Consider the following 123,988-nt stretch of genomic DNA (forward strand, 5'->3'; position numbering starts at 1 on the left):
CAATGAACATGCAAACACACACACACACACACACACACACACACACAAATGTACACAAACACACTCATGCACACATATCATTATGCCTTGGTCAGCTTTCTTTGGTTAAGCCCCTGTTCCTGAAAATTCAACTCTAGTTTCATTTACCGCTGCCTCTAAACTCTTAGTATTTTCAGAATCTGATCTATCTAGAAGCCAGAATGTTAATTGTAAGATTTATACCAGCAGCAGAAGGACTGATGGGACCTCTCCAAAGGGCAGCTGCATTTTAAAAGCATGACTTATTCCAGACATATGGAAATCTGATAGCAGACACTCAGGCAAAATACACTCTGTCAGAGCAGCCTTTCTGGCCTCCTCTAATCACAACTTTCTCTACATATGAAAAAAAACAACGTTATCATATGTTTTACTGCTCTTCAACTAAGGCATTTAAACAAAAACAAAAACATTCCACAATATATCCAAAAAACATTATAAGTCAAAAACAAAATGGAGATTTTTTTTTTCCCTTTAGCTACTGAACATGATCAGTTAATGCCTGTGTGAAATTTGACAGCTCCTTCTGGTGTGTAAATGTCAAAGTCCTCTGCTATTAAAACGAAACAGAACTCTCCAATACCCCTAGTAGAGTCTCAGGAAGTGCTTGTGGGCTTGCGCTTTGGAAACAGGCTGCGCAAAGAAGTTAATTTCAGGAACTCTTGACTATCCAATCCGATCTAATGGAAAAGAGCATCCGAGTAGATACTCTGAAACCATGAAGCGGGACATCCAATTGATTTGGGAAGGCCCCACACGCAGATCTGAGCAAAGCTTTCTAAGCAGAGAAGACATAATGCAGATGCCATGAACAGGGAATGAGTTTGACTTCTCATAAAACAAAAAGATTAATGTGCAGGCAAGGTGACAGCAAGAGGGCAAGGTTATGAGTAAGGAAATGCAAGTGCTAGAGAAGAGTGGGAAAGTGAAGGATTTTGTAAGCTGATCAGTTAACACCGAGGGTTCTCAGAACCCATCAGATAAAATCTGACTTATCAGTCAGGATCCTCTAAAGAAACCACTCCTGATCAGAAACATAGAGAAAACTGAATTTGGGGGATTGATTAAACAGGTAATCAAAAAGCAAAAAAGAAATGGCAAGGTCATGGCAGGAATCCAGTTCCATTGTGGCAGGAGGAATCGTGCAACAAAGTGGCATCATCTGAGCTCAGAAGCATTTTAAAAGCTTCCATTGGAAGCAGTAGGGTGAGGGCAGGGGCTACTATACAGAAGCTGGGCACAGTGATGGAAGCTGTCACCTGGGAGAAGAGCCTCACCCAAGAAAAGGCAACAGAAGAACAAATACCTGACTTCTTCCCTCCTCCTGCCCTGCAGTTTCCTACCATTGCTTCCTACTGGCCAAACCTATCTGGAAATATAATTCCTTATGATATAGAGCAGAGCAAGGGAAGGGTGGGAACTGGATCTGAAAGCAAACAGGCAAATGGCAGGCACACTGGTCTACTCTAAGAAGGAGAGGAAAATTCCCCTGCCCCTAACCTGGTCTAATCAGGCAACTCCCTGACAAGTCTTTTCTTGTCTATCTGATTCCATCTGTCTGGCCACACAACTAAAGGACACAACCCTATCTGTCATCAGTGTGATAGATTCTGTGTGGGATCCTACATGTCTCTCCTAAAAACACACAGCTGTTATTTCATATTGATGGAGATAATGGTGACTGCAAATGTGGAAGAAGATCAAACTTAGAAAAGAGTCTACCAAACACGTAAACAAATGTTGGAAATTTTCTAAAATCATTGAGTGTACCAAGTAAGTCTTTTCTTCCCATAATGTTAAACTAATTTAATTGTTCCTCCCTCAGTGATAGCATTATCATCTATCCAGTTCCTTTATCCAGAAACTTGGAAGTCATACTTGTCTTCTCTTTTTCCAACCAATCCTCCTGATGGCTTAGCCTTCAAAATATATCCCAAATCCATGCATTCCTAATCCAAAACCCCTCTCCATCGCCATTCCTAGTCCTATTCAGCTTTACCTCTTCCCCAGAGCATAGCAAATAGCTACTCAGCTTCTGACCTTCTCTCATTCTCAGGCACTTGCAGCCTCTTCTGTCCCCAAGTCCTCACATGGTGGCTGTTTCATTATTTATATCTCAGTCCCAATGGCATCTCCACAGAGAAATCTTCCCTGACCACCTATTGAAAACTAGCCCCTACATCTGTCATGTTACTGTTGTGTGGGTTTTTTTCATATTATTTCCAGTGCCTAGAATTATCTTGTGCTTATATTTGTTTTCTTTTTACCTTTTCCATTAAGCCATATGAGAGCAGTGGCTGTTCTGGCTTAGTCACTATGGCAACTTCAGCACTATCAAAACTGCCTAGCACAAAACCGGCCCTTGATGAATAGGTATTTATCAAATAAATAAAAGAACCGACTCTCCTACTCTCCCTACTAGATTGCTTGCCTTGATCAACAGTTTAGACAACAGAGAGACACGCAGTCTGAAATAAATGTGTATATTAGAGTTCTGTACACGTTTTGAAGGGCTTATAAAAAGTAAAAATTAGCCCCTCCCAAAATCAGGTTTTAAGCCAACTAACTGATGTGTCTTAGCTTGGGCTACCATAATAAAATACCATAGGCTGGTGGCTTAAACAACAGAAATTTATCTTCTCACAGTTCTGGAGGCTGGAAGTCCAAAATCAGACTACCAACCTCATCAGGTTCTGGTGACAGCTCACTTCCTGGCTTCCAGATGGCCACCTTCTCACTGTGTCCTCACGTGGCAAAAACAGATCTCTCCTCTTTTCTCTTCTCCTCTCCTCTCCTCTCTTCTCCCCTCCCTCTCCCTCTCTCTCTCCCTCTCCTTTGCCCTCTCTCTCTCTCTCTCCCTCTCCTTCCATCCCTCCATCTCTCCCTCCCTCCCTTCCTTCCTTCTGTTTATTATAAGGCCACTAATCCCCTTTCGAGGGCTCCACTCCATGACTCCATCTAATCCTAATTACCTCCCAAAGGCCCATTTCCTAATACCATCACATTGGGGGTTAGGGTTTCAACATATGAATTTGGGAGGTGGGGAGGGCAGGGAAACACAACTCAGTCCATAGCATGACCATTCGAAGAAAATCCAAAAATATCAGTATAAAACGTAAGACCCTTAATCTGTTGACCCTTAATCTGATGGAGGGAAGGAGATTGGTTCCAGCCTGTGTTTCCAGCTACATTCCCTCCCACCTCCACAATTTCTCTGGATTCCAGTCATATCAAACTTTCTGAAATGATACTTTTTTCCCACACCTCTGCCTTTGCAAATTCCCTTCCTTTTGCCTGGAATACTGTTCCCTTTTATTCTGCTTGACACCCTTTAAGATTCAGTGTAACAGTGACTTCCTAGAAGCCTCCCCATTCCATCCTAAGCAGAGGTAGGCATTTCTTTTTTTATGCTCTTAGGGAATTTAGCCCAGACCTTTACTGTAGGCTTACCTAGATTTGCATACTTCATCATTATTAGTAATGCATGTATCTGTCTCTTTCACTGGATCATCTGCTCTTTAATGGAAAGAAGTCATATTCACCTCTGCATTCCTGGCACCCAGTTTTTAGATGCTTAACCTGTGTTTAATGATCAAACAAACAAACAAATTGGAGCTCTGAATAACTGGGTTCTAATCTCCAAACAGTGGCGTGTATAAAGAATATGGTGCTTTAACGATCTGGAATCGTACATTGTCACCCACACCTCTCAAACCTGAATACAGATCACAAACCTAAGGACGTGCCTTTTCTAACAAAATGCCTTTTCTTCATTGCTCTTCTCTGATGGGCTTTTTCCATCACCACATGCATCTGTGCATATTTTGTTTATTATATGAGGAGGACTCAGTAGAATCATTTTGTTTTTAAGTAAAGCTCTCAGACTATGGGCATGTCACCGTGCTATGCATTTGCTCTTCTGTCACCTTGTGTAAGTGGATTGAAATTTCTTCTCTGATGAAATGCCCACGGAGCATTTTCTCTCTGCTTTGTCAGAGAGGGAGGAGGCAAAAGCAACTTTGTGAGATTGATGCCCTTCTCGGGACCCCCATCTACATCTCCTTCTTAACAAGTCAGTAGCCATGACAACCTCTAGAGAACTCCAGAAATCTTGGAGCCTGCTTGCATGAGCCATCTGTTTTGCTCCAAGGGGCTCCACCCAGGGAATTCAGGCCCTGCATCTGGCTGAGCCACAGGCAAGAATACAAACTTTTCCTGAGCCCAGTCTTTCTTCAACATGTTGATAATAGGTGGATAAGGGAGAAGTTCATACCACCCCACGAACAGAATAAGTGTTCCTGTTGAGACATTTCCATCGGCTGCGTTTAGACTAGGCCAAGCCAAGCAGAGCAGCATCTCATATGCAAATATATACTCGTATGTGCTTCATTCTAGACTTGATTCTAGACTCCTTGATATGACCCTTGAAAAATGATCATGGAATGTATAGCTATAAAGTCCCATGATCTCATAAGTACTTAGGTGACATTCTCTCCACCCTATCAACAGACAATTATATAAAGCTTAAGATTTTAAGACAGTAAGATTGTTACTTATTTTTGTATTTCCAAAAAGGGCATCATTCCAAGCACATGGTGAGCACCAAATATTTGAAGGTGGAAGGAAGTAAGAAAGGAAAGAAGGAAAGAGGGGAGGGATGGAGGGAAGGAGATTGGTTCCTGCAAAGGCAGATTTTGAGCACATAATAGAGTCAGGTAGAAATAGAGGCAGAATTGTAGAGATGAAAAAAAAAATCACTGTACTAGAAGTCAGTCAGGAGCCAAGAGCTCTAAATATGACTCAACCACCAACTTGCCACATGACCTGGAGCTATTCTTCCCCAAGTTTCTTTGTAACCTCAAGTTCTGAGAAGTGGAATCCAGATTTCATTAGGGGAAGCTGGACCCTCCTGTTTCCTGGAGCTTACTGATTTTAGGTCATGCTTAGTTCTCTCTAGACAGATCTGTCAATCAGCTCCAGAGGGTCCCTGAGATATGAGCCCCTACTGAAGCTTTCCTATGGCAACTGCATCGCAGAAAGGTGACCCCAACGTGTCAAAGGTCAGCCAAACTTCCTAGCTAGCTCCATGTCCAAAGAATCTAGCTCCTTATTTAGATACCCCTCTGACCCCCTAGCATCCCAGAGGGTTCTAGAAAAACAACTCCAGAAGCCTCAAACAGTGACTACAGATGGCCCCTGAATGAAAAACAGGAAATGCCAGGTTCCAGGCTTTGAGCCTCCATTTTTCTAAACTGCCAATAGATCTATAATTTCCCTTCACATTTAAAATTCTATCTAGTGTTTTCTAATATTAAAATGGCTTATTGGTTTTTAGGGCTCTTGCCACAGCTTTATGTAAACTGCAGGTGGTAGAAAGGATAAAACTTCATCAAGAGAAGCTTGAGCTCATCACAGTGGCATGAGGTTGTATTTCAGAAATTAATGCTTTTACCTACCCCACAGCCTTTCATGTTAGGCCTCAGTGGAGGATCCTGCTTTTTAAAGACATTTTAGAGAGAAAACAATTCATAAACCCTAAGTACAAAGAAAACAAGGATTCTTAAGCCTTTGTTCCTCCCCCATTCAACCATTTTTTCGCCTTCCCCTCTCTGGCTGTCCTCGGTGATGACCTTCCCAGACAAGCAGGGTGGACAGTCCCAAATGTTATACTTTGCAGCAGGTACCCTCTTACCCTCAGCCTTGGGAGAAGTCCTGGGGTATGCATAACTTTAGGCTATAAGGTGGGTGGTTGCTCCACTGTCCAGGGACCACATCCAGCCCTCAGAACAAGATGAGAAAGAAAAGACTGCCAAAAGACTAAAATCCCAATGACAGGCATATGCGATATACAAATGGGGAGTGCAAATATTGGTTTGATCTAGTCAGGATTTTTAAACTACATGAAATTTTAGGGGGGAAACTACTTTGAATCCTTGTCAAAGGTAAGTTCTGAAACCCATGTTTGATAAAATCCTGTCCTCAGACAGTTGGAGGAAGAGGGGGGGACAGACCCCTGATATAGGTATCCAAGGCTGCTGGCTCACACTGTGGTCAAGATCCCAACATTGGCTGTAGGATAAGGAGACTCAGCCACATTCCTCCATAACAAAGGCCCTCTGCATTCCCCCTGGGACCCTTAGAGTTTCCCCCCTGCCCACAGGCCAGACTGCAGCACTTCATGAAGTCTTTCTCCTTGTATCCCAAAATCTAACTTCTGCCTCCTGTCCCCTCTCAGACCCTAGTCTAGTCTTACGTGACTTCAGTTGCAGACCCTCTGTTTCAGACTCTGTCCTTGATCTTTAATTCATTGCCAACTCCCTTTAGACTTTGGACTTTGGACAGTTCCTGTGGATGTTGGACTGTCCTTCATGCAGGATGTTGTCTCCATTCCCCTCTGCTCCACAACTACCTCTGGGGATCAACCCCACTGCACATCCACACCCAGCTCCCGAATCCCCGTCTGTGCCAGAACCACAGGATTCCTACAGTCTGGGGACAAAAAGGTTCACTCTGGCTGTGCCCAAACACTAAATGGCTCATGTCACCTTTCAGGACCTGGAGGCTATTGGCCAAATCCTATGAGCTTGGAATTCAAAGAAAACCAGCTCTTCAACCCAGTAAGTTCAAACTGGAATCTTCAGAACTTCAGCGATCCCACAGAGACACCTCAACGGTGACTCCAGCATCCAGGAAGGGGGACAAACAAGATGGGCTGTAGGCACCAAACTCCCTTTATCCAGAGCAGCTCCTCCTTGATCTGTTTTGCATGTTTGCCATTCCCATATGATTTTATTTCAAGGAATGAAATAAAAATGAAGGAATTTTTGTTGAAATATTTATTTCAAGGAATGAAATAAAATTTTGTTTCTTTGTCCACTTCACTATTTAAACTTCTTCATGTAAATAATTATAACCAATTTGAATGATGACACTTTTCTTCATTTTTTAAACTCTATAGTTGCTCTTTATTTTTTAATAGCTCAAAATTACTACTAAGTGGACTGGAACAGAATCTTCTACCCACCTCAAGTTCAAAGCCAGTTGTTTGAAATCATTGCTGAGTGGGATCAGTCACCCCTGTTTTCTCCTCATTCTCAGAAAAATTAATAAATGAAAGACCAGTTTTCTTCAGCAGGCTCTCTTTAGTGTGTCCATATTTATAACAACATAATTATAACCCATGAGAGAGAAATAAAAAATGTTAACTACTATTTTTCCTGAGAAACCAAAAGTCGTTCAATGTTTGTGAATACAATGCTACGGAAATGATCTTTTAAAACTGCATTTATATTTGGCATTGACCTTTGTAGCAGCCATCCCTAGTTTTCTCTCAGTTGCATAAATATCTCCAGCTTTCCACAGTAAATCTGTAAATCCCCTTCATTGTGTGCTGCCCCTGAGCTGCCAATATAATCTTTATAAAAAGATGCCACCTCCTCCTTCTCACTAGTTAACACATCATCACAGAAGAGACAGAAATGAATGTTCTTTTTTCTGCTACAAAATACATGTTCCTGTGAAGGAGACACGGTGGGAAAGAACAAGCCCTGTTTTCCCAGAGTTGGCAGCTGGCAGGAAGGAAAAGAAATTCTCCAATCCTCCAGGCTGTCTTGCCACGGTTCCCGTGTTTCCCAGACCACATACCTCGTCAAAGGCCATTGTGAGGTGAAGGATTACAAGTCTACAGTGTCATGTTGGTTCTCTTTCCTAAATTCAGGGTTTATGATCCAGAATTACTCAATTGCAAAAAAATATGATACTTTGTCACTACATACAAATTCACCAAAACAAACTCAAGCCAGCAGTTCTGGTTTCATTCACTGCAGCCATCCACCCAATCTCCTCAGCCTGGGAAGAGTGGCTTCTCTCCCCTCCGCCCAATTTCCTAACTGATCTGGCTCTTTGCTAAATCCACCACCTCTATACAGAACAGCTTCTAGAAGCCCACTAAGTGTATTAGTCCCCTTTTAGCGGCCCAAGTTCCTTTCGATAAGGCCAAAATAACAACATCTTCTCATTCTGGAGTATTCCTATTTATCTCGTTGTGGAGTACTAATCTTTAGCATATATTACATATAAGATAATCTTTACCTTCTAGCCCATGTCCTCCCTCTTCTGAAAATTTTGAAGGGATATTTACAATTGCATCTCATTTCCCAACCACCACAACAAAAACGCTAATATTTTATCTAGAAGTCATTTTCAATGTTTCTGTGATCTTGGACCACAGGATTAAGACTTCATCCTTTAGCTCTTCAAACTGTATTCCTCAGAGCCCCAGGATTCTGCAGTGGTTGAATAGGGGTGTAGTGTCTTCCATCCCCACCCCCAAAGCAGCCCTGCTTTTGTCTGTGTAATGCACTGGGGTTATGGACCTATGCCCTTAACTATTGGCAAGGCAGCAAGGTAAAACCACTTCCAAACAGAACCCATACTATTAGGTAATCATACGCACACAAAGATGCAGGCTGGGCAAAACAGCTCTTTAGTCGTCCGCTGGGTCCTAAGTCCACCAGAGATGTTTGTCAGAGAACTGAGCCTGGTCTCCTCCCTCACCTTCTCCCCTCATTGACCCCGCTATCTCTTCAAACCCTAGAATTCTACCTCTTCATCCCCTCATCTCTGGCAAAGGGGGATGAGGGGGGAGTGGGGGAGAAGGCACTGTTCTCAGTCCTTCTGTTGGTAGAGGATGAAGAACAAAACAACTCTGCTTCCAGACTCGAAATGTCCACAAGAGAAAACTTGTGCTGCTCGCATCACTCATTTTTGTAGGAAAACTAAAGGCATTATCACACCAACAGAGGCGCTAAGTATTTTCACCTGTAGCAAATACCTTTTTCTGTTATCCCAACATGGTGTTGGCCAGGGTTCCAAGCTGGAGATCGCATATGGAAAAAGGACAGGAAGAGAAGAAAACCATGCCTACCACACTTTGGACAGAGTTCTAGTCTAAAAAAAAGGTAAATGTGAACTTCTTTTCCCTCTGTCAAGGGAGGGCTATTCCTTCAGCCTGAAAACCAGAATGAAGAAGACATTTCAGCAGAATCACAAACTCTCAGCTGCCTTTGATTCAGAGTTGACATATTGGCACAGCATGTAACAAGAATTAGAGCTTTGTTGTTGAAATCCACTAAAATATGGGGCTGTTTCCACTGCAGTATAACCTAGAAAATGCTAACAAATAAAGAAATTGTCTGTTTCCATAACAATAAGCAAAAACTTAAAACTATGTGGCATTGTCTTTGGAACCAGGCGACAGGTGATAAGAAACCTTTCTTGAAGTGCCACTTCTGAGCAGAAACTCAAAAGCCACTGCATGAGTGCAGCCACCATTGCTTTTTTTCCCTCCACCATAAGACCAAGATTGAGGTAGCTCCTTATCCTAGATACCAGAATGAAGAAGACACATGGGGCCAACCACAGAGTTACAACACAGACTGAGGAATGCACCTTTGTTGCTGTAAGCACCCTCCAAAAAAGTTTCAAATGATATGTTTATACACCTTTGATCATATCTGTTCATATCAGAAGGAGGAAGGGAGAAAAAGAGAGGGCAGGAGGAAGAAAATATTTAGAAAAAGAGAGGGCAAGAGGAAGAGAAATTTTAAAGAAAGAGAGATATTCAGTACATTGTCTATCACCAAATAGACTCGAACAAGATGTAGATGGTAGATATAGTAAGAAAAAGGGAGAATTCCAGTGGAAACTGGGCAGGCAGGTCAATTGGATAAGAAGCTGCTGCCCCAGGCCTAATTGATTATGGTTCTCAGGAAGATACCACAGTGAACAAGTGAAAAATCATCACACTTACAAGCCCTTTGTCAACAGTACCCCCAAGCAACCTCTCCCCCTTCTCCCACCCCACCAATAATTAAAGCAGCAACCATAGTATCCATAAGGGATCACTTCATAAAGTATATAAATGTCTAACTACTATGCTGTACACCTGAAATATAAAATAATATTGAATGTCAACTGTAATTTTTTATAAAATAGTCACAAGGCTATATAGTGCAACAGAGAGAATATAGTCAATAATATTCTAATAACTATGTACAGTGTCAGATGGGTAACAGAGTTACTGGGGTTATTACTTCCTGAGGTATATAAATGTCTAATCAGTATGTTGGTTTGTACACCTGAAACTAATAAAAAAAAATGAAGACAACTTGAGTCATTTCCCACAGTGTAAATGCATTGTCAAGCAACAGAGGAACAAGACAAACAAATAAAGAAACAAAACTCATAGACACAGACAATAGTTTAGTGATTACCAGAGGGTAAGAAGGAAGACAGGTGGGAGATGAGGGTAAATGAGTTCAAACATATAGTGATGGAGGGAGAACTGACTCTGGGTGGTGAACACACAATGTGATATATAGATGATGTATTACAGAATTGTACATTTGAAACCTATGTAAGTCTACTAACCATCATCACCCCAATAAATTTTAATGAAAAAAAAACACCTGTCTAACTGCAAAATTCTCAGGAATAGTGACAGTAAAAAGTGCCATAACCCATTATAAAACCAAAATACTTCTTTGTATATGGCTATGATGATAAATGAGAAAGATTTTCTCCCCATCATCAGAACAGGTGGTGGGTAGAGATAGAGTTGGGAAGCGGAGCAAAGCCTGCACAAGGGGAAGACAGTAAGATTATTTGTTTAGCTGAGAGGGGCTGGTATCCTTACGGAACAAGTGGAGATGGACAATCTCAGATAAGAAAAGGCAGAAAAGTCAATCTTGATTCCTCTTTCCTGGTTAGATCCCATGATCAATCAGTTACCAATTTCTACTAATTCTAACGGCACAACATGCACCCCATCTATCTCTAACTTCTCTTCACTTCCCTGATAGTACCAAGGTCAGAGCAATAGCTCTTCCTGAACCACTGCAATATTTTCAAGCTGGCTCCCTGCTCCCCTGCCCTCACCCATCCATTCTACATAAAGCTGATGGATTAATCTTCCTAAAACACTGTTCTAGTAATATCACTTCCCTGCTCCCTAATGCTATGAACTAAAGTTCCAAATCCCCACCCCGGCTTCCAAATTCCTCCCTAATCTGACCCACTGCTCCCTTCACACACTTAGAATCTAACAAAAATAAACGATTCATTCCTTTATATAACCACATTTTTTTTTCATTTCTATACCTTGTTTGAGCTGTTGCTCTCCCTTTATTTCAAATGTCTAAATCTTACAAGTGCTTCAAAACCCAGCCCCTTGGCAGCTCCTCTTGACGCTTTCCATAACCCTTCCAATTATCAGTCATTGCTCCCCATCCTGAACCCACAAATCACATCATCTGAGTATCTTCTAAGACACTTACCACTCCCCCTGGGGTCATTTCTATGCATGTTTTTCCCCCTTATACTTTCCTGCAAGGCAAGGTCTATCTTATTCTTTATACTATGGAAGGAAGGAGGAAGAGGAGCAAGAGAAGGAAAGAAGAACTCGGGCTACTAACCTGACACCTAAACATTCCAAATGCCCTGAGCAGTCCCCTAACTCGGTTCCTGCTCTACTGCCTCTCTAGACTTTCCATGTCTTTTTCCGATATGTGGAGCAATTATGTTCTCTACTTCCTTCTTCTCCCCTAATCAGCTACCTAAAGCAATCCCAGATTCGGTTGCCAGATCCTTGACTCTCCAGGATGGGGCCAGCAGTTTCTTGTTGGCAGAGAGGGGAAGCCAGGAAATAGGGCAGAAACACTTAGAAAAAGTCAGGCTAGGCTGGGGAAGGGATGGGGGAGTCTCACAGTAGATAAAGTGACTTGCCTCATTGTGTTGTGCCATAACCACGCAGTAAAGGCATAAAACCAATTTACATGGCCTCTGCACTACAATGTCAAGTGCAAAACAAGCAGGTGTCCCAACACTTTCCAGGGACAGAAGCATAGGGCTCTGAAATGAAGAGTCATCCCGTAGCCCTACAGGCATATTGTCCAAGGAGCATCCATAGGGAATGATAACAGTTTGCTATGTTCCAGCCCTCTCCCAAGTGCTGCACGATTTATTGAATTTAATCCTCAAAATAGCTGCCATTTTATAGGTGAAGAAGTTGAGGCTCTATTCTATGGCCCTCTCACAAAGGAGTTGCCACATTTCATTCCTGCAGTTTTGATGTGATTATATATATATCTCAGATGACAGAAGGGCCCCCTGCCTCTCCCCTCCACAACCCCCCATGGTTTCCCTGGGATGGTCCTCCTGGGAGGGGTTCTGTTTTAGCACAGCCCATCATGTGCAGTGTTTTATTCCATCACCTGTTTTGCTCTGCCAACTGCCACTTCCAAAACCGCAGCATTGATTGTAAAGCTCCTGTGTGACTTAATACATTTGATTAGATCTGAGTGTGAGGACAGTAGATGATGTCTTCCATCTGCTGTCATCTTTTCTTCTGGACCTGCCATCATCCTGATAACAGTGGTGGTAACTTCGGCCAGCGAGTACATTCTAGTCATCGGTGTTAGATTTTGGCAGCCTGTCATCCCACCACCAAAGTCTGATCTCACACTGATCACACTATTGTCCCTGAAGAAGTCTTCACTGCCTCCCATATCAGACCCTCTCCACTCATCCTGCATCCAGTTGCCAAATGTGTCTCGCTTAACAACTTTAGTGACTCCCATTGTCTCAATAATTATGGAAAAAGAAAGTTCTCATCTCATGTTTACCGCCCTTTCTGTTCTACTACAAACAACTTTCCAGCCTCATCTCCAGCCTGTCCTGTCACGTGCCCAGGACTCCAGCTGAACCAACCCATGGTCCTCTCCTCCATACTCAACACACACTGGGGGTGTTCTCCCTCTCTATTTCCATCTGTTGAAATTCCAGGACCACCTCACGACTCTGCTAAAATGCTGGATCTCATCAGAATTTTCTTCAGGAGCTCTCTCCTGACTTGCCATCCTGGAAAGGATTTTTCGATCGCTCTGACTCCATGTGGTTTTGTCGCTTTCATTGCCCTCACAGCATTCTTTCCTCCAGCATAGTTGCCCGTGTTCTCTTCTAACTTCCTCTATCAAAAACAGTCGACTTTCCTGTGTGTTCTCCCCACTCCCACCAGTCCACCACCACCACAGCAGCTAACAGGCCCTCTCAACACAATGCTCAAAATCTGTGTAGTGAATTACATTCTGAATTGTGGGATTGGGTGAATTTACTGACAGAGTCGTTGGAATCACTTCTTTATCCTGGGGTTTCATCCTGAGGTTTGTCGCTTTCCTTTTTCTCATTGCTCATCAAGCAGAGCCTGTCCATTCTAATCTGGACATTTTATAACAATCCACACATTTTATAACGATCACTTTACAAGTGATTTGAATATTCTGGGAATTCCCAGACTAAATTATATTCATGTTGTGAAGACAACATATAAAGGATACTGAGAAATGGTTTCCCCAACCCCCACCCCACTGTATCCCTTTCCAGTCTGGAAGGCCTAAGCAAAGTACCAGCTTAGCATGAGTCTCTTTTTATTCCAAAGTTTATCCTATAGATTTCACACTTTTCCTGGGTTGAAAACATGACTAATTCCTTTTTGATCAAAAGGCCTCTGCTTGACTCTAGACACCAAGGGTAGAGAAATACATTTTTTAAAGATAAGCAAAGGACATTAAGACCTCTTCTGCTTGCCTGCCTCACTTCACTGGGATAACCTCGCAAATCAAATCGAATACAGGGTCTGCTTTGGGGGAAACTCAGATAAAGACAGCTAGACAGAGAGTATAAAGTAACAGGGCTGACAAGCCCCAGCAATGAGTTCACTATGGAAAAGATCAGAAATGGCTACCTACAAAATAACTTCTAAAGGTTTATGTACCTCTGCTTTTAAAGCTCTGAATACGTTCCAGCACTTGGCTGTGCTGCAGGAAACTAAGGAAGGGACTTTTGCTTATGTATGAATCGGAGCCTAATAGCTGAACCAGAATTACTGCAGTAACTCAAGGGCTGCACCGTCTGACTACAGTCACAAGAACCAAAATGGGAGCCTCTCAGAAGCAGAAGGCTCCCTTGATCCAGTTACCTCAGCAAATACCCTGTTGGGGGCAAAATCTTAGAGGATGTGGGTTATTAAGGTAAAACTTTAATAAAAGAGACATTTCCCAGAATTTGTTTCTCCTAACCCACCACTTTCCTTGCTCTGAAGCAAGTTTCTTTAAAACGCTAGAGTGGTAAGAAAATTTATGCACAACAAGGCTGAGTGTAATTTAGTCTATGAGTTGACAGAAATGCTTAAAATAATGGAACTAGAACACGGTTATGGGATGAAAAATGTGTCTTCTGCTGTGAACATATATTGAGTCCAGCTGCTTCTTTATTCTTTCGTACCTTGTTCCAGCAGTGCAGGCACCCACAGAGAATCTTGTACTAACACAACATTGTTCTAAGGTGATTTACCACGGCATTAATATTTTAGCTCACTTGTGGCAGCTTTCACATTAAGCCAAAATGGGTGTGCAACTGATAGAGTGTGTTGTTGTTCACCTTTCTTCAGATAATTATTCACCTTGAGAATGGTCAGCTCTGCTTTCCTGCTAGGTTCAGTCATGTCTAGCCCTTTGATCTGTTTTTTCCATTGATGTTTCCTTTTTTATGACACTTGTTAATTGAATTTAGATCAGTGCCCACAGTATCTGTGAAGAAAGGAACTCGGGGAATACTTAAGAATACAATCATAGTTTTCTCCCCACGTGGCATTCACTATGGTATTATGAATGACTTAATTCTCACGAAGTCATTAGCTTATAAGGCCTGGGCCTGGGTTCAGGGTCCCAGAAGTGCAGCAAGACTTGGTGTCTTGCTTACCCAGAATGGCTAAAAACAATGTCATGAAGAAGACAAAGTAAAAATTGTGATCAAGAAGAAAAATAGAAACCAGACATAGAGAATCTGTGTCCTAGGTTTTAGGAGAGATACAGCTCTGAACATGTAACTCAGTCAGGAGTCAACAGCTGAGGATGTCAGGAACAGGACAGGAAGCAGAGTGTTAGCCAGGTCAGGGGAGGGATTTGGGACTAAGGCCACAAACAACGACCAAGTGACGGGGTGCATTTTGAGGTGGGCTAGTTTCATGGCTATGGTGGCAATGACTTCACAAATTATATGCCAACTATTTCTGGTCTCTCCATTCCTGGAAATATATTGAATTGAACTTTCTGGCTCCCTTATGGTTGGGTAAAACTCTTTGACTGATTTTGAGCCAGGAGTTTTAAGCAAAGGCCATCTGTTTCCCTTCTAGGTCAGAGCATTTAATTGCTATTACAACTCACCACAACTCTCTTTTCCCTCTGGAAAGGGGACTGGCAACATTCAAGATGGGACTACAATATCAGCCTGGGTCCTCAAGTAAGAAAATGTGGGGCAAAGCACCCAGCTGCCCTGCAACGGATGTGTGAGATGAACAAGGAATAAACCTTTGTTGTTTTAAATCAGTGAGATTATGAAATTGTTTGTTAACACACGATAATCTAATCTAATCTGTCTAATACAGTGGCAAATTCTGCTAGAGATGAGTTTGCTGAACATTGCTCACATTTATACAAGAAGTGTCATGATGTAGTGAAAAGAACATTGGACTAGGATGACGGGATGGGTGAATGGATGAATGGGTAGATACAAAGATGTACAAAATGTAGATACCAACGGTTGGAGCGTATAACTAGGATTTAGGAATCCTGGTTTTACCCTTACTTCCTAGTAACTGTGTAGTCTTGAATATAAGTTCATTTAACCTTTCTAATTAAAAATAAGTGTCTTCATCTGCGTAACAGAAATAAAACTATCTACCCCACCTTCCCAACAGACTGTTGAAAATTGTGGACAGACTCCGGGTGGCCCACTATGATCCCTTCTCCCTGGTGTCTAGGCCACTGTTTAATCCCCTCCCTTTGAGTGTGAGCAAGACCTATTGCTATTACAACAAATAGAACATGGTGAAAGTCACAGGAGGTCACTCTGTGACTATATTAGTAAGATACCATTGGACAACTAGACTCCCTCTAGAAACTCTCTTTGTCAGCTTGATGAAGTCAGTGGGCAAGTTGGGAAATCCCATGTGCCAAGAACTATGGGCGGCCTCCAGAAGCAGAGTTCAGTAGCTTGAGGGCCCAGCAAAAAACCTGGGCTTTCAGTCCTACAACCACAGGAATTTAATTCTGCTAATAACCTGAGTGAGCTTGAAAGCAGATTTTTTCCCAGTCGATCCTCCAGATGGGAATGCAGCCTCGCTGACACCTTAATTTCAGCCTGTGAGATCCTAAACTGAGGTACCAGCTAAATAGTGTCCAGACTTCTGACCCATAGAAACTATGGGAGAATAAATATGTGCTGTTAAGTTTGTAGTAATTTGTTATGCAGCAATAGAAAATGAATAGAATAATAAAATGAGTTAAGATATGTCAAACCGTTTAATAAACTGAAAAGTGCTAAATACATGTTAGGTATTAGCCTCAAAGTATACCAAAACTTCCTGAAGACTTTACAAAGTCAAAAAGTTATTCATGTGCTTTGGGGATTCCACAAGTCATTTTAAAACCAAGTCTTCACATAGACTTCTTTAATTTTCCTTAAAATTATAGCATCTACTCTTTTATTCTGACCTTGAAGAACTGACAGCTGTGTCACTGATTGCTTTTGGTCTATGGTATGTATAACTTCTATATTGCTGTCAATAAAGACAAAATCTGGGGTTTCACTGCTCCTCCTTAGAGAACTATGAAAAGCCCAGGCTGTTTTAAGTATGGATCCAATTTAACAGGTATGCTTCAGCCCACATTTCAATGGAAGTGCCATTTTAATCAGTTTTACTATTATCCTACATGTTGCTATGCCTATTGAGAGCATCAGTGAGTGCTTGCACTTTGTGTCTCAGTTTTTCATCGAGAGACTTTAAAATGGAGGTTGGGGGGATATTGTCCATGTCACTATGCCAAATAACATCTCAATTGCAGTATAAATGACATGGTCTCAATTTCTGTTACCAGTAATAACATTCCTTGCCTTCTGTGGAAAATCTCCTTCCAAGGACCTCTGACCTATATGTAATCAGCTTTGTGGCTCTGGGATAGGACAACATAGAGGTTTTCCCTGAATCTCTCCAATCTGCAATGTGATGATTATAATAATGCCAGGAATGAGTACCTTCTGGGAGCCAGGATCTTTGCAGACAGCTTATCTAATTCTCCAAACAACCCTGCAAAGTAAGTATATCATTTCCATTTTACAGATCTGGAAACTCGGGCTTATGGAGAATAATTTCCTTATCAGAAGTCATACATTTATAAGTCACTCAACCGGGATTTTAAATCAGGTAAGTCAGGTTACACTGTCTTCCTCTCCATCCCACTAACCCTTCTAACACTGAAAATTGAGAACACATCAAAGCACCCATTTAAGAACAGTTCCCAATCTTCTTCCATTCATTAACATTCTTTTAATGTCCCAGCTCTTTTTAGGTGGTATCTGTATAATCATCAGTTCAGAAATAGAGTATTGCCCAACTCTACAAAGGGAAAGGGTAAGGATGTTTTGTTAGGATTATACTTGGCTGTGGGTGGTAAAAAATGCAAAATTACATTTGTTTAAACAAGGTATGAGTTTATTTCCCTTTCACCTAGATACTGTACGGATTTAAAAATGATTAAATCCAGGAACTAGTCCTCAGGAAATTTACAAACTAAAGGAAAATATAAATAACTACTGATAATGTGAAATAGAATGAACACCGTGCCATAATAAAAGAAGGAGAAAAGGGCTGGGGAGCACAGAAAAAGTTACTGTGTTTCCCCTAAAATAAGACCTAGCCCAACCATCAGGTCTAGTGCATCTTTTGGAGCAAAAATTAATATAAGACCCGGTATTGTGTTGTATTGTATTGTATTGTATTGTATTGTATTGTATTGTATTGTATTGTATTGTATTGTATTGCCGCGGTCTTACATTATGGTAAAATAAGACCCAATCTTATATTAGACCCGGTCTTACATTATAGTAAAATAAGACTGGGTCTTACATTAATTTTTGCTCCAAAATATGCATTAGGGCTAATGGTCTGGCTAGGTCTTATTTTGGGGGAAACATGGTAGTTCTAATTGGAAGAAATCAAGAAGACTCCTTTGAGAAAGTGACACTGAATTAAACTTTGAAAGTGAGAAAAAATTTCAGTAGACAACAAAGGAGTTAGGTAGATATGTGAGATGCAAGGGGAGAAAAGAACATTCCATACTAAATAAATAACACAAACAAGAGAAAAGAGTCATAAAAGTGCTAGTCCATTTCCCATTTATAGAGAGGGGTATGGGTCTGGAAGAGGCTCCCCTTTTTTGTTCTCCCAGTATCCATTCTTCCTTTCTTCCATAGGAACAGTCTTTAGCTAAGTACATGGCCACTCAAAGACTACATTAACAGACTCCCATATAGCTAGTGGACCGCAGGATTAAATTCTGATTAAGGGGATGTGTGCAGATGTATCATGAGGCATATACTGAGACTCCTCCTTAAGAAACCAGCTAGCACAACCCTTGGCCTCCTCTACTTCTTCCTTGCTTCTTGTTAGAATGTGGATGTAGTGGCTGATGCTTGAGAAGCTATCTTGGAACTTGAGATGACTTTGGGCATCGAGGTTCCAATTTCCTATAATTTCCATAGGACCTTGCCACAGGTCTAGATTGGTTTTTCTGTTGAGAATGGGGTCAGTGAGGAGAATACTATGTCTATCCCTTGAGATCAAAGATGAGAATGTGCTCCACTGAAGACACAACTCTTACAGCAATGTTAATGAGACACAGGCTACCAAACAGATATTAATGTTAGATTAGCCCACATTATTAGCTATGTTTTTTGAATATTCGAAGGGGATGGATACCTACTCACAGTAACACTTGTTTAAATCCTCCTCCTCATACCCACTTCTTTCCCCATATCTCTGCTATATTTCAATCTCCAAATTTCCTCCAAAAAGCCCCTCTAACAACTTTAGTCCTCATGCCATTTCTCCTTCTTTGCCTCTGAAGGCCCCAGGCATGCAAGCACTATGATGGGACACATGCCACCAAATGGGGACTGAGCTCTATACGGGAAGTTTTCCATTTTGTGAGGAACCCAGACTAACAAGAAACACATCTTGTTCCACAAAATATTTTCATACTTCTGTAGAATTCAGTAAGAGGTATTGTTTTCAATCTTAGTCTTTGATTCTAACCTCTAAATGTGTCTCCAGTTTGATTAATAGGCAATCAAAGAACTTCCAAAGAAACAATAGAAAATATGCACATCAGACAAAATTGCTTGTCTCTCCAAGAGCCAGTCTCCTATTTTCCTAATTAATAATGCTTATTTTGTTCAGATTTGAGGAAGCAATGTGCGCTAGGAAGTTTAGACCCTACCCCAGCCCTGGAACATTAAACATAATTAGCTGAGCCAATCATGCTAATCCCATTTTATCTACCAGTAATTGGTATGTGAGTGGGCATATGACCCACTTCTAGTCAAATATGTCTGAGGGAAACTTATCAGGGACTTCTCAGAATGATTCTTCTCCATGGTAAAGAAGGAGGAGGAGGAAGAGGAAGAAGAAGAAGAAGTAGGAGGAGGAGGAGAGGAGGAGGAAGAAGAGGAGGAGGAGAAGGAAGAGGAGGCAGAGAAGGAAGAGGAGAAGGAGGAGGAGAGAAGGAGGAAGGAAAAGAAGAGGAAGGAGAACAGAAAGAATACAAAGCAGCAGCAGCATAAGGGAAGCACTCTCCTTCCTGTGTGACTTCAGTTGTGTGAGGACATGATGATGACAGCTCTGGCAGCCATTTTGTGACCATTAAATGAAAATCAAAAGAATCACAGAGAACCTGACCCAGAACTCAGACATCGACTGTGCTGCCAAATTAATAAACTTCAGAACTATTTACTTCCAGATTTGTGTTATGTAAACAATAAACTCTTACTTTTAGGTTCTATTAAATATTCCATTTCTTAGAGCAAATAGCATCCTGATAAAATATTCATGAATGGCATCCATTTGATTCCTTTTCACTCAATATTTCATGTTTATTGAAGTTATTATAAACAAAAATTATTTAATATTATTATAAATAGAATATTCACTTTTATTTAGGTATAATTATACATTAGACATAATTCATAGTCTCTATTAATAACATTTGATAGAGTTCATGGACATATGAAGCTAAATCTCTATGAAGGTCATTACAGCCAGGTCATTTTATAATGTTTAAAGAAATTCTTCATCATCTCATTCTTAATTCCTTATCTGACTGAGTCCATTAGCTATTCAGCCAAAGGGGTTGACAGTCGCGTGGTATTCCTGCTGTGTATGAGCCACACTTTTTGTGCTTGACTTGAGAGTACGCATATAGATGGCACAAAGCCTCTCCACAGAATGAAAGGCCAAGTGGTCAAACTGGAAGATCTGCACAGAGGACGAAGTGTTCATAAGAGCCTGTTTGAAATGCGTTACAACTTTTATCTTGGCAAGCTTAAAAGTGAGAAACTAATGACAATAAGTCTGAACTGCCTTTCCCAGCTAATGCAGATTTTATCTGAGTGCCCTAGGACTGCTTATGTTTATATGCAGCCTTCTACACATTCATTTTTCATTACCATTGGATCTGGACTATCATGTACCCAGCTGTGTAATGTACCTGCCTTAATGTGCAATACATTTATTTTAAAATATCATTTGTAGATTATTTCTCTCAAGCCTGCAAAGGACATAATGAGATAATGTGGTGGAAAGTACTTTGTAAGCTATGAAGTACCGTAAAAATGTTGCTATTTTTATTACTACTCTGGATTTGTTTAAATTTTAAATTGTTAAAGTGAACGAAACTTCATGAAAACCCTCTCATGGTCCCAGATAGGCTCATACTAAGACACTGGGACAGATCCTTGGAGGTAGACCTGTGCAGATGTATCATGAGGAAGCTACTGAGAATCATCCTTAAGAAACCAGCTAGCACTGCCCTCCTCTACTTCTTCCCTTTCTACCATTTTTATAGACTAAAATTCTGTCCAAGAAACAGAAACAGTTCAGGAATACTACCTTCCTCTGTTTCTTAAAACAATAAATATGTAGCAGTACTTCCAACTCTGGACAATTAAAGCAAGATAAACCCTTAGATCACCTGTTAAGTGAATGCAACACCTGATCCCTAAGTTCTGACTTCACTATTCCCTATGTCAAGCACGGGATAGCTCTAGTATCAGTTCAGTAGGTGTTCAATAAAAATGTGTTGAAATGAGCTGAATTCATGAAAGAGTATACAACTCTTTCTACTCAAAGTCTGGTCCATGGACTGTCTACATTGGCATCATGGGGAGCTCATTAGAAATGCAGACTGTCATGCCCCTCTTCAGACTTATCAAATCAGAATCTGTATTTTCGCTAGACACCAACCCATGTTTGTTTTCACCTTAAAGCATGAGAATTCTGCTGTAATCTACATTGTCTGTGCTGTGTTCGTGTCCCTTGCGTCCCCAGAGGTGACTTGAGACAGTTCCTATGCACACCTTACTGTGCAGCTCTCCCTGATGACAGTCTCTGACCCAGGCAATTTGCTGCTAGGCTGGGTGCCAGGTGAGCCAGAAGTGCTGGGAACTTAATGCCTTCCTGGAGACAGTGAATTGGTATATGAGCATCAGAGTTTCCCTGGCTTTCAATAGGGAAATTCTGAGGCATATTCCACAGTCTTTCAGAGGGTCTCCAGGGATACTGAGATCCAGTTGCCCACAGTGATAACCCATGCTGGCTGTCCTATCTTCCTCTGGCTCACTTCCACATACCCTCAGCACTGCTTCCTAGACTCATGTCCCAAATAAACTGCTTTCACTCTAATCCTTGGTTCTGGGTCTCCTTTCAGAAGAACTCAAAGTAAGACAAGTTTCCTTCCACTTTGATAGTCTATACTTCTTATTCTAGCCCCTTGTATTAGTCAGCTCAGCCTGCCAGAACAAAATACCATAAACTAGGTGGCTTAAATGGCAGACGTTTATTTTCTCACAGCTTTTGACACTGGAATTGTGAGATCAGGGTTCCAGCCTGGTAAGTTTCTGGTGACAGTTCTCTTCTTGCTTGCAGACAGCTGCCTTCTCACTTAGTTAAATAAATGCCCAATAGGTCAACGAGATCATGAAGATAAGAGCAAAGAGGGAATGTGGCCACCTGGCTTCTAATTCTGGTTCTACCACTAAACTCCCCGGACCTCTGTTTGCTCAACTGAAGTATTAGGATGTTAGATAAGGTGATCACTAAGGTACCATAAGGTGGAGTCCAGAGCAGAACCGGAACCAGGGTCTCTGGACTCCAAGTTCAGGGTCCCTTCCAATACAGCAAACTGCTTCTTCTAACAATGTTGTTAGGAGCTCCAAGAACAACAACGAAACCCAACAAGTTACAACATCAAACTGAAAAATGTAACTCACTCTTTATTTAGCTCCTCAAATCTAAATCACTTTGATTACCACCAATTCATGACAATTCACACTAATGAAAGAGAGCATTGGCATAAATAATTTAGAAACTCAGTAATAATCAGCCCAGCTGTAAGACACTCCTGCCAAGTGAAGCATCCCGGGAGGCCACCTGGCTGGGTAGGTGGCAGGCAGGACTCTCAGAGCATACAAATGATCTGCAGTAGAGATGGCCCATCACCAGCCTCACAGTCAGGTTTAGAACAGCATAGTCATTTTCAGGCCCGTTCGTGGTGAGGATTGAGGAGACCTTTAGTACATGTGGCCAACAGGGCAACCATGGGTTTTCAAAAGCTGATGTAACACAGAAGTCTGGGCAAGAATTCTGCCTGTTTCTTAAATCGCATCACTTCTTTGTTCCAGGAGCTTTGTCTACCACCCCCATTCCACACAGCCTCTCCTGGCCTTGGGATATTGTTGCAGTAACCTGATAGAGCACAGTGAGAAAGGAGCCAACAATCCTGTGAAACTACAGCTAGCCACTGGGCAATTAACTCACCTCAGTATTCTCAAAGAAATGGATGTGGTGTTGCAGAATCACCTGTTGAGCAGCTCCAAGCAACACATACTCTCCCCCTTTGATCCTCTCCCATTTCCCCTTGCAAAAAGCATGATATATGAGCCAAGCCTCCCACTGGATCTGACTCAGTTCACTCCCATCTTGGAGCCATACATCTCTGTTCCGGGCTCTCTCACAGCTTGGAGTTCAATCAAGTCTATTTCTACCTTCCCTGACCGGAGCGGCTTTTATGCCACCAGTCCTGAAAACATCCGCAACTGTGTGGTATCACACTACAGACATATCCATGTATGTGACATGAGCCACAGAAATGGAATTGCATTTGTTTAGGTAAAACACTGGGTATTTGTGCGACCTTGAGTCTGTACCCCGACATTTGTGAATGCTTGGGGAGAGGGACTGAAAAGGAACTAGAGCATCCCAGCCAAGACAGGGTCATTAATGCCCAATGTGTGGTGATTTGAGACCAACAAATCCAGACTTCAGGAAATGCCCTCTTGCTTGACTACTATGTAATGATTTGTTGGAACCATACAACAAGATCCCATCTGTATCTGATACCTCTTATGACCCAGTTCACATCCTCTCAGCCTACCTTTTTACTCATCATTACTGACACAATCAACTGTGATCTCACATTATGTCAACTGCCCCAAATGTACTGTCCACTTTTTGGCCCCAGGCTTCTCTGTCAAACCATGTAAGATTCCTGCAGACCAGCCATTCTGATCACACAGAGGGCTGGAGGTTGAAAAGAAGTGAACACCAGGGAGCAACCCTTGTCCAATGAGAAACAAGAAGCAGTAGATAAATTCCCTCCTCATCTGTCCCTCAGGCAGACAATTATGAGGTACATTTTACACAGTTCCTCAAAAGGTCACTGGAAGGACTGAGGCCCAGTGTGCCTAGAAATCACAATTCACTCTTGGGTTGGCTTTGTCCCCTTCCCTCTTTCATGCTTCCCAATAAAAATATCCTGAATGCAAGACCTTGTCTCAGGCACTGCTTTTGGGAAGAACCTAGGCCAAGATAGCTACCAAAGGATGCCCTAAAATTCAGACTTTCAAGATGGGATTCTACCTCTGAATCTCTTGTAGTCAGACAGAGATAAAGAGCACGCAGGTGTTGGTAAGTCAGGAGCTAATGACTCCTAGCATGCAGTAGCATCACAACCACCAGGGGTGTTCCTGTGTGGATTGAGGGAAGGAGAAAAAGAAAATGAAGTATTGGAGTATGTACTAACAGTATATTTGAATGGTATGGGGCCTATGATAATTAGAATGATTGCGAAGCTGTCTGGTTTTACTTAATAGATTTGGAAACCTTGACAAAAGAAAATGACAGGCTCAGGTTAGCTAACTAGCAATTAAAGCACACTGTGAAAGTCATAAAGTCTCTCTTGCAGAGTTTAAAGAGATCCTTAAATCTTACAGTCCGTGCTGAAAATCAGTGATAGGATTTAACTGTAAGAGGTAGTAGAACTACAAAGAAAATTGAATTCTCAGCCTCAATAGGTCTCCTATGCCAAAGTCAGGGTCCTGATGTGAAAAGAGTGAAATCTTGAGATACAGAAGAAACTCAGCATGGAGACATGGCAGGAGGTGGGGCAGAAGGACCTGTGGGAACTTCTCTGTTCCTAAGGACACATGAGGCAGCCTCACGACACTCAGAACTAGCTTGGGAACATCATGACTTTGGCTATAAAGCCAGGGGAGGCTCCCATCACTGTAGTTTGATTTACATTTTGTAAGTATATCATTATCTTCATCATATCCCTCCAAAAATTATCCTTATGCTTTATTATATGCATATATTCAATCTATGTATTTTAATTTTTAAGGAATTTTTTTTAAAAAGGGAGAAAAGAACTGGCAAAGGAGTTAGCTTCAGAGATTAGAAAAAGCAAAGGTTTTAAAACCATACAGATGAGAGTTCAAGTATCAGCTATGCTGCTTGCTGTTCGCCTTGAGTATATCAGTTTCCTCATCTGTAAAATGAAGATGAGCTGGTTGTGAGGTCAAACAGCATCAAGTATGTAAAGCTCCCAGCTCACAGGAAGCATTCAATACATGTTTTCCGTATTAGTTTTTTTTTTACTATATAAACAATTGAGCCATGTCTTTCAACACAGAATGAGCACTGGCAAGTATTAATATTGTATGTTGGTATAAACCAGGAAAATAATTCAATTTACTGGTCTAGATTAAAATTTCCTTATTTTGAGGATAAAATAAGCCAATTTCTTATAGTAATAATATAGCAATTCTAACCTTGTTAACTTACATATACTAATATATGAATCAGTTAAATTCATTTTTTAATAACAAAGCTAGCACAGAGAAATTATATTAGAAACCTGTGATTAAAGGTTTGGCTTCATTTTTATGGCATTAAACTGCTGAAATGTTTGGACTGTTAACAATTTTTAATAATTGCTATCAAGGTTGCAAAGCTCCAAAATTGGCAGGAGTGCTATTTTTCTCTTGAATTTTAGTTCCATGGCATAATGTGAAGCAGAGATTTGGCTACTGTCCAGGAAATCTGATTTTATAGACAGCTAAATAGGCCAAAACATCCCCTTCTGTAGCTAAATCTATGGCCACTCTATCCTGACTTTCTCTGTGCAATATTCATGCCCAGGAACATAGCTGAGAAGAAGGCTCAAAGTAGCCAGATGAGACAGTGAGAAATGGTCACATAATTTCGTTCAGAAGACGGAGATCTTTCACAAGACAGAGATCTATGGGTGATTGAGTCAGTATTCTCTAGTTTAGACGTTCCCTTCAGAGAAGCCGTTTGTAGAGCATTTCCATAGCGGCAATCCCTACTGAGAAAAGTCCTTCCAGAGGACTTTCCAACTGCCAAATCTTGTCACCTATGTGAAAGAGTTTAGGGTATGTAAAAACCATCTTAAGTAAATATTTTCCCCATCTAAGATAGTCCAAAGCACAAGATATTAAAAAGGAATACTGGAAGGAGATCCAAGATGGTAGAGTAGATAAAGGCAGTGCTTGCGTCATCCCATAAACACATCAAAATTACAACAAAATTATAGAACAATCAGCCTGGAGAATTATCTGAAGTCTAGCTGAACAGAAGTTTTATAACAAGAATATAAAGAAGAAACCATGTCGAGACTGGTAGGAGGGGCAGAGACGCGAAACCAACTAGTCCCACATCCATGTGTAACAGCTTAAAATCAAAAGAGCTGTCTCAGCCACAGAGGTTCCCCATGAAGGAGCAACGAATCCCAGCTCCCCACACCAACCTCACCAGCCCGGAGTACTGGTGCCAGGAAGAGGAGCCCCCACAACTTCTGGCTGTGAAAAACAGTGGGGATTCTGACTGACTGGGTGGGACCAAAGGCTTCGGAAAAACCAGACATTTTCTTAAAGGCCTGCGCACAGATTCACTTGTTCCCAGGCACTCACCTTGGGCTCCAACGGAGGGATGGTGACTCAGGAGCTATCAGAGATATATTGGGGCAGACTGAGGTGTGTGGCTTTGGGGGAAGGACTGGAGGTCGGCATTTTCCTTGTGTGAGTTGTTCCTCTTGTGGAGCCGGCAGGCGGGTGCCATCTTTCCTGTGTCGAGCCCACCCCTACAGGCCAAATCTGAATCTGACTGGCTCTGCTGCTCCATCCCTGCTGACTCACTGAGACCCAGGTTTATCCAACTTTAGCACCACAGGAGGCTTAATCAGCAGCTGAAACTTACAGGAGCCAGCAGGCGGCAACAAGCCTCAGAGAGTCCTGGATTTTTGTAGAGCTACCCTAGACCCTGTACTGGTGGCAGCCATCCTAATTTCACAGCATGGTCTCTCCCATATGCTTCCAGGTATAGCACAGGAAGCGATCAACTGTGGATCACTTTGTATCTCCTACCAGGTACTCCCTGGCCAGTCACAGGCGGTGGCTGATCTGGGCCTACACCAGAGCCCCATCCAAGAGGCCCTAAAACTAACATACCTGGAGGTCGACTTCAGATCACAGCAGAGCACCACCCAATTAGCCCATAAGCGGCATACACAAAGGCCACTATCAGTAAGCACTAGAGCCTGCTGGGGCAAATCCCACTCCAAGCAGCAGCCCATAAGCCAGTCAACCTGAGGGTCAGTCCCATCCACTGATGTGCCAATAGCAGTCAAGACTCAACTATAACAGGAGGGCACACACAAGCCACACAAGGGACACTCTTGGAGCACCCAACATAGGTGACCAGGGAGACTGCCACTTGGCCCCACAGCACATACTACAGAAGCCCACCCAGCCAAGACTGAGATATATAGATCTACCTAATACATAGAAACAAACATAAAGAGGAAGCCAAAATGAGGAAACAAAGAAATATGTCCCAAGGAAGAGAACAGGAGAAAACTCCAGAAAAAGAACTCAACGAAATGGAGGCAAGTAACCTACCAGATACAGAGTTCAAATCAGTGGATAAAAGGATGCTCAAGGAACTTAGTGAGAACTTCAAAAAAGAGATTGCAAGCATAAAAAAGGACATACAAGGCATAAAAAGAGAACCAATCTAAAGTGAAAAATACAATAACTGAAATGAAAAATGCACTAGAAGGAATCACCAGCAGACTAGATGAAGCAGAGGATGGACTCAGTGATTTGATAGAGAAGGTAGTAGAAAACACCCAATTGGAACAGCAAAAAGAAAAAAGAATCCAAAAAACTAAAATAAAAAAGGATAGTTTAAGAGCACTCTGAGACAATCTCAAGCATCATAGGGGTACCAGAAGGAGAAGAGAAAAATCAAGGAATTGAGAGCCTATTTGAAGAAATAATGACTGAAAACTTTCCTAACCTGGTGAAGGAAATAGACATGTAAGTCCAGGAAGCACAGAGATTCCCAGACAATATGAACCCAAAGAGTCCCACACCAAGACACATCATAATTAAAATGCCAGAGATTATAGACAAAGAGAGAATCTGAAAAGCAGCAAGAAAAAAACTCCTAGTTACTTACAAGGGAGCTCCCATAAGATGGTCAGCTGATTTCTCAACAGGAACTTTGCAGGCAAGAAGGGATTGGCACAAAAAAATTAAAAGTGATGAAAAGCAAGGACCTACAATCAAGACTACTCTACCCAGCAAGGCTATCATTTAAAATTAAAAGATAGATAAAGAGCTTCCAAGACAAGAAAAAGCCAAAAAAGTTCATCATCACCAAACCTGTATTACAAGGAATGGTAGAGGGACATCTTTAAGACAGTAAAAGAACAAAAAATGATCAAAAATATAAATAGTGAAATGGCAATAACTACATATCTATCAATAATTGCTTTCAGTGTAAGTGGATTAAATGCTCCAATCAAAAACACAGGGTGGCTGAATAGATAAGAAAACAATGCTACCTACGTATGCTGCCTACAAGAGACTCACTTCAGATTGAAAGACACACAGACTGAAAGTAAAAAGATGGAAAGATTTATTTCATGAAAATGCAAACAAACAAACAAACAAACAAAAAGCTGGGGTAGCAATACTTACACCACACAAAACAAATTTTAAAACAAAGGCTATAACAAGAGACAAAGAAGAATGCAGTAATCCGACCCACTTCTGAGTATTTATCCAAAGAAACCCAAAACGCTCCATATGTTCATTGCAGCATTGTTTACAATGGCCAAGATTTGAAGGCCTGGGTGTCTGTCAATAGAAGAATGGGTAAAGAGGCGGTGGTACATATATACAGTGGAATATAGCTCTGCCAGGGAAGGGAATGGGTTCTTGCCATCTACGATGGCGTGGATGGACCTGGAGGGTATTATGCTGAGTGGAGTATGTGACACAGTGAAAGATAGATGCAGTGTGATGTTGCTTATATGTGGAATCTAAAGAACAAAATAAACAAACAAAACAGACTCACAGATCCAGAGAACATTTTGATGGTTGCCAGATGGGAGGGGTTTTGGGGTGGTAGGTGAAAAAGGGGAAGGGATTAAGACGTACAAATTGGTTGTTACACAGTAATCATGGGGATGTAGGATATAGCCTAAGGATTATAGACAATAATATTGTAATAACTATGTATGGTGTCAGATGGGTAGTACATTTACCAGAGTGATAAATGGGAAGGGATGTTAAGTGGCAGGGTGAGAAAGGCAAAGGGATTAAGAAGTACAAATTAATAGTTACAATATAATCCTGGGATGTAAAATATAGCATATAGAATATAGTCAATAATATGGTAATAACTATGTATAGTGCCAGGTGGGTACTTGACTAGTCAGGGGGATCACTTCTTAAATTATGTAAATGTCTAACCATATGCTGTACATCTGAAGTTAACATAAAATGATAATTGAATGTCAACTGTAACTGAAAATTAAAAAGGGGAGGAAGGTGAAGGGCAATAAGTGGTCCAAATTTCCAGGAATAAAACAAATAAGTCATGGGGATGTAATGTACAGCATAGAGAATATAGCCAATAATATAATGATAGCATGGTACAATGTCAGATGGTTGTTGGACTTATGGTGATCTCTTCTTTAGGTATATAAATGTTGAATAACTATTGTGTATATCTGAAACTAATATATAATATTTATGCTAACTATAGTTTTAATAAAAATCTTAAAAAAGAAAGCAATACTGATATAGAACATAGAACAAGTAATAGAGAAGGAATTATAAAAATACAAAATCTGTCATTTTTGGTATGGAAAATGCAGCACCATTCATTCTTTCTCTCATTCAACACATGTTTATGGAAAGTGTATTGTACACCAGCATGAAAAAAGTAGAAACAAGTGAAATAAAGTCCTTGCCTTCCAGAACTTCATAGTCTACTCTATCTAAAGACAAATGATAAAATACTATAACATTATCTACGTATGTGAATAGAATGTAAAAGTATTAGGAGGAAAGGAGAGAGAGAGACAGAGAGAGAGAGAGAATAATTGAGTTTTAAACATAAAAGATGCGAACAATAAAAGGTACATACGTTGGCCAAACACAAGAGGACATCTCAAAACACCTGAATTAACAACTTTCTTAAATAAAATTACTAACTACATTGCTTTGCTAGGTTAAGAGCATGATTATGGAATGGTGAAAGTATTTTAAAAATTATTCTGAGAGGAAAAAGAGTTGAGGAAGTTACCCGTGTATGATGGAAAAGCAGGTAAAAAATACAGAGGCAGTTGTTTCTATAGCAGTCACATTTTTAAATTTGCATAGTAGACTCATTATAGACTCATTAGTTGGACCAGGGGAAAATATTTGAACAAAGCCCAGTCAGTCAGGTTCCCCTTCAGGGAATTTTGAACAGGGACCCAGCGATTCCAGTCAATCCAGTATTTTTTCCATGATGTGCTTGGAGAGGCAAAATAAGCCAGTCAACATAAAGAGAGGACAATAAAGCAGAGAAACTGGGCAACTCCAGGAAAAGAGAAAAAGTGACCTCCTTTGTTTCTGGCAGGTTTCAAAGCCCTGGTTCCAGTCCCCCCTGAGACCCAGCTATACTCTCTGCCTATGTTGGAGGAAACAGCCTTGCATTCATCCAGTAATGGAAGGGTAAGTGACTTGTAATAAATAATCTCGGAAGACAACACATCCTTCCAGAAAAACTGATCTGTTCACTATTCTCAAAATGCCATTAGCATTTCCAAAAATGCAAATTTATCCTATCCTTTCAGAGTCCCACACCCAAGCCTACCCCACCCCCAATTCAAGCCCCTTGCACTCAATAAAGTCCACTCCAATCACTATCACCAACATGGTTCAATAAATTTAAGACAAACCCCTAGGAAGAGATTGAGGCTGGAAATGAGCTTTTTAAGCCTTCACACTATAGCATCTCCCAGATGCATAGCAGTGTGGAAAGTCTGAAATCCAGTATGTATCTTACATTTACAGCACAGCATAATTCAAACTAACCACATTCCAAGTGCTCAGCCGTGACAACTGGCTGTAGCTACCAAATTGGTCGGTGCAGCTTTACGCTTTGAATCCAGGCTCTGCCACTTCCTTATTCTGTGACGCTGGGTAGATCACTTAACCTCCCAAGGCCTCCTAAAGTTGTTTGGTGTGTTAAATGATGTATTACCTGGAAATCCTTTAGCATAGTGTCTGGTACACAGAAAGCATTCGATACATTTTAACCACAAATTTTATCACAAAATACAAAGGTAAATAGGAGGGTGAGTCAGATAAAACTCATACTTCGGTGACACTCAATAAAATAATTTAGAATAAAGTAACAAATGAATATAATCCTATTACGACTATAAGAGTTTGTGTTTTGTAGTGCTTAAGAGCTAATTTCAGATTCAAATCCTGGTTCTGCCACCTACTAGCTGTATAAAAGTAGGAAACTTACTTAACCACTTGATATTAAGGTGCAGGGTCTTTGAGATTACTGCATATAATTATGATGCATATGAAATGAGATTGTAGATGTAAAGTACTTAGATCAGGGGCCAACAGCAAAGATAAGCAGTGCTATCATTATCACCACCATTATTATTATCTCTATGGCTATTCTTATTCCACTATCGCAGATAGTTAATAGTATTGTAATCACTGGTCTGAAGTCCTTAGCTTTTACTAAATACATGCTGACTTTTAGTTGACCCAAAATCAAACAATCTGTTGTGCGTATAATCATGAATTTTCTCTATTCAATATATACAGCTGTAACCGAGGGTCCTTTTGACTTTGATTAAATTTGGTTTTAAATCTTAGCTCTAGCACTCCTTCTCTCTCTATGCCCCTCAGAGACCTAGCCTTTCCCCCAGATAAACAGCACCCCCTGAGGCAGCAGAAGACAATAGCTAATGGTCACGAAGGTCAGGACCTCTGATGGGCTAAAGATAACATCTTGACCTAAATTACATTTCAGCTCTCCTGAGGCCTAAGGTGGAATGACCTCTTGGTATTTTCCCATGAGCACAAACAGAGGAAAAGGCCTCAGAATTGCCCTTCAGATCTGAAGAAATGATTCATTACCCTTACCTCACCTCTAACCAATCAGCAAACCAACACGACCCCAAACTCCTAACCTATGGTGTCTTGTGATTTTGCCCTATAGAATCTGTAACCTACACGCCATCAGGGAGCCAGGGCTTAAGAACACTGGCTCATCTGTATCTCTGGGCTGGGCTGGGCACGGTGCCATCTCCTTAAATAAATCTCTGCTTTCTTTGCTGCAAACTCCTACTCCTGTTTCCTTTGGTTTTGATGCATGCAAGCAAAATTAAGTTTGGTAACATAGCCACACAAGGACGAAAGCATAATTACTTAGACTAGTTAATAATAGAAACGTCTGGCTCACCAACACCACAGTCCAATTCACAATTATCAGCGGTGAAAAGTAAAACCGGAATGTTGGGGATTAGGCAGACAAAATGAGTGATAACCAGATATTGTCTATTGGCCCTGCGCACTCTTCCATCCCCTTCTCTGTTCTCCTTTATGTCACAAGGCCTGGAAGCTTGGGAACAATATATCACATACTCAGTGGCCAGCAGGGTTTAGCCTACAAAGAGATACACTCATGCAAGACTTAGAAGGCAGAAAGAGGGTATAATTATTCTTCTTCCTCTTCTAGCTTTAGCAGATAAGTGGATGTCACAAATGGAGGTTTGCAATAATAGCTTCCATATTCTCCTGAAATTCACTTTCTTATGGCTGCAGAGGAACTATGAGGCCATATAGGAACAGTGGTTTCCTGTACGTTCCTGACTTCCGGGTGGCATCAGAATCTCTCTGGCTTCTTAGATGGACCATAGCTGTGGTTGTCCTCTTGATTTTCCTCCTTCAGTCCTTTCAATGATTTTTGTAGGCACTTTATACCCTATATTAAATCCTGTTCTGTTTGAAATACCTGAAATAACTTTGTTTTTCTTCTTGAACCATGACTGATATTGCTGCTTTCCTCTAAAAATGATTTTGACTCCCAAATCTAGTTAATTGAGCCTCCAAGAAATGCAGGTAGTAAAATGTCAGGAACTAACTTTAGAAATTCTAATCGAGTGGCAAAGTTTAATTTCAACAATAGTAACAACAATGAAAAGCAGAAGCCACTATCATTTTTAAATGGCAATGTAAATAACTTTTTACAATAAAAGAGATCTCTTTTTCATGGCTCTGTTCCTGCCTAAAACCATCTGCTATAGACTGAATGCTTGTACCTCCCCCCAAAAAAGTTATATTTTGAAACCCTAATGCCCAATGTGATGGTATTTGAAGGTGGGACCTTTGGGAGGTAATTAGGGTTAGAAACAGTCATGAGGGTACCAAAATCAATTCAAAATGGATCAAAGACTTAAGCATAAGACCTGACACAATAAACTGCATAGAAGAAAACATAGGTACTAAACTTATGGATCTTGGGTTCAAAGAGCATTTTATGAATTTGACTCCAAAGGCAATGGAAGTAAAAACTAAAATAAACAAATGGGATTATATGAAATTGAAAAGCTTCTGCACAGCAAAAGAAACTATTGACAAAATAATGAGGCAACCAACTGAATGGGAGAAGATTTTCGCAAACAGTTCCTCTGATAAGGGGCTAATATCCAAAATATACAAGGAACTCATGAAACTCAACAACAAAAAAACAAACAACCCAATTGAAAAATGGACAGAGGACCTGAAGAGACATTTCTCCAAAGAGGATATACAAATGGCAAATAGACATATGAAAAAATGCTCAACATCGCTAATCATCAGAGGAATGCAAATGAAAACCACAATGAGATATCACCTCACCCCAGTCAGAATGGCTTTCATCAACAAAACAAATAGTAACAAGTGTTGGAGAGGCTGTGGAGAAAAAGGAACCCTCATACACTGTTGGTGGGAATGCAGACTGGTGCAGCCGCTATGGAAGGCAGTGTGGAGGTTCCTCAAGAAATTACGAATAGAATTACCATATGACCCAGCAATCGCTCTCCTGGGTATCTACCCCAAAAATATAAAAGCATTTCTCTATAGAGACACGTGTACGCCAATGTTCATTGCAGCTTTGTTTACGGTGGCCAAGACATGGAAACAACCAAAATGTCCTTCAATAGATGAATGGATAAAGAAGTTGTGGTACATATACACAATGGAATACTATTCGGCGTTAAGGAAAGATGATATAGGAACATTTGTGACAACATGGATGGATCTCGAGAGAATAATGCTAAGTGAAACAAGTCAGACAGAAAAAGCAGAGAACCCTATGATTTCACTGATATGTGGTATATAAACCAAAAAGAACAAGACAAACAAATGAGAAAGAAAAACTCATAGACACAGACAATAATTTAGTGGTTACCAGAGGGTAAGGGGGTGGGGGGTGGGTGATGAGGGTAAAGGGGATCAAATATATGGTGATGGAAGGAGAACTGACTCTGGGTGGTGAACACACAATGGGATTTATAGACGATGTAATACAGAATTGTACACCTGAAATCTATGTAAATTTACTAACAATTGTCACCCCAATAAAATTAATTAAAAAAAAAAAAAAAAAAAAAAAAGAAACAGTCATGAGGGTAAAGTTCTCATGACGGGATTAATGCCCTTACAAGAAGAGGAAGACATATTCTCCACACGGTATTTCCAGGGGATAACTTCATAAATTATATAAATGTCTAACCACTGCACTGTATACCTGAAACTAATATAAAATAATATTGAATGTCAACTATAATTAAAATATATATGTATTTATATAGATAGATATCTACAGGTAGATATATAGACATATAGATATGGCACAGGATAGAAAGTACAGCATAGAGAATGTAGTCAATGGTATTGTAATAGCTCTGTACGGTGTCAGATGGGTACAGTATCAAACTTGGGGGGTTATCACTTTGTGAGGTGTGTAAATGTCTAATCATTATGTTGTTTTGTACACCTGAAACTAATAATAAAAAAAAGGAGGAAGAGACCAGAGACCACCCCCCATCGCCCCCACTGCCCCTGCCATTTGAGAACACAGCAAGAAGGTAGCCATCTGAAAACCAGAAAGAGAGTTCTTGCCAGACACCAAATCTTCCAGCACCTTGATCTTGGATTCCAGGATCCAGAACTGTGAGAAATACACGTTTGTTGTTTAAGCCACCCAGTCTATGGTATTTTGTTACAGCAGCCCACCCTGATTAAGGTATTATCTTACACCAAAGCCCATGCTCTTAACCGTGAGACTGTATCTATCACATTGCACTGTAATTGAGAACCACCATCACCTACTGAAGAGATGGGTTTGTGCCACATTGATGCCTATACTCAGACTCCAGAATAAGTGCTATCACTATGGAGGGATACCACATCTTGTAACTACTCTACTTAAAATCTTGCTTTCTTGACAACAGAAGACAATAGCTATGAGTTAGCATAATCATTCCCATTCCTGGGAACAGAGAGGTTAATGCTAAAAGCATTTATGGGCTCAAAATAAGACTGAGTCGAGGGTGGATCCACTCGATCTTAGATTGAAATAAATATGTGGTAAGTGTGATTCAGAGCAGTCATTTTGAAAATCATACAGCATAGGGAGATTTTGTTTCTATCTAATTTAGTAAGCTCTATCTAAAAATACCTCAAGATGCCCACTCTCCCAGGAAAAAGTCCAGGAGTGGGGCCCTTCTCTAGGGAACTGGGTTGAACAGAGATGTGGTCGAAGCCTCCTGTCTCACCAGGCTCCTTCTATTAATGAGACACAAAGCAGATGGATAAAGCAGCTGAGATTGGAACAGAGCATTCTTTGAGGCTTTGGGCTCTGTGTTTCCACAGCAACATCATACCTGGAGGGAAGCAGCCTTGTGATGAAGACCAGTACATCTGTCTCCATAACAACAGGCTTATGGCAACTTGGCCATGGCTCCTCCCTCTGCCTCCTCAGCAGTGACCACATTTACTATGCTACACACCCTCACGTTCCAGATGCAACTTTGAAATTTTTCGATGGATTGTCTTAGTCAGATTCCCCAGATGCAGACCCTGAGATGAGGATTTGTGTGCAAGTGATTTATTAAAGAAGTACTCCCAAGGGAAATTAGAAAGGAAGGGGGAAGTGAGATGGGAAATAGGAGAAAGCCAAGTAGCAATGTCATCCCAGGCACTGTCCTGAAGAGGGTAGCTTCAGCTTACTCCCATGGGGGATCTCAGAGTATAAGTTATACTATAGAGTTGCCTGTACCCATCTGTCATTAATTTATGGCTACCCCAAGGGGATGTAATTCTCATGTACTTTCAGCTTTTTGCCTTTATGGCACACCAGTTCCCAGGAATCAGACAGTTCCAAAGAAAGGCTGCAAGTACTGGCTTTGGAAAGCACAGCAAAACCAGGTGGAGCACAAAAATAGTAAAAGGGTATCCAAGGGGAACTGAGCAAAGCACCACCATTATCTACCACATTGGAGAAAACTGGGGAATGGTAGAGAGATGAATATAAAAATTAAAAAGAAAAGTGAAGTTGGCAATGCCTTCTTTCTCGTAATCTCAGACAATGTTTGCCTAGAGTTATTTATCCAGGCAGGGCTTTAAATACCAAGGTCAACTGGCAGCTATTGATCATCAACAATTTGGCTTGCACAGGAGTGGAAATTATGGAAACATTATATAACAGGACATACTGTCCCACACAATAAGCAGAGATTTATGCTACTCAGTAAGAGACCATGTTTTGGTGCAAGAAGCAGATATTAGGAGTGAGGCAACTTTCTTGCATGGCCTCAATGATATGACCACTTGACATTGGAGAGAGGATTCAAGTTATCAGAAAAGATGCTGAACTATACACAATAGCCAAGACATGGAAACAACCAAAACGCCCATCGGTAGACGACTGGATTAAGAAACTGTGGTACGTTTATACAATGGAGTATTACGCAGCCATAAAGAAGAATGAAATCTTACCATTTGCAACAATATGGATGGACCTGGAGAACATTATGCTAAGTGAAATAAGTCAGACAGAGAAAGACAAATACTGTATTATCTTACTTATATGTGGAATCTAAAGAAAAGAATAAATGAATGAACTAATCAGAAACAGTCTCAGAGACATAGAGGAGACACTTAGGGTTACTAGATGGGAAGGGGGGTGAGGATAACGGGGAAGGTGAGGGAATTAGAAAGCACAGTCAGTAACTACAAGATGGCCACCGCGATACAAAAGTCAATTTGAGGAATGTAATCAATAATGTTGTAAAGATTTTGTAGGGTATCCGATGGACACTTGTCCCATTAGGGAGACCACCTCAGGGATGTTGTAGATGCCTGATCACTGCACTGTACACCTGAAGCTGAAGCTGAACAAAAATGAATGTCAACTACAATAACATATATATATATATATATATATATATATATATATATATATATATACATATATATACATATGTGTGTGTATATATATATATTTACAAGAAGTGGAGTTCAGCATTAGGAATAGAGACAGTGGAAATGTAATGGCTCTGTGCGATGTCAGAGGGGTAGTGGATGGGGGAGGGGGGTTATCACTGTGTGAGGGATATAAATGATAAATGTCTAACTATTACATTGTTTTGTACACCTGAGACTAATAAAAAAAAAAGGAAAAAGAAAAAAAAAAAAAGAAAGAAAAAATGCTGAAAAAAGGATTGTCCTTCAACCCTAACATTCAGAAGTTCACAGCCTGAGTTTGATTTTGCCCTGTCCCTCACTTTGTGTGTGATCTTAGACAAGTTCATTAACATCTTTTAATATGATATTTTTCTTCAGTAAAATAGAAATGTTAAAACCTACTTTCTGGGAAGATGAAGTAGGCATAATTTTCCCTATTCTTCCCAGTAAGCACAACTGAAAATCCTGGACATTAGCTATAAAGCTAACATAAGACTCTGAAATGTGGAAAGAAGAAGGCTGACCAGCGAGGGATCTCAGGACCCAAGGAAGGACACAATCATGAAAACTATGGATTTCTTTTTTGCTTCCTAAATCCCAGACTTGGAGGTAAAGAAGATGGTGACCTGAAAACACTCACAAGCACAGACAAAAAAAACAAAAACAAAGGCTTGCTCATATTAGCCAAAGGACCAGGAAAGGGGAATCAAGCAAGACAAAAAACTTTCAGACTATAACTACTCTAGTCCAGCCCATAAAATACTGTGGTCCCACCACCATCCATCCCAGCAAAGGTACAGTGGGGAGCCTAGACTTCCACCCTTGCAAAGTTGTAGTGAGGTACCCCAACACCACCACCAGAAACAGAAAGCCAACTAGAAAGCCAGGACTTCCTCATCACTGGGCAATAACAAGTCCTCTCTCCCACTGTGTCAGTGGGGACTAAGGTGTGGGTCAGAACTTCCAACTCCAGCTGGCCATAGCAAAGTATCTCCCTCCTCCTTACTGGGGTGGTATCAGAGGAGGCTTAGAGGAGAGTCAGAACTTTCCTCATCACCCACCACCCACGACTGTGTCAGTGGAGACTATGTGGGGAGATATAACTCCCACCTCCACCCCAACTTTGGGTGTCAGTGGAGGACAAATGGAGAATCTGGACTTCTCCTTCCACCTAGCAGAATGAGACAGCACCCTCATCCTCCAGCCAGAGCAGTGTCAGAAAAGCCATCTAAAACAGGAAGTTTCAATAAGGCCTAGGGTTGTATAAAATTTGTAATTTTAAAACTTCCAAAAAAGAAATATTGCCACTTTAGAAAATAGTTGGGTGGTTCCTTACAAAAGTAAACATGTGATCCATCAATCACACTCCTTGGTATTTACCCAAATGAGTTGAAAACTTATGTCCATGCAAAAACCTGTGCATGGATTTTTATAGCAACTTTATTTGTAATTGCCAAAATTTGGAAGCACCCTAGATGTCCTTCAGTAAGTGAATGCATAAATTAACTGGTACATCCATACAATGGAATATTATTCAGTGCTAAAAAGAAATGAGCTATCAAGACATGGAAAGACATGGAGGAATTTTAAATGCATATTGCTAAGCCAAATAAGCCAATCTGAAAATGCTACATACTCTATGAGTCCAATAATACGACATTCTGGAAAAAGAAAAACTATGAAGACAGTAAAAAGATCAATGGTTGCAGGGAGCGAGGGATTGATAGACAGCATATGGGATCTTTTGGGCCGTGAAACTACTCTGCGTGATACTATAATGGTGAATATATGTCATTAGAAATTTGTCCAAAACCATAGAATGTACAAGAGAATAAGTGAATCCTAATGTAAACTGTGGGCTCTGAGGATAATGATGTGTCAAGGAAACTTCATCAATTGTAACGAAAGTACCAACTCTGCTGGGGGATTTTTAACTCTGTGAAAGACTGTGTATCTGTGAGGCAGGGATTTAAGGAGAACTCTGTACCTTCTGTACCATATTGCTGTGAACTTAAACTGCTCTTAAAAATAAACGCTACTTTTAGATAGATAATAGATAAATAGATAGATGGTAGATAGATAGATGATAGATAGATAGATAGATAGATAGATAGATAGATAGATAGATAGATAGATGATAGATACAGATAGATAGATAGATGATAGATAGATCGATAGATAGATAGACCGATAGATAGCTGATAGATGGATGGATGGATGGATGGATGGATGGATGGATGGATGGATGATAGATAGATAGATGATAGTAGACTATTTTTAAAAAGATAGGTCACTAGAGAATTCTACAAAACATTTAAAGAAAAATTAACACCAATTCTATACACTAACATCAATTAACATCAATTCTATACACTAACTTTATTGTGCTTCACTTAATTGCAGTTTGCAGATACTGTGGTTTTTTACATATTGAAGGTTTGTGGCAACCTTGCGTCAGGCAAGTCTATTGGCCCCATTTTTCCAACAGTATTTCCTCACTTCATGTATCTGTGTCACATTTTGGGAATTCTCACAATAATTCAAACTTTTACATTATTATTACATTTGTTATGGTGATCTGTGATCCGTAATCTATGTTATTATTGTAATTGTTTTGAGTCGCCACAAACCATGCCCATATATGATGGTGAATGTAATTCACAAATGTTATGTGTGTTCTGACTGCTCCACCGACCGGCCATTCCCCCATCTCTCTACCTCTCCTCAAGCCTCCCTATTCCCTGAGACACACAATATTGAAATTACACCAATTCATAACCCTACAATGGCCTCTAACTGTTCAAGTGGAAGGAAGAGTCGTCACTTTAAATCAAAAACTAGAAATGATTAAGCTCAGTGATGAAGGCATGTCGAAAGCCCAGAGGCCAAAAACTAGGCCTCTTGAGCCAAACAATTAGTTGTAAATGAAAAGTTCTTGAAGGAAATTAAAAATGCTACTCCAGTGAACACACAAATCATAAGAAAGTGAAACAGCCTTACTGCTGATATGAAGAAAATTACAGTGGTCTGGATAGAAGATCAAACAACTATAGCATTCTTTTAAGCCAAATCCTAATCCTGAGCAGGTTACTAACTCTCCAATTCTGAGACTGAGAGAGGTGAGAAGCTGCAGAAGAACAGTTTGAAGCTAGCAGAGGTTGGTTCATGATGTTTAAGGAACAAAGTCGTCTGCATATCATAGAAGTGCAAGGTGAAGCATCAAGTGCTGATGTAGAAGCTGCAGCAAGTTATCCAGAAGATCCAGCTAAGATAATTAATTAATAATTAATCTGTTGCTTACTGTCTAATCAACAGATTTTCCGTATAGGAGAAACAGCCTTATATTGGACGAAGATGCCATCTAGAACTTCCATAGCTAGAGACAAGAAATCAATGCCTGGCTTCAAAGCTTCAAATGATAGGCTAACTCTCTTGTTAGGAACTAATGAAGATGGTTACTTTAAGTTGAAGACAATGCTTATTTACCATTCTGAAAATCTTAAGGCCCTTACGAATTATGCTAAATTAACTCTGCCTATGCTCTATAAATGAAACAACAAAGCCTAGATAATACACATCTGTTTACAACATGGTTTACTGAATCTTTTAATCCCACTGTTGAGACCTACTGCTCAGAAAAAAGATTCCTTTCAAAATATTACTGCTCATTGACAACGCACCTAGTCACCCAAGAGCTCTGATGGAGATGTACAAGATTAATGTTGTTTCCATGCCTGCAGCCCAAGGATCAAGGGTAATTTCAACTTTCAAGTCTTATTATTTAAGAATGTACATTTTGTAACGCTGTAGCTGCCATAGATACTGATCCCGCTAATGGATCTAGGCAAAGTAAGTTGAAAGCCTTCTGTAAAGGATTAACCATTCTAGATGCCATAAAGAACATTCATGATTTATGGAAAGAACAAAATGGCAATATTAACAGGAGTTTGGAAGAAGTTGATTTGATCCCTCATGGATGACTTGGGGAGGTTTGAGACTTCCGTGGACGAAGTAACTGAAGATGTAGTGGAAAGAGCAAGACAACTAGAAGTGGAGCCTAAAGACGTGACTGAACTGCTACAATCTCATGATAAAAACTTTTGCAGATGAAAAGTTGCTTCTTATGGATGAGCAAACAAAGTGGTTTCTTGAGATGGAATCTACTTCTGGTGAAGATGCTGTGAAGACTATTGAAATGACAATAAAAGATTTAGAATATTGCATAAACTTATTTGATAAAACAGCAGCAGGGTTGGAGAGTATTGACTCCAATTTTGAAAGAAGCTCTACTGTGGGTAAAATGCTATCAAACAGCTTCACATGCTACAGAGAAATCATTTGTGAAAGGAAGAGTCAATCAATGCAACAAACTTCATTGTTTTCTTATTTTTCAAAATAAGCAGCATAATGTTGAGTGATAAAAGCAAGTCCAAGAAGACTACATACAAATGATAAACTCTTTAAAGTTTAAAAACAGCTAATAGAAAACAACTGCCTGACCAGTAGTTCGTAGTAATCAGAAGTCTCTGGACGCTGATGGTAACCACTTTGAGCACCTCTTGTAATTACAGAAGTCAAATGTGACTTGTATTCATCTTTTGTTATCGGCATATATTAAGTATTACAATTTTAATACAGTTTTCCTTTCTTAAAACTTTCTGGGCTCTTTCTCTCTCTTTCTCTCATATGTATATATTTGTTTTTAAAAGTAAGGCAATTATATGCACAATATTTAGGATAGCTAGTACCAGGTAAATGAGGGTGGAGGCACAGGAGGAAGGCGGAAGAGAAGCACACAGGTAGATGTAATTATTACTGTTTAGTTCTTGAGTCAGGTGGTAAGGTAAAACTTAAAAAAATATATATTTTTAAAGGGATTTTAAAATTATAAACTACTTAGATTTAAACTAAAACAAATCAAGTATAACAATTTTAATACTAGGCAAAAAAGAATGCATAAAGTGAAAAAATCATATCCGATAAATAGGAGTGTTATATATTGGTATTAGAAAACAGAAACCAAGAAGATTTAATGATCATGAACATATATGTACTTAATAATGTAGGCTTAAAAATATATGGAACAATAAGCGACAGAACAGTGCAATTAGTTAATCTTCTACTTCGAGATTTTTAAGTCACCATTTTCAGAAATGGATAGTCTAAGTGGGAAAAAAAAAGAGCAAAGATACAGAACATTTAATGCTCAAACTCAAACTAAAAAACATGTAACTAAATATAGATAAAAAATTTGTATAACCTATTCAAAACTGTGAATTTGGGGCTTTTTCAAAGCTGCCTCTTTTTCTTTTCACACATTTTAACATTTATCCTTGAACAACTAGACTCTTCTAACTCTGGTGAAAAGTCTTTGCAAAATATTTCCATTTCCCCCGAAGGTGCCAGAAAACCACAGAATTTTCTGCATCATAAAACTGACCTGACAACATTAATTCTAAAAAAGATTTGTAAGACTTCCAGACTTCAGAAACTGTTATATCCTGGGGAAATAATTCCTCATCTCTAAAAAGCTTATAATACTGATTGGATGTTGTATAACGTGTTGCCCGAGTGATAATATTTAAAATGGCATCTTAAGGACATAAATACTTGTTGACTTTCCATGTTAAGCCAGAAAGAGGTCATTGGCAGTTAACAGGCCTAGAGAAAACAAGTAAAATGACTTTTTGAATTCTTTTTACACAGAATTTTATTGAAGTTCTCGTCTTATTTAAACAAATGAATAACGCTTGGGTTAAACAAAAAATCATGGAGGAAATTATAAGCTACTTACAACTGAATGACAATGAAAGTACTATATATTAAAATGTGTGAGATGCACCTAAGTAGTACTTAGAGGGAAATTTATATATATGAATATTTTGAAGGAAGATTAAAAACAAATTATCAGTCTTTTTCCTCTGAGTTTCTCTTCTGTTTTTTTTCTGCCTTTTTTTTCTGAACAATTTGGTCCTAACTTTTTCATATTAGCCAAAGAATAGTAGACATCCACATCATAAAATGGGGACAGGGTGAGCCATGGTGGTCCAAGAGCATAGAGATGGCTTCTGAGGAAGGTTAAGAGGGGGGTTTTCCACATGGAGGAGTGGCTCAACTTAGCTCAGCAGGGTAAGTTAACCTCCAACCGAATGGCACAGAGAGTCAGAGACCCAGCAGGTTGAGGAAGGCACCCCCGTGGAAGGGTAGCCTGGCATGGGAGGTGGGAAGAATGGGTACAGTGAGGAGAACATCACACAGGGTGGGTATGGTGGCAGAGATGAGCAATTGGTTATATATGGGGGTTAATCAAATAAATGAATGAAAGGTGTTCCAAAAGTCTTTGTGCAATTTTAAGCCTTGATAACACAGCACCATGAATTCTACAAACTTATAAAAAAAAATAATTTGAATGTTTGAGTATTTAAATTTCTTCTATATTTATTTAGGTTTGTAAACTTTGAAGGATAAATATTTAATTTAAAATTTCTCTTTGTCTTTCTGATTGAAGTTGGCAAATATTGGCTAAAGTAGGATAAAATTTTAAATGTATTATTCAAAATTCACAAAAATAAATAGGTGTAAAAGAAATTTACCACTCAGAGTGACTCTGGGTGGTGAACATGCAATGTGATTTACAGATGATGTATTACAGAATTGTACACCTGAAATAGATGTAACTTTACTAACAATTGTCACCCCAATAAATTGTAATTTAAAAAAAAGAAATTTAAACAATTTAACTTTCAGTGTGGGGATACAAGATGACTGAGTAGATAAACACTGTGCTTGCCTCCTCCCACGATGTTACAATTACTATTAAATTATAGAACAATCAACAGAGAACCATCTGAAGTCTAGCTGAACAGAAGTCCTATATGTAAGGATATAAAGAAGCCACATCGAGACTAATAGGAGGGGAGGAGACCAAAAAAGGGCCAGCCCTACACCTGTGTCGGGTGGTTGAAAATGAAGAAGGATATCTCAGCCACAGGGGGCCCTTTGGAGGAGTGAGGAACCCAATCCCCACACAGGAGTCCCCAGCCCAGAGTATCAGTAATGGGAAGAGAAGCCCCCACAACATCTGGCTGGGAAAAACAGTGACGTTTCCGACTGTCTAGGTGAGGCAGGAGGCTACAGGAAACCCAGATAACATCTTTAAAAGCCCATGTACATTCACTCGCTCACAGGCACTCACTCTGGGCTCTGGTAAAGGGACTGTGACTCAGGAGGCATAAGAGACATACAGGGAGAGACTGAATTGTGTGGCTTCAGGAAGGACTGGAAGTTGCCATTTTCCCTGTGTAGAATCCTTCTCCTGTGCATCTGGCAGTTGGGTACCATCTTTCTTTTGTTGAGTCCTTTCCACTCATGGCCAGATCTGAATCTGCATTGATCTGGTGAACTCTGCTCACTCCATACCAGTGACTCACAACAATCCTGCCCCACACAACTTGCACAACACCTGAGGCACCTTTGTAGTCAGTAGTCAACCCAGCCCACACTGTACTCTTTCTTGGACAACTCTCTGGGGTCCGTGGGCCCCAGGTGAGCAGCAGCTGGCCTCAGTGTGCTCTGAGACTTTTGCTAAGTAGTTGTAGGTTTAGCACTGGCACCAAACCTGAATCTGCATTAACCTGGTGAGTACCACACATCCCACCCTGGTGACTCTCTGAGACCCCACCTTATCCAACTCATAAAGCACATGAGGCTCTATCAGCAGCTGAGACTTATGGGAAACAGAGGATGTCAACAGATCTCAGGGCGCCCTGGGCATTTTGCAGAGCTACCCAAGGCCTGGTACTGGTGGCAGCCATTTTTGGTTAGCAGCATGGCCTCTAACACACACCTCCAGGTTCAGCACAGGGAGCGACCAACTGTGGATCACTATGTAGCTCCTATGAGGCAGTCCCTGGACCATCACAGGCAGTGGCTGACCTGCCTGTGCCTGCACCAGATCTCCTCCCATGAGGCCCTAGAACAAACATACATGGAGGTCAACTTCAGACCACAGAAGAGCACCACCCAATTAGCCCCACAAGCACCACACCCAAAAAAGTGATCTCAGCAGGTATCAGAGCCCACTGGGGCAAATCCACTCCATGGGGTATCCACAAACAGCAACCCATAAGTTGTGGACATGGCCAAAACCCACAGCCAATCAGCCTGAGGGTCAATACCACCCACTGATATGCCAATAGCAATCAAAGCTCAACTATAACAGGAGAGCATACACAACTCACAGAAGGGACACTCCTGGAGCACCCGACACAGGTGACCAGGGAGACTGTGCCCTTGGCCCCACAAAGCACCTACTACATAAGCCCACCCAGCCAAGACTGGGAGACGTAGCAGATCTACCTAATACACAGAAACAAACACAGAGAGACAGCCAAAATGAGAAAACAAAGAAAAATATCCCAAGTAAAAGAACAGGAAAAACATCCATAAAAAGAACTAAACGAAATGCAGGCAACCAACCTACCTGATAAAAGTTCAAAACAATGGTGATAAAAATACTCAAGGAACTTAGTGAGAATTTCAACAAAGAGATAGCAAGCATAAAAAAAGGACATAAAAAAGAACCAGTCAGAAATAAAAAAAAAAAAAAAAAAAAACAATAACTAAAATGAAGACTGCATTAGAAGGAATCACCGCAGAGGGAATGAAGCAGAGAATCAAATCAGTGATTTGGAAGACAAGGCAGCATAAAACACACAATTGGAGCAGCAAAAAGAATAAAAAACTTTGAGGATGGTTTAAGAGACCTCTGGGACAATATCAATCATGACAACATTTGCATCATAGGGGTACCAGAAGGAGAAGAGAAAAATCAAGGGATTGAGAACCTATTTGAAGAAAAAATGACTGAAAACTTTTCTAACCTGGAGAAGGCAATATACATACAAGTCCAAGAAGCATGAGAGTCCTAAATAAGATGAACCCAAAGAGGCTCACACCAAGGCACATCATAATTAAAATTCCTACGATTAAAAACAAACAGAGAATTCAAAAAACAGCAAGAGAAAAGCGACTAGCTACTTACAAGGGAGCTCTCATAAGATGGTCAGTTGATTTCTCAACAGAAACTACAGGCAAGTAGGGACTGGCACAAAAAAAAATTAAAAGTAGTGAAAAGCAAGGTCTTACAACCAAGACTACTCTTCCCAGCAAAGCTACCATTTAAAATCGAAGGAGAGATAAAGATCTTCCAAGACAAGAAAAAGCTAAAGGAGTTCATCACCATCAAACCAGTATTATAAGAAATGTTAAAGGGACTGCTTTAAGAAGAAGGGAAAAAACAAACAAAAAATGAAAAATATGAATAATAAAATGGAAATAACTATGCATCTATCAATAATCACTCTACATGTAAATGGATTAAATGCTCCAATCAAAAGACACAGGGCAGCTGAAGAAAACAAGACCCGTACATATGCTCTCTACAAAAAAAAAACCCACTTCAGAGTGAAAGACACAGAGACTGAAAGTAAAGTGATGGAAAAAGATATTTCATGCAAATGGAAATGAAAAAAACCTGGGGTAGCAACACTAATCAAAAAAAGCAGACTTTAAAACAAAGGTTATAATACCAGACAAACAGGGTCATTATATAATGATAAAAAGGTCAATTCAACAAGAGGATATAACCCTTGTAAACATTTATGCACCCAATGTAGGAGCAACTAAATATTTAAAGGAAATATTGATTAACATAAAGGGAGAGATCAACAGTAATACAATCATAATAGGGGACCTTAATACCCCATTAACACTAACGGACAGATCTTCCACACAGAAAATCAACAAGGAAACAGTGGCCTTTAATGACACACTAGACCAGGTTGATTTAACTGATATTTTTAGAGCATTTCATCCCAAAGCAGCAGAATATACATTCTTTTCAAGTATAAGTGGAATATATTCCGGAGAGACCACATATTAGGCCACCAAACAAGTCTCAATAAATTTAAGAAGATCAAAATCATATTAAGTATCAATTACCACAAAAAAAACAAACACTGAAAAACACACAAAAACATGGAGGTTAAATAATATGCTACTAAATAATGAATGGATCAACAAGATCAAGGAAGAAATCAAAATTATCTTAAGACAAATGAAAATGAAAACACAATGACCCAAAATCTCTGGGGCACAGCAAAAGCAGTATTAAGAGGGAAATTCATAGCAATACAGACTTACCTCAAGAAACAAGAAAAATCTCAAATAAACAATATAACCTTAAACTTAAAGGAACTAGAAAAAGAACAACAAAGAAGGCCCAAAGTGAGTAAAAGAAAGGAAATAATAAAAATCAGAGTGGAAATAAATGAAAGAGAGTCTAAGAAACAATACAAAAGACCAATGAAATCAAGAGCTAGTCCTTTGAAAAGATAAACAAAATTGATAAACCTTTAACCAGACTCATCAAGAAAAAAAAAGAGAAGACCCAAATAAACAAAATCAGAAATGAAAGAGAAGAAGTGATAACAGACACCACAGAAATACAAAGACTTATAAGAAAATGTTATGAACAATGATATGCCAACAAATTGGACAATTTGAATGAAATGGAAAAAATCCTAGAAGAATACAATCTTCCAAGACTGAATCAAGAAGAAACAGAAAACTTGAACTAATCACTACCAATGAAATGAAATAATATTAATTAATTAATTAATTAATTAATTAAACACCCAACAAACAAAAGTCCTGAACTGGATGGCTCCACATGTGAATTTTACCAAACCTTCACAGAAGAATTAACACCTATCCTTTTCAAACTATTCCAAAACATTCAAGAGGAGAGAAAACTCCCAAGCTCATTTTACGAGGTCACCATTACCCTGATTCCAAAACCAAAGAGATTACAAAAAAACGAAAACTATAGGTTCATATCCCTGATGGACACAGATGCAAAAATCCTCAACAAACCGAATTCAGCAATACATTACAAAGATCATACACCACGATCAAGTGGGATTTATTCCTGGTATGCAAGGTAGGTTCAATATCCACAATCAATTAATGTGATACACCATGTAAACAAAATGAAGAATAAAAATCATCTGATCATATCAATAGATGCGGGAAAAGTGTTTGACAAAATTCAGCTTCCATTAAGATAAAAACTTTCAGTAAAGTGGGAATAAAGGGGACATACCTCAACATTATAAAGGCCATATATGACAAACTCACAGCTAACATCACACTCAATGGAGGAAAGCTAAAAGCATTCTCCTTAATATCAGAAATAGGACAAGAATGACCACTTTCATCACTGTTGTTCGACATAGTATTGGGAGTCCTAACCACAGCAATCAGAAAAGAAAAAAGAATAAAAGACATCCAAATTGGAAAGGAAGAAGTAAAACTCATTATTTGCAGATGACATGAAACTATATATAGAGAACCTCAGAGATTCCACCAAAAACTACTAGAAAAAAAAAAACCTATTAGAAATGATAAATGAATTTAGTAAAGTAGCAATATACAAAATTAATAATATTCAGAAATTGGTTGCATTTTTATACACTGATAATGAACTGTCAGAAAGAAAATTTTAAAAAACAATCACATTTATAACTGCATCAGAAATAAAATAAAATAAAATAAAATACCTAGAAATAAATTTAACCAAAGAGGTAAAAGACCTGTACTCAGAAAACTGTAAGACACTGAAGAAAGAAACTGAAGAAAATACAAACAAATGGAAGCACATACCATGCTCATGAATAGGATGAATTAACATCATTAAAATGTCCATACTACCTAAAGCAATCTATAGATTCAATGCAATTCCTGTCAAAATACCAATGGGATTTTTCATAAAAAAAGCTAGAACAAATAATCCTAAAATTTGTATGGAACCACGAAAGACTCTGAATAGCCACAGCAATCTTGAGAAAAAAAGAACAAAGTTGGAGGCATCACACTACCTAATATCAAACTATACTACAAGGTTATAGTAATCAAAACAGCATGATACTGACATAAAAACAGATACATAAATCAATGGAACAAAATAGAGTCCAGAAATAAACTCACACCTATATGGTCATTTAATCTATGACAAATAAGGCAAGAATATACAATGGAATAAAGACAGTCTATTCAATAAATAGTGTTGGCAAAACTAGACAGATATGTGCAAAAAAAGAACCTGGACCACCTTCTTATTCCATATACAAGAATAAACTCAAACTGGATTAAAGATTTAAATGTAAGATCCCACCATAAAACTCCTAGAAGAAAATATAGGCAGTAAACTCTCTGACGTTGTTAATAATATTTTTCTGATCTATCTCCTCGGGCAAGGGAAACAAAAGAAAAAATAAATATATGGGACTACATCAAACTAAAAAGTTTTTGCACAGCAAAGAAAACTACCAACAAAACAAAAAGACATCCTACTGAATGGAAGAAGATATTCGCCAATGATACATCTGTTAAGGATCAATATCCAAAATTTATAAAGAACTCACAAAACTTAACACCAGAAGAACAAATAATCCAATTTAAAAATGGGCAGAGGACCTGAATAGACATTTCTCCAAAGAGGACATACAGATGGCCAATAAACATATGAAAAGATGCTCAACATCACTAATCATCAGAGAAATGCAAATAAAACCACAATGAGATACCACCTCACACCTGGCAGAATGGCTATTATCCATAAATCAACAAACAACAAGTGTTGGAGAGGATGTAGAGAAAAGGGAACCCTCGTGCACTGTTGGTGGGATTGCAAATTCATGCAGCCACTATGGAAAACAGTTTGGAAATTCCTCAAAAACTTAAAAATAGAACTACCTTATGACCCAGCAATTCCATTTCTGGGTATTTATTCAAAGAAATCCAAAACACTACATGTGCAACCCTATGTTCATTGCAGCACTATTTACAATAGCCAAGATATGGAAGCAACCTAAGTGCCCATCAACAGATGATTGGATAAAGCAGATATGGTACATATATATAATGGACTATTACTCAAATATTCCATTTCAGCCACAAAAATGAATAAAATCTCATTATTTGTGACAACATGGATGGATCTAGAGGGTATCATGCCAATCGAAATAAGCCAGACTGAGAAATACAAACACCATATCATCTCACTTACCTATGTGTTGAATCTAAAGAACAAAATAAACTAACAAAACAGAAACAGAGTTATAGATACAGAGAACAAACTGGTGGTTACCAGATGGGAGAGGGCTTGGGGAGCTGGATGAAAAGGTCAAGGTATTAAGAAATACAAATTGGTCGTCACAAAGGAGTCATGGGGATATAAAATACAGCATAGACAATATAGTCAGTAATGTTGCAACAACTAAGTATAGTGCCAGGTGGGTACTGGTCTAATTGGGGAGATCACTACATAAATTATTAAATGTGTAACTGCTATGCTGTACACCTGAAACTAATACAAAATAATATTGAACGTCCACTATAATTGAAACATTAAAAAGGGAATTAAAAGGTGAAGGGGAATAAGATGTTCAAATTTCCAGGTATAAAACACATAAGTCACGGAGATGTAATGTACAGCATAAGAAATATAGTCAATAATATTGTGATAGCATGGTACAGTTTACATGGGCTCTGGACTTACCATGGTGATCAGTTCTTTAGGCATATAAATGTTGGATAACTATTGTGTACACCTGAAACTAATATAATATTGTATGTTAGCTATATTTTAATAAAAATCTTTGTAAAATGCAGCACATGATTATACATTGGACACTTGTTATAACGGACATTATTGGGGCAATTTGTGAAACTTGAATGGTTTCTGTAGATTGAATGGTAGTAACATATCAATGTTATTTTCATGAATTAGATGGTTGCATTATGGGTACATAGGCAAATTTCCTTCTCAATTGGAAATAAACACTATATAAGACTAGTCACTTTTCTGGCTCCGTCAAGAACAGGTTTTCATTCACTTTGCATTTTTTCCGGTATGATAGATTTTATTTCTCACTGTTACTTTAATTTGCATTTCCTGATTGCTTGTGAGTTCAATCATCTTTCATATGATCATTGCCATTTGAGAAACACACACACACACACACACAAATTTCTGAGTTTCTAGTCCCACTTGAAATGTTTTTCATCCCTATATTGTAGATTATTTTCCTACAATTCTCTTGTAGAATTTTCATTGCGGTTTCTTTACTTCATGTACATTTTTAAACAATCTTAAATTATATTTTTCTATGATATAAAAATTTTACATTCTTCTACATTTCTTCTAGATTTAGTATTTATTAAACTGATTCTAACTTCTCCCAACCAAGTAAAACACCAGCTTTTGGCATTTTAAATGCTCTTATATGCTAAGATGTATTTCTGTATTCTCTGAGGGAGGAAAGGAGAAAGTCAAAAATATCTCCACGTAAGTAGTCCCAAAACAAGAATCACGCTTCAGCCACAGAGGAAAAGGCAGTGGAAAATCTTTCCTGACAAGAACGGATATGACACCATGAATATACCCACCGATGTAGAGAAAAGGAAACCTGTATCTTGTCTTCTAACTGGAGCTACTGCATGCTTTCAGTACAGAGATCATTTTCAAGCACCTGAGCAGCAAATACTTAACATAATGATAGGCTGAGAGGCACAATTATCTCTAATGATGGGCTGAGAAGCACAATTATCTCCTCTCTCCTCCCACTTCACTGTGAGCAGGAAAATGGCTGCTAGGGTCAGCTGTAAGCTAAGGTGGCACTGAACAACAGCCAGAGGGAACCTGCCTATATCGACATATTCTATGGGAATGCATTCCCAGAGCATCTGACAAACGATGCAAGAGTCTGGAAACAGCCGGCTGAAGAGGACAAGTCACCCATCAGTTCCTGATCTGCTTTAGCATTTGAGCAGTACTTTCCTTTGGGCATGTCAACAGCACTTTTTTCCCCATAGATGAGAAGCAAGTATGGATATTTACAGAACAAAAGCATATAGTAGTCCTTCCTTATTCACAAGAGATACATTGCAAGGCCCCCAATGGATGCCTAAAACTGCGGATAGTACTGAACCCTATATAGACTAGGTTTTTCCTGTACATACACACCTATAATAAAGGTTAATTTATTAATTAGGTACAGTAAGAGATAACAACTAATAATATAGAATATATTTTATTACAAAATATACTATAATAAGTTATGTAAAAGTGGTCTCTCTCTCTTTCTCAAAATATCTTATTATACTGTACACACCTTTTCACTTAAAGGGAGCAGTTTACAACTACTCTTTGGCACATCTGAATTGCCAGCATGGAGATGCTGGCAGGATGAAGTGAGTCGCCCAAGATTTCATCACTCTACTCAGAACGGTGCACAATTTAAAACCTATGAATTGTTAATTTCTGAAATTTTCCATTTAATTTATTCAGACTGTGGTGGACCATGGGTAACTGAAACCGCGAAAAGCCAAATCACGAATAATGGGGGACTACTGTATTCTCAATTTAAAAGGGGACAAGAAAGAAGAAAAAGTTCTTTCTCTAAAAATAGGGAGGAAATCATTCTCTGATTAGCTATGTGTGTTCAACCCAAGGGTTTCACTTGAGTGAGATGGTCTTGTCCCCAGACTGCTAATATCTGTCATTTCCCTGAGGTCACCCAGCCTCAGGAAGCGAGAGGATGGAGGTACAGGTGCTAACACCACCCCTTACAGCACAAGGGACTAGAAATATGAAGCGAAAGAGGTTATGAGATGGAAACTGCTGAGCTCCAAGACAGCAGTGACGTTGCCAAAGCTGAATTCCTCGTCATAAAATCAATGTAATGGGTTACAATCAGCAATTTTTAAATGAGATAATGACAAGAATAGGAGATATCTGAGTTTAGCAAGCATATTAAGGGTATTGTTTCATGAAAATTTTGTTTCAGTCATATATACCTATGTGTGTACTGAACTGTGATGTAAATTGTATTTCTTACTGCCTGGTTGCAAGTCACAAAACTTTAAATGCTATGGTCAGAAGGACAAAGATGATTAAATCACCCAAAAGTGACTATAAACTCCCATTCCAAACAACTTTGGGGTTTCATCTGAAAACTTAGGCACTTACTTTAAATCCTGTTCTTCACACAAAGGATAGGCATTCATTATGGATCCTTTCCATAGTGAAATATCCAAGCCAAAAAAACCAAAATATTTTAAAAACACACTTAGAAAACTTTTTTAAAAAATACTTTTTAGTTTCCTGGTCTATCCCTGGTGCTCCCACATCTGTCCTGGAGGCAAGCAAAGCATGCCTACACTCTCCCGAGCACCCTCTTTGAGTTGGCTGTTGCTATCTGCAGGCTATACATGCTTCTCAGTTAATACATAGGCAGGAAGCAGAATTTGAGGAAGTATGACAAGTTGCATAAACAGCATGATGGTCAGAAGTGTCGTGCTTTGCCATGGCAGTAATACTGGGGTAATAAATAACCATGGGTTTAAAAATAAAGTGCAAAGATTTCTGCGTTTGTGGCTGAAAGTTTATTTCTCTGCCTACTAATACAAAAAAAAGTAACTGCCGAAAGGAGAGATAGCCTTGTCACCTATGAGGATTATGCTTTTTGCCCCCTTCTTGCTTCACCAAAATGAATGGGGTGGGAATTACCTCAAAATCTTTTGACTTTAAATTCTTAAGACTTGAATTCTCCCTTTTGCTAACAGGTGCTCTTTCATTTTATCATTTTTTCCCTTCCTCCCTCCCTTCTTCTTTTGTAAATTCAAAATACGGAGAATGCCTCTAGAGGCTGGGCTATTTACCAGGATATTCCGACTCTCATGTTTATGACCTGCTAATACTGTGCTAGAACCAAAGGTCTTTAAATTTTAAAAAAATGCATTGTTCATGTTTATTATGGAAAATATCAAATATATAGAAAAGCACAGAAAATAGTATAATGAACACCCCTTGTATCTATAGCTCAGCTTTAACAATGATCAAATCATGTCCAATCTTGTTTCACTTAGAACCTTATCCCAATAATGGATTATTCTGAAGCAAATTCCAGGTATATCATTCCATCTCAAAACATTTCTTGAATGTAGTGCCAGCTGGTCTTTTTTAATGACAACTTTATTGAGATATAACTCACATAATATAAAATTTACCCACTTTAAATGTGTAAATTTGACCCACAATCAATTTGAGCACTTTCATCATCCAAGAAAGAAACCCCATAATCGTTAACAGTCATTGCCCATCTCCCTCCCCTCCAGACCCTAGTAATCACCAATCTACTTCATCTCCATGGTTTTGTCTATTCTATTTCGTGTAAATGGAATCATTCAATATGTGGTCCTCTCTGACTGGCTTCTTTCACCTACCATGTTTTCAAGGTTCATCAGGTTGAAGCATGTTTTAGTATTTCATTTTTATAGCTTCGTAATATTCCATCATATGGCTATACCACATTTGCTTATCTAGTCATCAACTGATAGACATTTAGGTTGTTTTCACTTTTTGGCTAATGTAATTCTGCTATTCTGTTCAAGATTTTGTGTGGACATATGTTTTTATTTCTTTGGGGTATTTATTTACCTAGGAGTGTAATTGCTGGATAGTATGGTAATTCTATGTCTAACTTTTCCAGGAACTGCCTTTTCCAAAGCAGTAGCACCATATTATGTCCCTACCATCAGTGTATGAGGATTCCACTTTCTTCACATCTTCACCAACAGATGTTACTTTTTTATTATACTCATCCTAGTGGGTATGAAGTGGTATCTCATTGTGGCTTTGATTCTCATTTCTCTGGTAGCTAGTGATATTGAGACTCTTTTTATATGACTAGCAGATTTAAACCAGCAGACTCTCTCACGTTAAGGGTCTCTTTGGAACACCTCTTTTAATTCTAAAATGTTTTCTCTCTCTCCATCCAGCAATAGAATGTTCATCTACTTTGGTGCCTTGTTGTCTGCTTCCTTCATCCCTGTTCCCTGTACTTTTCAACTATTCCAAACTTAATATCTAGCCAGAGACCCCCCGCACACAGCTATTTTTTCTAAATTAGCCCCCCCATGTTTTATTTTCTTCATAGCATTATCACTGTTTGAAATAATCTTGTTTATTTTGTCTTCCCATACACACACTACAATATAAGCCGGTGTCTATTTGTTTATCACTGTATCCCCTAGATGAGAGTCAGAGAAATTCAATAAATATTTGGTGATTGAATGACCGATTTGTGCAGGGGGAACATGAGTGAGGGTATAGGGAAGTAAGGCTGGCCAGGAGTTGATCATGTTGAAACTGGGCAATGAATATGTGGTTTCCTGTACTAGCTGCTCTGCTTGTGCTTGTTTGACATTTTCCATGATAAAAAAGTTAGAGGGGAGAAGGGGAGACTACAACTGTGGAACTTTTTTTTAAAAAGAGCAAGATAGTAAGTAGTCTGCCATGTCACAGAACCTTAACCAGTCATGCTTCATTATAGATTCCCTAATTGGCTACCCCTTCCTTGATCTTGAATCCTCCTTCTGTGCTCAATCCTTTCTGCTATTTAGCTTTGAACTTTGGAAATGCATTCATGACTTAACTCTCTTATTCCAGACCCTCTGGCTGATGGACCTTAACTTTGCATTTCAGTTACTGTGCTGCGTAACAAATCACCGCAGAACTTGATAGGTTAAAACAACAACAATCATTTTCTTATCATCTCTCATGGTTCTGGAGGTTGACTACGTTGAGCTGGGCAGTTCTGCACTCAGAGTCTGTCATGTAGTTACAATGAGGAGATGATGAGACTAGAGTCTGTCCATCAATGCTTGCTGTTGGCTGGGATGTCAGCTGAGGCTGTCAGCCAGAACACCGACGTATGTGTGGGCTCCCGATGTGACCTGGGCGAGGTGGTGAGGTTCCAAGAGCTAGCATCCCAATACATCCCAGGTCCCACATCTTAATGGAAGGAGTATCAATGTCACATTGGAAAATAAGCATATGGAAGAGAGATCTTGTTATGACCATCTTAAAAAATTCAATCTGCCACACTCTGGATCCCCCTTGGTATACACATGGGTTCTCTGCCTCTGACCAGTTTCCAATTACCAGCAAGCCAAACAGCACTTTTCTGCTTAGAAAAGTGCACTATCATCTATCTGCTCCTGCTTAGTGTGCAGATTCCTCATGGCTCCAAAATTCACATCATTCCAGCACCAGTGCTTCCTGCTCCCCCTGGCCCCTCATTTCTCCTCCCTCTTCTTGCCCCAAAATGTATAAGGACATAATAACATTAGCAGATAACACTGGTTATATAGTCTTGAAAATATTCCATCTTTACATATCTGACCCAAGGAATATAAATAGGAAGATATGAAATATGATGGCAATAGACATGCTTAATAATTTAAAACTATTCAATGACAATGCATTCTTGATGTTGGTTTGTGTCATTATTATATAATGGTCAACAAAATTCCTCAATGTCAGTATCCTGGAAAAGCTCTTGCTTTTAAGTACCAGGTAGAAAAATCATTCCACACAAGATTCCTGTCACCAGAAACATTGTGGCACCCTCTGCTGTCAGGAAGCAAAGTTTAAAGGTATCCTGGGTTCATTTTCCCTCCAGGATTCTCCAGCATCCTTATAACATGGATTGCCAATCATTTCACCCAGATGTAAAGGCACGAATCAGAGAGGGGAGGAAAGTTATGGGGCTTAATTTGGGTAACACAGTCAAGGTAAAGAAAGAACATCCAATCAGTGTTTGCAGCTGAATGGTAGTAAGTAGGAAAGGGAAAGGGGAGCTAGGTAGGGAATCTCAAAAGGTAGCAGATATGAGCAACATCATAATATAGCTATCTTTGTCTGAACCCTTTACAGAAATAAAGTTAATCTTCACAAATAAAACATGAAACAGAGAGGTTAAATAAGTTGCCCAAGGTTACATAGCAGTTAAATGGCACAGCCAGGATACAAACGCCAGCAATGTCTCCAGCACCTGTGCCCTGAACCACTCCACTACCTAATAACTATGACTACTAATGGGGTGGGGCATCTTCTCTAAATGTATTAAGAATTATTATTATGTATGATTTCTCTTACCTAAAAGAAAACAGAATGCCAGGAAAATTACTTGCCTCATACTGAGCAGAGAAATTGGGGAGTAATCCATCTCCCATCCACAATTAAACCATTCTGATGTTTAGAAGATTCTTTCCCTTCTAAACTTAGAAAAAAATTTGGTCTTTTGAGAAATCAAAATGTATTACAATGACCCCAAGAGTAATGTCCTCCATCACAATCTCACTGAAGTCCATCAGCTGCTCTTACAAAGAGAATGGATTCCCCCTACAACAAGTTCAAGGCCCATACAACCAAACTGATTCATCTACCAGCCAGGAAGTCAGCTGAGCAAACAGTCACTCAGAATGTTTCACATCCAAAGACTGGCTCCCTTGCCAGGTGAAACCTGTATGAGAAGAAGGGAGAAAAACCCCTTTCCTCTTAGAGGACAGAGCAACTAGCTCCAGTCCTCCTCGGTGGAAAAACAGGTCTGGGCCAGGAGGAGAGGGATGTCCAAGGGTTTGGAGAGCTCTGGGCAGAATGGACAGGACCTAATTCCAGGGATGGTGCTAGAAGAGCCTCACAGTCTGTGAGGTCTTCTAGGTAGAGCAAGGAGCAAGGCCAATGTACTTGAGGCTGTTTGTCCTGGCAGACTCCCCAGCCCTCCTCAGTCAGAACCCAGGTGAAACGGTAGGGCCTAGACTCCGTCCGGGTGGCTGGAGACTTGGAGACATTGGCATAGTTCACAGGCAGCACACACTGGAGATCATTTCAATGCTGCAAACAGGAAGGGCATGAACCTTAATGGGTACTGAGGGCGTAGTATGCACCAGGCACTATCCTTAGTGCTTCAGACTTTATCACATTTAAACCTCACAACAAAAACCCTGTGAGGCTGGCACTGCTAACCATATTTCACAAAGAGTTAAATGTCTGGGAAGTGATGAACTGACCCAAGGTCACACACTAGTATGTGTTAAATTGACAGAATTTGAACTTCTGTGCTTCCATTGTCCAAGCCATTTCTGTTATCAAGCTGATGATTCCATAAACAATTCATGTTATTAGGCAACTCAGAGTTGTTTCAGGCCCCTCCACTAAAATTTCAGACTAGCCCAAATGTTTACCTATACCAATACACCTACACTGCAATTGGGAAGTACAGCTTGGAGAAGGTACCTCTCCTATTTCTTCCGCCATGTTTTCCGTACTTGTCCATATTCCTCAAGTCTCCCTCCTCCCAACCCAGATCACCTCTTGTATGTCTTCGGCAGGTGTTATTCCAAGGGACAAATTTATTCCAGCCTCCAATACATACAGAGTCTCAGAGGAGATAATGGTGCAGAAAATCCAGAAAAACTTCCTTTGCAGGCCTTGGGCAAGAAAGCTTGGGCAAGTACCGCATTGAAGTTTGCTGGAATTCAAGCAAAACCAGAGTGGGTGGGACTATATGGTCTTCCAGCTCTAAAGTCTATGATTTCATTATTTAAAGAAATCTGTTAATATTCACAATGGAATTGCCCCAGAGATACATCAGTTCACAAAGAAAAAAGCCAAAGAGATTAATTCTAACAAATACTGCTGTTTGCCTAGACATCATGATTTGATTGAAAAAGAAAAATGTGCAGATTACACTGACCAGTACTGCCTCGCTCTCAAGATGACAGAGTGGAAGGTAAACTGCCATAGCCCACCATCCCTGGAGGTCAGGGCAACTTCAGAGTCTGTACCAGGAAGAGGTTATTTTTATCTCATCCTCTGCAAGTCATTCAGGCCACATGGTCTTACCAGATTCATAGGATGCCAGGACAATACGGCTGCCTCAGGGTCTTTGGAACAGGGATTTCCCCATATTCTTGCCTCGGCTAATCAATTCTACCCCCTCTGGAAGTACACGTAACTCTTGAACAACACAGGTTAGAACCGCATGGGACTACTTCTAAGGGTTTTTCTCAACAGCGTTGTTCAAGGGTCAAATGCAAGTTGGGAATCCGTGCATGCCGAGGGTCGGCTTAAGTTATGTGTGGACTTTCAACTACGCAGAAGTTTGTGCCCCTTACCCACCCCACCCCCTTCAAGGGTCAACGGCATTAGGGTGAAAGCCTCCACCCTTCTCTCCACGGCTTCATTACCCACCCATCAGAAGTGTTCCCTGACAGTGATGAGATTTGGGGGAAAACATTGCACAGGTGTAGGTAGCCTAAGCCGTTTCCGCTCTAGCTTTGCTGGGAGCTGTGGCAGTGTTTCGGACTCATTGCTCCCTTCGCAGTGGAGAGCCTCCCCTGAGGAGGGAGGGCTGCCGCAACTATACCAGTAAGTTCAACTTAGAATAAGGAAGAAGCAAACTCAGTTTGGTCGTGGTTCCAAGTCGCAATCTCCTTTCCCCATTAGCAGCAATATCTGACTCACAGATTTACATCTCAACTGATTCAGAACTCGGAGGAATATAACCCTTAAAACTTTAAGAGAAGGCACTGATCATATTAAGTTCCATATCAGGCACTAGCTGCTCTAATGGAAATCAGAACTCAACAAGGGAGATTAATTTCACATTTAAATAATCTAAGCAAGGCAGACTGGAACAAACGCAATTAGAGATTTCAAGCAAATGCTGTTGTGATGCCAAGTGGGAGGTGGGGAGATGGGGTGGTGAACACAGTCCAGGGCAACCAGGGATGGGTTTCCAAAAGACATCTTCTGCTGCTGTGACCAGGCCTTGGGAGAAGACCCAAAACTGTTTTTTGCAAGTTTTCCAGGTTCTGGCAGGCTCAGCGCCTCCAAATCCCCACAGGAGGATGAGCCAATGGCCAGGGCCCACCTAAGCCACCTCTACTGGCAATGGTTGGAACTGCAGCAGCCTCTACACAGGCTGAAGGGCTGTTTTACCATACTTAGCTCCTTAGATTGGACTCAAAGAAAAATAGAATATGCAAGATAAGGAAAACGACAAAGAGTTAAAATGAGACAGAAAGGTTGGAAGCAGATGGGTGATTAAGGGACATTTTGACTCCAATTGGAATATCATACGTTGCTTGCCTCTGGTGGGGGGGGGGGAGTGCAACCAGCCTCACGCTTTGATCGTGATCAGAGGTTAACAGGAGTAGATGCTTGGCAGGCCTAAGCAACAAAATCTGAGCAAGGGCACTCCTTAATAAATCGGGGAACGGCAGGCACTGCCCCAGGGACCCTGTGTATTACATATCACAGAGTGGGCCTGTTAACTCACATCCACAGGAATTTAACTACTTCTTCTACAATAGAGAGCATGTAAATCACAGACTTACACTGACCGTACCTTTGTGGGTCAGTGTGGGAGCTTGGCAGAACCAAGCCAAATAGTTGTCTACAAAAGGCTTCCTAAGACCTCCTGACTTACTGAGTCACTTGACACCACTGTTGGAAATCAGCAAAAGCACTCCTGTAGCACCATCACCCACCCACCTATCCTAGGCCAGGAACAGCTTGAGATTACTGTTTTACTCTTTTTTTTTTTTTTTTTTTTTTTAAATAACCCAGCTCTAGATGCTATGGCTGGCACATAACTGGTGCCCAATAAAATTTATTAAATGGGATAAATGAATACATGCACTACCAACCAGATCCCAGCATGACTTAATTGATTCCTGTCTTCTGGGGGTCTTTTTAAGAAATTTTGGCATATATATGTGTACACATTTCTATCAGATTCTTAAATACAGTGAAAACTTGGTAACAAGTTATTTTTTACTCTCACTAGAAATTTAAAAAATTCTTACGAGCAAGCGATTATGAGATGAACATCCCCATCACTGCCCTCAAAAAGTAACAGACCCTTTCTCTCACCGCCAACCTCCCTGGGTAAGAGTGCTTCCACAGCCCACCTTCTTAGCTCCACCTTAGCACCCATCCTGTGTTTTCCTTCCTCAAGCCAACTGCTAAAGGGCTTTCAGGCTTTAGTTGTACCCCCACCACTGCCCCTGCTTTGTCCACAGGAAGCTTTACATACACTGTTTCTTAGACAATGTTGAAATGAGGAGGGGGAAGGCAGAAACTGAAGGAAATGCGCAGTTCTTTAAGACTGATACAAAGTGATGTTGTGTAGAAGAGGGAGAAGTTACAAAAGAATTTCGGGTATTAATTAGCATTCATGCAGAAGGTAAACTTTGAGCTGGACTGTGAAGAGGAGGCAGGCCTGTACCAACTACATTTTTCTAAAGATGACTGTTCCATCCGGAAACCATGTGTGCAAAGGCAAGGAGCAAAAAATCAGAGATGTGTTTAAGTACATGTAAATGAATAATGAAAATTAAAATTGAAAACATAAAATTGTAACAATATTGTGAAGACTTCAAAGTGAGGAATCTCAGCTTAATTAAATACACAGCTCCGAACTTGTATTTTATTTTGAACAAAATTAGAACAAGTCTAATAAATTTAGGAAAAGTAATCTAGCAGGATGGATGTGAAGGGAGACAAGAGTGAAATCAGAGGTAAGATAACCAGGTAACCAGCTATAAGACGATTATGGGAATGAAAAGGGATGTGTAGGAACAAATGAAAAAAAGCCAACATGCCCAAAGGTAGCATACAATCCAAAGGATTCCTGAATGTTAAACACAAGGGGAAAATCCACATGAAAATGACAGTAAGAAACAAGTCCACTTAGGAAGAAATAAATTCAGTGACTATAATGCAAACAGCAAAAATTTTGAGAACTTAAGTAGAGATGATTACTTTTAAAAATGGCATAAAATTTTGAACACCTATTATTTCAAATTAATTAATTTCAAACTAATTTACTCACTACTGAACACCTATTAAGTATGAGGCACTTATAAGGCTGTTGGCTCCTCAGTACTCACATCATTTTGATTCATGACCAAAATTTTAAAAAATTAAAAAATTAAACATGTATACAATATGAAAGTGTTATTGAAAAAAAACAAGATTTAAAAGTCTGTGACACCACGAGCAGCCAGTTAGCTCAGACGGTGCTCTTAACAACAAGGTTGCCAGTTTGATCCCTGCATGCCCTCCTATGAACTGCACCCTCCACCACTAGTTTAAAACAACTACTTGACTTGAAGCTGATGGGTCCTGGAAAAACACACTTAAATAAATAAATGAAAGTTTTTTAAAAAAAATCTATGACACCGTAAACAAACTACATACTTCAAACGTGAGCTAAAGTTAATAACATACAGAACTCCACAGACTGCTTAAGAAGACTCTAGAAACTGCAAGATAAAAATAAACAAACAATACACACTTCTTTAATGATAAAAGTGGACAATGAGGTCCTGTGCACCAAGAAATTCTCATCCACATTGAGTTACTGGTTTTTAAAATAAATACACTAAAATACAAATTTTTTGGCAGGGCAACCTTATTTTAGGGACAGACAATTCTACCATTCCTAAGATCAGACTAAGTATTTAAGATTCCTGTAAACCTCTGAACTGTTTCTATGAACAGGAAAAGAATTAAGTTATCTGTTAAAATGTTAACAGTAGTTATCTCCGGAAGACGAGATGGGGTTTTTCACTTTCTTATATTATTTCCTACAATAAAGATATTTTCAATAAGAAAAGGCCAACAACTTTTAAGATTTTCCATTTTAAGTTATTACATACTGAATGCTAAGGAACTTGTAATTGTGAATGAGATGTGTTGAAGAATTTTAAGCACTGAGTTGACACGTCATGGAGAAATCCTTGAAGAAATCCGGGGTTCTATAGCCTAGACTTCAAGGTCATTTGAAAACCGCTTCAAGCACATGACTAGATATTATAAATAAACAACTCTGTACTAATTCTGCATTATTCTGGACAAACTTGGATCCTGAGTTGAAAATACAAATAATCAGATTTTGAATTAAAATAAGATGTCCAAAAATGGAAGGTCTATCAAATCATGAGCACCTCCATAATAAATGACTTAGCTATCAAAGGTAGTTTAGCAAAACAGAAGTGTAGTACAAACGCAGTGTAGTACAGTGGGTTTGGGATAATAGACCTGAAATTGATTCTCAGCCCCAACATTTAGTACCTATCATTTACTTGAGCATGTCATTTAAACTCTGAACCTCAGCTTTCTCATCTATAAAGTGAAAAAAACAGAATTATTGTAATGATTAACGTTAATGCATAAGCCTAGCACATAGTAGATTCTCAAAACACAGACCTTTGTTACTATTCTATACTCACACCTACTCAAAGATCCAATGACTCTATGATTAAAAGCCACAATATGATTTAAACTAGTTTAGCAAGATGAGATAACAGAAACAAAAAGTATTACATCTGGAAAACTACTCTTTCCTTATTTGTATACTGAATGTTAACACCTAACAAGAGATCTCATTCCTTCCCTGAATTAAGACCAGTACTGCTGCTCTGCCCAGACCAAGGAAACAGATGAAGGGAGATATCACAAGAAGAGTAGAACACAGAGACAGGAAGGCAAGACACAATAGATAAGTTCTGGGCCCAAAACTGGAAATCAATACTGCTGTCTTTATCCAGATAAAGATATTTCAACAAAAGAATAAATAAATATATCAAAACTGTTAGGATTTCTAGTTATAAAACTATATTCCTTATTCACAAAAGATTCAACTAGCTCAAAGTTAGAAATGTAATGGGTGTTTAATAAATACCTGTTGATTGATAAGTACACATTTTACTTCCTAACCTTTTTATAAAGAGGCTAAGTTGGATATTGGGATACTAAAGTTAGGATCATTAAGTATTCCTGAATTAAGAGGTATATTTAATTCCATTACATGAGTCCACAAAAGTACTATAAAATCAGAGATCTTGCCAGGAACATTCTGTGCCACTTCTACTCATCCATACCTACTTACAAACCTTTATAAGAGAAAGAATCCACCAACTTACAACAAAGACAACCACTGCATGCATAAACAAAAACAAGTAAAAAGCTAGTTAAGTATGAGGAACACTAGAATGTACCACCATAAGGGCAGGGACTTTTTTCTATATTGTTCTCTGTTGTCTCTACAGCATCTAGAACCATACCCAATACAAAGTCGTTGCTCACTAAATGCTTGCTAAATGAATCATTCTTCGAAGAAATAATTTTGGGCAACCAAAACAAAATTATTTTCAACGTTGATGGTTTTCTTAAGGCTTGGAAGAGTTCTATTATTTCACCTTTTTCCCAACTACACTTATGGAAAATTACCTCAAAAGAAAGAAAAGAGGATTTCTTTTACATTATGACTATACTGCCCTAATTGAGCCCAAAACAGATAACCTTGGAAAAAACTTCCTATAAAACACTGTTTCGATATAATTTTATTAGCAGTTACTATGTCAAAATTCACATTTACAGGATCCAAAGGACTATCTTACAAAATTCTAAAGCTTACGTAATTAGATTTTAACAGTAAGATAGAACATATTCTCATTATAGCACAGCCCTTAAAAAGTCAAGAATACTGAGAATTAAGTACAGTTCTATTAAGAATCTCCGTGCATGGTGCCACTTAAAGCAAAGTTCCATGAAAGTACAACATACTTCTATGGATGTTAATTTCAGTGGCAAACGTCGCTGGCTTCCAAACAACTGACATTAAAGGAATTGCCAATCAAACCACAAGCAAAATGGCTTTCATTAAATATAGAGCTATGATAATCCTGTAAAGAGACCCTGAATCCTCAAGCACTTGTAATGATTTTAAGTTGTGGCACGAGTACAAAACACATCAACTCTAATGCATAGATTCCCACACCTTATGACAACAGGATACTAAAGATAGCCTTTTCTATCCGAAAATGCTGAGTTTTCCAGTGCAGTTTAGGCTGGTCATTGCTGATCTAGTGAAATTCTACAACCTCCAGCTTGAGCAGTATTGTAGGATTCACAAATATTACATTTCATGCCTAATATATGGAACTGGACTGTAGATCTTCCATTGCAATCATTGCAGAGAATCTGAAAAGTGAAGAGATGAATGTAAATTAAGTATATTAAACCTTATATAATAAAGTGGCATTGTCTACTCAAAACAATTCCTCAAAAATCATATTGAAGAAGTGAAAACACACACATATATATGTCTAAACATTTCCATAAGCAGAAACACCTTTTATTTGTTCAAGGAAAATTCTAAGAGGCTATTAATGTAGCTTTCAATTCAGAAAATGAAAATGTGGATTTGAGCCAAGAAGTCTATTTTAAAATACTTCCCAAGTTGTATAAATTGTACTAGCACAAAAATTAACAAAGGCATAATGAAAGCAACACCTATACAGATGCTCCTTGACTTACAGTGGGGTTACAGCATAAACCCATCATAAGTTAATATTGTTAAGTCGAAAATGCATTTAATACACCTAACCTACCAGATATCACAGCTTAGCCTAGGTGGTTTCTACTGAGTATGTATTACCATTGCACCATCAGAAAGTCAAAAAATCGTAAGTCAGCCATTACGTCCGAGACCATCTGTACTTACAATTCAAAATAACATACATGATTTCATTATTTTACTGATGCTTAGAAAATTGTTACTTAATAAAACAAATTTTTACATACTTATATGCTTATTCTTAGGTTTGATATACTAAGTTCCTAGTCTTCTATGCCTCAGGAATGAATTAAAGTCCAAAAGCAGTTCCTAAAATTGAACAAAGAGAAGCTTTTGTCTCATCCCTAAAATGACAATAAGATACTAATTAGGAATTAATCTCTTCTAATAATAAAATCCTGAAAAATATAAAAGGGGTTAACCTGAAAAATTGATCTATACTATGTGAGAAAAGCATTATCTTTAGAATAGTTACACATAATAAGTAGAAAACTTCCAAATATACTTTAAATTATAATTTGGAAAACAATTCCCTTAAAAATATGATCTAAATGTAGAGAATAGATTTGTGGTTGCCTAGAGCCAGTGAGAGTATGGCTTCTAATGGGTACAGGGTTTCTTTTTGGAGTGATGAAAATATTCTAAAATTGATGGTGATGATGTTTGTACAACTCCAAGAATATACTAAAAAGAACTGAATTGTATGAATGAATTGTATGGTATGTGAATTATATCTCATTAAAGCTATTATTTTAAAAAATGATCTACATGAAACATAGCAAATGTAGCCTCTAATAAAATATCACATAATGATCAGTTAGTATTCCAAAAGTGATCAATGATTGATCTTACTAACAATTCAATTATGAATTATGAAATAATTCAGTGTGAATAAAACAAAAACTATTTTTTATTTGGCTTTGGTTAAGTGGTCTGATCCTTTTGTGTAGGAGCTGAACTAAACTGAAGATGTTTAGAAAATTTAGATATCCAAAAACACAGATATTAAAACACAGAAAGCTATCCAGCTTTCCAATTCTTATATAGAATTCAATATACTATGCTGAGAATAGATAGCAGCACATCCCAATTAGTGGAGAAAAGATGATCATTTTCCATAAGGAAAAAGGCACAGAAATATTTATTTTAGACTGTAGGCTAATTAAAACCAAATTTTAAAAGTCTCACATAGAATAAACAGGGTAATAAATATTAAAAACCAAAAATCTCCAAAAATCAGGAAACATGTTTACTCAAAATAAATTTAAAATAATTAAAAATACAATATAATTAAAATAAAACATCAAACCAGTAATTCGCCTCTACCTCGTTACATTACTGACTGATTCTGGCAAGTAACATGTAAATAATTCAGAATAAAGTTTTTGCCTGCCATCTAGTGTTGGGAAGAACTGTACAAAGGTATTCTTAGATCTTTTTATTCCTGGTCTTTTGAGTTCAAAGCAACTAGAATTTAAAGATTATTTTGTCCTTCCCATTAATCATCGCATTGGCATGTATGCCAAAGCAGTATTTGCAGACAGAGTTGATCAAAAGGGCAAAAATAAACAGTAACATCAATAAGGAACCCGAAAATTTTAAGCACTGATTCCACTCACATCCACAGTCATGTTCTGATATTCTGATGGCATAGGAGTCTGTGCCACCTCATCGTCCAGCTGCCTCCAGTACCTACTCATGTCTAAAGCAGAGTGCATACATAATGGACATCTGTAGCCTCTAGAAAAGATAGAGAGGTTATTTTCCAAACATTAAACAGGGAGTATATCAACTAAGGTACACAAGACGATGCATACTAACTGGTATATAAACCATTCAAGACAGGGCATTATTCTATTTCAAGACAATCTGTTACAAACCTTTTACACTATGAAAGTTTTCAATTAAATCTTGTATCATATGGTGTTTTTTAAACCTATATTTCTTTTTCTCAGTTCTCTAAAATGGAGAGAAATCAGTCCATAGTCTTTGTAGAATATATTTAACATAGCTAAAAATCAATTAAACAGCTTTTTAGCTAAACAACCTCAATCTCTAAATATAGTCAAGCAAAGAGACTATATTCCTTAAAACTTATTCAGGAATTATTTCCTTTCTAAAAATTCTGAAAAAGTTTCCTTCTATCTGACTATTATAGTAAATAAAAATTTCTGCTCATCATTTTGCAGGACCAATACATTTTACACAATCTCCTCTTTCTTAAGTATTCTTATCTTAATTTAACACCCTTCTCTCACAATAAAGTGTCAGATTTAGATAGTCTAGTTACCAGCTTTCTTTGTAGGCCATTATACTAGGCCAACATAACGATTTAAAAGAATTTTGAGCATCATGTCTCAGCATTTTTACAAAGCTATGACTGCCTCTGGTAGAGACTGTGCTCCCTGGTAAGTCTAGAAAATTAGAGGTATCTGACTCAGTCTGTAAGACGACTGAGATAAGAGGACAAAGGTATACTCCTATGTACATCCCCAAGAAGCTCTGCCCAGTTTAACACTACTCACCTCCCATACCCATCTCAAGATAAACATCTGTCACACAATATGGTAACAGCAATGGAGGAAAAAGAAACAAACAAAAAAACCCAGATATAATTATAATTTTTTTAAATCCCAAACACTCACTCTTTTAACATTTCTTCGTAACATGTTCTGAAAGAAAATATAACAATATTTTAGTAAAGCAAAAATTATCTCCACTATTAGCAAACATTTTTAAGAAAAGAAGCCAAAGTTACCTTACCTATGTAAAAGATGCCCACATGGCAAGACATGAGCAACAACACGAGATGTGTGAATGTCCTGCAAAATGAAATAAAGGTTAGCGTTTGCATGGACACAATATAACATATAAGTATTTTAAACTCAAAAGGGGATATTTCCAAAGCAAAAAAATATTTTAAGCTTACCTCCAAACATATTGGACAATTCTGCCGGGAAACATTTTCAATACACTGTTTAAAAGAGAAACTCAAATTACCAAAAGCTCAACTAGATGGAAATGACAAATTTAACAATATTATTAATAATAAAAACTAATAAAGGAAACAATACCACTTCACTAAAGATAATAATTAACATTAATACGTTTCTTATGAGTCAGACAAGAACAGTTTAACTCACAACTATTTCAGGCTTCGCACATTACCCGAAACAATGAAATTGCTCAATACATCTTAATTATTCAAATTATCTATGTTTATAGACAAGGAAACTCAGGGAGTCAAGATTTACCAAAGATGCAGAGATAATGTTTGGAACCTTTCTTTTTCATGTGTTTTACTTCAAAGCTAAACTACTTAAAAGCATTGATAATAACAGTTTGTATTACTGAGATTTTACTATATGCCATATGCTAATCTCAGTACCTGTACTCGCTTAACTGATTCTCACAACTCTAAATGAAACAGGTATAATCATTACCCCATTTTACAGATGCAGTACTTGAGGCCTAGCAAAGCTAAATAACTTCCAAAATTACATGCTTATAAGATGTGCAAGAGCTCCAACAGGCTACCTTCAGGGCCTGAGTTCTCAACTTGACTAGACAGTGTCTGATGACATGTGGGAGGTAAGGGAAAGCACCAAACCATGGATGATACTCGGGTTTTCAAAGTAAGCACTTGAGTAGATGGTAGGACCACTTACTATACAGACAATAAAAAATAACTGAGAAACAGAACAAAAATATAAGAGAAAATGTGTACATAATTTTTGAAAGACAACATAGCATGTCTCATTATCACCCCAAACTCGTCTATAAAACCAAATTCAATCTTTTATCTCGAACAAATTCACAATATTAAACAAATACCATAAGCCAGGGCTAAATACTTTGAGGGTTGTCTTTACTCAGCCCTTTTCCTTTTCTGTCATACCTTGTCACCATATCCCATATATTCATTATTCATCTCAATTTATCTTATCACTTTACTATTTTAGGTCAGTTATTATCCAGTATCTATTTTTAAAAACCCTCATTAGTCTCCCCATTCTCTACATTCTTATATTAAATAGAATTCAGTACTATAGTTTATTACATTTTTTCTAAATAATGAAAAATTATTTGAAAGGGCCAAGGATCATGATATAATTGCTACACCCAGATTAACGATATTTCTAATTATAAAAGGAAATATAAAAATATTTTGAGTGTTCTTGGACTGCTATGGTAGCAGTTCACACTGGTCTGTATCTCTCCTGTACTATGCATTTGAAAAGCTATTCTTAAAACCAGTACCAACAATAAAAATCCATAAACCAATTTAGAACTTGTGAACATTATACGAATAACAGATGTAAGTATTCTTACACATTATAAAGAAAAGGAATTGTAGATGAAATATTCTGAGGCATAAATTTTAGAACACCTATTTTACCACTGCTTAAAAATAAAAAGCGACAGTTATACTTGTTAAAATCTGAAAATTAGCATGCTTCTAAACATATTAGGATTTAAGCTCCTTTTCCAAATCATTATAATACTTGTAAAATGTATGCAAACCAATACCTTGTGCTTTCCTTGGAGATTCATAGCTAGGCACAAGTTACATTTTAAACAGTGGAAAAAATCTTCCTTTGGACCAATCCTAAAAAAGAATGTGAAAGCCAAAAGATTAGAACGGAAGAATATGAGGTAAACCTCCACCTCAACATCACTCCCCAAATGTAAACACTGTAAACAGAATGGTATCCACTCTTCAGTTTTTCTATAAAATTGCGCACACGCGTACATACATACGTGCACACTCTGAGTTTTATTTTAATTTTTAATTCTTGTTTTATTTATTTGCTTATATATTAAATTTATTGGGGTGACATCAGTTAGTAAAATTACATAGGTTTCAAGTGTACAATTCTATAGCACATCATCTATATATTGGATCATGTGTTCACCACCCAGAATCAGTTCTCCTTCCATCACTTCCATCACCATACATTTGACCCCCTTTACCCTACCACACTCCCCCTTACCCTCTGGTAACCACTAAACTGTTGTCTGTGTCTATGAGTTTTTGTTTGTTTGTCTTGTTTATTGCTTTCAGTTTTATATCTCACAAGACTGAAATTATATGATTCTTGACTTACTCTGTCTGACTTATTTTGCTTAGTATGATAATCTCAAGACCCATCCATGTTGTCACAAATTGCAGTATTTCATCTTTTCTTATGGCTGAGTAATAGTCCATTCTATACATGTACCACATCTTATTTATCTAATCATCTATTGAAGGACACTTTGGCTTAGTTGTTTTCATATCATGGCCACCATAAATAACACCGCAATGAACACAGGGGTACATATATCTTTATGGATAAATGTTACCAGATTTTTGGGGTAGATACTCAGGAGAGGCATTGCTGGGTCGTATAGTAATTTTTTACATAGATGGATTCTTTTCATATATCCTGTACTGTAACTATTTTTCACTGAGTATATCCTGATCAGTGCTTATTCCCATCAGCCAGACTGGAAAACCTTATAATTCCTGGAGTACTATGTAGAGTACTCAGGAAGACAGTGCCTCAGGACTGAGGAATAATTAGTCTTGGAATAAGCATACTTCTCCATATCCACCTAATAAATTTTAAAAGCAAATTCCAGAAATACCAAACTATTCCCAAGTAACTTAACTGCATCCCCAAAATAAGCTCAAGATTTACAGGAATACAAAAATATTCATCACACAAGGTTAAAATCACAATGTCTGGTATCCAGTTAACAATGATGAAGCATGCAAAGAGGCAAAAAAGAACCAACCCAAAATGAGAAAATAATCAATCAAAATCAACCCAGAACTGAGAAAGATGTTAGCATTAGCAGAGAGGGATATTAAAACACAGCTATTATACCGTGTTTCCCCCAAAATAAGACCTACCCAGACCATCAGCTCTAAATACGTCTTTTGGAGCAAAAATTAATATATTAAGACCAGGTCTTATATAACATAAGACCGGGTGTAATATAATATGATATGATATAATATAATCTAAATACCAGGTCTTTATATTATTTTTTGCTCCAGAAGATACATTGGAGCTGATGGTCCGACTAGGTCTTATTTTCGGGGAAACAGGGTAACTATATACCATATGTTCAAAGACTTAGTATACACAGATGATATTAATAAAGATCCAAACCAAACTTCTAGAGATAAAAATTACAATGGCAGATTAGACATTGATAAAAATTAGTCAACTTGAAGGCATAGTAACTCAAACTTTCCCAAATGAAATAGAAAAAAGAATTTTAGGCAAGCTAATACACATGTAATTGGAGATCCCAAAGGTGGAGAGCAGAAGGGCGAAGACAGAAAAAGTATTTGAAGTAGCAGTAGCCAAAAATTTTCTGAAATTGGTGAAACCACAAACCCACAGGTTCAAGAAGCTCAAAAAACCCTAAGCACAAGCAACATGAAAAATATTGTATCACGAAGCATACAACCAAACTACTCCAAACCAGGGATAAAGAGAAAATCTTAAAAGCAGCCTGTGGAGAGACCAAAAATTAATATCTCCCTCCAACCCATTCTCTTAATTCCTGGTGTTTTCAACCCTTTCACACCTCTACTGTCTTTATGCTATTTATTTACAATATTCTTTGACTTTTCCCCACAGAATTTAATGTTATTATAATAATATATCTTGTTTAAATAAAAAATTTAAATTGTGGCACCTGAAAAATAAAAAGCAGCCCGTGGAAAAAAGACAACTATAGAAGAAACAAAGATAAGAATGATACCTGACTTCTTTTTTATATTCTGACTCATTTCTCCCTTCCTCTTCTCACACATATATACACAACACACTCAAAATGCTAACAAAAGTTCCACAAAACAATATTTATCCCTACCATTTACCTATCTTTTATTGTCTTTTTAAAATGGTGATAGTGACTCACTAGATTCATTTCAGTTTAAAAAATACTACTCTGTATATCCTTTTTACTCCCATCAACTCCAGTCTCTACCTCCACCTCCACTGCCCTGCATTCCATTCTTTTACTACATTCTCCAAGGCGTGGTTATTTATTTATATTATTTATACCCCAGTCCACTCTGATCTATCCAGCCTTGTCCTAACCCTATTAAAATTTTATTCAAACTTTCCTACAAATGACAGCTCCAATCCCTATAACCTGACAAACTTTGTAGTAATGATTGCTATTAAACCCATTCTTCCACAAACAGGATATAAATTTAAAGACAAGAATCATGCCTTCTAATCTAATAGTGTTCTACACATAGCAAAGATTTGTCTGACGTTTATTTAATAACTGAAATGTAACAGCATGTATCCTTCCTTTGATTTAAAATACCATTTTATCAGCAGATATTTTATTTCCCTAATTCAGTTATAAATTTGTATAACTTTTTAAACTTTAAAAGAAATACCTGTTCATTAATTAAATTGTGTAAAACCCAAAAGAACATACACCAACAAACAAATATACCAACAAAAACTTAAAATCATGCATGATTCCCACCACCCATGCACCGGTAACTACCGCTAATATTTTGCTATGTATGTTATCCTAACAGACTTTTTTTTAACAATCATTTTTTCCAATCCCAAATATTATTCAAGAACATTACTTTTAATATGGGCTTGCAAATTTAACAATCTCCTAAACATAAAGGTTTCTAATTTTTCATGATTATACAGAGGATGCCAACAAAATGTATACACATTTTTTAAGAAAGGAAAAAACTATTAAAACTGTAATACTCAATATATACCAATAGCAAAAGATGAATACAAGTCACATTTGACTTCTGCAATTACAGGAGATGCTCAAAGTGGTTACCATCAGTGTCTAGACACTTCTGATTGTGGCGAACTACTGCTTGAGCAACGTTGACCAAAGTGACCACTTGTATACATTTTTTTGGCACCCCCAGAATTTATTGCTACAATACATATAGTGTACGTAAGTCTTGGTACAGATCTCTACTTCCTTGGGACAACCTAAAAATGGAATTACACAAAGGTCTGGAACATTTTTTAAGATCAGAAATAAGAACACAGGAACCACATCTGCTATATCATATTGTCATAAAGAGTAAATATTCTGGTGATTATTAATAACAATGAGAGACGATATTTCCCCATTTAAAAAAAAACTCATTCTATTTTTGGTAAGTACATTTGGTAAGGATATTTTGGTAAGGATAGGCACCCACTGCCAAAAACTCTAGGTCGGATGTCTGCTTCTGATTAAATAAAAACTGAAACCCTATCTTTAGGGCAAAGACTTTTTTGAGAAATACCGCCACAGTAAAAAAAGATAATCTATAACTATCAACAGCTATTTTAAAACATAAAATCAGGAATAATATGTTATCAAACTCTGTAAGAAGCACTGATTTCATTACAGTGATTACAACCTAAGGATGAACAACAATTTTTCAAGCCCACACCTCCAGATCAGAGCCTAGAAGCGCTGTAAGCACCAAGAGTAGGAGAAATCTGGGTAGAGTTATGCCAAGAAGATTTTGCAGATTTGTTTAATGAACTAAGAACAATAACTAAGTTTCATAATATACTTAAGACAACAGTGTTTTTAACATTCAAAAGAGGACTCATTTGCAAAAAAACTATCAAGAAGGTATAGCTACAAAGTAAAAAGATTGATATTTCAATAAAAATATAAGAATTCATATAACAAATGACATAATTTGTTTAGATGTTATTGTGAGAAGGTAGAGTTTCCAAGAATGCTGCCATTGCATAATTTTTAAATTATCTTTTGATATTTTTGTCTGTTTAAAAAAATCATTATCTGATGGTCGTGTCATTTCTGACTAAACATAGTATTTGCCAATCTTAACAGATTTTTGCTCACAATACCTTTCAGTAACTTAAAAAAATACAAAAATACAGTTCTGAAAATCCTCAGAAGGGTGAATTAACAGTGTGCCATAGGCACTCACTGAAAGACCTATACAATCTTTCAAAGATTTTTGAGCAATTACAACAAATATAATGCTTAAAATACCTACTTGAAGTGATCGTAATCATTTGTCTAAAATCTGACTTATATTATTTTGATACCCAAGAATATAAAATATGAAACAACTTTATTTGAAAATTTCTTAGCTGTGTCATATATTTTAACTAGGCATTTCCCAATTACATTTCACTGAATGTGACATTCTCAAAATGATCTGATAACCAAGTATTAGAAACCCTAAAATCTCAGAGATTTATACAGCACAATTAGCAAGTTAAAACTTCTGAGAAGAAAAGTAGATTAAATGCAGCATTTACAAAAGCTATATAATTATGAAAGCCTTCTTCATACAATATCCATTTTGTAGTAGAATCCATTTTCTTTTTTGATCAATTTTGTTTTAAAGAATTTTAGTCTCTCTCAGACATCTTCCAAAGAACAAAGAGAAAGATCTACTTTTTCTAATAGCATAATCTTGTTGTATTTTGCAATTACCATATGGGTCTATTGCACCCTTTTACAAATCTGACACATTATGGGATCTTAGTGATCTTATTTTTCCTGTATCTTGAAATATTTTGCTATTTTGGCATTCCTAAGAATTCTTTTACGTAAATCATCAATTACTCCTAATTATCCTAACAAAAAAACTAAAGTGCAAAGTATGCTACAAAATGGAAGGCAGAAACACCTGAAAAGGTGACACAATGAAAGAAATGATTACTATTACACCATCCTTCAGTTTTCTTTTTCATTGCTCAAAGTATTACCTCATCTTTTAAGAGTTTTTTTAAAAGCCTGGATATATCTTCCTTGTAGCCTTTTTAGTTTTCCTTGCATGCAGTTAAGAAATCAGAATTTTTCATTTTTTGCTATTAAGGGCAAATAGAAAAAAAGTGAAAGAGAAACTTTAGATAAAGCAGACGGTAACTGCAGAGTCAGACAGCAGCACTCTAGACTTGGACTTCACCTCAGCACTACTGACATTCTGGGCCAGGTGATTCTTTTTGGTGGGAACTGCCTTGGGCGTGTAGGGTGTTTAGCAGCATCCTGGCCTACATCCAGCAGATGCCAGGAGCAGACTACCTAGCCCCACCAACCCATTTGTCACAACCAAAAATGTCTCCAGACATTGCTAAACATCCCTCGGCAAAATCATCCCTGGTAGAAAAACCGCTGTTCTAAAATCTAATGATGATGATGAAATTGATAATATAAGCAATAAACCCGATTACAGTTTTCAGATGATGATATCCTAGATGAATGGTCTGACTCAAGAAAATGAATGAACAAACAATATATTTCTAAGGACAAAAATATGGTATCCTCATTTAGTCATTCGATAGGAAGGACTTTATTTCACAGTGTTTTTGACAAAAATCTGGACCATCCCATTTTGCTAAAAGGGTGTATGACAGCATTTTTCCATCTTTTATGGTACTTGTACACCAAAATTTACTTGATATGGCTCATAAGTGGACAAATGAAGGAAAGTGTGTATATAAAGCACTTAGAGAGATGATGTAAAAACTGAACAAATTCACAGGACTGATCACCCTAGGTATTTATAAATCTGGAAAAAAAAATGTTTTGCTTTGCTGAAGCTAAGAAGATAGCCACTTTTAAACAGAATTAGGGAAAGCATTGAATTTGGCAATACATAAGACAGAAGTAGTAATAAGCCAGAATTGATTTGTGATGTATTTGAGACCTGGAGTCAGTACTGCATTTTGATGATGTAAGTGCAAGAAGAACCAGAAGTAATTATAAGCTAGAACCTGTCAGAATTGTCTAAAACCTGGAATCAGTTAATGGACATGTGGCAGACTCATACATGGCAACTGACCAGTAAATAGTTACATTCAAAGGACATTGCCAAATTTAGTACATGTATCTTCAAAACTGGAAAAATATAGAACAAAAATTTAGGTAATTCTTATTAAAATTTCCAGTGAAGTTATTTTCACTACCTTTCTTCTTATTTCTCTATGTTATTTGTAAAATAACTTAAGAATATTAAAAAATAAAAAGAATCTATTGGACTTAAATGGTAAACTGATGACAAATTTCCCTCATGTAGAGAAATCATTAACACTGAAAACATTTTGTCAAAGATACGCTGCGTACACATTACTGAGCACCTACTGTATACAAGGCACTCCCAGATATAGGAATTTAAACTTTGATAATACCTTATCACATGAAGCTTAATATTTACCAGTATAGAAATTTAAACTTTGAAAATATCTTTATTTCATGAAGCTGAATATGTACTAGGTAGGATGAGATGTGTATTTTGCAGTCTCAACATTTGAAAGTTAATAAATTATAAAATGGGATGATGCCATGGTTTATAGTGGTAATTAAATGCTGTGCACAGACCTGATATGCCGAATAACACCACAGAACAATGAAAATGAACTGAAGCTCATGAATCAACAGGATGAAGCTTAGAAACAAGGCTCAGTTTTTCAAAAAGCCACAGAAGAATATATACAGAACAACTTAAAAAATAAGTAGAACTAAACATACATTGTAACTTCCACTCCACGATGATAAAGTAACTTGAAAAGGACCAAAGCTCCTATTGAAAACTGCAAAGGCTGTATTTAAAGAAAACAAACAAGCTGTTTGAAAGCAGTGAAGAGCAACTAAAGGCTTAAAGAGTCAATGTCCCATAGAAAAGGAAAATACACTGAGGCAAAGCCAATTCTACTTCTTCTTCCTTGGGGGATTTGCAGACACTAAACTGTGCTGGGAGCAGTTAACAAGCTAAGCAGCAAGCAGCAGGTAAGAGGCTAAGAGGCCAAGAACTACAAAGCCTCTGGCAGTTGCTCTGTGTTAGGGAGGCAAAAATTGGAGTCCAGGTCCCACCACAAAAGAGAAACCCTGGTAAACACTCCAGGCTTTAAGTCAAGACCCCTGAGAGGCCATGTCCGAAGACTGTCAGCTGATTTCTCAACAGAAACTTGGCAGGCCAGAAGGGATTGGCACAAAATACTCGGTGATGAAAAGCAAGGCTCTACAACCAAAACTATTCTACCCAGCAAAGCTATCGTTTACAATTGAAGAACAGATAAAGAGTTTCCCAGACAATAAAAAGCTAAAGGAGTTCATCACCACCAAACTAGTATTACAAAGAATCTTAGAGGGACTTGAAGACTAAAAGAATAAAAAAAATATATATATATGAAATGGCAATAACTACATATCTACCAGCAATTACTTTAAATGTAAATAGATTAAATGCTCCAATAAAAGATAAGGTGGCTGAATGGATAAGCAAACAAGACCTTACATATACTGCCTACAAGAGACTCACTCCAGACCGAAAGACACATACAGAATGAAAGTAAAGGGTTGGAAAAAGATATTTCACCAAATGGAAACAAACAAACATAAAGCAATACTTATACCAGACAAAATAGACTTAAAAACAAAGGCTGTAAATAAAGAGAGACAAAGAAGGACCAAGTAATCCCACTTCTGGGTATTTATCCAAAGAAACCTAAAAAGCTATATTGTGGGGACCTATACATCCATATGTTCACTGGAGCATTATTTACAATGGCCAAGATGTGGAGGCAGCCTGGGTGTTTGTTGATAGAATAATGGATAAACAGGAGGTGGTTCATACATACAATGGGATATTGCTAGGCTAGGGAAGGGAATGGACTCTTGCCATCTGCAGCGGCATGAATGGACCTGAATGGTATTGGAGTATGTCAGACAGAGAAAGACGCATACAATGTTATTTCATTTATATGTGGAATCTAAAGAACAAAATAAACAAACAAAACAGAAACAAACTCACATATACAGTGACCATTTTGATGGTTGCCAGAGAGGAGGTTTGGGGTGAGTAAAAATGGGAAGGGATTAAGTACAAATTGGTTGTCACAAAGTAGTCATGGGGATGTAGGGTACAGCATAAGGAATATAGTCAGTAACAGTGTAATAACTATGTATGGTGTAAGATGGGTACTAGATTTATTGTGGAAATAGATGGGAAGGGGGTTGGGAGCAGAGTGAAAAAGTGAGAGCATTAAGAAGTACAAATTGGTAGTTACAAAATGGTCATGGGAATGTAAAATAAAAATAAAGCATAGGGAATATAGTCAATAATATGGTAATAACTATGTATAGTGCCGGTTGGGTACTAGATTAGTCAGGGGGATCGCTTCTCAAATGATACAAATGTCTAACCATTATGCTGTACACCTGAAATTAATATAATACTAAACGTTAAAGGTAACTGAAAAATTTTAAAAGGGGGGGGAAAAAGGTGAAGGGGCATAAGACATTCAAATTTCCAGGTATAAAACAAATATGTCATGGGGATATAATGTACAGCATAGATAATATAGTCAATCATATTGTCATAACATGGCATGGTATCAGATGGTTGCTGGACTTATCATGGTGATCACTTCTTTAGGTATGTAAATGTTGAATAACTATGGTGGTGTACACCTAAAACTAATATAATACTGTATGTTAGCTATATTTCAATAAAAATATTTTTTTTAAACCCATAGATTAAGATACATGACAACAGCATGTAAGTCCTCTTAATGTTTAAGGTTCTTAAATTGTCCAGGAAATGACAAACATATTACGCTAGTAAGCCAAGGATGTATATTATAATTTCTAAGGTAAACAGAGAATAATGGAAGAATGTATAATAAGCTACAGAGAATAAAAATAGAAGAATTGTTAATTAATCCAAAATAAGTCAAGAAAGGAGAGAAAAAAAGACAGATACTAAAGCAATAGAAAATTGTAAAATTTTAAATTGAAATAAATATATATTAACAAATGGACTAAATACTTTAGTGAAAAACGGGGTCTTTATCAAACTCAATAAAAACATAAAACTCAATTACATTCTGTTTACAAGACATATGCTTAAATGTAAGTATACAAAATGTTTGGAAATAAAAAACATGAAAAAGGATATATACATGCAATAATTATACAAAAGGAAGCTGATATAGATGCAGTATATCTTAAGGCAGGAAACATTATGTAACATTAAGACATTATATAATGATAAATTAATCAATCATAAAAGAAAATACAACAATTCTATGTATGCACCTAATGATATTGCCTTAAAATATAAAACACAAAAGAGCATGTACTATATGATTCCATTTATAAAAAGCTCAAAAAGTTAGGCTAGAGTGTGTTGACTTGGAGGGGACACAAGCAAGGTTACTACAGTGTTATGAATATTGTTTTTTTGATCTGGGTGTGGTTAAAAGGGTGTGTTCATGAGCAAATTCATAAGGCTGTTTGCTTATGATTTCTGCATCTCTTGGTATATTATCCTTCCTTAAAAACAAACGATAAAACAAGCGCAAGAAAGTGCTTTAAAATATTCAAACAGTGGTTATGTCCAATGGGAAGGAGGATACAGGATTGACATAAAACACTTAGAGTGCCAACAATATTAGTAACATTCTATTTCTTAAACTGAGTGGCTTATTTGTTGTATTGCTATACTTTAAAACATACATATGTTACATGTATGCTTTTGTATATATCTAATACTTCAGGATTTTTTTAGAAAGAAAATTCCTATATACCAACATGTCAGTAGTAGCTTGTCAGAGGGTGATTGGACTATAGTCTACTTTTCTTCTTTCTACTCTTCTGTGTTTTCTGATTTCATCTGAATTTTTTATAATCTTTTTAAAAACTAATTCTTAAGAGGGAAAAATCCACCCTAATTTCCTACCTCAGTTGCCTATAAAACACTTCTTATATAAGGGTATTCTATATCCCAAAGTTAAAATGTTAAATAGCCTCATAATAGTTGGGCGAATTAAATGATTACTGCAAAAGAATCACGAAGAAACTTTTTAGAATAATGGCTTTTTTTTTTTTAATCTTGTGTTGGTAGTAACACAGATACATGTATTTGTGAAAATTTACTGATCTGGACACTTAAAATGTATGCATTTAATTATATGTAAATAATATACCAATAAAGTTGATTTTTAAAAACTACTGTTGCCCAGACACAATAGAAGTAATTAGAAAAGAACGTTTTACATACAGTACCTACAAATTCCACAGTTTTCACAATGATACTGCTTCTTGTCTTTGTCAAACAGATGGCATATACTGCAATAATATTCTCCAAATAACGTGCTACATTCCTCACAAGTCTGTTGAGCCTAAAAAAAATACATGTAAGTAAAAACTGGGATAAAAATTTACCAAAACACTTTGAATTATTATTTAAATATCCAGAATTTATGTTAAAGTATATGCAGTTTTATTTTTACAAGTTTTTAAACATTTAAATCAAAGGTATTGCTTACTTTGAGAGTTGTCTTACATGCACTATTCTTGATTAAAACTATTAAACCACCTTAGTGAAAAACTTTAAAAAGAAAGTTGATAAAATCTTACATGTTGAATCTTTTCACAGTTTATGCACTGGACTTCCTTTACTTTAAAGCGATCTAGCTGATGATCTTCCTTGTTATCATGACACAACCGACAAGTATAAAGCTTGTCACAGCAAGGTGCCTATACCCGGGAAAAAAAAAGTTGTAAGAAGCAAAAGACAAGATTGTACTGCAAAAAGAAATTTTCTTCCTCCTCCTCCTGAAACAAAGTCAAAAATTACAACCAATGGATCAGTTGGGTAAACTGATCCTAAACGTAACATTTCACTGTTTCTTGGCATATTTTAACTATTCTCTTCAACATTTATATGTCTACATGAAGTTGAATACAACCTCATCCTTAGAGACAAACGAATCATGAAGGATGAAAATCCCTAGACTGAAAACCTAATCCACAACACCCTAAACTCATTCTCGGCCTAAATGGCACGTAGGTAACTTCTTATAGACATTTCCAGATAAATTCATTTACCCATCTCAATCCCTAAACATTAAATATTATACATTTTAGTTCATATGTGTTCATTGATCATCAATTATATGCCTGATGTTTTAGAGCATGCAATAAATGTAACAAGGGGGCCGGCCCGGTGGCGCAGGCGGTTAGAGCTCCATGCTCCTAACTCCGAAAGATGCTGGTTCGATTCCCACATGGGCCAGTGGGCTCTCAACCAAAAGGTTGCCAGTTCAATTCCTCGAGTCCTGCAAGGGATGATGGGCTCTGCCCCCTGCAACTAAGATTGAACACAGCACCTTGAGCTGAGCTGCGGGGCTCAGTTGGTTGAACTGCGGGCTCTCAACCACGAGGTTTCCGGTTCAACTCCCACAAGGGATAGTGGGCTGCGCCCCCTGAAACTAGCAACTGCAACTGGACCTGGAGCTGAGCTGCGCCCTCCACAACTAAGACTGAAAGGACAACTTGAAGCTGAACAGCACCCTCCACAACTAAGATTGAAAAGACAACAATTTGACTTGGAAAAAAGTCCTGGAAGTACACACTGTTCCCCAATAAAGTCCTGTTCCCCTTCCCCAATAGAAAAATAAAATAACAAAAAATAAATGTAGCAAATGTTTTGAAAAGTGGCAAAGAGTGACAAGTGTCCATCAAAATTTATTCTCTCCTTCCTCCTGGGCTGATGATTGCCCAGCTATCTTACAGTTCCCAGCCTTCCTTGCTGTTAGTTGTGGCTAAATGATTAAGTTCTTACCAACAGAATATGAGCAGAGGATATCAGTGCCACTCCTGGGCCTGAATATTAAGAACCTTGGCATGACTCCTTCATGCTCTTTTCCCTTTCCACAAGATGAAATCTGGACATGGCAGCAACCCAGCTGATAACTATATGCCCTAAAACACGGCAAAATAATACAATGGAAAAAATTTGTCCTAGTGACCATGTGGAACAGCCTCATCACCAAACCAGATCACTCACCTTGAAATTGTTAGGTGGGAAGAAATAAACTCATTCATTATTCTTTAACCCACCTTACTGTTGAGTCCTTTCGTTACAGCAGTTTAGCTTTTACCCTAACTAGTGCATCAGGAAGTTACCAGGCCAGTAACTTCTAAGCTAAGCCAATACTTTCCATTACACTATGATCTTTCAGATCCACTCATTTCTGAAGACTTCTTATGCCGTGACTTACCATAATATAGTTCATTCCTTAAAAGATTTTAATTCAACTGGCTGCCTTTCTCTCCAACACTACTCTTGTCCTAAATCTTAGCAATCTGCAAATCCACAATGACAATCCTTCCAATACCCTGAACTCTCAGTTCCTTGACTTTCGCACTTCCAATGGCCTTGTCCTCCAAACCTCCTCAGCCACATATCCTCAGTCATACCACAGAAGAGTGGTTCTCAAAGGTTTTGGTTCTCAAAGGTTTTGGTCAAAAATTACTGAGGATCCCAAAGAGCTCTTCCTTATGTGAATTATATCTATTGATACTTATCATATCATAAATTAAAACTGGTAAGTTTTAAAATATTCATTACTTTTTTAAATAACAAACCCATAACATCTTAACATAAACATATTGTAATGAAAAATAACTTATATTTCCCCAAAAAATAGAGGATTCTCAGTTCTACTTCTGCATTCAGTTTTTGTTGAAGTATATGAAGAAATTTTGGCCTCACACACATATTTAATTGGAAAAGGGAGAAGTACTTTAATAGCCTTTCCAGAGATTTATGGATATTCTCTGATACACAAAAACTCAACAATGCTTATAAACGGTTAGTTGCAACATGGACTCTGAAATCGTATCAGTAAACTTTTCTCTTTCCGTTAAACATTAAAATCCATTGATCTCTCTTGCAATTTGATGCATGCATTGGTCTTTTGGAAAGTATCAGTTCACGGAGTTATGAAGATCTTCCAAATGTTGCCATGTTTGACATGCAATATCAAAAAAAATCATATTCATTAATATCACTACCCATCTCATCAGCAAAGTCTTTAGGTATTGGGAAGCTTTCAAGCTCACAGAAGCTAACATAAATTTTCCAAAATTCTAATCTTTACATGAAAGCTTGAATTGTATCACTGTTATTTTCCTTGTAGTGATAGTCTCACCTCCTTTTGAGAAAAGGTACACCAAATACCTAAGCGTGAATAATCATAGTTCAAGTAAACAAAAAAAAGTTGTTCCATAAAAAACGTGACAAGTTCAGTCCACAATCTAATTGCACAAGGGCCTTTCCTCATAAAACCATCTAATTTCAGTTTACAGAAGTCCTTGATGAAAACATCCCATTTCATCAAACATATGAGGAGAGGTATTCAATAGATGAAATTTTATAAAGTTAATAATTTTTCTGCTTTAATTTTATCAATGACATTCTTATGTGAACCTGGCTTTAATAAGAAAAAATAAAAACTAGGTGTAGGACAGTTCAGTTCAGTGCCACTGCCTTGATTCATGCTAAGGTGCCAGCTGTTTTAATCATTAGTTTTGAACACACTAAAAAACGACAAGTATTAGAAAGTAGTTTTGACCTTGAGAATCCCGAAAGGGCCTCAGCAATCACCAGTGGTCCATTCAGAGCCAATGTATTTCATAGTCTGTCTTCCCTTGTTACAGAATCTACAGTCCATGCTTTTAGTTAACTCCTCTACTTGTGCACTGGATCCCATCTTCTCTTTGGCTTCTCTTTGGTTCCGACTGTTTTCCCTCTCCCTCCTGAATTACAAAATGTTCTCACTTTATTGGGTCATTTCCAAGTATATACAAACATGCTGCAATACCTCCCATCTTAAAGGGAAAAAAATCCCATGACCCCACATCTCCCAGTAACCTCATATTTTTGCTTTTACAGCATAACTCCAAAAATTGTCAATAAAGGTTATTTCCCGTTCCACTACTCCCATTCTCTCTTGAATCCAACCAATCAGGTTTTGTCCTAATTTCTCCACGGAAACTTCTCAAGATCACCTGTTATCTCCTCCTTGTCAAATTTAAAGGTCAATTTTTAGTGCTTATCTTACTCAAACAGCAGCATTTGATTTTGTTGATTACTTCCTCTTCAAAACTCTTCACCTGTCCTCTGGTATTTAAAGAAGTCACAGAGGAAGGACAAAAAAGCATTTGGTATTCAAAGCCCAGTATCTCTGTGCTGTGAAACAGATACAATATCTGTGTGGTTTCTTGGGAGTTGAAGAGAGGGCCAATATGTTGAATTCTGTTTTAGATCTCAAGTTTGAAAGAGTAACAGAACATCTCAGTGGAAATGGAATCATAAGGGTAGCATTCAATTCTTTATGTGACATTTCGTGAATGTCCAACTTTAAAAAAGGTTCATCGGGTGCTCGCTTGGGCAGCACATATACTAAAAAGGCTTCATTGAGCGCAGTGGAGCAATGTTCCCCAAACCAAGGCCTACAGAAAAGCCTTTAGGTTGTCCTTAAAGGCCACATATTTTCTTATGAAACAGGAACTTCTATTACCCGTATTTTACCTGTGGGGCAGTTAAAGGGTAGTTTGCTCAAAAGCAATGAGTTATTAAGGTACAGAGCTAATTAAGATTTGGGTGTAGCCCTGCGGGACTCCAAAGCTCAAGTTTTCTAAGCAAAATCTTTTAATTGCTTTTTGCACGAAAAATCAGGTAACTGACTTGGATGGGCGCCAAATTTTAAAGATTCTAGATTGACCTGGAATTTTTCTCAAAGTAAACAGCAAAAGTGACAACATACGCCTACGAGGCACTGTTCCACCCATAATTTCCTATTTAGTGACAATTACATGATTGTCTATTTCACACATACATTTCCTCCGTGGCAAGTTTAGGCAAACTGACTGCCTCTAAAAAGATGCTGGCAAGCTGTCAAACTTATTTATTACAGGAGCTGAAATCGTATTCTGAGTCTCCACTTCCTTATCCCTCTTTAATTATTTCATCACACACCTGGAAGGGATGTTGGGGGAAAAGCCAGCACAAGCCCGCGGCTGCCTCAGTCTACTTCCAGCAGCAAAAGACTAAACAAACCCATTGATAAAGTGGCCGGTGTGCAAGCCCAGGCTCTTCCCAAACAAGGGTTGTGCTTGCAAAGTACAAACCAGGAGGAAAGGTAAGTCCTGTGGACGCCTTGCCAAAAGCGTTCTCTACAGCAGGAACCAGGTTCAAGGTGGAAAAGGTATCCTAACAAACAGCTGAGCCTCCAATTTAAACCCAAACCTAACCCCTCTTCCCACCTCACCCCCAGCCCGGCCCAGCGGAAGCTCGAAGAGGAAGAGCCCAGTGAAGTCGTCACCTTCAGGAGACATCCTCTGTCATAATGCTCGCAGCCCCGCCGCCTTTTCTTTTGGCCTCGGGCGCCATCTTCCCGCGCCAAAGCCGCCATCTCTTCCACCTCCCCTCACACTCCAACGACCCTTCTCCCAGGATAAAAACTACGCCCAGAGAAGCAGCGCCGCTCTAGCACAGCCCCTCCCGGCTGCAGCAGCCAGCAGGGCCAATATGGCGGCTGAGCACGTGACCCGGGGCAGGCGGACTTCCGGTTCCCGGGGCGACGGGGCGGAAGCGAAGAGAGATGCAATCTCTGTCGTCGACGTTAGTCTCTTCCTTCGCTGCTAACGGTAATAACTCTTAGGTTGCCTCTTCTTTTCCCCCCGCAATAGTTACCCGCCCAAACCCTGGGCGTGGTTCGGGGCGAGGAGGACGGCAGCGGCGCGGAGACGCCCGGCGGCCCCGGGGAAGGGACCGTCTCCGGCCGCATCCGCACCTGTGACAGGGCGGCCCCTCCCTCTCTCCCTGCGGAGGCCGGGAGCCTGGAGAAAGGGGCGGAGCTCGGCCTGGGCCCAGCGCAGACCTTTGCTCCCGCGCGCAGGCCCTCGCCGGAGCTTGGAACTGCTCCTGCTTCTTGTTCGCTTCCCCTTTACTTGCCCCTCGTTCCTTCAGAACGTGTATTACATTTACTACGTGCCAGTCACCAGCTAAGCGGTAGGGACAAAAAGGGAAGAAAAACACACGCTCCACCCTGCCATCATGAACTCACAGACTGGTGGAAGAGAACGATGTTAATTAGAGAATCTCTGAAATAAATGTAAGATTACAACTTTGAGAAATGCTAGGAAGGAGAAGTGTGTGTTCTACGAGAGCTGTTACCTAGAGGGGATCTGACAATCTGGGTGTCGGGAAGGCTGGGGGAGCAACATTTGAGCTGAAAGGTGAGTTGGTATGCTTACCATGCAAAAGCCCTGGGACAGAGAGAACGTGGTAATTTTAAGAAGCCCGTGGAAGGGAAATGTACAAGCCTACAAATTGAAAGGCAAACGCGCAGGGTGCACAGCTAAATATGACTTGCCTTATTAAAGATCCAAATCCCTGGAAAATTTTATGAGCAAAGCTGCAGGTGTTGGAAGAAAATATTTGCATTTGGCTTTCTAACATGATTTCACCTTACCTAAAACGTACTGGGAAAGGTAAATATGTGCCCCTTAGCTTTGAAGTTACTAACTCTGACCATTTTAATTTTTTTTTTCAGTTCTGTTATGAGTTGCTAAAATCATGGTGAAATGTTGCTCGGCCATTGGATGTGCTTCTCGCTGTTTGCCAAATTCCAAGTTAAAAGGACTGACATTTCACGTGTAAGATTTTGCTGTAGTTAAGCCAAGTACTTTTGACTATTATAAAAAGCAAAAAGACCGTTCTACTTCAATCTTCAGTTTTGAACTTTAGTAGTTCCCAGGTTATTTTAAATAACATTTTTAGTTAAATTTGAAGTTACAGTGATACCTTTACACCTTTTATAATTTAGTTTAGAAGTTTAAGATACCTGCCAAGGTATCAGAAGCTGGTTAACAAATATATCACCAAACTCACATTTGTTAATATTACTTTGCATTTTAACATATCTTGAAAGAAATTCAGTGTTGTTTACATGTAGTTTACAATCTAAACGAAGGAAGGATCTTTGCCCAAAAGTATGTAGTCCTTTCTGTTTTAGAATAGGTCAAGCCTAGGTTGTAAGAGAGAAAATATAAATTACAAGTTCAAACCAACGTTTCTTTTGCTTTAATGTAGGTAAATCAAGTTGATCCTGTTATAGTACTTTAGCCATGCTTCTGACAACACAGGAAAGAAAGAGCAATAAGATTCAATAATAATTCATTTGCTAACGGGATTTTTTTGCTGCTTTTGTGCCAGTCACTATGCTATGGGCTAGCGAAAATACTTACTACTTTGCTAGGTATGAGGAAATAAAAAGTTAGTGTGTGTACCCTACCTTATTCCGGAAAGGATTTGAACCAGCTTAAAAAATTTGGAAAAGATACAGTTATTGGCCACAAGATCTCAAAACAGTTCTGATCTCCAGAACTGCAAATCTGCAGGTATTCTCTGCATTCATTCACTAAGCATTTATAGATCTGTTGTGTATTAAATGCTGTACTAAGCAATTTTCTAATACTGACAGAATAATGAAAATACAAGGGGCTCTGTTCATCTGAGATAAATTCTGGATATCACTTCAGGTAGGAAAAGGCCCCAGTGATATTCTTTATCATCTATGGATAAAGAAAAACCTTCCATTGTGGCTCTTACTATAAGGTGTTAAATATCCTTTGAAACTTTTCTTCTTGATGAGAAAAATTTTAATGAGGGCCTTATGTCTGCAGCATGATTGGTAGAAAAATCTGACTATTAAAACTGAAACTTATTAAAGCATGAATCTTGATGATTTCCTAAATATTCCATTTCCCAAGAGTAACAACAAACGAGTTAAGGAATCAATTCAGTCACAGCCTTAATTCAAGTATAATATCAATAGTGTTTAATTTTTAAATACTTTGTGTAATTTTTTACTAGTTTCCCCACAGATGAAAACATCAAAAGAAAATGGGTATTAGCAATGAAAAGACTTGATGTGAATTCTTCAGGCATTTGGGAGCCTAAGAAAGGAGATGTGTTGTGTTCAAGGCACTTTAAGAAGACAGATTTTGACAAAAGTGCTCCAAATATTAAACTGAAACCTGGAGTCATACCTTCTATCTTTGATTCCCCATCTCATTTACAGGTTTGTTTCTGAGATACTGCTTACCATCATTACTCATTCTTTATGGTACACTTGAAGAAGCTTTACCACACTTGCTAACATTTTTTATTGTTTCCTGATTCATTTAAAGCCCTTTCTTCTTTTTTAAATTTGTAAACTGCTACTTCAGCTTTTGTAATACGTACGAGTGTTTTAGCAGTATCCACTCAGAAATATTTGTACATTACTAAGGTTTGGTGAAGTGGACTCACCTTTGAGTTGTTATAACTCAAGTTGTGTCTAAAAAATGGAGGTACATAGAGGGTTGAAGTGAAGTTCCAAGTGGACAGTCCTCCGCGCCCTGGAACAAAAGTGAAGAGCAGCACCTCTAACGTGACCAAAGTGCACTTTTAGAGCCACATACATTCACGCTTAAAGCCTAGAACGGACTGAAAGGAAGAAAACCAAGATATAAGAACAGGAGAAAGAAAGGATAGAAAAGATCAGAAAAAAAGGAAATAAAAGGAATGTATAAGTAAACTCTAGTTGAATTCTATGTTTTTTCTCAGTGATTAGAGCCATAGGTTGGCTGCCTCACCCTCAGGACCTCTCTTGACTTCACATACCCGAAGTGTATTTGCTTCCACATACTATAGACTGACTGATTCCAATGTGGAATCTTCAGGGAGAACCTGTGGGTTCCCACAATAGTAATGAACCTCCATTGAAAGGTATCTCCTTCCTGACAGCTGGAAACAAGGGAAGTAGTCCAGAAGTGTACCTGCTCCCATACAGTCTTGGTCACTTTCTGAAGTTGTTCCTATTGCAGTACCTGAGTTATCAAGTAGAGACTGCCTTACTTTCTTCCATATTAATAACTATACGCTATCTTGTGCAATTTGCTCTAAAGGTTGTTTTCCTATAGTAAGGTGTTATCTATCTGTAATGTTAAGAGGACCTTAATAAATGTGGGCCTAGTAAATCAAATAAACCTACTAACTTTTAAAAACTATTTCCTAATAAAGAAATGTTTCATTTTAGGGAATTAGATAAAATGAAAAGAAAATAAAAATTAACAATAATCACATAATCCAGAGATAATACTGTTAACACTCTGATGTGTGTGTCTCTTTCCAGTCATATGCATGTGTATGTTTGTATATAAATTCATATATACGTATTTATATAGTCTTACAAAAATGGAATTACACTGTATGTATATCCTTTTTTTAATTTGCTTCTCTCTTCACTTTTTTTTTTTTTTTGACATTCATATAGTGCTTACTATGTGCCAGGCACTATTCTAAGCACTTTACACAACAATCATATGAGATAAATGCTAGTAGCATTCTCATTTCACCATTTGAGGAAACTGAGGCCCAGAGAGCAGAATACCTTTCCCCAGGTTACACAGCTATTAAATATCAGAGGCTAGATTTGAACCCAGACAAATCCACTCTTAACCATGATGTTAAATATTTTTTCACAATAATGGCTTTCAAACTTTAGCCTACATAAGACTTATCCAGGGAGCTTGTTTAAATGCAGAATCCTGTGCCCTTCGTTCAGAGTTTGATTCAGGAAGCTTGGGTTAGAGCCTACGAATCTGCACTTTTTAACAAGCACCCCACATAATTGTGTTGCAGATCCATAAGTCACATTTTTTAAGAGAATACTATATAGAACATGAATTATACAGTGACGTATTATATATATATATATATATACATACATATATATATATATATGGACAAGTGCACACATCGTAAGTATGTACATAGACCAGTGAATTTTTACAAAGTGAGTACACTCATGTAACTCCCCTCATAGCGAGATATAGAGGGAGGCCCCAGAAGCTTCCCTCATGCTCTTTCCCAATAACTACACCCCCAAAGAGGACTGCTGACCTGACTTCTATCACTGTCAGTTATATAAGTGGAACCATACAGTATGTATTCTGGCTTCTTTAGCGCAACATGTTGTTTGAGTGATTCATCCATGTTATAGGATCTGATAGTAGTACATTTATTTTCCTTGCACTATTTCTATGGAATACAATATTCCATTGTATAATTAAAATATAATTTCTCCATTCTGCTGTTGGTGAACATTTGGGTTGCTTTCACTTTGGGGCTATTGTGAATGGTGCAACTATTCACAAATAAAAATTTGTCTGTCTTTCGATGCACTTACGTACATATTTCTGCAGAGTATATGTACACTTCTGTTAGAAGTGGAATTGCTGGGTCCTAGGGATGTGTATGTTCAGATGGTGAAAATATTGCCATAATTTTCCAAAGTGTCTTGCCAATTTATAGTCCCACCATCAGCATGTAAATTTCTCTGGTTCCATATCCTTGATACTGTGTTTCCCCGAAAATAAGACCTAGCTGGACAATCAGCTCTAATGCGTCTTTTGGAGCAAAAATTAATATAAGACCCTGTCTTATTTTATAAGACCGGGTTTTTAATATAACATATTACTATATATCTTACTATAAGACCGGGTCTTTCATATAATATAATATAATAATAATAATATATTATTATTAATATATTTTAATATTTGCTCCAAGAAACGCATTAGAGCTGATTGTCTGGCTAGGTCTTATTTTCGGGGGAAAGTGGTAGTGCTTGGTGGTGTCAATTCTATAGCACATTTTAGATGACGATATAGCAATTGATCCTATGTGAACAACAGTTTTATGTACTCAGCCCTCACTATTGTATATGTATGTTATCATCACTCACAATTTTAAACAGTACTATAATGAACATTATTGTAGCTGAATCTTTGTACCCTTATTTCCTCGAACTAGATTCCTGGAAATAAACTTTTGGATCAACAATTATATACATTTTTAAGTCTTTTGCTTCTGATACAGATGTCCCAAAGGCCTATCACAAAGCTTGTACCAATCTGCCCGCTACTAGCAATGCATACAAATGTCTGTTTACCCTAAGCCTCAGTATTAGTTGTGTTTTTAACCTTTGCGAAAATTGATAGGCAAAAATGACATCTTACTGTACTAATTCAGCTTTGAATATTAGTGAGTTTCTACATTTTTTCATGTGTTTCTTAGCCATTTGTATTTCTTTTTTGTGTGTTACTTATCCAGGTTCCTCTTATTTTCAGGTTTTCCTAAGCTATTTTGTAGCAATACTATATATTGAGGATATGAATCATTTAACTGCCACCTCTGTTACAGTTACTTTTTGTTGTTTGTCTTTAGTTCTAATTAATGGGGTTGGTTTGTTGTTGTTTTTTCATTCATACTTTTTTAAGTAGTCAATTCTAATTTCCTCTTGTGTTGTCTAACTTCAGCCTTCCCCACCTTAAGATTATATAAATATTTCCTATATTTTATTCTAGTTCCTCATGGTTTTCATCTTTACATAAATTTTTAGTACATAGAATTTCATTGTTTCACTAACTGTTTTTCTTAATTAATTTTTACATGATTTATAGACTTTCTCCACTTATTTAGAATGCCTTTTTTTTTTATCCTAAAGGCTTTTATCTACTTGATCTATTTCTAGATTTTTCTGTCTAGGAGAGTAACAAACTATTTTTACTATTGTTACTGTGTAATATGTTTTTAATACGCAGAAGGGCATATCTTCCCTCATTATCACTCTTCTTTTTTAGGAAAATTTGTGTTTCCAGGTGAACTTAGAATAATTTGGGGGAAGTTCCTTTAGAGTAATCTCATGGCAATTTAAAATTTACTGACTTTTAAAAATAGTTTCCATGAAAAGAAATGTATTAATTTTACTACACAAAGTTAAGAAGGGATAAAAATTTAAGACAGGGCAGAAGTATCTATAATAATTGTTATTAACTATTCTTAACAGGGGAAAAGTGAAAAGCTTCACTGTAGGAAAAACTTCACCCTCAAATCCCTTCCAGTCACAAACCACAATCACCAAATTGGTGGTGCTTCCTCGCGTACTGAAGAATTTCAAGCCCAGTTCATTTTTGTAAGTAAAATTACTTACTGTGCTAATGTTGATATTCTTAAGATGAATTTCTCCTCTCCATTAGTACTAAACCTTTCAAAATTTTATTGAAAAGCTAGGTGTTGAGATGTGTGAGATTTTTTTAAATACATAATATCCAAAATAATATTACTTACCAGGGCCATTATAATGCAATAATATAGAGGTAGTTAATCCTTTGGTTACATATTTAGTTCAAAGATTGCTTTCACAAGGATATTTCAACCAAGAAAAAGCAATAATTAATTCCTCCCGTTAGGTACTATATTTTCTTTTTTAATTAAAGTTTATTGGAGTGACAATGGTTAGTAAAGTTGCACAGGTTTCAGGTGTACCTTTCTGTAATACATCACCTATATATCATATTGTGTGTTCCCCACCCAGAGTCAGTTCTTCCATCATCATATATTTGATCCCATTCACCCTCATCTACCACCCATGTATTTTCAGTATGGAAATATCTAATTTAAAAAATAGTTATGTCTTTAGGGGTTTTTTAAAAAAAAAACAGTCATACACATACGGAATATTCAAGCTTGCATTTACTTATTCATCTCGTTGCCTGTTCGTGTTAGAACCAGGCCTAGCATACAGATCTGTTTTACTATCTTGATTATTATGGCTTTATAATAATTCTTAAAGTCAGGTAGTGTTAGTCTTTCAACTTTGTTCTTTTTCAAAGTTGTTTTGGATAGTCTAGGTCCTTTGCATTTTTATATGAATTTTAGAATCACTTTCTAAATTTCTACAAAAATGACTGCTGTAATTTTGATGGGATTGTTTTGAATCTACAGATTCATATGGGAAAAATTGCCATCTCAATAAAACTATTTCAGGTCTTTCAACCCATGAATTCATTATATCTCTTCATTTATTTAGGTCTTTAACTTCTCTTAGAGATGTTTTGTAGCTTTCAGTGTATTGTTCTTTCACTGATTTATCCCTAAGTATTTTATATGTTTGGGTGTTGTTATAAATGGTATTGTTTTACTTACTGCTAGTATTTGGAAATACAGTTGATTTTTATATTTTGATCTGTATCTGGCAAACTTGCTAACCTCACATATTAATAGTGATCAAAGCTTTTTTTGTAGAGGCTGTCAGATTTTCTACATAGATAATCATGTTGTCTGTCATTAAAAAGTTTTACTTCTTCCTTTCCAGTATGAATACCTTTCATTTCTTTTTTTTTTTTTTTTAAGATTTTATTGGGAGAAGGGGAACAGGACTTTATTGGGGAACAGTGTATATTTCCAGGAGTTTTGTCCCGAGTCAAGTTGTTGTCCTTTCAGTCTTAGTTGTGGAGGGCGCAGCTCAGCTCCAGGTCCAGTTGCCGTTGCTAGTTGCGGGGGGCGCAGCCCACCATCCCTTGGGAGTTGAACCAGCAACCTTGTGGTTGAGAGGATGCGCTCCAACCAACTGAGCCATCTGGGAGCTCAGCGGCAGCTCAGCTCAAGGTGCCGTGTTCAATCTTAGTTGCAGGGGTGCTGCCCACCATCTCTTGCAGGAGTCAAGGAATTGAACTGGCAACCTTGTGGTTGAGAGCCCACTGGCCCATGTGGGAATCGAACCAGCAGCCTTCGGAGTTAGGAGCATGGAGTTCTAACCACCTGAGAGCCACCAGGCCGGCCTTTCATTTCTTTTTCTTGCTTTATTGCACTGTTTTGAACCTCTAGGGCTACACTGAATAGAAGCACTGAGAGCTAATGTCCATGCCCTGATACTGACTTTAGTAGAAAACTATCAATCTTTCACCATTAAGGACATTAATATGATATTAAATATGATGTTAACTGTAGGTTTTTGTGAATGCCCTGTTTAGGTTAAGGAAGTACCCTTCTATTCCTGGTTTGATGAGAGTTTTTATCAGAACAGAATGTTAGTTTTTGTCAAATGCTGTTTTGTATCTATTGAGAGATTGTATCATTTTTCTTTTTTAGCTTGTTAATATGACTACATCAATTGATTTTTGAATGTTAAACAAGCTTTGCATTCCTGGAGTAAACCCTACTTCTTAATTATGTATTATCCCTTTTGTATATTGTTGGATTAGATTTGTTAAAATTTTGTTTAGAATCTTTTCTTGTTCAAGGGTGATATTGGTCAGTACTTTTCTCTCCTTTTAATGTTTTTGTCTGGTTTCAGTATCAAAATAATGCTGACTTCAGAGAACAAGTAAAAAATATTGCCTCCTTTTTTGATTTTCTGGAAAAGCTAATGTAGAATTGAAATTATTTCTTCTATAAATATTTGGTAGAATTCCCCAGCAAAGTTATGTAGGTCCAGAGTTTTCTTTGTGGGAAAGTTTTTCTTGGTAGTTTGTATTTTCCAAGGGATTTGTCCATTTCATCTCAGTTGTCATGTTTATTAGCTTAAAATTGTTCATAATATTTCCTTATTATCCTTTTAATACCAATAGAATCTGTAGGGATATCTCTCTTATTTCTGATATTAATAATTTGTTTCTGTTCTCTTTTATTGCTGATCAGTCTGCCTAGAGATTTATAAATTTTATTGATCTTGTCAAAGAACTAGCTTTCATTGATTTTCTCACTTTTCTTTTTCTGTTGTTTTTGTTTTCTACTTCACCCATTTCTATTCATCGTTATTATTTCCTTTTAATTATTTCAGTAAAATTTGCTCATCTTTCTAGTGTCTTAAGATGGAAACTTAGGTATGGACTTGAGGCTTCTTCCTTTTTAATATCGGCATTTAGTGATATTTTTTATCCCTTTTTTTGAAAGATATTTTTACTAGATATCAAATTTTAGGTTGATAGTTTGGGGATTTGTTTGTTGATTTTAATTCTTTAAAGATGTTACTTCGCTGTATTTTCACAAGCATTGTTTTTAATGAAAAATCTACTGTCATACTTATCTTTATCCTCTGTACCTATCATTTATTTTTTTCTTTGCTTTTAAGAACTTTTCTTTTCCAGTGATTTTGAATAATTTTAGTTTAGTTTTCTTCACGTTTCTTGTGCTTGGGATTTGTTGAACTTCTTTATCTATGGGTTTATTGTTTTCATCAAATGTGGAAAAATATTGGCTGTGATTTCTTAAAATATTTATTTCTATCTCAACTTTTCTTCCTTCTCCTTTGGTGATTCTAATTACATGTATCTTAGGCTGTCTGAAATTGTGCCACCACTCATTCATGCTATGCTTATTTATTTTTTTAATACTCCTGTTTCTTTCTTCGTCCATTATGGACAGTTCCTATTGTTGTATCTTTACCTTCAGTAATCTCTTCTTTTGAAATGTCTAATCTGCCATTAATTCCCTCCAATGTATTTTTCACCTCACACGTTGTAATTTTTATCTCTAGATGTTCTGTTTGATTCTTTTCTATATCTCTCATGTCTCTACTTAACTTTTTGAGCATAGAGAATACAGTTTTCTTAACTTTCTTAATTCCCTTGTCTACTAATTCTAACATTTGCATCAGTTCTACGTTGGTTTCTATTGTTTGGTGTATCTCATATTATGCCCCATATTTCCCTGTTTCTTTACATGCCTGTTAAGTTTTGTGTGCCACAATTTCTGGATTTTACTTTTCTGGATGCTGGATATTTTTGTATCCTCTATTCTTGAGCTTTGTTCTGCGTGCCATTAAGTTATTTGATCTTTTCAGGTTTTGCTTTATTGGGCAGGCCTACAGCAGTGCTCAGTTTAGGGCTTGTTGTTCTCCACTCCTGAGGCAAGACCCTTTGTGTCGTCTACTCAATGCCCCATGAATCTTGAAGCTTTCTAGTCTGGCTGGTGGAAGTAGTGGCTATGCCCTGTGAGTACTGGGCACTCCTAATCTTTCCTGGTCATTCTTTCCTCAGCCTTGAGAGGTTCCCCACACACATGCTCTGATCTTACTCAGAGGAATGCTGTAGGGGACGCCTCTGAAGATCTGGGTTCCCCTCTTTGCACTGAGACCTAGAAACTCTCTCAAGGCAGTAAGCCAGGGTGGTCATAGGGTCATTTCCTTGTTTCCCATCTCTTCACGATCGCTGCCTTCCTCGCCTGATATCCATTATCTTCAAAACTTTTTGTATGTCTTTGGCTGTGTATTGGATTTTTTTAGATAGGAGTCAGTCCAGTCTCTGTTATTTCATTTTGGCTGGAAGCAAAAGTCCACTTCACCAATTTCAATATTAAATAGCAGCTTTTCAAAAGTACTTTACAGTACCTTTATAGGATATGTCAGTGTTAGTTTCCCTATTTTCAAATGAAAAAATGTATACTCAGCAAGCATAAGCATAACCATAATAAATATTGAAAGAACTTAAATGATGTCTTTAAAAATCCAAAGCCAGAGTCCTCTAAATCCATAGCACCCAGCCTGAGGACCTGATCCAATGCTCCGTTCCTGTCTGCTCTCATAAAATCAACTATTCATCAAAATAAAGTAATTCAGTCACTAGTTTAACCATTTAAGTTTGTTTGATAGGTGAAACCAAAACTTAGCAGCCCCACACTTAGGGACCAAAAGCTGTGTGTATAGTCATTGTGAGTGTCATGGTGTTCAGAAGCAGATACCTACCTCCAAATGAGAAGTGCTTCCCTCTGCAGGATTCTGCACTGCTCATGCATGCCTAGCCTTAGACAAAAGAAAGAGGCCCGAGCTCCTGAAATACTGCTTCCACCCCCACCCTTTTCCTATGTTCTTTAAACCTCTTAGATCAACAACTTAAAGATCTCCTCTAAGCAAAGTACGTGCAGAAACAGCCGAGGTCTATTTATAAGCTTTTGGTTAACTACTTGTCTAAGCTTTTAGTTAACTACCTGTCTGTCTGGTTTACTAACTTGGTGTTTATGTTTTTAGGAACATAGCTACAGTGTGATGGACAGCCCAAAGAAACTTAAGCATAAATTAGATCATGTGATCAGCGAGCTAGAGGATACCAAGAAAAGTCTGCAGAATGTTTTAGACCGAGAAAAATGTTTCCAGAAATCATTGAGGAATACAATCAGGGAATTAAAGGATGAAGGCCTCATCAGCCAAGAAACAGCAAATAGACTGGAAGCTTTCTGTTGGGAGTATTGTCAAGAGAGCATAGAATGAGACTGTATTTCATGAAGTAATTTCATGTTATGTTCTACTTGAAATTAACATTAGTACCACTTTTTAGAAAATAATTCTGATTTACCATCATTCAATAATATCCAGCATTTAGTGTGCTGCTTTGGATTCTCTGCAGCATTATGCATTATAGTTGTTATTTAAAGCGGTGCAGAAATTTGTGCTAGTTACCGTGTTTTTGTGTGACTTGTGACAATTATGTTTTTATAGATCTAAACTAGTGCCAGGTCACTATTATAAGATGTTGAAAGATCAAGAAAATTCCACAGGACTAAGGGAATGATATCAAATCAGCCGTGTTAAACTGTGGTGTTAGGAACTGGATACTTCTTCGGTAGCATCAGATTTTTTACTTTAAAGGAGTACTTTATTATTATTTACTGAGGTACACTTTATGGTAAATTTGTTAAATTGTACTTTAAACATATCTTACCATAAAGCAGAATTTATTTATAACACATGTGCATTTTGGATCCAGTCCAAGGTGTTTTTGTTAGCAATAATACCAAAATATCTTTTTACAAAACATCCCATAGTACTGACCCAGAGAACAGCATATGGTGTAGATATTTTGGCTTTTAAAGTTATCTGGAGTCAAGTTAAGAAGACCCATGATGAGATCTCAGTTTTTCGGTACAGTAACTTATTCTCCAAACTAGGAGCACATTGATGTAAACCTGCATAGCTTTAAAATTTTTTATAAAGGGTCATAAATCTGATTTTTAAATAGCTAGTTTACTCTGACAGTTCCTCTGAACATTTTGTTTTTTGACTGTTATTTCATCATAAAGGTACATCTTCAAAATCTGAATGCCACTACTAAATGAATGCTTTTAATGTTGCTTTGTATTTTATGTAAAGTAATATTGCTGACATTTCTAAAAATACGAAATACAGAAGAAACCTTAAAAAAAAATAATGATGTGGCTCTTCCAGTTGAAATAGGAATTGGAGAAAGGGTTATAATATTTTCCTTTAATTAGAACAGTAGATCACTGTGTTTCCCCGAAAATAAGACCTAGCCAGACAATCAGCTCTAATGCATCTTTTGGAGCAAAAATTAAATAAGACCTGGTCTTATTTTACTATAAGACCCGGTCGATATGAGATATGATATGATATATGATATGATACTGGGTCTTATATTAATTTTTGTTCCAAAAGACACATTAGAGCTGATTGTCCAGATAGGTCTTATTTTTGGGGAAACACGGTACCACCCAAGAGCTTTTTATTTAGAGAAATAGGTAAGTAAAACAAAAGCTTTAGAATAGTGTCTTACTAAATATACAAATAACTCTTAGCTATTTTCTGATTGATCCGCGTGTCAGAAATGTTTGTTTTCTCCTAATATCTTAGCAAAAACAACCAAAATTAAGAGTCATAAATACTGTGGATTAGAATAAATTTACTAGCCCAAAGCCAAATTCTACTTTGAAGCACATATACTTATATGAATCTCTTCAGACATCTGTGCTATAGTAGTTAGAATTTGAGTATCAATTATTTTATTTCAATGTGTTAACTAGAAATGAACTGTATTTTGTGCTAAAATGTTCATTGTAATTTTATTTGTATTAATATCAGTAAGGATATGGTCACTTGAATTTTTTGTATTTAAGAATTTTCTGTTTTAATGTGTGTTACATTTTGATTTTTATGTAAGATTCCAAACCTTCCTTCTAAATGGGATTTTACCCACATTTGAGAGATCAGCATTATGCTAAGAAATCACTGAGGTCATGTTATTTTACTACCTTAAAAAAAAACTCTCATTAGCTACCCATTATTTATTTTAGTTATTTAATTTTGAGTTCGTAATGGACACTCTGATGGGAAGTTTGAGTATGCCCTCAGGTTTTATGGAGATTCTGTGATAGAGTTGGAGACTTTTTCCCTCACCTTATTTTTGAGTATAAAAAATTAAAGTCATTAGACAATGGAGAAAAGTAAATGGATAGATCCAAAACAGTGTATCCAAATTCTAGCTCTCTACAGGCTGCTTTGAGTAAATCAAGCCTGAGAGACTTTTCCCAAAGTCAAGTCCCAGTTTCTGCTACATATCACAGTTGCCAGTCACTTCTAATACTTGTGTTCACCGTGAATTCAGCCCTGTGTTCTTTTTTGTTGGTCTTAGTATCACTGAGAGAGATAACTGTGGGCAAAATGTTGGTATCAAGGACCCGGAGCAACCCATTTGCTCTTTATTTTTATAGAGAAATGATTACCGATAGAAATATGACATAAAAAATAAGGTCCTCCCTACCTGCCTCCCCACACAAATACCTGAATACAGTATATACCTCAGTCCACTGTTCCCAGAGAACAGTTTTTAGCCTGGGGAGGAACTGTCCCGTGCAGAGCAAAACCGGTCATCCCCATCCAGAGGTTTCTCACGCAACCAAGGCCAACCTAAGGGTTTCACTCTGTGTTAAAGCTTGGAGTGGCCTCTGGATTCTGGAACAAACCAATACATTAGTTGAACCTCAGCAACAAATCAGGTATGATGGACTTGACATGGCATTTTTCTGCATATCAAGTTTAAATCTTTAGACTTTGGTTACTAAAGATAATCACAATTATACTGTAGTCTTTAATTTGAGAAAAAATGAAATGTATTAAAATATATATACTTTCTTTTAATAAAAAGAAAATTATTACAGAAGTAATTGAGAGGTGAAGAATCCATTATATATTTGAAAACTAAAGTATTTTCTCTAGAATGTGTTCTATGTGCTTTTTATGCATTTAGTTATTTAATAAAATGAGAAGAAAAAAATCAAGTTTACATATACAGTGGTTTTGCTTTCATTCCTTCCAAATTTTTACCTCCAACATTAATATCACAGAATCTGCTGGGTTAGATAACCCAAGTGGCAGGCCTGCTTCTACCACAACAAATATCTGAACACACTATATACTTCATTCTCCTGTTCCCAGAGAACAGTTCTTCGCCTGGGGAAGAACTGTACCGTGCAGAGTAAAACCAGTCCTAGACCCTTTTCCTGCTCTGGGCCTCCCTCAAAACTGGCAGTCTTTCATGTCACCCAGTACAGAGCAGAGAGCAGTATTTTCAGGTGTGAAATATGCTCCCTTCAGAACCCAAAGAGGACTGTTAGGTATTGTGCTTCCGTCTTCATAGTAAGAGAGGCAAATGGTACTAATTTGTCTTCTACTAGAGGGGATGTCCTAGCATGCCCCTGATCACTGAACACCCTTCCCTGAAAATGTTACTGAGGTAAGGCCCTGTTGCCTTTCTCTTTACTGTGTACTGCTTTATTGAATGACACACATACTCAATAGGTGTCAGACCACAGCATCTTAAAACTTAAGTGAGTCTCATTTATTTACTATTTATCTTAGGCACATAAAGAAGTTTATAGACTAACATTTAATATACTAACCTATCATATTTAATGCTTTCAAAGCCTTATACACGATTGTGAGAGAGACAAAGATGATAAGATGAAGGCATTGATAAGCTACAGGAACAAACAAGTATATAATACAACTACAGGGAAGTGGGCAATGGGGCAGGACTGTGGCAATGAAAGAAGGTGCCAAGACTGAAATTAATGAGACTCAAAATTCCAAAATGGAACATTAATGTGTCAATGTAAGCACTCTGTCCTAGGACCTAGATTCTGTTAGCACTCTCCTTGGACATGAGAACAGGAGACCAAACCACCCAGGAGAGAACCACACAGACCTAGGTTCCAACCCATATCTGCCACTTTATTATGTATGGGATCTGGGCCAAGTTACTGAACCTCTCTGAGCATTTACAAAATGAACAATAACTTTCCTCACCCAGTTGTGAGAATTGTATTTAATTGTGTATAAAACAGACTACCGTGAGCCGTCCATATATTATTTTTGTTTCTTTAAATCCCATGCCAGAGATAACAAGAAGAAAGGTAAAAAGTAAGAGGGAGAAATGGCGTTTGTTAGGGAATGACAGTGGTACAGACAACAGTGCCCAGGTAGGCTATTTGTGCCTTAAATAACCATCTCCTCCTGTGGCAGCTCAAACACAGGAAAGAAACATTGTCCCACTGAAAGAAATTTTTTATTTAATCACCATCCACCTTTCCCTCCTCCGACCTCAACCCTGAAGAGTTATTTAATCCATCTTAGATATGTCTCATTCATTCATTCATTCATTCATTCAACTTCATAAAGCACATTAGATACCACTATTCAAAATGTGATTCACAGACCAGTGTACAAGTTAAGGAGCATGCACCAGAATGTAAATAAACTACATCTCAAAGCACACTGGTTAGTTCAGGCAACATTTTTTTCATAACAAGACTTTCTTAGTGAATGAAATATTTACATTCTGGAACAAGCACATTTTCTCATTCTGAACCAGGAAAAAAAGAGTTCATAGGCTAGCTATTTTGAATAGCACTGTCTCAGAGTATCCAGTCACTTACTAAATAGATAATCTTTGAAGTAACCTTAACTCATTTGTTTGTGGCAGTTGACAGCAGAGGCATCCCTGACAGATTTGTGTCAGATAATAAACTTCCCAAATGCTTGTGGTAGAGCTTGTGCAGCTAAAGATAACGTCACATCTGACTCAGCAGATCTGAGCCTAATGGTTTTTAAAACACAGGGGTTTTGATTTCTGGTCAAGATGGCACATTGTGTTAATGCTGTGCTTGCCTCCTTTTATGTCCACATCAAAATGACAACTAAACTAAATCGTCATTGAGAATGGCCTGAAGTCTAGCTGAACCAAAGCCCTACAACTAAGGCCATGCAGAAAAAGTCAACTTGAGACTGGTAGGATGGGCAGAGCTGTGAAAAGGGGTTGTCCCACACCCACATGTGACCATTAAAAATCGAAAGGGAGTAGATGGCCGGTTAGCTCAGTTGGTTAGAGCATGGTGCTAATAATACCAAGGTTGCCGGTTCGATCCCCGCATGGGCCACGGTGACCTGCACCCTCCTTAAAAAAAAATTGAGAGGAATATCTCAGCTGTGGAGGTCCCCCCTGGAGGAGTGAGGGGTCCCAGCCCCACACCAGGCTCCTAGCAAGGGTTTCAGTGACGGGGAGAGAAGTCTCCATAACTTCTGGCTGTGAAAACTAGCGGAGATTTGTGGCTTGGTGAGACAGAGGGCAGCTGGAGTCCCAGGCACTGCTCTTAAAGGGCCCATGCATGACTTACTTGCTGACAGACTCACTCACTCTGACATCCAGCACTGGGGCAGCAGCTCAAAAGGTGCCAGGGACATATAGGGAGGAACTGAGCTGTCTGGCTGCAGGGCAAGGGCTTGAGGGGCACCTTACTCCAAGACAAAAGAGCTGACAGAAGTCATTATTTCTTTGTTGAGCTCTCCCCATTCCTGGCATGCAGAGAGGCAGCTGCCATATCTGAGTCTCCATCAACCTGGCTAACAGTATTCATTTTCCCCACCCTGGTGATTCTGAGACCCTGCCCCACCCAACTTTCAGGCACACCTAAGCCTCTTTCAGTGTCTTTTCCAGGAAAGGACCTGCCTTGGCTCATGCTGCAGACTTTCCTAAAATCTCTCAAAGGTCCACAAAACTCAAACAAGCATCTGGTTTTGGTGTGTCCCATACCTCTGGCTGAGCAGCCCTATCCCTGGTACTAGTGACAGCAGGCCTGGGTTCACAGCTTGGCCTCTCGAGGCACCTCCAAGCATAGTGTGGGCAATGGCCATCTGCAGATTGCTTTATGGCTTATGCCAGGTGGCCCCGGAGAGGGCATAGGCTTTGGCTAAACTTGGCCTGCAGTAGGTCCCCTCCCAGGAAACTCCAGAGCTGGCACATGCAGTGGTAAGCTTCCAACAGCGCCAGAGATCACCCGACCACCTCCAAGGTCAACACACCCAAAGGGAAGACTGGGCAGGCATCAGAACCCTGCTAAAGCAAATCCTGTTCTGTAGAGTCAATCCCACACCACAATTCATTCACTGTAGTCACAGCCAGTCCTCACAACCAATGAGCCTGAGGGTCAATACCTCCCATTAACATGTAAACAGCAACCAAGGCTCAACTACAATAGGAGGGGGCACACAACCCACACAAGGGACACACCTGGAGCACCTGGTTCAGGTGACCAGGTAGACTGTGCCACTGGGCCCCACAGGACACCTGCTACATAAGGCCACTCTACTAACACCAGTACACATAGAAGCCCTACCTAACACACAGAAACAAATACCTGGAGGCAGCCAAAATGGGGAGACAAAGAAACATGTACCAAATGAAAGAACAGAACAAAGCTCCAGAAAAAGGACTAAACCAAATGTAGACAAACAATCTACCAGAAGCAGAGTTCAAAATACTGGTTATAAGGATGCTCAGTAATCTCAGGGAGACTTCAACGAAAAGATAGGGAACATAAAAATGGAGATCGAAAACATAAAAACCAACCAGTCAAATAATACAACAATTGAAATGAAGAATACATTAGAGGGAATCCACAGTAATTCAGTGAAGCAGAGGATCCATTTAGAAGATAAGGTAGCAGAAAACACCCAATCCGAATAGCAAAAAGAAAAAAGAATCCACAAAAATGAGGACAGTTTAAGGGGCCTCTGAGAGAACATCAACCATACCAACATTCGCAACATAGGGGTAGCAGAAGGAGAAAAGAGAGAGCAAGGAATTGAAAACCTATTTGAAGTAATAATGACTGAAAACTTCCCTAACCTGGAAAAGGAAATGAATATTCAAGCTTAGGAAGTGCAGAGAGTCCCAAAAAAGATGAACCCAAATAGGCCGACACCAAGACACATCATAATTAAAATGCCAAAAGTTAAAGACTAAGAGAAACTTAAAAACAGCAAGAGAAAAGCAACTAGTTACCTACAAGGAAGCCCCTATAAGACTGTCAGCTGATTTCTCAACAGAAACTTGGCAGGCCAGAAGGGATTTGGCACAAAATAGTCAAAATGATGAAAAGCGAGGATCTACATCCAAAACTACTCTACCCAGCAAAGCTATCATTTACAATTGAAGAACAGATAAAGAGCTTCCCAGACAAGAAAAAGCTAAAGGAGTTCATCACCACCAAACTAGTATTACAAAGAATCTTAGAGGGACTTCAAGACAAAAAGAAAAAAATTAAAAATATGAATAATAAAATGGCAATAACTACATATCTATCAACAATTATTTAAATGTAAATGGATTAAATGCTCCAATCAAAAGATAGGGTGGCTGAATGGATAAGTAAACAAGATCCTTACATATGCTGCCTACAAAAGTAAAAGACACATCTAGACTGAAAGTAAAGAGATGGAACAAGACATTCCATGAAAATGGAAACAAACAAACAAACAAAAAGCTGGGTAGCAATATTTATACCAGACAAAACAGATTTTAAAACAAAGACTATCACAAGAGAAAAACAAGGACTTAGTAACCCCATTACTGGGTATTTATCCAAAGAACCCCAAAACTTCAAGGGGATGTGTACATCCGTATATTTACTGCAGCATTATTTATAATAGCCAAGATGTAAAGGCAACCTGGGTGCCCCTGAATGGATAAATGGATAAAGAAGAGGTGGTACATATATACAATGGATACTACTTAGCCATAAAAAAGAATGAAATCTTGCCATCTGCAACAACACGGGTGGACCTAGAGGGAATGACCGTAAGTAAAATAAGTCAGACAGAGAAAGACAAATGTCATATGATTTCACTTATAAGTGGAATCTAAAGAGCAAAATAAACAAAGAAATGAAACAGAAACAAACTCATAGTACAGAGAACATTTTGATAGTTGCCAGATGGAAGGAGGTGTTGGGGGTGAGTGAAAAAGTGGAAGGGATTAAGAAGTACAAATTGGTTGTTACACAGTCGTCATGGAGATGTAGGGTATAGCCTAAGGAATACAGTCAATGATATGGTAATAACTATGTACAGTGCCAGGTAAGTACTACACTAGTCGGGGGATCACTTCTTAAATTATATAAATGTGTAACCACTATGTTGTACACCTGAAATTAATATAAAATAATACTGAATGTCAACAGTAATTGAAAAATTAAAAATGGGAAAGGTAAAGTGGTATAAAAAATAAATTAAACTTGTAATTTAAAAGAGAGAAAGTCTTAAGAGTTCTTTTCACAAGGAAAAATAATTTTTTTTCCTTTCTCTTCTCATTGGCTCTATATGCGATGTTCGAGTCTCACTAAACTTACTGTAATCATTTCACAATATATGCAGGTAAAACCATCATGCTGTATACCCTAAACTTATACAGTGATCTGTATCAATTGTATCTCAATAAAACTGGGTGGAGGGGAGAAAAATAAATAAAACACAGGTGTTTTATTAAACAGAGATAGTGAAGTGTTTGTACGCTGTGCAGAATGCTGACCACAAATATAGTGATGAGCACCTCGTGGAGACGGGCCTTTGGCTGCAGCCTCTCCCACAACATACAGTTTAACTAAAAATGAAGGGTACTGGTGCTTATAAAAGTAGATTTTATAATGGTACAAAATGTTGCCAGGCTACACAGCCAAAGGAAATTACCTTTGAAATCCTGAGGATTTTAAAAAATGTTTGGGTTGCCACTCTCATTATGACACTTGTAGATAGGGTCTTAGGAGTAGGGGGGTGTCTTATTAAGATATACCTTTCACCTTTTTGTGGCCATCGACATTATCTGGCCACATTTTGTTGAAAAAAAAAATGGAAAATGGTTTGAATCAGCAATAAAATGTGGGTACCTAAAAAATCAAACAAGGCCCCGTAAAGGACTGGAAATGTTTAGAGTGAAATGAAAATGTGTTCCATAAATCTAAAAACAGTTTCAGCAAGTTTTTTTTCAAATGTACTTTATGGCAAAGGGACATTACATGTCCCCAAGGAAGGCTATGGGAGGATTGTTTGTAAGAGCAGAAAATGCAAAGCAACCCAAATTCCATCAAGTGATGAATGGATAAAACTATGCTGCACCCATATAATACTATAATAAGCAACAATTCAAAAGAAAGAGATAAATCTATATGTATTGGCATGCAGAGTAGAGACATATTTTAAGTGAAAGGAAATCATTTAGAAGGCAACGCAAAATATGTCATTTATATAAAAAAAATTTTAATCTACCTACAAATCAATTTGTGTGCATGAGAACGAGAGGGAGAAAAAGAGGGTGGTGGGGGAGGAGAGAGAGGGAGAGAGGAAAGAGAAAGGGAGGAAGAAAAAAAAGGCAGGCAGGGAGTGATGGAAGAAAATAAAAAAAAATTATAATAACAGAATTCCATGAATTTAAACCAAAACTATTTCATCTCTGAAAAACTAGAGGTTGTTATCATTACTCTCAGCCTCTCCTTGGGACATTGGCTAAAGTTGGGTCCAAGTCTTAAACTGAGAGATCCTGTGACACCTGGATATTTCAAAGAATTCTGTTAAACTCTGCCTGCTTCACTACTCAGATTTACAGATACCACTGTCTGGGTAGGTGTGGTTACAGATTATAGTTAGCTTGCCTGTGACTGGTCACCTAGCTGAACCCTTGGGAAAAAAAGGCAAACAAATGAAAAAATGCCTTCATCTCCTAGTGAGAACCTTTCAATGCAGTTTTCCAACTGACTCAACACCTCAGAAAACTAAAAAACATGACCTCAAAGTACTGATATCTGAGAAGTGTTGCCTACTCTCATAGAGCTTTTCATAATTACATAAATCCTACTTCTGCCTTTTCTTTGTTTTATGTCAGATATCCAGGTTCTAGAGGAAATGTTTTCCAAGACAGAAAATTATTAATTTTCAGTAATAATGATAGCTAACATTTATAAGTTGCCAGTCTCTATTCAAAATGCTTAAATGTTACTAACTCATGTCACCTCACAACAACCCTGTGAGGTAGGTACTATTATTATGCTAATTTTATGGATGAGGAAATTAAACAGAAAAGTTAGGTAACTTGCCCAAGGTCTCACAGCTGGTATAATGGTAAATATTCTCATCCTTATACAAGGGGACACATCGTCAACCTTATCTACAATGCCAGACCCAGAGATTCTGTTTCATCAAATGTCGAATTGCTCTTGAACATTCACAATATCTGAAGGCTAGACCTCAATCTCTCCATTCAGAAGCTCCAGTTGGGGTAGTTACAGGCTGAAGGATAAAAGATGAACTCATCCTTTGTCTAAAGCTGGGGAAAGCCAACAGTTGCTCATGACCACAATCTGGATCTGTCTGATGCTACCGCCAACCGTAAGCAGGATAGCTGGGCACTCAGGCTGACATCACTTTACCACATACATAGGCAAGACACTCCAGGATCCATGGGTTTCACCTGCACAGGAGTCTGTCTAGTCACCTGGTTTCTCTCAGCTCTCAGGAAGAATGCATGGAATGATAAAAAAAAAAAAAAAAAAAAAAAAAGATTGGTCCTAATCTCTGTTAATGCTTTACCCAACCACTGGAACTGACATAATTTTCTACTCTGTGTCTACATCTATAGTAGTTTATAATCAAATACAAGAGTGTAAAAGTTAATAGCTCTTCTTTCCACTAAGCAAGCAGCATTTGGCTTAAAATAGTATTTTCATTCCCTATGTGATTTGCTACCGTAAGACTGTTGGGAATACTCCAGAATCAGGTTTAGCAAACCACATGTAGCACATACAATGTGAATAGCTTCAGGTGCCGCTGGATCCAGAGGTTCAAATAATGTTGTCAGAATCTGATATCTCTCCATTCTGCTTTATCAAGCAGGTTCTCCCTTCATGTAGGTATGTCCCTTCACAACTTCAAGTCCAAAGGCAAAAATGTGTGCCTCTTTTTCAGTCACTCATACAAAAGTCCTAGGACTAGTTTTGACTGCGCCTGGTTGACTTGTCTTGAGTCAAATGCCCAATGCTAAACATATCACTGTGTCCATAGGAATGCTAGGCTATGATTGGCATGTAGATGTTACAGATAATCCTGGAGACAGGAGAGTAGAGAAATGATGGCTCCTCAGAAGGAACTCAGGGGTTTGGTAATCCGAAGAATTGGTGTGGATGCTGGGCTTGGCAAGCAAAAACAGTGGCGATGGAGCTTCAATGGATGGTGTAGATTCCTGACCACTGTGCTGTACACCTGAAGCTAAAGCTGAATAATATGAAATGCCAATTCTAATTTAATATATAGTCATGGGATATGGAGTACAGCATAGGGAATAGAGTCAATGGGATTGTAATAGCTATATACAATGTCAATGTCAGAGAGATAGTAGATTGGGGGAGGGGGTTATCACTTTGTGAGAAGTGTAAATGTCTAACTAGTACATTGTTTTGTACACCTGAAACTAATGAAAAAAATAAATTAGGTTAAATTTTTAAAAAAGAAGAGCTCTGAGAGGTGTAGTGGTGGGGACATAGCTCCAGAGTGAAGATACTTCTGTGAGTGAATCTCTTCATGTACATTTGTCCGCCAGGATAAAGGGGGACAGTGTAAGAGCATTTTGGTCCTTGTTATGATTGTGGTAGATAAAACTGCCTTTAAATGCACAATTTGGTTAAATGGAAAACATTCAGAATCATCTTATCATTTTATTTGGCCCAGAAATTAGACTTTCTCTCTAATTTTGTGATAGAATGGATCTCCATTCACATTTGTTCAAATTCATTCATATGTTCATGCATTCATGCAGTCTAGAAGAATCTACTAAGTATCTGTCATGGGGAAAGCACTGAGGGTCATCCTTAAATAAGTGGCACCCTTTGAAGGTGAGTCTTCTGAGCAGTGTCCCACCCACTCTCTCCCTATGGATTGCTGTTTTTCCCACTTGCCCTGTGAAGTAGGTCCATTGTGCTTTTGACACGTCTGAGAAAATAAAACAAAAATTTATAGAGCATGATTTTTTGGAACTTTTCAGAATGGAAAGTTCCAAACAAAAGTGAGAGTATAACAAACTGGAATGCGCCCATCATCTGTTTCAGCGATTATTAAACATGGACACACTTGTTCCCGCTATACCCCTATTCTCTGATTATTTTGAAGCAAATCCCAGACAGCATATAATCTATCATTATTTCAGCATGTATTTCTAAAAAGTAAGGACTCTAATTTTTTTTGGACCATTTATCAATATCACACCTACAATAATCCCTTAATACAATAAATATCCAATTTGTGTTCACATTTTCACAATTGTTTTTTTTTCTGCCCTTTTTTTTTTTTACAATTTGTTTATTTAAAACAAGATCAAAATAAAGTTGAACATTGTAATTGGTTGATATATCTCTTAAATCTCTGTTAATCGGTGGGTTCCCCTTCTACCTCTTTTTATGTATTTTGCCTTGAAAAACAATTGTTTTAACAAGCCAAGTCCTTTGTCCTACACCACATGGGTGAATTTTAAGGATACTTTTACAGAGTTTTTACAGCACTAAGGTGACTGTCAGGGCGTCAGAGTACACGTAGCACAGTGATTAAGAGCAAGATTTGTACAGCCAAACTGCCTGGGTTCATACACAGCTCTGGCACTTATTAGCCACATGACTTAACCTCTCTGTGCCTCAGTTTTCACATTTTCAAAAGGGGGGTGACAATAGTGCCTATCTCATTGGATTACATGAGGATTAAATGGCCTAATAGATGTACAATAATTAGAATAGTCATGCTTTGAAGACTGTAAATGATATGTTATACAGCTGAGGAAATTGAGGGCAGTGAGGCTGACTGGTCCAAGGTCTCAACACTAATTGGTGGCAGGACAAGGACTAGAATCCTGATTTGTCCCACTGGTTAATACTGTTTCAAACTGCTGATAAATGAAGGTGCTCGTGTAGGGGGCATCACTCTCACCCGGACCAGGATGTTATTGCCATTTTGTTGTTAAATCACTGGGATGACTTTAGGAACCTTCTCAGGCCTCAGTCTCCTGAGGTGCAAAATGAGGGAGTCAGAGCTGTACCTAAGATGCCTGAATTCCCTCTTAAGAGAAATCCCAGCAGAAGATGCCCTAGTAAGCCTTGCAGGAGAGTCTCCAGGCCATCACAGAGCAGCACCTCCAAATCAGCACCAACCACAGAACCTTCAGTTTCCCCAAAGGAGCATTCTGGCCCGTCCTTCCGGCAGAGAACCCCGAGATAAGCCTCACAGCGCCAGCCGCTACTTCCTCTGTCTGACTCAGGGGCCAGGCCTGGTCCTCACCACTCCCCATGCTACCTGACACACGTAATCCTGACTCACCGAGGCCCTAATGGCAGCTTCCCATATTATTCACCGTGGTCATTGTGAGGGGAATGCCTCTCAGAACCAGGCGGTTCCTGAAGCAGGAGACTGGCCCCACTGGACATAACTGTTACTTGCCTTTGCTTCTCCAAGATCTGGCAGCCAAATGGGCCTTCATCCCACAGAGACAGGCGAGGTGCAGCTGATCCATTCCTCAGGCAGACATCCCAGTGGGGCCTTGAGGATGTGAAAGGAGGTTCTGCAGAGTGGCCTCAAAGCTGCAGATGGACAGCAAGAACAGTCCAGCCTTTCTGAACACTGCTGGTCATGGCTTTGGTGTTTGTTTGTTTGTTTGTTTGTTTGTTTGTTTGTTTTTTCCTTCTCAGGCTGCTTGCTTCCATTTCAATTAATACAGAAAGATGATTTATATTATTTCAATTTGAGCATCTAAAACAAATTACTTACCAAAAACCATTTTCATTGTATCCAAACCCGGTATCTTCAGAGTTTGAGCTCCCTGAAATTCAAACACATTTTTAAACCACTAGGAAGGAGAGTAAGGGAGACTGAGGAGGGGAGCAAAGCAGAGAGGTCACCACTAGATTCTCCCCAAAATACAGGTGGTCAGCCTCCAGTTTAAAAAGGCTGTCCTGAGACAGGGATGGGCTGCTCTCCTCACCGGCATCTTTCTGAAGTGTATGCATTAGAAGCAGGTCAGTGCTCACAAACCAGCCAGAAATTCCTAAAGTCATCCCCCACGTCTCTGGTCAAGGAGCACTGGGCTATGCCTGCATTATCCACAAACACCCAGGTTCTTATTCAAAAGCATTTGATTTATTAAGTCTCTTCAGACATACTTGTCTCCCAAAACCCAAAGAGCATCATGCATATACATAAAAGTGAGAGAGAGAGAATAGGGGTGTGTATTTATCAGGGTTCTCCAGAGAAACAGAACCAATGGGATGTGTATATATAAAGAGGGAGATTTATTTTAAGGAATTTGCTCACGTGATTATGGAGGTTGACAAATCCAAAATCTTCAGGGTCCAAAAAGCCTGCCAAACTGGACACCAAGGGAAGAGCCAGTGTTGCAGTTCCAGTCTGAAGGGCATCGGCTGCAGCATTCTTTCTTTCTTGCTCTTGCTCAGACGAGGTCAATTTTTTGTTCTAGTCATGCCTTCAACTGATTAGATGAGGCCCACCCACATTATGCAGGGCAATCTGCTTTACTCAAAATTCACCAATTTAAAGGTTAATCTCAGCCAAAAAACATCCTCACAGAAACATCCAGAATAATATCTGACCCAATATCTGGGCACCATGTCCCAGTCAAGTTGACACATAAAATTAACCATCACAGAGTACAGAAGAGAAGAGGAGAAAGAAAGGAAATGACATTACCCTGAACTCAAATCAAAAAAGCAGGGTTGTGGCAGAGAGGTAGCAATCCTGGGTAGAAGTGCCTTCCTGCCCTCATGTCTTCTCCTCACAGGGACTTACCAGGTAACAAGGCGCATGAACTCCCATGCACAGGCAGAGACCCTCTCTTCCCCCTCCCCAGACATTCCTCTACCATGATGTATTCCAGACGATGTACTGACTGCCCTATGTGCCGAGCACTGAGGCCACAGCTGTAATTAAGTCTCAGTTCTTCTGTACATTCAAAAATGGTTAAAATGGTAATTTTTATGTTGTCTATTTTATCACAATTAAAACTTTAAAGATTTTTTTAAAGACTTTTTCTTTTTTTTTTTTACTACAAAGTCCAGAGAGAGAGAATAAATATGAAACATAATTTCAATGTAGGGGCTCCCTCATGGTAAGACAGGGCAAGCCAGAGAACCCAGAGCCCATGTGGGTCAAGAGAAGCTGTGCCTCACTCACTTGCTCAGCTCGTCCTCTGTCTCCCCTCTGAGCAAAGCTGCTGGGGACACAGAAATCTCCTGGCACACCACTAATCAGGCTGCAAGCCACATCCTTCTGATTGCCCACATATGACAATCTCACTTCTCTAGTCCCACAACTTCATGGAACCGATCCTCAGACAAATAACTTGTCTTAAGCTGCAAAGTTTGTTACTATTTATTCACTAAAGTGCAAATGGATTTCTACTCTTCCAATTTTTATTGATGGAAAAAGCCATATTACGTTATTTTTAAATTCAACCATAATCTCACCACCTGACCATGTCCAACCACAGCAGTCATATCCTCAGACCAAAAACATTGGCATCATCCATGACTCCCCTATGCCTCTCACATCCTACTTCCAATTAACCAGCAAAGCCTGTCAATTCTACCTTCAGGATATGTCCCGAATCTCCCCATTTCCCACACCTCCACTGCTACCACCCCAATCTGTGCCACCATCATTTCCCCCTATACTACTGCTATAGTCTATTTTCACTGGACTGTCTGCTTCTACTCTTATTGCACACCCCAACCCCCAATAATCCATTCTTTACAGTGGCCAGAGTAGCCTTTTCAAAATGTAAGTAAGGTCATGCCATGCCTCTGCAAAATCCTCCAATGGCTTCCCATTTCATTCACAGTAATGACCCATTACTCCTTGACCATATGCTGCTACTGTCCCCTCTGACTCACTCTGCCCAGTTACTACCATCTGTTTGCTGTTACATGCCAAGCCTACCCCTGTCTCAGGACATTTGCACTGGCTGTACCTTCTGCTTAAAATACTCTTTCCCCATGTATCCACATAGATAATTTATCCGCACCTCCCTTAAACCTTTGTTCAAATATCGTCTTCTTAAAACTGCAACACCCTCCAACACTTCTTACCCCGATTATCTTTTATTTTTCTGTAGCACATATTATAGGATATTCTAACATATTACATAACATACTCCTTTGTTATATTTATTATTTACCCTCTGTCTCCATCTCACTAGAACGGTAACCCCACTAGAACAGGTATTTTTGTCTGTCTCACTCATGGAAGTGCTCCAAGCCCCCGAGAACAGTGTTTGGCACACAGTTAAATAAACAGTTGTGAATGAATAATGAGAACAATGTACGCACTCACAAAGCAATATGCCCTAGTCCCAAATTCCCTGCTTCTCTGGGCTCCAAGCCTGAGAGAAGGAAAGCCTTCTTAGACTAGTGTTCCTCCTGTGATGACGCATGTCACAACAGTATATTGCAAACTTTTTATCAGGGCAACCTAGACACAGACGCTGGACCAAAGAAAACCAATGAATAATTCCATCATGGTGGACATTGGTTGGATTAAGTTCATATACCAAGAGGTGGCTGAACCCCGAGATCCTTCAGTCACCAACAACTACTTCTTGACACCCTCTGCACAAAAAGTATTATAAATACTGCTATTTTTGTGTGATCCCTGCTTCCTTTCCAAACGGCTGACAAACCATCTGTTTAAGCATCTGTTCTAGAATTTTGCTTAGGATTACCATCAAGCCTGTGGAATTTACCATTTTCTAGTTTACAGTGAGTGTTTGCATTCTTCCTCATTTTGGTTCTCAGTTTGCATAGTCTCCCTCATTGGATTGTCAACTGTTTCAAGCTAGGGACTGTGTTCTGTCTTCTTCATTGTGTAATGCCCAGGAAAACATTCTGCTCAAAGTGATTGAATGATTTGGCAAGTATCACCTCCTAAGGGAATAAAAATTTGGAATCACTATAATTTAAAAACAACCACAACCACTCCCTTTTATGGGCCAGGCACTATGGTTGGAGCTTTATGGCCATTACCTCTTTTATTCATCAGAACAACCTCCTGAGTGAAATACTATAGGCCCCATTTTACAGATGAGGCACCTGAGTCTTCAGCAATCTCAGGGGTCAGACCCAATCACCCAGCTAATAAGAAAAGAGCCAGGATGGGAGCCAGTGGTTTGTAGCAGCAAAGCCCATACTCTTGATCACTTGTGACCATCCTCTCCCATTCCTCCAGCAGCGGACAGAGTTCTTCGCTGAGGAAAAAACTGGGCACAGAGGTATTATGTCCATCTTATCGGCAATTTGGTACATAAGAAGGAGCCCTGGCAGGAAACTCGCTAAGTTAATCTCCCAAACTTTTCATGTTTGGACAGTGACCATGACGGCTCTGAGAGAAGGTAATTTCCTGACTCTGCTGACCTTGGCTGCTGGACAAAAATAGAGAAGAAACCATAAACCCTCATCCATGGCCCATGAACAGTCTCTTCAAACCGCCTGGATCAGGATAAAGCCCTCCTCTTCCCTTTGAGCTTTAAGTAAGTAAGCTGCACAAAGGAAAGCAGTGTTGAGTATTTCCTGGAAAGATTCTTTCTCTTGCAGCGGGAGACCCATATACTAACAGGGGAGAAGATTTGAGGGAATTAAAAGGATAGGGAGGGTGTGGTTGTCCACAGTCTGACTCCAAGGACGAATGAATGATGTTTGGCTGTCATTACAAGAAGCTTCTGGTTGATAAATACTGTCTGGTATTTCCTTGCTGATTTTTTTACCCTCACACCGCAGGCCCTGACCACTGTGGTCCACTGAGCAAAGGCAAATTACCTGAATCAGGCTGCGGGTGACTCACAGCTCCCTTTTAAAGCAAGGCTGGGCTCAACGCAGTTACTACCAGGGTAGAAGCCATGGCTCACAGACTCTGTTTCTCCTACTGGCTATTGGTCTGCTGGTTGGTGATAATGATGGCAGAAGGTAAGGGTTTTGTTTTTATTCTACTGTGGGCCCACTAATTAATAAGTTGTGTGAAAAGATGAAATTTGGCTCAATGATTATACATATCCATAAACTGGAAATATTTATGTCAGATTACATCAGCCTGTGTGGCTAAAGAGAAAGAAGCTGAATTTTATCATCTGAAGACCTTGGTCTTAGTCTCGAGACAAGCTCTGTGATTTGAGACACACTTAACCTCTCTGATATCAGTCTCCTCATATGTGACGTGACCATATTGATAATATTCATTATTATGAGGGTTGTGAGGACCAAATGAACTACCATACAAGAAAACTCTTCAAGCTTAAAACACTATACTATACGAATACTAGTTATTACCGTTCTAAAGCTAACAATTTTCGCCCTGAATTACATCAATGTCCACCTCTTTACATCCCCAGCAGCACAGTAATTTGCACATGGTGAGTGTTTACCTTCTGTTTAATTACTTTAATTAATTACATCTATTCAGCTGTGTCTTGGTGCTGCCTGAGTGAGCATAGATTTTTTTCTTTAGTATTATGTTAGATTCCATTCCTCTACTGTTCCTATTCTTTTTCCTTTCCCCCACTACAAAATTTCCAGGTAGCCTGAGCCTTAGAATTGGTTTACAAATCCCTGGGTAAAGGAAAGGAAAGGATAGGGAAAGGAGGAGAAAAGGAAAAGAGAGAGGAAGGAGATCCAGGGGGACCTGGATGTGAGTTTTTTTCACAGTTCTCCTTAGCTCTAGAATTAGATATGGTTCAGGGAGTAAAGACCCAGAAACCAGACTGAGTCCCTTGCCCCTTTCACATGCCCCTGGGGGCTTTGCAAGAGCTCAGCCAGACACAAGTCAGCCCCTAACAAGTTCCCTGCTCCTATTCCCCAAAGCTCACAACAAAGCAGAGAGGGGCAGACACCTCAGAGATACCACCAGAGCTCACCCTGTCCAATCTCTGCATGATCTCTGGTGGTCAGATGGCAAGGAGATAGAGAGTACAAATAACTCCTGCCCTAATTCCCAAGACAGGGGGCCCAAGCGTCACCTGCTGAAAGTGACATCGAAAAGAGGAATCATAAAACAGAACTAGCCACCTGACATCTTCTTTCCAGAAAGCGAACCGCTCTTCAGGAAACTTTGTAAATGTGCAGCTAAACAAGGTATAATGACATTAGAGGTTTAGTCACACCTAAAAGAACACCAATTAAAATGTGATATTTGATTTGTGAACTTGGCTCACTCTTGCCCACTGTGCCTCAGACTGGCATTGAAATCCTTCAGATGTAGCTTCTCTCTGCCCAAGCAGCCCTGTTTCCAGCTCATCACTCATTTACTCATACACTGGCTCTGCCAGACAGGGTCATGTGTGGGTGTCCAAATGCACCCCATTCTCTCTCCTCTTCCCGGAAGAATGTGGCTGTTCTCCTCCTGTTTTCACCTCTGTTTATTGCAATTCTGCTTCACATAATGATGTTTAAATGTCACAAAGGCCTTCTTAAGTCACATAACTTTAAAATTGCAATCTCTCTCTCTCTCTCTCTCTCTCTCTCTCTCTCTCTCTCTCTCTCTCTCTCTGACATCTTCCAATATGCAGAACAATGTGCACATCACCCACGGCACTGACTACATCCTGGGGTGGATGACATCCGTGTATTTGCAGTGCGTCCATCTTCTCAAGCTCAGGCCATACCTTCATCGCCTCTGCGTTTGCCACAGCACCTAACACAGTGACCTGCACACTGTCAAAAATGACTAGACTTATAGCCTAGCACTGAAAGAGGCCTATGGGACACTTTTGGCACTCCAAATTCTTCACCTGCAAAATTAGGGATTTGACCAAGATAGCTAATCGTTCTGTGAGTCTACAAAATGAACCGAGTTACAGTTAATTGAGTAAATTAAATCAAGTTGAGTTATGAGTAAATTAATCACAGGATTTGTATTTCTTTCTGCTTCAACTCTGAAAGCATACGAGAATTTTTCTAATACTCCATGCACCACGTAAAGGAAGAACTTCATACTTAGACATCAAGTATGAAGCTTACTTCTCTTAAAATCAGTATGCCTCACTACAAACCAGCTACTGTCTGCCCAAATAACCACAGACTACAGGTAATTAAAAAAAATAATAAAGTCTTCTCATCCTTACTCTTTTTTTAAAGTACTAGTTGTTGGTATGCCATGAGTTTTATGTCTAGACTATAATAAACCCATTTAAAATTGCTATCCAAACTCTAAGCAATATTTTGGCCTAATTTTTTATTGTACTCTAATTTTAAATGTAAGTTATTATTGTGAATTTTCTAGGACTGGAATTAAATACTCACTGAGCTTCACAAAAATCTACAGAGAGGTGGGGTGGCCGGTTAGCTCAGTTGGTTAAAGCATGGTGCTCATAATACCAAGGTTGCTGGTTCGATCCCCAGATGGGCTACTATGAGCTGTGCCCTCCTTAAAATAAATAAATAAATAAATAAATAAATAAATAAATAAATAAAAAGAAATGTAATGGTTATAATTATTTTTAAAAAAGAAACATAATGGTTATAATTATTTTTTAAAAAAATCTACAGAGAGGAAAACTCAACATCAGCCTGGCCATTCAATTTATCAACTAGATACCGGGCATGACTCTAAACCAAGAACTATTCTAGGTGCTACAGACATAGCAGTACAACAGAGCCTGTGCTGGATGGAGGTCCTGTGCTAGTAACATCCATACCCTTTAGTCCTATCAAAAGTGCACAGACTTCCACATTTTAAAACACTGTGTTAGCCAACCAGTGACCTGAAATAGTCACCATGTGTCTAGTCTGCTGGAAGAATGTGGTCCTGCCCACCTTCTTAGGTTGGTCACTGGAACAAGCTTGTGTCTTGATCTTAAGCCCTTAGAAATTCCCAGAAGAAGAGAATACTAAACACTACTAGACATCCCAGAATCGGAGAAAAGCTGCCTCGCAGGCTCTGACACCCCACCGTCAGCTGGAGGATTTGGAGAGTAGCATCAGGTTTTAAGAAATGAGACGAGCACAATCATTGGTTTGTTTGTAACAGCTGGAGTGCAGCTTATGGCGTACCAGAGTTCAAGGCCTAGCTAAGTCTGCTCTGACAGCAAAATATCAAATGGGTATTAAGGGTAAGGCTAGCTTCTCCCCTGGCAACTGGATCCTCGGCAGAAAGTTTTCATGTTACCAATGTTCAGAACTGAATCTAATTGTGTAGAAGAAAAGAATGAGCAATGTGGGATTTAATCAGCTCTGTAGTTGGAAATGTCTTTAGTTTGAATTATAGAATTTCAACACTCAGGAGTCTGGGTGGGTATGAGAGAAAGTGTCAGTATTTCATTCAAGGAACAGACACCCATTCAAGCTGGCTTTAAAAATGGGTAGAGCTGGAGGTGGAGTGATTACTGTAAGGGTATATCCAAGAATCTTAAGTACAGCCAGCCCTCAGAAGAACCAGCCCTGGAAAGTCAAGAACTAAGGGTATGCTCATCATCACTGTTACCAAATGGTCTCTTGTCTTTTTCTCTTTAAGAAGGCTTCCTCATTTTATACTTTCTATGAAAAGACTGACTTCATTACTTACCCAACATTCAACTGGCCAAAACCTGACACTCCAGTTCCTGCCCTACACCTTCCATTAATACCTTCCACTAACTGCGTCTCTCTGTTGAAACTCTCAAGTGAGAATCTGATTGATCACTGGCCAGCCAATGAATGAGTTGAGTGTCTAACACTAGCACTCCAATCAACCATAGCTAAAGGTGTGTAGGACTGACTTTACCAGGGGTTGTAGCTGAAACAGAATCTGTTCAAGGCACTATGAATACAGGCAGGCAATACACATGTCCAATACAACCAAGAAACCTGAAGTCAGTTATTCTAAAGGTGAGGGGAATCTAGCTCTTTTTAAGTGTCTCAGTACTCTCAGCTTCCTGTGGGGAGTTCATTTTCCCATCATTCACATTCAGAGCCCTTACCAGGCCTATATTGGTAAGTCTCTAAGGGAATGAAGGAATAATATTCTAAAGGACAGCTTACTTTTTCATAGCCAATTAGATCAGATGATGCAGCTAGAAGGAAGACCTTGACACTTAAGCTTGGTCCAAATTTCTTCTCAGAAACTAATTTTATCCTGGTTCTCAGTGCTCGTTCCATGCTGCATATAGAAGCCCCCTCCCTTCCTCTTTAGGGAATGATTTCACCACTGGGGCAAGTGAGGCAGACTTATTGGATTAATGGCCTTTAGGGGGGGAGCAGTTATTTTTATTTTCTTAACATTAAGTTTTTTTTCCCCACTGAATATTTTTTATTTATAATTTACATACAATAAAATGAACAAAACTTAAAGGTACAAATTGATAACGTTTTACACATACATATATATGTGTATGTGTGTACAAACATATGTGTACACATATAAATATAAATGTGTATGTGTGTATGTGTTGTGTGTGTATATATCTATATACATATTTATATCTCCATACCTGTATAACAACCATCCAGACCAAAATCTAGAGTCCTCTGGTTAATTTTTCTATTAAATAATACCTACCCTAACCCTAAGTTAACTACTTTTTTTTACCTTTTTTCAAACCATAGATTTAAAAAAAACTTTATAAAAATGAAATCTTTAGTCCAACATAACATTGTGGGATGTATCCATGTTGTTTTAGTAATTCTTCCTTTTCATTGCTGAGTACTATTCCATCATTTGAATACATATACACAGTTTATCCATTCTCCTATTGATGGACATTTGCATTGTTTCCACGTTTAGGCTAAAATAAACTAGGCTGCTATGAACATTCTTGAACTAATCTTTTGAAGACATTTGCACTCATTTCTCTTGCATAAATTCCCCAGAGTGTGTTGCGGGATCATAAGGTATGTTCATGTTTCATTTCACTGACCTCAGCAGTTCTTCCACGTGTGTTTCTCTCTTCTAATCTTTCTCCCCTGCTATCTCCTAAAGCATCTCCCTTCTGCTTGTATTAAGCCTGCTTCCTGACTGGTATTTTTCTCCCCACAGGACAAGAAGAGGTAGTCACCCCTCCTGGAGGCTCTCAAAATAATGTAGACCCTACAGACTGCCAGATCTTTACTCTTACTCCTCCACCCACCACAAGGAAGCCAGTGACAAGGATCAAGCCCATCACAAGGACCCCCAAGAGACCTTTCCATTTTTTTCCACCGCGATGGCCCAGAGTCCACATTGGATTTCCAAACAGACCTTTCCTCCCTCCAAAGTGCAACCACCGTTTTCAGTTCCGTCCATTTTTTTGGCCACCCAGTCACTTTACTCCTCATTATTTCCCCAGAAGAAGACTCCGGAGAGGAAGCTCCTCTGAGGAAAGCAGAAGGAAGAGAGAAGCCCCAAACATGCTGAAGAAAAAGAAGCCAATGCCTCAGAAAAGACTATGAGATTTTTGTTTTCTTTTTTCCAAATTAAAACTATTGGATTTGAAGATTGAATATCATAAACACTCCTGACTATAAATCTTTCTCCTTGTCAGCGGTGGAGATACTGGTTTATAGTTTATTCATGTTTGCATAATAGGAGCAGTACTACATAATTCTTATCCCCAACTTTTTATGATCACAGGATATTTGTGCAAATAAAATCCTAAGGTGGATGATTCCGATCATTCTTATCCATACTGAGATGCCAGAAGGATCAGCTCTCTCTTCTAAATGAGGGTGAAAACACTGAAATAAACTGAGGTTGTTATAAACCAAATGAAGACATAAATGACACCTTTTTATATTCACTGGAAAACTTACAGAGCAAGGTGCATTCACAAAGTGAACTTTAAAAGAAATGATAGAAAACTGAAAGTTTTATAGAAAACTGAAAGTTGTATTTTAATCTCTGTTTGGCAGTGGTGTGGTGTTGATAGTGGTTATTTATTCATTTACCATTATTTATTAATTGAGGTATAATTCACATAACATTATGTTCGTTTCAGGCGTACAACTGAATGATTCAATGTTTGTTGCAAAATGACCACCACAATAAGTCCAGTTAATCCCTCACCATACATAGTTGCAAAATTTTTTTCTTATGATGATAATTTTCAAGATCTACTCAGTTTTCTAACAACAAAAGAAATTATAAAGATTAAAACAAAACAAAGTTATGGGGAGTCTAATTCTCTAAAGCTATCATAAACTGAATTACCTAACCCAAAAAACTTTTTAACTGTAATAAATAAATGTACTTTAAGTTTCACTTTTTAAGCAACCAGTACAAATTAGCTTGCTAAGTACCTTGCTGTTTCTCCCATTATCATCATATAGATACTAGCTTAAATTATATACTTCCCCTAAAACTTTCATCATGGGTCCAGGCTCAAAAGTCTGATTAAGTTTACATGGATGTCCTCGTAACTCTAAAACTCCACAGACATAAATTCACTCAGCTATAGGAACCTTGTATTCCGAGGGTGCAATCTAAGTAACACATCCCACGGATTGCACCCGTTGGTAATTTCTTTAGTCATTCTGTAAAATGCTGCTTCCTGTTTTGTGCCGCGCATCTTGCCTGTAACACACCTAGGAACTTTGGTTTTGTATCATGTGTTCAATGTCTTACACCTGTTCCTCCCAAGAATTATGTGCAAAAGTTCCTGCTGCTGGGGCTGCTGCTTCTACAAAGAAAAAAAAAGGAGATAAAAACATGATGAAGCTGGGAATGTTGCCTGGGAAATGAAGAGAGATTGCTAGAATCCTCACTCTATTAGAAGATTAAAAAGAAAAAAAAACTCCTTTACTCACTTTGTAGCAAATTTTCATTATAAGAATAGATACTTGCTTCAAAATGGCAGGTGTAAATAAAACCTGTATTTGAAATCCTCATGAAGAGACTCCATATTTTGTAAGAAACTTGCTCTCTTTTTTGCTTTCTTTTTGGTTAGTAGGGCATAAGCAGAAAAGGGCCAACCTTGGGCTAACTTGGAAGACAGAGAAAGGTTTGCATGTGACTCTCCCCTCTCTTTCAGGATTCCCTCCTTTATTATAGTATGTTCACGCTCATGCTCACGCTCACCGCTCACCTGGGTACTCGGTGTGCTCACGGGGCCTCCGTGTGCCCCAAACTAACCTGGCTTTGACTGGGCTTTCTCTTCCCAAACATTAGATCTTTTCCAATCCCAAAATTAACTGCTCTGAATCTTGTCCCTCAAGACCTTGCTACGTGATACCAAACCTCAGAAAAACTAAGACAAACTAAAGATGGATTAACAGCTTCAGTGAGTTGGTCATTGCATCTGTTAGAGAAAGCCAGCTACTCCGTAGTGTTTCATAGCGAGGGTCTCTTTCAAAGTAACTCCGGGTAAAACTGCATCATTACTCATCCTTGAACATGCATAGAGTTAGTTGCCTGTATGAAAAGCAGCCCACACAAGTAAAAGCATATGCCTCTGTGACTTTTTAAAACAATTGCGTCCTGTGGGTTACTAAATTTTTCTTTTAAAATACAGTCACGTCTAGCAGGTTTATTGACTCAGGGATAGTCTTCAGTCACTAAGACTTCAAAGTGAGTTCGTTTATCAAATGTGTTCCTCTTAGCACAGAGGTGGGATGAGCTGCTTTTGAAGCAATGAGAGTCCATGGAAGGGTGTGATAACTCTTACATTCATCTTTTGCTTTGTGGCATAAATAGCCTATGCAAGTCTAAAGTTGTGATTATGCTAAAAAGGCATAACCTGAATCTAATCATCAGACAAACCCAAATTGAAGGACGTTTACAAAACAACTGTCCTGTAACCTTCAAAAATGTAGATGTCATGGTAGACAAAGTTTAAAGAAGATTTAAAAAATATGACAACTAAATGTAACATGCGATCCTGGAGCTGGGAAGGAAAGGGAGTGATTGCCATGAAGAATAGTATTGGGACAACTGACAAATATTTAATGTGGGCCCAGGTATTAGGTAATAGTATTATGTCAGTGTTGAATTTTCTCAATTTAATAATTAGGTAAGAGAACATCCTTATATAAAAATCTGAAGTATTTGAGGATAAATGAGTATCATTTCTACAACTAAATCTCAAATTATTTTGGAAAACAGTGAGAGAAAGAGAATGTTATGGACTGAATGTGTCCCCCCAAAAGTCAGGTATTGAAGCCCTTATCCCCAATGTGATAGTATTTGGATGTGGGGGTCTTTGGGAGGTGATTAGGTTTAGATGAGGACATAATGATGGGATCCTCGTTATGGGATTTGTGCCCTTATAAGAAGAAGGCTGGGGGCAGATTTCTCTTTCTCTCCCTCTCCATACACACACTGAGCAAAGACCAGGTGAGCTCAGTGAGAATATGTCTGTGGCAGCCTGCGAGCTAGGAAGAGAGCTCTCATCAGGACTCATTCATGCTGGCACCCTGATCTGGGACTTTTGGCCTCTAGAACTGAGAGAAAACAAATGTCTGTTGTGTAAGCCACCACTCTGGTATTTTGTTATGGCAGCCTGAGCTG

General features: G+C 38.4%; 3 protein-coding genes across 7 annotated transcripts; 2 read left to right on the top strand and 1 right to left on the bottom strand.

Annotated features, from left to right (window-relative positions):
* Positions 1–64,684: 64,684 nt before the first annotated feature.
* RCHY1 (ring finger and CHY zinc finger domain containing 1) lies at positions 64,685–86,381 on the bottom strand. 2 transcript variants are annotated; one of them, XM_081061757.1, is made up of 10 exons: positions 85,880–86,368; positions 84,128–84,311; positions 81,126–81,245; positions 80,772–80,887; positions 70,260–70,338; positions 68,659–68,703; positions 68,493–68,551; positions 68,375–68,401; positions 67,349–67,469; positions 64,685–65,353 (listed from the first exon to the last, which is right to left on the bottom strand). In XM_081061757.1, the coding sequence occupies exons 5-10, from the start codon at positions 70,281–70,283 to the stop codon at positions 65,225–65,227; spliced, it is 405 nt and encodes a 134-aa protein (XP_080917883.1). In that variant the 5' UTR covers positions 70,284–70,338; positions 80,772–80,887; positions 81,126–81,245; positions 84,128–84,311; positions 85,880–86,368; the 3' UTR covers positions 64,685–65,224. The 2 variants fall into 2 exon arrangements, with proteins under 2 accessions (XP_080917883.1, XP_080917882.1); XM_081061756.1 differs by lacking the exon at positions 84,128–84,311 and having other exon boundaries at positions 85,880–86,381.
* On the top strand, positions 86,125–100,457 carry THAP6 (THAP domain containing 6). 4 transcript variants are annotated; one of them, XM_081061781.1, is made up of 5 exons: positions 86,125–86,204; positions 87,113–87,215; positions 88,435–88,642; positions 92,456–92,581; positions 97,415–100,457. In XM_081061781.1, the coding sequence occupies exons 2-5, from the start codon at positions 87,136–87,138 to the stop codon at positions 97,652–97,654; spliced, it is 654 nt and encodes a 217-aa protein (XP_080917907.1). In that variant the 5' UTR covers positions 86,125–86,204; positions 87,113–87,135; the 3' UTR covers positions 97,655–100,457. The 4 variants fall into 4 exon arrangements, with proteins under 4 accessions (XP_080917907.1, XP_080917909.1, XP_080917908.1 ...); XM_081061783.1 differs by having other exon boundaries at positions 86,131–86,204; positions 88,446–88,642; XM_081061782.1 differs by lacking the exon at positions 86,125–86,204 and adding an exon at positions 86,406–86,795.
* A 14,982-nt stretch (positions 100,458–115,439) lies between these two features.
* ODAPH (odontogenesis associated phosphoprotein) lies at positions 115,440–120,936 on the top strand (the record flags this gene model as incomplete). The annotated part of the gene is made up of 2 exons (XM_081061822.1): positions 115,440–115,506; positions 120,545–120,936. The coding sequence occupies 2 exons, from the start codon at positions 115,440–115,442 to the stop codon at positions 120,934–120,936; spliced, it is 459 nt and encodes a 152-aa protein (XP_080917948.1).
* Between the last annotated feature and the right edge of the window lie 3,052 nt (positions 120,937–123,988).

This window comes from Rhinolophus hipposideros (assembly GCF_964194185.1).
Source record: "Rhinolophus hipposideros genome assembly, chromosome: 1".
Classification (NCBI taxonomy): domain Eukaryota; kingdom Metazoa; phylum Chordata; class Mammalia; order Chiroptera; family Rhinolophidae; genus Rhinolophus; species Rhinolophus hipposideros.

What these genes read in the sequence shown, in the direction of transcription:
- THAP6 (XM_081061781.1), top strand. Translation starts at nt 87,136, where the DNA reads ATGGTGAAATGTTGCTCGGCCATTGGATGTGCTTCTCGCTGTTTGCCA. An exon ending in AAAGGACTGACATTTCACGT is followed by an intron (nt 87,216 to 88,434) that starts GTAAGATTTTGC and finishes ATTTTTTACTAG; the next exon opens with TTTCCCCACAGATGAAAACA. An exon ending in ATTCCCCATCTCATTTACAG is followed by an intron (nt 88,643 to 92,455) that starts GTTTGTTTCTGA and finishes TATTCTTAACAG; the next exon opens with GGGAAAAGTGAAAAGCTTCA.
- RCHY1 (XM_081061756.1), bottom strand. Translation starts at nt 85,969, where the DNA reads ATGGCGGCTTTGGCGCGGGAAGATGGCGCCCGAGGCCAAAAGAAAAGG. An exon ending in ACAGAGGATGTCTCCTGAAG is followed by an intron (nt 81,246 to 85,879) that starts GTGACGACTTCA and finishes TCCCGGGTATAG; the next exon opens with GCACCTTGCTGTGACAAGCT. An exon ending in GAAAACTGTGGAATTTGTAG is followed by an intron (nt 70,339 to 80,771) that starts GTACTGTATGTA and finishes ATTCTTTTTTAG; the next exon opens with GATTGGTCCAAAGGAAGATT.